The 144,179-nt window shown below is 43.5% G+C and overlaps 2 protein-coding genes and 2 long non-coding RNA genes across 14 annotated transcripts; 2 read left to right on the forward strand and 2 right to left on the reverse strand.

The window, feature by feature from the left end:
• The first annotated feature begins 1,883 nt into the window (after nucleotides 1-1,883).
• Nucleotides 1,884-43,098, forward strand: KIF23 (kinesin family member 23). Of its 5 annotated transcripts, XM_013993340.3 has the most exons (24): nucleotides 1,884-2,025; nucleotides 4,299-4,368; nucleotides 5,766-5,894; nucleotides 21,149-21,254; nucleotides 21,520-21,656; nucleotides 21,873-21,982; nucleotides 22,878-23,048; nucleotides 24,785-24,826; nucleotides 25,492-25,604; nucleotides 25,763-25,884; nucleotides 27,446-27,548; nucleotides 32,324-32,403; nucleotides 32,487-32,606; nucleotides 32,847-32,973; nucleotides 33,297-33,455; nucleotides 34,928-35,085; nucleotides 35,693-35,866; nucleotides 36,100-36,279; nucleotides 36,564-36,875; nucleotides 39,544-39,774; nucleotides 40,719-40,801; nucleotides 40,994-41,072; nucleotides 41,707-41,777; nucleotides 42,469-43,098. In XM_013993340.3, the coding sequence occupies exons 1-24, from the start codon at nucleotides 2,015-2,017 to the stop codon at nucleotides 42,482-42,484; spliced, it is 2,904 nt and encodes a 967-aa protein (XP_013848794.2). In that variant the 5' UTR covers nucleotides 1,884-2,014; the 3' UTR covers nucleotides 42,485-43,098. The 5 variants fall into 5 exon arrangements, 4 of the variants coding, with proteins under 4 accessions (XP_013848794.2, XP_020956338.1, XP_020956335.1 ...); XR_014817476.1 differs by lacking the exon at nucleotides 24,785-24,826 and having other exon boundaries at nucleotides 33,297-34,286; nucleotides 34,706-35,085; XM_021100679.2 differs by lacking the exon at nucleotides 36,564-36,875.
• On the reverse strand, nucleotides 17,842-57,838 carry LOC106509080 (uncharacterized). 3 transcript variants are annotated; one of them, XR_014817579.1, is made up of 4 exons: nucleotides 57,452-57,838; nucleotides 41,623-41,716; nucleotides 34,775-36,828; nucleotides 32,591-34,308 (listed from the first exon to the last, which is right to left on the reverse strand). It is a non-coding gene; the product is annotated as an uncharacterized LOC106509080 (long non-coding RNA). The 3 variants fall into 3 exon arrangements; XR_014817581.1 differs by lacking the exons at nucleotides 32,591-34,308; nucleotides 34,775-36,828 and adding an exon at nucleotides 17,842-18,037; XR_001306322.3 differs by lacking the exons at nucleotides 32,591-34,308; nucleotides 34,775-36,828 and adding an exon at nucleotides 37,491-41,022.
• A 121-nt stretch (nucleotides 57,839-57,959) lies between these two features.
• Nucleotides 57,960-60,130, forward strand: RPLP1 (ribosomal protein lateral stalk subunit P1). The gene is made up of 4 exons (NM_001129964.2): nucleotides 57,960-58,163; nucleotides 58,891-58,965; nucleotides 59,667-59,784; nucleotides 60,008-60,130. The coding sequence occupies exons 1-4, from the start codon at nucleotides 58,092-58,094 to the stop codon at nucleotides 60,085-60,087; spliced, it is 345 nt and encodes a 114-aa protein (NP_001123436.2). The 5' UTR covers nucleotides 57,960-58,091; the 3' UTR covers nucleotides 60,088-60,130.
• Nucleotides 60,131-95,735: 35,605 nt separating this feature from the next.
• LOC146406884 (uncharacterized) lies at nucleotides 95,736-138,596 on the reverse strand. Of its 5 annotated transcripts, none has more exons than XR_014817589.1 (4): nucleotides 138,469-138,596; nucleotides 102,748-102,919; nucleotides 100,607-100,660; nucleotides 95,736-99,614 (listed from the first exon to the last, which is right to left on the reverse strand). It is a non-coding gene; the product is annotated as an uncharacterized LOC146406884 (long non-coding RNA). The 5 variants fall into 5 exon arrangements; XR_014817591.1 differs by having other exon boundaries at nucleotides 102,346-102,919; XR_014817590.1 differs by having other exon boundaries at nucleotides 102,188-102,919.
• Nucleotides 138,597-144,179: the final 5,583 nt, after the last annotated feature.

A 144,179-nucleotide genomic window follows, 5' to 3' on the forward strand; every position in this document is an offset into this window, starting at 1 on the left:
TGGGAATTACTTTAGTATTACATGTAGGGAGATGATCAGATCTATGATTTAGTGGTGAGCTGGCTGCAAAAAGGAACCAGGATTGGAAGATGGCAGCGGGGAGGCCTGTTAGGTTACAGTTGCTGCCATCCAGACAAGAGATGGTAGTGGCCAAGGGGATGAAGAGGAGAGGTTTGAAGGCTATTTAGTTGGTAGAACTGTCAAGATTTGATGATTGAATGTTGGAACAGAAGAAGAGGCAAAAGTCAAAGATGGTACTTTGCACTTGGGCTTGGGTGGGTGCATAGACGATAATGCCATCCACTGAGGGAGAACAAGTTCAGGGAAGAGATTAGGATGTGTCATGTGTGAGGTACTTGTTGGGCATCCAGGTGTAGAATTCAGTAGGCTGTTGGACATATGCAACTGGAGCCCAGAAAAGCAAACATGAATAGTACGTGAAGCTATGGGCGTGCCTGGGGAGAGAGCGCAGCTAGTGACCACCAGGTCAAAACCCTAAACCACAATATTTAAGGGACAAAAGAGAACTCACAAATGAGGCTGAAAAAGAGGGGCTAGAAATCTAGGAGGAAAACAAAGGAATGGGAAATATTTTTTAGGGTGTTAAGAGGTCAAGAAAGATAAGTGTGGGGAAGAGCCAAATTGTTTTAGCATCAATGATCTTGCTGAGAAGAGTTCAAGTGGAAAGACTGAGACTAAAGCCAGGCTGCCTAGTAATTAAGTGGTAAGCGGGAGTTCCGTGTGTGGTGCAGTGGGTTAAGGAACTGGCATTGCCACAGCTGTGGTGTAGATCGAAGCTGTGACTCACATTCCATCTCTGGTTCAGGAACATCCATATGCCATGGGTGTGGCCAAAAAGGTAAGGTAGCAGCCCAGCCCAATTCCTAAGTAATACAGATCCCAACCTCTTATTTGACGACAAATAAAGTTCTAATGGTTCAAAGACTTAAACATAAAAAACAAAGCAATAAAAGCATTAGGAAAAATATACGATTAAACGTCTTTTATCTTTTTTTTTTGGCCTCATTTTCCCAGGCTAGAGGTTGAATTGGAGCTGCAGCTGTGTACTCTCTGACGCAGCAATTCTGTGTAAATAATAGATTTTCAAGTTTATTCTCTATAACTATGTCTATAGTAGCAAACACTGGAACCATCTTTATGTGGAACAGTATGGGCTGGAGATATGTCAATCCTTAATCGTCTGGTCCTGTAGAAAGCTGAGGAGATGGGACCACAGTTCCATAAGAGCACGTACATAGATTCATACTGATAGTCAAAGTGAAATAAAATCAGTTCATCTTAGAAAAGAGTGGTTCTGGACGTTGCTCCTCAAGGACAAGGATCAAAATTTTATTTATCTCGGTATGCCCAGTATCAATCATTGTTAAGACTTTGATATACAGGAAAGAGGTGGAGGAACCAGAGAGGGAGATCCCAGGAAAAGTGAAGAAGAGAGAAATAGGAAGCCAAGGGGATACCATGATCTGGACTCCGAAGAGAGAGTCTGAGACTCTGTGCAGGGCACAGCCCAAGTAAAGGACACTCCTGGGCGGAACGACACTGTTGACCACTGAATTAACCCTGGACTTGCCCTTCTATCGGACTTCTCGTGCTGTGGGAAAGGAAACTCTCAGTGTTCTCATAGGACCATGGAAGCTGTTGTACTTCCTAATGTCTGAGACCCGCTTCCCCATCCCGCTCTCATCACTCACACAGCCGACGCTATTTCCGGCGTCGGTCGCCTGGGAGACGAGCGCCATTTCCCGCAAAGGAGGAGGTTCCTCATAAGCCCCGCCCCTTCCCCGCGGGCGGGCGCTGATTGGGTGGTTTGAAATGCGCCGGGCGCGAGCTCACCTGCGCCGGCAGCGGCGTCTCCCGGCTTTACGGAGCGCCGCGCCTGAAAGGCAGAGTCTGTGTTCCCGAGGCCGGTCTCTACGGTCCGCCGTCCTCGCCAGCCCGCCCGACCGAGCCCGGCGTTCCGTGCTCGCATCCGGGCAGCGTCGAGCCTGCTGCCATGAAGCCAGCGTGAGTACCGGGCCGCGGAGCTGGGGCTGAGCCGCCCCGGGCCGCGCCTTCGGCCCTGAGCCCGGGGCCTCCCGGAGTGTGGCCCCCAGAGTGGGAGGGAACCCCCACCAGGACCTCCTGGGGGAGGGGGGGACCTGGGCGTCGAGACCCGTCCGCTTGGACCATCCCAGCTCCCAGCCGCCCGGAGTCGGCCGCCCCGGCTCCCCGCCCCGGCTTCACTTCGACCAAGAAATGTCGGCCCCTAGTTAGGGGTGAGGGAGGTTTGGACTGCGACTCCGGTTCCAGTTAGCCGGGTCGCCCTCCACCTGGCTCCGGACCAGCGGCTCCAACCTTTTCTGAAGTTCCCCTTTCCCTCCCTGGTCGTCCGCGGCCCCGGGTTGCATTTTGCCGAGTTAGTGCGGGTCGGAGGTCGACTTGGGTGTGGGGCCAAGTGTTGTATCCTGGGGTTGGTTGGGTAAGTGGTCTCAGCCCCTGGAGAGTCTTGGCATCGGTGTGCATTGCGGGCTTTTCTTAGCCTAGGGGGCCGAGACCACTCCCGGTTGTCGTTCGGTTACTTTTCTCTATTCTTTGGTCTCACACAACCCGGTCCTCGGGCATAAATGCACACGCCCACATTCCTCACCGAGTGGAGTGATGTTCCCAGGGCACACTCATTCCTTGACTGCTATTGGGTATCGAAATACTTGTGCAAAGAAGAGGGCTGACTTTATATTTGTCGTCATCATGTAGCTAGTCGTTTGCAAAAGGCAACTTGTTTTCTTAAGAGGCTAAAGTCAAAATCTTTATCTTTGGGAAGAAAAATACGGAGGTTAAATAAATCTACCATAATATCTTGGACTTAAAACACGAATTTGCTTGTTTCACCTGGGGAAGTGTTGAGAAAGTATTTTAATAGTCTGTAGTCCGAGCCAATAACTTCATTTAATGTTAGCGTTAAATGTTTAGTCTATAGATAAATGGGGAAAAGGGGGAGTGGCATGTAGAGAAGTGATAAAGTAAATCATTATTTTTTCTACCATCCCTACTTAAAAAGAGCAAGAAATTGCAGTTTGGGGACCACATTTTGGGGACAAAGGATGATAGTTCTGAGAATTCAATAATTTCTTATTCCTTGAAAGTAAAGACATAAATCTTGATGAAAAAATGGATTTTCTCCATCTGCATTTTTATATTTTATTGAAGTTGATCACTTTTCAGTCTGCCTTGGCAATGGGCTGTTGGCACTGAAGCCCACAGCATATGGGCTTATGCATCTGTATATTTATGCCCTTGGACATAAGTGTGGTCAATTATCCATAGATTTTTCAAATTTGTAGTGTCTGTAAAATTGTTGCTTAAGAAAATAAGCAAGCTATTTTACAAATAGAACTATAAATAGATGTTAAAAAACAATTCAACAGAGTACATTTTAAAGATCTTATTGGGTTCATTTAACAGTTAATGAATTGGGCAGCATCCAGTCTAGCAGATAGAAAGGAGTGCTGAAGAACTTTACAAAATGGAAGACTTATAGGCAGACAGGGGCAGGACAGGAGAATTACTAGCAATGTGTAGATCGTGGCAAGGTTAGCATCCTTTAGTGGGTGGCAGTGGTCTGTCAGGCAGATCACCTCACTAGTGCTGACCAGGTAATTCCAGGTTGGCTAGTTTAAGAGTCTGCTCCTGGGAGAGGTTGAGACTATAAGTTAGGTATTAAGTCTCAGTTTGGTGACACAGGGCTTAGCATAAGTGATTCCATTTGGGGCCTCTTGTCTCTTTTTTCAACAAAGAGCAAGTATATTTAGTACCAAAACTTTCTCCTAAGCCAATTTTTTTTTTGCGGGGGCGGGCGGGGGGGGAAGCTGCAGGTGGGGCATATGGAAGTTCCCAGGCTAGGGGTTGAATCAGGGCTGCAGCTGCCAGCCTACACCACAGCCACAGCAACATGGGATCCAAGCTGCATCTGGGACCTATACTGCAGCTTGATGCAACGCTGGCTCCTTAGCCCACTGAGCTAGGCCAGGGATCAAACCCAAGTCCTCATGGACGGATACTAGTCGGGTTTATAACCACTGAGCACACTGGGAACTCCTTAAGCCAAATTTTATTTACTTTTGGATTATACATGCCAAAATACTCTTCTACTAATGCAATTTATTCCTGTTCATGTTACTTGGGGTATAGTGTTTTGGAACTGGTAAAGAATAAACCCTAGGTAGGTTGTCTCTATTAATTATAGGTGAGGTTTTTTGTATGTTAGTGTTGAGCTGAAATGTTTTTGTATTTATGACCAGGAGGACTAAGACACCCAGGAAACCACCAGTGAAAAAGGGAGCCCAAACAACTCTTAAAGACCCAGTGGGGGTAAGGTTTCCCTGTGAATTTGTGTGTGTGAATTCATGTCTTTTGTGTGTGAATGTGTGTGTGTAGGGACAGAGGTGCGGAAGTGGAGTCAAAGAACATTTGGCTAAAAGGTCTGTATTTAATTGCTTAAGGGTTGTTCCAGCTTTGAGATTTTATTTCTATGTAGGATTCATTAGTCCAGTAAAATGAAGTCTTTGGTTGTTGATTGCATACTTCCTATAATTAATTATAATTTGAAAAGTTATATAATGAAAAATGGAGTATCTTGGAGAGTTCTTTATATTCTTTGGGATGGGGGAAAGCTTTCTGCTTGCACAAACATCCTCTCCTATCTTTAGGATAGTTGTATAGTAACTTAGGGTATTCTTCATGCGGAAAGCCCCAAACTCCATGCTTTGGGGGACCAAGTTTCATAAAGACTCCAATGTAGAACAATTTAATTCATCTCATGACTGCTCATTTGCATGTACTTCACAAGTTTCAGTCTTGGGAACTTGCTTTTAAAAGCAAATGGCAGGAGTTCCTTGGTGGCCTAGTGGTTAAGGATCCGGCGTTGTTACTGCCGTGGCGCAGGTTCAACCCCTGGCCTGGGGAACTTCTGCATGCTGAGGGCGAAACTGGAAAAAAAAAAAAAAAAAAAAGTAAATGGCAAATGAGGGAAGATTGGTTTGCTCTGGGCTGTTTTTGTTTTGCTTTGTTTTGCTTTTTAGGGCCACACCTATGGCATATGGAAGTTCCCAGGCTAAGCGTCGACTTAGAGCTGTAGCTGCCAGCCTATGTCACAGCCACAGCAACACAGCATCTGAGCTGTGTCTGTGACCCACAGTACAGCTCACAGCAACACCAGATCCTTAACCCACTGAATGAAGCCAGAGATCGAACTCACATCCTCATGGATACTAGTTGGGTTTGTAACCTGCTGAGGCAAAATGGGAACTCCCTGCTCTGGGCTTTCCCTTCACTGGCACTGGAGTGTGTCTCTTCGTCTGAGTTGAGGGAACCAGATTCTTTGCACATACAGCTGATTAAGAAGACCACATTTCAGATCTTGCATTTACTTATTTAGTATATTAAGTACTCAGCTTCCAAGTTTTAATTGACATCCAATTCCATATAATCCTAACAGCTTTTCAAATAATTCTCATTGTGTGATATGTGGATTTCTAGAGAGTTTTAATTTTATGTGCATTTAAAATTCTCTCATATCTAATATATCTTTTTACATTTGACAATCAGCAAATTGGGCAGCAGGTAGTGGGGTAGAAAGTTTTGGCTTTCATAGCTTCAAGTTTATATAGATCTCTTGCATTTAGACACCAAATGTTTGTTGAATGAATAAATGAAAATTCAGGTAAAAAGTCAACCTTTGATTTTTAAGCATCTTCTTGTATTTTCAGGTATACTGTAGGGTACGCCCACTGAGCCTTCTTGATCAAGAGTGTTGCATAGAAGTGATCAATAATACAACAGTTCAGCTTCATACTCCTGAAGGTTATAGACTCAACCGAAATGGAGACTATAAGGAGGTAATTGCTGTTGGAACCAACTGTTTTTAATTAATAACTTCTTTCCTGAGTGGTTTTTCGATTTTTTTAATTGAACAAAATTCCTGTGTTTCCACTTTTTTGGAAGATTTATTTACTTCACTCTAACCATTATATTTGAAGTGTTTTTAATGTCTAGGTTGTATGGACACACCTTTGGTATACGGGAGTTAGAAGATTCCTTTTAGAGGATAATTTCTTATGCTAATATTCCTTTTTGGAGCATTTATGTTCATAACAGCTTTTTTTTTTTTTCTTATTTTTGTTCATGACGGCTTAATATGGAATGATATCTGATTGTGCTAGGCTGTTACATATATAAGTATATATATAGTTTCATGTGTGGGGATTGAAATAACATTTAATAGGATAGGCACGGGATACTTGTATCCACTTCTTACAAAGTGTTTAAGCTGGAGGGTAGAAGGAGACTTCTAAAAATGAATAAAGACAGAGTCCTTGCCTTTATGGAGTTTACAATTTACTTTACAGATGCTAAATAACCCTCATAGATAGGACATGGAAGACAGGTGTGCTTCAAGAAAGGGACTCTGGGAAAGGATTAATTCAGGTTGTCATCTCTTTCAAGCTGCTTTCACTCTTTTGTGTACACTATTCCAGGGAGATTACTAGTCAGAAGCCCACCAGTGGCCTCTCTGCCACTAAATGTGATAAGATACCTCTTTGTCCTCATTATGATCTATTTCTCAGCAGCAATGCTACTGTCTTCCCACCAGCTGTCCCGAGTTGTCTTTCGTTGGCTACCCTCTGTGGGCTCTGCCTCATTTCCCAACCTTTAAATACCAGGTTGGGCTATACCCAGGGATCTCTTCCCTATCTATACTTTTCTCTGGCTTTAAATGTTGATTATATGGTAATAATTCTGAAATTTTTATCTCTACCTTAAATCTTTTCTTTAACTCTGAACTCAAACATCCACTGCTTAGATTTCACATAGGCGTGTCCAAAAGAACTTCTTTTCCCCCCTCTAGATCATCTCCTCCCTCGTTTTCTCTTCTCAGTGAGTAGCACCATCATCCATTTGCTCAGGCCAGAAACGTCTCTTTGTCTTGTCCCCCGTCCCCCTAACACCCCATTCATTAGTAGATCCTATCCCTCCTACTCCAGTGTATATTTTGAAACTCTCATTTCCATCTCTACTGCCACTATCCTCCTCTGGGGCCTGTTATTAATTACGGAGACCTGTGCTTATTGAATGATCTGTGGTAAAGAAGCAGCTTTTTAATTTTTTTTTCATTTTTTAAAAATATAGTTGATTTATAATGTTCTGTCAATTTCTGTTGTACAGCAAAGTGACCCAGTTATATATACATACACACACACACACATTTTTTTCCTCACATTATCCTCTATCATGTTCCATCACAGGTGACTAGATATAATTCCCTGTGCTATATAGCAGGATCTCATTGCTTATCCACTCCAAATGCAATAGTTTCCATCTACCCCAAACTCCCAGTCCATCCCCCACCCCCTGGCAACCACAGCTTTGTTTTCCATGTCCATGAGTTTTTTCTTTTCTGTAGATAGGTTCATTAGTGCCATGTATTAGATTCTACAAATAAGTGGTATCATATGGTATTTGTCTTTCTCCTTCTGACTTCACTAAGTATGATAATCTCTAGCTGCATACATGCTGCTGTAAATGGCATTATTTTGTTCTTTTGACGGCTGAGTAGTATTCCATTGTGTATATATGCCACATTTTCTTAATCCATTCATCTGTCAATGGACATTTAGGTTTTTCCATGTCTTGGCTATTGAGAATAGTGCTACTATGGACATAGGCGTGCATGTATCTTTTTGAATGAAAGTTTTGTCTGGCTATATGCCCAGGAGTGGGATTGCTAGATCATATGGTAGATCTATATTGTATTTTCTGAGGAACCTCTATGTTATTTTCCATAGTGGTTGTACCAATTTACATTCCCACCAACAGTGTAGGAGGGTTTCCTATTCTCCACACCCTCCACAGCATTTGTTATTTGTAGACTTATTAATAATAGCCATTCTGAACAGGGTGATGTGGTAATTCATGGTAGTTTTGATTTGCGTTTCTCTACTAATTAGTGATGTGGAGCATTTTTTCCTGTGCATGTTGGCCATCAATATGTCTTTAGAGAAGTGTTTATTCAGGTCTTCTGCCCACTTTTCAATTGGGTTGTTTGGTTTTTTTTGCTGTTGAGTTGTGTGAGTTGTTTGTATATTTTGGAGATTAAGACCTTGTTGGTTGCATCTTTTGATCCTATTCTGTCCCATTCCTAGGTTTTTAATTTTTTTTATGGTTTCCTTTCTATGCAAAAGCTTGTAAATTTGACTGGGTCCCATTGGTTTATTTCTGTTTTATTTTTGTTGCCTTGGGAGACTGATCTAAGAAAACATTTGGACGGTTGATGTCAGAGAATGTTTTGCCTATGTTCTCTTCTAGGAGTTTATGGTATCTTGACTTATATTTAAATCTTTAAGCCATTTTGAGTTTATTTTTGTGCATGGTGTTAGGATGTGTTCTAGTTTCATAGATTTACATGCAGCTGTCCAGTTTTCCCAGCACCACTTGCTGAGGAGGCTGTCTTTTTCCCATTTTATAGTCTTGCCTCATTTGTCGAAGATTAATTGACCCATAGGTGTCTGGGTTTATTTCTGGGTTCTCTATTCTGTTCCATTGGTCTGTATGTTTGTTTTATACCAGTACCATACTGTCTTGATTACATAGATTGGTAATATTGTCTGAAGTCTGAGAGAGTTATACCTCCTGCTTGATTTTTATTCCTCAGGTTTGTTTTGGCAATTCTGGGTCTTTTATGGTTCCATATAAAGTTTTGGATTGTTTGTTCTGGTTCTGTGAAAAATGTCATGGATAATTTGACAGGGATTGCATTAATAAACATTGCTTTGGGTAGTTTGGCCATTTAAAAATTTTTTTTTTTTAATTTTTTTGCTTTTTTTGCCTTTTAGGGCCACACTCAAGGCATATGGAAGTTCCCAGGCTAGGGGTTGAATTGGAGCTACAGCTGCCAGCCTACACTACAGCCATACCAACACAGGATCCAAGACACCTTTGTGACCTACACCATAGCTCACGGAAATGACAGATCCCTGACCCACTGAGCGAGGCCAGGCATTGAACCTACATCCTCATGGATACTAGTTGGATTTGTTTCCTCTGCGCCACACTGGGAACTCTAGTTTGGCCATTTTAATGATATTAATTCTTCCAGTCCAGGAGCATGGAATATCTTTCCATTTCTTTGAATCCTCTTTAATTTCCTTGATTATAATGTTGTATAGTTCTCAGCATATGAGTCGTTCACCTCCTCAGGTTTATTCCTAGGTATTTAATTTGGGAGTAGGGGTGTGATGTTAAAAGGTATGGTATTTTTATGTTCTTTTTTTTTTTTTTTTTAATGGTTTTTATTTTTTCCATTAGAGCTGGCTTAGTGTTCTGTCAATTTCCTCCTGTACAGCAAGGTGACCCAGTCACACATTCATATATACATTTTTTTTCTCAGATCATCATGCTCTATCATAAATGACTAGATAATGGTTCCCAGTGCTGTACAGCAGGATCTCATTGCTTATCCAATCCAAAGGCAATAGTTTGCATGTATTAACCCCAGAATCCCAGTCCACTCTGCTCCCTCCCCATTCCTCTCCCCCTTGGCAACCACAAGTCTGTTCTCCAAGTCCATGAGTTTATTTTCTGTGGAAAGGTTCATTTGTGCTGTATATTAGATTCCAGATAAAAGTGATTTCATATGGTATTTGTTTTTCTGACTTACTTCACTTAGTATGAGACTCTCTAGTTGCAGCCATGTTGCTGCAAATGGCATTATTTTATTCTTTTTTATGGCTGAGTAGTATTCCATTGTGTATATATACCACATCTTAATCCATTCATCTGGACATTTAGGTTGTTTCCATGTCTTGGCTGTTTTGAACAGTGCTGCAATGAACATAAGAGTGCGTGTGTCTTTTTCAAGGAAAGTTTTGTCTGGATATATGCCCAAGGGTGGGATTGCTGGGTCATATGGTAGTTCTATATTGAGTTTTCTGAGTTACCTCCATACTGTTTTCCAGAGTGGTTGTATCAATTTACATTCCTATTCCTTTTTTCTTATATTCCTTTTCTAACATTTCATTGTTAGTGTACAGAAATGCAACTGAATTTTGAATGCTAATTTTGTATCCTACTACTTTGCTGAATTTGTTGATGAGTTCCATTAGTTTTTGTGTGGAGTCCTTAGGTTTTTCTCTATATAGTGCCCTCTCATCTGCACTGAGTGACAGTTTTACCTCTTCTCTTTCGATTTGGATACCTTTTCTTTCGTTTCTCTGATTGCTGTGGCTTGGACTTCTAATATGTGTTCAGTAAAAGTGGTGAGAGTGGGGATCCTTGACTTGTTCTAGATTTTAGCAGGAAGGCTTTCAGCTTTTCTCCGTTAAGTATTATGTTGACTCTAAGTTTGTCAGAAATGTCTTTTATTATACTAAGGTCTGTTTCCTTTATATGCACTTTGATAAGAGTTTTTATCATGAATGCATGTAGGATTTTGTCAGATGCTTTTTCTGCATCTATTGAGATGATCATATGGTTTTTGACCTTTCTTTTGTTAATGTGGTATGTGATGTTGATTGATTTGGGTATGTTGAATCAACCTTGTGTACTTGGGATGAATCCCACTTGGTTGTGGTGTATGATCTTTTTCATGTGTTGTTGGATTCAGTTGTCTAAAATTTTTTTGAGAATGTTTGCATCTATATTCATCAAAGATATGGGCCTATAGTTTTCTTTTTTCATAGTATCTTTGGTTTTGTTATTAGGCTGATGATAGCTTCACAGAATGTCTTTGGGAATGTTCCTTCTTTAGTCTTTTGGAAAAGTTTAAGAAGGGTGGTTATAATAAGTTCTTCTTTGTATGTTTGGTAAACCTTTGCCTGTGAAGCCATCTGGTCCTGAACTTTTGTTATTAGAGAGAGTGTTTTTATTATATATTCAATTTTCATTTCTATTGATTGGTCTGTTCATTTGTTACATTTCTTCTTGATTCAGTTTTGTTGGGCTGTATATGTCTAGAAAGTTGTCCATTTCTTCTAGGTTGTCAAATTTGTTGGCATATGGTTGGTCAGAATATTCTCTCATGGCTTTTTGTTATTTCTGCAGTCTCTGTTGAGATTTCTCCTTTTTCATCTTATAGTTTGTTCATTTGGGTTCTTTTTTCCTCCTGGTGAGTGTGGCCAGGGGTCTGTCAATCTTGCTTACCCTTTCAAAGAACCAGCTCTTGGTTTTATTGATTTTTTTTCTATTGTGTTTTGAATCTCTATTTTACGATTTCCTCTCTGATTTTTTTTTCCTTTGGTCTTTTTCCTTTTCTAGGGCTGCACCCACGGCATATGGAGGTTCAGGCTAGGGGTCTAATCGGAGCTGTAACCTCCGGCCTTTGCCAGAGCCATAGCAACACCAGATCCGAGCTACATCTGCTACCTACACCACAGCTCACAGCAACACCGAATCCTTAACCCATTGAGCAAGGACAGGGATTGAACCCTCAACCTCATGGTTCTTAGTTGGATTTGTTAGCCACTGAGCCATGACGGGAACTCCTCCTCTCTGATCTTTATGATTTCCTTCCTTCTGCTGACTTTAGGTTTTGTTTGTTCTTCTTTTTCTAATTCTTCTAATGGTAGGTTAAGTTGATGATTTGAGATTTTTCTTTCTTTCTTTCTTTTTTTTTTTTTTTTGAGGAAAGCTTGTATCATTATGAACTTACCTCTAAGACCTGCTTTTGTAGCATCCCACAGATTTTGAAAGATTGTGTTTTCATTATCATTTGTCTTGAGGTATCTTTTACTTTCCTTTTGGATTTTTTCCATTGACACATTGGTTTTCTTAGTAGAGTGTTGTTTAGTCTCCATGTGGTCAGTTTTTTCTCATTTTTTTTTTTTTTTTTTTTATCTTTTGTCTTCTTAGGGCCACACCCACGACATATGTAGATTCCCAGGCTAGGGGTCAAATTGGAGCTGTACCTGCTGGCCAACAACACAGCCACAGCAACTCTGGATCTGAGCTGCGTCCACGACCTATACCACAGCTCACGGCAACACATTATCCTTAACCCATGGAGCAAGCCTGGAGATCAAACACGTGTCCTCATGGATATTAGTTGGGTCGTTAACCACTGAGCCATGACAGAAACTCCTCTCATTTCTTTTCCTTTGGTTGATTTCTAGTTTTATGCCATTGTGGTCAGAGAATATGTTTGAAATAATTTCTATACTCTTAAATTTGTTGAGGTTGATTTTATGCCCCCAGTAAATATTTGGACAGAGGAACGTTGAGACCTTGAGAATGTTCTGGGTGCACTTGGAGAGAATGTATACTCTGATTTTTTTGATGTAATGTGCTGAAAATACCAATTAAGTCTAACCTTTCCATTGTGTCATTTAGGATCTCTGTTACCTTATTGATTTTTCTGTCTAGAAAATCTGTCCATTGATGTGAGTGGAGTGTTAAACTCTCCTATTGTTATTGTATTCCCATCAGTTTCTCCCATTATGTCGATTGGCATTTGTTGTATGTATCTGGGTACTCCTATATTAGGGGCATATGTATCGACGAGTGTAACAGCCTCTTCTTGAATGGATCCTTTATTAAATAGTGTCCTTCTTTGTCTTTCTTTATGACCTTTGTTTTAAAGTCCATTTTGTCTGATGTGAGTATTGAATTCTAGCTTTCCTGTCGTTTCCATTCACATGAAATATCTTTTTCCATCCCCTCACTTTCAGTTTATATGTGTCCCTTGCCTTAAGGTGAATCTCCTGTAGGCAGCATATTACAGGCTCTTGTTTTTTTAATCCAGTCTGCTATTCTTTGTCTTTTGATTAGAGCATCCAGTCCATTGACATTTAAGGTAATTATTGATAAATATATATTTATTGCCATTTTAAACCTAGTTTTCCAGTTGATTCTGTGTTTCGCCTTTGTTCCTTTTTTTTTTTTTTTTTTTTTTTTTTTGGTTGGATGATTTCTTTTTTTTATATTGCTCGTGTCCTCTTCCTTTTAGTTTTAGTGTATTTGATTTTGATTTGTGGTTGCCTTGTTTTTCAAGTATGTTAACTCCTTCTTATATCTGTTTGCTTAAGCCAGATAGCTGTATTGACTCAAACACATTCTAAGAAAAAAGAAAAAAAAAAAAAAACTATAGATTTTCTTCCTTCCACACATTTTACATTTTATGATTTTGATGTCTTTTTTTTTAACATCTTCATGTTTGTCCTTTTGCTGTTCCTTGTGTTTATCCTTGCTTTTATGAATAGGTTTTTTTTTTTTTTTTTTTTAAATTCCTTTTAGATCTGTATACTGGCTTATTTAAGCGATTACTTTAAAATTGTGATTTTCTCTGTCCTATATCTTCTTACTTCTTTACTAATTAAAGGAGACCTTTCAGTATTTCTTTTAGAGCAGGTTTAGTATTGCTGTATTTTAGTTTTTGTTTGTTGGAGAAATTCTTTATTTCTCCTATTTTTTATGATATTCTTGCTAGGTGAAGTACACTAGGCTGCAAATTTTTCTCTTTTAGAACTTCTTGGCCTGTAGTGTTTCTGTAGAGAAATCAGCTGATAGCCTTATGGGGGTTCTCTTATAAATAATGCATTTTTCTCTTGCTGCCTTTAGAACCCTCTCTTTAACTTTTGCCATTTTTATTATATGTCTTGGTGTGGGCCTGTTTCAACTTGTTTGGGGGCTCTCTGTGCTTCCTTTACCTTTTTATCTGTTTCCTTTAGATTTGGAACATTCTCAGCCATAATCTCTTCAAATGTATTTTCAATCCCCTTTTCTTTTTCTTTGCTTTCTGGAACCCCTGTTATATGTTGATTAGCACAGTTTATATTATCCCATGGATATCTTATGTGGCTTTCCTGTTTTTTCATTTGGTTTTCTGTCTGCTGTCCTGATTGGGTGGTTTCCATTATTCTATCTTCCAAGTCACTAATTCATTTCTCTGCATTATTCATTCTGCTCTTCAGTGCCTTTAACTCAGCTTGTGTCTCAGCAAATGAATTTCCTAATTTTTATTGGCTCCTCACATTTTCTAGTTCTTTTCTAAGGTAATCTGCATTACTGTTTATATCTGCTCTTAATTCCTTCAGAATTTTCACTATTTCCTTTTTGAACTCAGTGTCTGCTGGACTACAGAGGTCTGTGTCATCATTTGCTCCTTCAGAGGATTTCTATTCTTTTAATTGGGAATGTTTCCTAAGCTTCTTCATTTTTTTATATTTTTCTTATGTGACTTTAGGGAAAAAAACTGCTATAGTCTTGGAGGGGTATTTATAAGCAAAAGTACCCCTGGGTAGTTGGTGAAGGCTTACTTGTGTGTGTGTGCGTGCGTGTGTGTGTGTGTTCCGCTTTTGTCTGGATGTTTGCTGTCTTTTTCCTTAGTGTGTTCAGGCTTTATCCCCTTGATAAGTTGTGTACTGCTATATGGCCTGGGTCTGCTTCCAGGGAGGTAGAGGCATTTGGCAGGGCTATTGATTAGTGCCTGGTTGCTGTGCCACCAGGCAAGTGTAGATGGTGCCAAGATCATGTGGCGGTGGCAGCAGCAGAGCATGTGCGTTCCCAGTGGGGTGAGAACAACGTGTCGTGCTCAGTTGCAGTGCCCCACTTTGTGCTGATGACCCCTGTGGTTGCTGGGGCTGCAAGTTGTGCCTGTTCATGGACCCCTAGTGGTGGCAGGCCACGCCCTCCTCTGGAGTCTGAGATGATTCCAGCAGTTTGCTTGTGCTGCCCCTAGCCTGTGCAAGAGGTGCCCTTCTGCTGGTAGCCCTTGCAAGAAGTTCCTTGTATCCCTGAAAGAGGCACCCTGCTGTCCGAGAGCCAGTGTGTTTGCAGAGAAATATATTCCTACGGTGATCCTGCCCCTCCTTCTCTCACCCTCCCCAAAGATGGCACCTTGCTTCTCCTGTGGTCCCAGGTCTCCTCCCAGTATCCCTTAGCTGTGGTGCTCTGCTCCCCAGCCCATAGTGCACCACTCCCTAGCCTCTCAAGCTGTCTCCACACAGCCAACTGTAGACCTTTCCCCAGAACTGACCTCTGGTGCCTGAATCTCAGCACCCAGTCCCTGCCCGAGCACCCTGGGCTCTGGTGTCCAGAGCAGTGGTACTAATTGTTTGCATGACTCTGTCTCTGCTTTGTCCTCCTTAGTCCAGCTGCTGAGCTTTTCTATGAAGCTTTGAGGTCCTTCTTTCTTGGCTGATCTCACCTGCAGTTAGGTGGCTTCCCAAGGTATAGGTTCCTTTCCTCTTTCACAGCTTCCTCTCAGGAGTGCTGGTTGCTGATTGCTTTTTTCCCCCTTTGTTCTTCCCAGTGATGTGGAGGGTTTCTTGTCTTTTTTGGAGGTTTAAGATCTTCTGCCAGCATTCAATAGGTGTTCAGTGTGTACCTTTCAGCACGAAGATGTGTTTTTTGATGTATTTTTGGGAGAAGTTGAGCACTACGTCTTACTCCACCATCTTGATCCTGCTCTCCAGTTGTTGTTGTTTCTTTCTTTTTTTTTTTTTTTTTTTTTTGTCTTTTTGCTATTTCTTTGGGCTGCTCCCTCGGCATATGGAGGTTCCCAGGCTAGGGGTCGAATTGGAGCTGTAGCCCCTGGCCTACGCCAGAGCCACAGCAACTCGGGATCCGAGCCGCGTCTGCAACCTACACCACAGCTCACGGCAACGCCGGATCATTAACCCACTGAGCAAGGGCAGGGACCGAACCCGCAACCTCATGGTTCCTAGTCGGATTCGTTAACCACTGCGCCACGACGGGAACTCCTGTTGTTTTTTTTAATTTTCAGTGCATTGTGACTGAGACTTTTGTGCAGTTCGGCCATAAAGAAATGTGAAGACAACAATTCTTAAGCAAAGTTAGACAGTGGAGGACTGGTTTATAATCTGTTCAGTGAGATAAGCTCACTGATCGAATGCTGGGATGCTGCAGTGATGTGAAATGGCTCTAGAGGTTTCTGAGCATTTACCTTCTGTCTCTGAAATTACCTCTCCCTGGACTGCAGACAAACAGCTCTCAGAGGGGCACCGGCCTTCGTTGTACTTTGAATGGCATTGACAGAGACTATGTGGAAGCCAGCTGGCCCACCAGTTTCCCCTCTTAATCTGCTTCTCTGATCCATTTCCAGAGCAGCTAGTCATCTTTTAAAGCAGAAATCAGACCGCACCATTTTCTTTCTTTATCCCTTCCTTCCTTTGTTTTTCTTTCTTTCCCTTTCTATCCCTCTCTCTTTCATTCATTCATTCATTCATTTGAAGTATAGGGAATTTACAATGTTGTATTACTTTCTGGTGTACAGCAGAGTGATCATTTATATGTATATATTTTTTCTTTTCCATCATAGTTTATTACAAGATATTGAATACAGTTCCCTGTGCTATACAGTAGGATCTTGCTGTTTATCTATTTTATATTTAGTAACTTGTATCTGCTAGTCCCAAATTCATAATTAATCCTTCCCCCTTTTTACCATTTTCCTATTTACAGCTCTCTAAGGAATAAAGTTTTTAAGTGGGCAAATTCCTGCTTAATCTGTCTGCTGTCTTTTGCCCCATCTCACCTCTTAGGACTCATCAAATCCTGATTTCCTTGGATAAGCCAGAATCCTGCCTCAGGCCTTGCTTTTCCCTTGGCTTATAGCAGGATGGCTCCTCATCCTTAGATTTTAGCTTAAATCATCTCCTCCAGGGGTGTCTCTAGACTACCCCCATCAGAAGTAGCATCCCTCCCACTGCTTTTCTGGTCTGCACTCCCTATACTCCCTTCATAGCACTTACCACAATTTATGGATTTATTTACTTATTTATTGTCTCTTTCCACTGGTGTAACACAAACTTCTAGGGGAAATGCACCTTATCTATCCTATTTACCAAACACTCAGTAAATAGAGATTAAGCATGAATGAATGGGCTGGGAAGGCTTCATGGAAGACTAGGCCTTTGAGGATGTAAAACAGTTGAGAACTGACTTATTAAGTTTTACTTATTTTTTAAAAATTAATTATAACAAATATAATTTTTAATTATAACTAATATTAATTATAACTAATTTTCCTTGGACAGTTAGGGTTGTTGATTTACAATATTCTGTAAATTTCTGCTGTCCAGCAAAGTAACTCAGTCATATATATATATATATATATATATATATATATATATATACACACATATACATACATACATACACATATATACACACATTCTTCTTCTCACATTATCTTCCATTATGTTCTATCATTAGTGATTAGATAGAGTTCCCTGTGCTGTACAGCAGGACCTCATTGCCCATTCATTCTGTATGTAATAGTTTTTGTCTATTAACTCCAAACTCCCAGTCCATCCTACTCCCTTCCTCTCCCCCTTGGCAACCACAAGTCTACTCTCCATGTCTGTGCAACTGTTTCTGTTCTGTAGATAGGTTCACCTGTGCCATATTAGATTCCACAAATAAGTGATATATGATATTTGTCTTTCTCTTTCTGACTTCACTTAGTATGAAAAATCTCTAGTTCCATCCATGTTGCTGCAAATGGTATTCTTTGTTCTTTTTTATAGCTGAGTAGTATTCCATTGTGTATATGTACCACATTGAATTTCACCTCTTTTTTTTTTTTTTTTGTCTCTTCCGGGGCTGCACTTGCAGCATATGGAGGTTCCCAGGCTAGGGGTCTAATTGGAGCTACAGACGCTGACCTATGCCAGAGCCACAGCAACACGGGATCTGAGCCGAGTCTTTGACCTACACCACAGCTCACAGCAACGCTGGATCCTTAACCCACTGAGTGAGGCCAGGGATCAAACCTGCAACCTCATGGTTCCTAGTCGGATTCATTAACCATTGAGTCACGATAGGAACTCCTGAGTTTCACTTCTTTATTACAGTAAATTTCATGTATGTATAAATAGTACAGAAAGTTTGGTAGGGATTAAAAGTTCTTACTACCTTGTGATAGAAGGCAACATAGGATAAAGCAAAGAGTGTTGGAATGGAAATGGCTTTGATGCTGATTAGCTCGAGGCTTGGGCACGTTCCCTCTTGCCTCAGTTTTCTTTACCTGGAAAAGAGTGGGAGTTTGTTTGTGAGGACTTGGAGGCCATCTGATTGACCTGTTGGCATTATCCTTTGTGCATCCTTTCAGTTCTAAGATTCTTTGTTCTTTCTGTGAACTCTAAAGCTGTTTTAGAATTAGAATAAAAACTTCTATAAAGGTGAAAGCTTAGCTGAGGTAGGTGGGTGATCTTTAACACGTTATAAAATGAACCATAATAACTAATAGAACCTACATCAGAAGTTGTAAAAATGAAATGATTCACTGTCATGCTAAGGCATTGTTTGACATACAGGTAATGCTAAGTGTCAGCTGTTGTCTTTTTTATGATGATGATGATGTATTTGAGTCCTAGTCTGTACATGTCTCCTTTGGATGCTAATTTTAAAAACCTAAGAGTCGGAGTTCCTGTCGTGGTGCAGTGGAATGAATCTGACTAGGAACCATGAGGTTGTGGGTTTGATCCTTGGCCTTGCTCAGTGGGTTAAGGATCTGGTGTAGTTCCAATTAGATCCCTAGCCTGGGAACCTCCGTATGCCATGGGTACAGCCCTAAAAAGCAAAAATAAAAATAAAATATAAAAACATAAAGAGTCAGGATGATGATATCTGAGCAGGCTGAATTTAAGGTAAAGTGTATACAATAGGAAAAGGGCCATGTGACAAAGGCTATAGTTCATAATAAATTCTAATGAATACTCATGCATCGAATAGCTTAGCATTGATATTCATGGAGCAAAAAACTGCAAGAAATTCAGGAAAACCACAGGAACAATTGCAGTGTCTGCAACCTAATGAAACTAGAAAATAAGAACAATAGAAAGAATAGAACTCTAGTCCCTGGACAAGTAGGACATTTTAATTTACATTGAAATATATTTATATACGCCAATCCCTAGTCTTATTTTCCAAGTAGGAGTTTGGTAATAATTTTGATACTATAGTTATACTTTATAATAGTCATATTTTGAAAGATTTGATAATTGAAGTATTATTTTTTATTATTATTATTTTTTGCTATTTAGGGCTGTACACCTGGCATATGGAAGTTCCCAGGCAAGGGGTTGAATTGGAGCTGCAGCTGCCAGCCTACACCACAGCACAGCAACGTAGGATCTGAGCCGCATCTGTGACCTATGCCATAGCTCACGGCAATGCCAGATCCTTAACTGAGTGAGGCCAGGGATCAAACCGGGTCCTCACAGATTGGATTAATGAACTGAGTCACAACAGTAACTCAGAATTATTGCTTTTTTTAAGGTTACAATTTATTTAAAATTTATTTCATGGAAGAACTCAGATGAGATTATATTTACAGTTATTTTCCACTTTTTAAAAAATAAGTACTTCAAAACTCTTGGTTTTATGCTGCTGTGCCATTTTATTTTATTTTTTTAATTAAAAAAATTTTTTTTTTGTTTTTTTGCCTTTTCTTGGTCTGCTCCCGTGGCATAAAAATGGAGGTTCCCAGGCTAGGGGTCTAATCTGAGCTGTAGCCCCCAGCCTATGCCAGAGCCACAGCAGTGCGGGATCTGAGCCGCCTCTGCAACCTACACCACAGCTCACAGCAACGCTGGATCCTTAACCCACTGAGTGAGGCCAGGATTGAACCCATAACCTCATGGTTCCTAGTCAGATTCGTTAATCACTGAGCCATGACGGGAACTCCTGCTGTGCCATTTTAAATGACATATTTATAAAGAAAAAACAGGGTTCCCATTGTGGCTCAGCAGGTTAAGAACTTGACACAGTGTCCGTGAAGGTGCAGGTTCAATCCCTGCCCTTGCTCAGCGGGTGAAGGTTTTGGTGTTGCTGCAAGCTGTGGTGTGGGTCACAGATATGGCTCAGATCTGGTGTGGTTGTGGCTGTGGTGTAGGCTGGCAGCTGCAGCTCTGATTCAACCCCTAGCCTGGGAGCTTCCATGGGCTGCAGGTGAAGCCTTGAAAAGAAAAGAGGAGTTCCTGTCATGGCTCAGTGGAAATGAATCTGACTAGCATCCATGAGGACGCAGGTTCGATCCCTGGCCTTGCTCGGTGGGTTAAGGATCCGGCGTTGCTGTCAGCTGTGGTGTAGGTCAAAAATGTGGCTCAGATCTGATGTTGCCGTGGCCATGGTGCAGGCCGGCAGCTACACCTCTGATTTGATCCCTAGCCTGAGAACCTCCATGTGCCATGGGTGTGGCCCCAAAAAAGACAAAACAAAAAAAAAGAAAAATAGAAAGCAGTAGAATAGTTTATGAAGTAATGCTCAAGGATTTTCACACATCTATGACTGAATGTTGTAATACCTTTTGATTTTGTCAATTAAAACAAAATCGAGGAGTTCCCCTTGTGGTGCAGCAGAAACGAATCTGACTAGGAACCATGAGGTTGCAGATTCAATCCCTGGCCTTGCTCAGTGGGTTAAGTATCTGTTGTTGCCATGAGCTGTGGTGTAGATCACAGACTTTGCTCAGATCTGGCATTGCTGTGGCTGTGGCTGGCAGCAGCAGCTCCAACTGGACCCCTAGCTTGGGAACCTCCATATGCTTTGGACAAGCCCCTAAAAAAAAAAAGAAAAAAGAAAAAAGGAAAAAAAAAAGACTTAGTTTATGAAGCGTCAGTAGATGTAAAATATTCTCTTCAGTGTTTATAAATATTTACCAGGTTATTGTTCGTGTAATGTAGGTATGTTAATACTTTTTTATTTATTATGTTTTGCCTTTTGTTTGTTTTTAGGGCCATACCTGCGGCATGTGGAAGTTCCCATTCTACAGGTTGATTTGGAGCTGCAGCTCACTGCAGCTCACTGCTGGCATATGTCACAGCTACAGCAACGCAGGATTCAAGCCATGTCTGTGATCTACACCACAGTTCATGGCAACCCAGATCCTTAACCAACTGAGCGAGGCCAGGGATCGAACCCACATCCTCATGGATAGTAGTCGGGTTCATAACCTTCTGAGCCACAACGGGAACTCATCTCATTACTTTTTTAAAGGTTCCAAGTTTGAAGACTTTATATTTTTTATGTGTCTAGATCTAAGTGTTCATAAAAAAATCTGAATATGTTTAATCAAATATATTTGTAGTAGATATAATGGAATTTCATTTATTTGCTTCTTTTTTCTTCTCTACAGACTCAGTATTCATTTAAGCAAGTATTTGGCACTCATACCACCCAAAAAGAGCTCTTTGATGTTGTGGCTAATCCCTTGGTAGATGACCTCATTCATGGCAAAAATGGTACGATTCTTAGAGTTCTGTTGAATTTTCATTTTTCTCCCTCTGATAAAACTTTTTTGATACTTAAATATATTTGGTTTATGTTTGGCCTTGAACCCAGTTAATTTGTCAGGGGGCTGTTACACCTGATTTTTTGAGCTGGTTAATTTTAAGTGTTATTATTATTATTTTTTTAATACAATAAAGAAATATTATAAGTGGAAGACTTTTAAGATATAATCCAGTGTGTCTCCTGAATATGTAACTCTGACTTACTATGTTGTAGGTCTCCTTTTTACATATGGTGTGACGGGAAGTGGAAAAACTCACACTATGACTGGTTCTCCAGGGGAAGGAGGACTCCTTCCTCGCTGTTTGGACATGATCTTTAACAGTATAGGGTCGTTTCAAGCTAAACGATATGTAAGTCTAATTCTTGGGTGTTGTGACTCTTACTAGAGGACATGGGGCCAAGATACCTGTGGGTACAGCATTATTAAGAACGAACTGGGACATCATTATGAAACCTTAAATATGTTTAAATATTAACTTTTTTATTTCTTAAATGTATTTAAATACATTTCTTACTATTTAAGTCAAAGTCTAAAAATCATGATCTGATTTTTGCCCCCACTTCAGGTTTTTAAATCTAATGATAGGAATAGCATGGATATACAGTGTGAAGTTGATGCCTTATTAGAGCGACAGAAAAGAGAAGCCACGCCCAACCCCAAGACCCCCTCTAGCAAGTAAGTAATTACGTTTGTATGTAACACTGGCCTCAGGACAACCCTGTCTGGTGGCCTTCTCAGTCGTTGGCAGTGGTGACCGTGAAGCAGAGAAATTGGTCAGACTGTTGACTAGTGAGATCAAAGTTAAGGAGTGGTGTATTTTTTTTTTTTTTGTCTTTTTGCCATTTCTTGGGCCACTCCTGCAGCATATGGAGGTTCCCAGGCTAGAGGTCGAATCAGAGCTGTAGCCACCGGCCTACGCTGGAGCCACAGCAGCATAGAATCCCAGCCACATCTGTAGCCTACACCACAGCTCACGGCAATGCCGGATCCTTAACCCACTGAGCAAGGGCAGGGATCGAACCTCCAACCTCATGGTTCCTAGTCGGATTCATTAACCACTGAGCCATGACAGGAACTCTGAGGAGTGTTCTTAAGTAAGTTTATTTGCTCAGATGTTCTGTTTGGTTTTGAGTGCTCTGCTCTTGAACCACTGTTTACAGACAGTGTGCTCTGGGTGGGAGAGGGTGTAAAAACAGGTACTGTGTATCTGGGAGGACATGGGAGAACTGCTGGCCCAACCTGGAGTATGAAAAAGGTGCTCTGTGCATTTCTGCTATGATGGAGGTCATTTAATTTCCCCTTGGGATCATTTACCTTTTTTTTTTTCTTTTTTTTTTTAATGGGCTGCACTCATGGCATATGGAGGTTCCCAGGCTAAGGGTCCAGTTGGAGCTACAGCTGCCGGATCCTTAACACACTGAGTGACACCAGGGATCGAACCCACAACCTCATGGTTCCTAGTCGAATTTGTTTCCGTTGTGCCACAATGGGAACTCTGGGATCGTTTACTTTTAATATTGACTCACAATGTGTAAGATGAGACCTTTGAGCTTTTTGTTCCTTTTTTCAGACGACAAGTGGATCCAGAGTTTGTAGATATGATAAATGTACAAGAATTTTGCAAAGCAGAAGAGGTCGATGAAGATAGTGTCTATGGTGTATTTGTCTCTTATATTGAAATATATAATAATTACATATATGATCTATTGGAAGAGGTGCCGTTTGATCCCATAAAGCCTAAGTAAGTAGTGAGAGAGTCCCTTCTTAGCTGTTTAACCTTGGTGAAGTCACTTCACATCAATGAGCCTTAGTTTCCTCAACTATAAATGGGGATAAAGCTTCCTTTTGTTTTCAAGATGAAATATAACTCATATTTCATGCAGTCGTTGCTCAATTAGTAGTTGGTTATTAGCTAGTCATGCAGCTGTATTAGGAAAGCCAGTGGGTTATGGCAGCTAAGGAGATTATTCGTCTTAGACTTTATTTTTGAAAACTCTTAGCCCTGGGCTGTATTTTGAGAAGGGCCTTAACTGTATAAAGATGTGCCCTGGGACCACCTTTTAAGAACCTGACATATGTTGGGAGTGTGTAGCCTCTAAGCTGTATCTGGTGATCCTGACAAAATAGAGCCTAAAGTTGTCTGCACAACTGATACTCACAACCTTCCATCACTTAATTAGGAGTGACATCTGTATTGTCATTCCACTAGAGTTAAAATACTACTTCTTAGATTTCCTTGGATCTTACCCTACTGAGACTGAAGACCAATTATAACCTGGCATCACAAACTGCCTTTGTGCCAGAGCTAACTCTGGAATTTCATGTTTAGCACCACTGTCTTGTTCCTGAGTTGATAGTTTTGTTCTTTATTATTGTTTTTTTTAATAGTTATTTCCCCAATACAATTTTTTTTCTACTGTACAGCATGGTGACCCTGTTACACATACATATACACATTCTATTTTCGCACATTATCAGGCTCCATCATAAGTGACTAGACATAGTTCCCAGCGCTACACTGCTATGCTAATCCATTCCAAAGGCAATAGTTTGTATCTGTTAACCCCAAGTTCCCCAACCACCCCATTCCCTCCCCTTCCCCCTTGGCAACCACAAGTCTATTCTTCAAGTCCATGATTTTCTTTTCTGTGGAAAGGTTCATTTGTGCCATTTATTAGATTCCAGATATAAGTGATAGCCTATGGTATTTTTCTTTCTCTTTGTGACTTACTTCCCTCAGTAAGAGAGTCTCTCTAGTTTCATCCATGTTGCTGCAAATGGCATTATTTTCTTCTTTTTTATGGCTGAGTAGTAGATAGTTTTGTTCTTAAGCTAAATGCTTATCTTCAGTGCTGTCTTGTTAGTGCCTCTCAAGACATAAATATGAAGCCCTGTGTCATATATTTAACTTCTGTGTGTATGACTAATCAAATATTGGAGGAACAGCTAGAGTTGGAAAACCATTAGGATGAGAACAGGTGTCAGCATATCCAGTTTTATTTACTTCAAACAATTTACAGACTAAATGCCTTCGCATTTGTTTCAAAGTGTCAGTTGTGTGTACCCATCTTCCTAAACTTTTGTGATATCATTCATTACTACCCATTAGTCTATGTCTGCACATGTGCCAAGTTTCTGTTTGATTTGTTCTAAATGAGATTATTTTCTAAGAAGCTTATCTTGTTTTATTATGCAAAGGAATACTGACAAATGTGACTGCATGTCTTGTAACCTTTCTGGTAACTCCTTGAATGAACTCAGGGTGCTTATTTGGCATTGAATTCAGATTTTGTTAGGTGGTATTTAACCTGCTTTTTTGAGCTGGTTGAGGTTTAGTTTTTAACATAATGAAGAAATACTGGAAGTGGAGGATTTTTAAGATGTAACTCATTGTGACTGCCACATACTCTGGACTAAACATGTTGCTGTGATGTGGCTGCTGCAGAAACAGTAACTTCTACCTTATTCCTTTGGTAGGTGGAACAGTTGCAGCACACCCATGAGGAACACTGAGTTTGTGTATGTGATGGTGGTGACTCTTTTCTGAAGGAGAAGGGTGCAGTTATACTAGTGGGTGGCACCTGTGGCATGTTTGCATGTAGGTGGTTTTTCACTGGTACTGGGCTGTTTGCTGCCAATAAGCCCTTCCTTGCTTCCTGAGAAATCTGCCATTTATTGACTAATGGTGGCTGGTAAATGTTTCTGCCCCCACCATTCACAAAACCAAGGCCAGACTGGCCGTACCTTTCTCATCCTCCCTTAGGCTAAAACTTGACCAGCCACTTTGAAAGGATTGCCACTCCTGGTATATACCAAACTCCTTCTGAATTTGTTCTTTGTTGACACTGACGTCAGAACCACCTCTATCTTTGATCTTTTAAAATTAGGAAAATGCTAGATTTTGATGCTAAACCTGTGCATGTTTCGGTGCTACACTACTACTTTGACCTCTAATTGTTTAGTAAGTGTTGTTTCCTGTGCTTTGTTAGAGCAAATTAGCGCAGAGCTTTTAAAACAAAATAGATTCCTATCATGTAACTAATCTTGACTATCTTGAGTCTTGCTTAGGCTTATTTCCATTATAAAAATGGATGTCATGTTGGCTGGCATTTTAGTCTCTGTCTAAGTTGCACTATTAGTACCTCACAATTGAGGAAGCTAATTTTCTTTTTTCTTTCCCATAGGCCTCCACAATCTAAATTGCTTCGTGAAGATAAGAACCATAACATGTATGTTGCTGGATGTACAGAGGTAGAAGTGAAATCTACTGAGGAGGCCTTTGAAGTTTTCTGGAGAGGTTAGAAGCAGAGCCAGAATAACAAATATATACAATGATAAATGTAGTCCTGAAAGCTGCTACTCTAATTTTCAGCAGTACTTTTTGGTTTGGTAGAAAGTTATATACACTGGAATGACTTGGTTCAAGTTTGATCAATGATTTCTCTGTCACCATAGGCCAGAAAAAGCGACGTATTGCTAACACACATTTGAATCGTGAGTCCAGCCGTTCCCATAGTGTGTTCAACATTAAATTAGTTCAGGCTCCCTTGGATGCAGATGGAGACAATGTCTTACAGGTAAAGCTGTAATGCATGGAGTTTTTCTTGTTCTCAGTCCTTAACTTTGGGAATTAAGAGATAAGTTGTGGAGATTTCATTACAATGAATATTGTTCTAGAATTAATATATGTGTAAGTGGTGACATTTTAAAAAAATTGTTCCATTAATTAGATAGTATAGTTTTGGGAAACTGGCTATTAAATCTTAAAACCTGGAATTTTGCTGTGAAAAAGGTTTACAAATCTTTATAAATGCAGAGATAAAACAGTGAATCAATATATTCTTGTTTTGGCATTCTCATCGTGGCTTAGTGGTTAATTAACCTGACTAGCAGCCACGAGGATGCAGGTTCGATCCCGGGCCTCGCTTAGTGGGTTAAGGATCCAGTGTTGCCGTGAGCTGTGGTGTAGGTCTAGACGTGGCTCAGATCCTGCGTTGCTGTGGCTGTGGTGTAGGCTGGCGGCTACAGCTCTGATTCGACCCCTAGCCTGGGAAGTTCCATGTGCCACAGGTTCGGCCCTAACAAGACCAAAAAAAAAAAAATATATATATATATATATATATATATATACATATATTTGTATATATCTCTGAAGGCTCATTTTGTATATAGAAATTCAGTTAATGGTTTTAAAATGTCAGCAGCTAACTTTCCAGAGTAGGTACAATTTAGGAGTGGCTAATTCTAAATTGTTCTCTTGTCTGATAGGCCAGTAGGGCCCCCATCTGCTGATCACTGTCTGCTGCTGAGCTTGTCATGCTACAAGGCTTGTATCAATTATAACAGCATTTGAGTCCAAATATAAATCATTTAATAACTTTAAGCTATTAAATGTAATTCAGTGCAAAAAAAATCATCAAATTGTGCTATATTATGATGGTTTCTAGATGGCACAGCATGGTGCTGAAGACCACCAGGACTTGAATTCTGATTCCTATTCACTTACTAGCTATTTTGCCTACTTGTAATATATTCCTTGTAATGCCGTGAGGATTAAAGGAGGTAATTGCATGTGAAGTTCTTAGTCCAGTGCTTGGCTTACACTCAGCACTTGGTCAATGTTAGCAGAAAATGCTTCTAAGTTAAGCCTCCATATACTTGCTTTCCTTTGAACCACATGTAATATTATAACATCAGTTAAGGGTATCTCTTGACTTCCATTTCTTATAAAAAATTATTAGAGAGTTAGAAAATTATTAAGTATCTGATTACAGAAATATTTAGGATGGCCCTGTTCTAGACTATTTAGGAAACATTTTCTGAGCTCCTGCTGAATGCTAGGCACTGTTCAGGGTGGTAGAAATGAAGTGGTTGGAAGTCAGAATCCCTGCTTTCATGGACCTTACAGTATAATGTAGAAGACTAGACAATGGGCAAGATATCATTAATGTTATGAGTATACATATCACAGGCTTTTAGCAAATTCTTCCCCTGAACATGTATCTTTTGCCCCTGCTGTACATTTTGTATTCTGCAAACATAGTTATGAGACTTAATTTGATTTGACTATATTTAAAGAACACTGTAAGCCAGTTATAACTCATGGTTATGTTGTTGGCATGATGATCTTCCCTTCAGGAAAAAGAACAAATCACCATAAGCCAGTTATCCTTAGTAGATCTTGCTGGCAGTGAAAGAACTAACCGGACAAAAGCAGAAGGGAACAGATTACGTGAAGCTGGTAAGCAGAAGCATTGTGCTTATTTATTATTGCAGCTTTCAAAAACTTGCAAATGCCAGTTTATTGTCTGCTTATTGATAGGTGGTTTAAGCATGACTGACTTAAATTTGACAATTTAGAGGCTAACTTGTCAAATGCCAATGCTTTTCCTTTAGTTATGCTGGTTTGGTATTGTTCTGTTACAACGCATTGTTTCCTTTAAGAATGAAGAAGAGTGACTAAAATCAATATAAAATAAGTTTTGGAGTTCCCTTCATGTCTCAGTGGTTAACGAATCTGACTGGGAACCATGAGGTTGTGGGTTCCAATCCCTGGCCTTGCTCAGGGGGTTAAGGATCCAGTGTTGCCTCGAGCTGTGGTGTAGGTGGCCAACGCGGCTCGTATCCCATGCTGCTGTGGTTCTGGTGTAGGCCGGTGGCTACAGCTCCAATTAGATGCCTAGGAACCTCCATATGCTACAGGTGTGGCCCTAGAAAAGACAGAAAGACAGTAAATAAATAAATAAATAAATAAGTTTTATTCATATGGAAAGAATCATATCTGTTGCTAACATGTCAGTACTGGGTCCACAAAATTAAGTGATTTAATGGTTATTCCAACATTCATGGTGGTAAAAATCTGTTTTTGGACATTGGAAAAATACTTGGGCACAAGATCCAATTGAAAAGAAATCTATGTGTGTCTTTTTCAATTTTTCATTTAACACAGCCATTCCTGTTATGATGTTTTATGCAAATAACACTTATGGAGAACCTGCTGTGTGACAGAAGTTAAACACAGATGTAAAAAATTGAGACCTGCCCTAGAGAGCCCAGTCTAGTAAGAGAGGCAGATAATGGGAGCATTTCAGGAGAGTATGAGGGAAGTAAGTGTACGGTACTGTGGGTTACAGGGCAGGGCTGTTCCATCCATTCTGGTGCTTTGGAGATGAATGTGCAAAGCTGACACTTAAATTGAGGAGTGAGCTCTATGAAGGATGGGACTGAAAGCATCATTCTGAGAGAATATGACACGGTCAAGGTTACTGAAGTGGAGAACTGTGACCACTGAGGCAGGAGGGCAAGGCAAGGTCATGAAGACCCTTGCCTATCATATTAGAAAGTCTGAATTTTTTCTTGAAGGAGTTATGGTGCCTACCAACTATCGAGAACTAGTGCAGGAGTTCGCTTTGTGGCTCAGTGGTTAACAAACCCATCTAGGAACCATAAGGATACGGGTTCGATCCCTGGCCTCACTCAGTGGGTTAAGGATCTGGTGTGGCGATGAGTTACGGTGTAGGTTGCAAATGCGGCTTGGATCCCAAATTGCTGTGGCTGTGGCTGTGGCTGGCAGCTGTAGCTCTGATTTGACCCCTAGCCTGGGAACTTCCACATGCCCCGAGTTCAGCCTTAAAAAGCAAAAAAAAGAAGAAAGAAAGAAAGAACTAGTGTGTATCATAGTATTTACTACACATGGTATTGATATCTTGATTCTGACTTTTTAGTATTATATCATACTCATTTTCAGATGAGGCACCGGGTTGGAGGAGGTTCAGTAATTTTTTTTAAGGTTAGAGACTGGTTCAAACCCAGGTTGGTTGGATTCTTAAAACTTGTGTCTTTCTGCTGTTATACAGCCTCCCCTTAAAGTCAATGAAGGATTAGTCTTTCAGAAAGATCGTTTTCCCAGGGTTGTGGATTAATTTACCAGAGGCAAGTCTAGAGATGTGAAAAGCAGTCAAGAACCTCTTGCAGGAGTTGCCGTTGTGGCTCAGCAGTATCGAACCCAACTAGTATCCTTGAGGATACAGGTTCAATCTCTGGCCCTGCTCAGTGATTTAAGGATCCGGTCGGTCTTCCTGTGAGCTATGGGGTAGGTCGAAGACAGGGTTCGGATTTGGCGTTGCTGTGGCTACGGCATAGGCCAGCAGCTGAGCTCCGATTCCTCCCCTGGTCTGGGAACTTCCATATATTGCAGGTGTGACCCTTAAAAAAAGCAAGGAAAAAAACATTTTGCAGTAATTCAGATAATCACGTGGTGGCAAAGATCAGACAAAATTAAGAGCCAGTTAGGAAGTAGGCCCATGTGAATGTAGGGAGGAAGGAAGAGAAGTAGATAATCAAGGAAGATCCTGACTGAGAAGCAGCTTGAGGTGCAAGTGTGTGGTAGTTAAAAGAGTTTTGTGTTGGATACATTCAGTTTATTCAAGTGCAAGTGGACGCAGAGGTACATGGACTTGGAAAGAGAGAGATGAGACCCGAGGATGATAGGTTTAGGCGTTGCCAGTAAAGACATGATTGAAGCCATAGGGGAGATAAGATGATTCTTGGAGAACAATAAGGAACAAGCTGAGGGCATAGCCTTGGGGACAACAAATCCTTGAAAGGATGATTGATTTAGAGAGCCTGAGAAGTAGAGAGTCGGGGTAGCTGTGTGACTTGGGGGCTTATGAAATGTCTCAACGTACACACACACACACATAGAACATATATGAGAAGAGCATCTGGAATCCAGATCATCACTGATGGGAAAAGAGGTTTACCTGGAGTGGGAAGAAAGTAGAAACTTGAGGAGCTTCTGTTGTGGCTCAGTGGTAAGGAACCTGATTAGTATGCATGAGGATGTGGGTTCCATCCCTTGCTTTGCTCAGTGGGTTAAGGATCTGGCGTTGCTGTGAGCTGTGGTGTAGGTTGCAGATGCGGCTCAGATCTGGTGTGCTGTGGCTGTGGTGTAGGCTGGCAGCTGCAGCTCCAATTCGACCCCTAGCCTGGGAACTTCCATATGTCCAGGTGCAGCCCTAAAAAGAAAACAAAACAAAACAAAAAACAAAAAGAAACTTGAGGGTCTTGATGGCTTTGGGAGGAGAACCAGAAAGGACTATCAGTGTTGATATGGATGAGGAATAGGTGTGACACAGCTAGAGAGTGAGAACTAGAAGGAAAGGAGATTGTGGCTGGAACACACAGCCACACAGCCTCAGGTTTCTAGAGGTGGTGCAGTTCTGAGTGACATGGTTCAGGGTGTGGCTACAATGGTAAAGAGAGAAAGATTTACTGGACTTGTAGGAGGTCAGGCCCTCTGGTGGCATGTTACAGTGACCTTCCTCATAGATTGAGGGTCATAGCTAGGAACCAGGAAAGTGTTGCTGGCCTCCCCCTGCTCACCATCCTTATAAGATGCCAGGCTTTAGAAAACAAGCAACTTTTACTCACAAGGTGGTACTGAGGGAAAGCCCCAGCTTTGGGAAATAAAGGTAAGGTTGCAGAGTTTGCACCATGGGGATGAGGCGAAGCTTGTGGACACTCTCAGAATATTTTAGAGTGTATAACAAAATACACAATTACAAAAGGAGCCAATTAGACTGAAATGTGTTTTTAAAAGTGTCCTTAAAACCTTTGTCATATAGTAATTTATGTGCTTTATTAATGCCTTAAATAAAAACCCACCAGCATGTCTAATAACTATGTAATTTCAAAGCAGTAATGAACATAAATTTTTTGAGATCAGCAATAAACTGTACTGTGTTAGAAAACTATCTATGGCTTCTAATGATAAAAATCACAGGTACTACTGCTGTGGTTTTTGGCCTACATTCATAAATGAAGAAATAAGCTGAACTTCAGAGGTCAATAAAAATAGAGGTGTAATTTATTTCCCATCCATGTACGCAGACTCCCTGAAATGTATCCATGGACAACACACCTCAGGTTAGGAACCCCTGGCTCTTAGGGGAAGGTGGGAAGTCTGCTAACAGGAAGAGGGGTTTGGGAGAGCACAGTGGAAGAAAAGGAGGAAGGACCCTGGGAGCTGGGGTCAAGGAAGAGAAAGCACGAATCATGGTCTCCATCGAGGTACAGATGAGCTCTGTGTTTTAGGAGGTGGTAAGAATGAAAGCATGGTGGTGGTAGCTGACCTTAAGGTTCCAACATGAAAAAAATCCTTGTGTACTTTTGGGATCTGTGCAGGTGAGCTCTCCTTTTACTGTTGGCTTCATGGGTCTGCCTGACTTGCCTTGACTCAGAAGTTCAAACAAGCATGGTCAGAAGAGTTCCTGTTGTGGCTCAGTGGGTTAAGGACCCATCGTTGTCTCTGTGAGGATATGGGTTTGATCCCTGGCCTTGCTGAGTGGGTTAAGGATCTGGCCTTGCCATGAGCTTTGGTGTAGGTCGCAGAGGCGCCTCTGATCTAGCGTTACCGGGGCTCTGGTGTAGGCTGGTAGCTGTGGCTCTGATTTGACTCCTAGCCTGGGAACCTCCATATGCCGCAGGTGCAGCCCTAAAAAGAAAGAAAAGAGTAATCAAGACTAACAAGTATGTTCTGCCTAAGAAACCCATGTTTATGATAGGGGACAGATTGAGCTGGCTCCTAAGACATTTGATTGGTAGAAGCAGGAGCTCCTCCTGGTGCAAGGGAGACTTCAATGTCTGGATGGAGTCCACTGTAGCCTGAAACGGTCATGCTTTAGAGAAAACATTTTAATATGAGGATATCAGACACCTGCATCTGATACACTCTTTTACAGAATTTAAGATTTGGAAGAAACTTCATGGGTGATGACATATAATGCTGCATTTAGTGGAGAGTCTCTATGACACAGAATCCCCGAAGGATGGTATTTACCCTCTCCTAAAACAGCAGCAGATACAGACAGCTCTTTAATTTGAGCCACTACAAGTCTGTCATTTGTAATTTCTGTCTAATAGTTCTATGAAGTAGGGATTTCATAGGCAGACGGTCCACACTCTAACTACTCCGCTGTTGTCCTCAAATGTCTTCTGTGTACATTTTTCTGTCAGGGAACATTAACCAGTCACTAATGACGCTAAGAACGTGTATGGAGGTGCTGAGAGAGAACCAAATGTATGGAACTAACAAGGTAAGCAGCAGCCTTTGGTCCTCTGTGCAGTCTGTCTGTGTGCATTTTCTGCCTTATGTATTTGGATTTGAATGTGTTTATAGATGGTTCCATATCGAGATTCAAAGTTAACCCATCTGTTCAAGAACTACTTTGACGGGGAAGGGAAAGTACGCATGATCGTGTGTGTGAATCCAAAGGCTGAAGATTATGAAGAAAGCTTGGTAATTTTAATGTCTTCATCCTATACAGTCTTAGAGCTTCTATAGAGAAAACAATTATTTGGATGTGAAGAATAATAACATTTTGAACATTTTTTAACATTAACACAGAACCATTAATTTTTTATAGAAGTTAACGAAAGACTAATCTATTATTTCCTTTACTAATTTCTGAAGAAAGACTTGTATATGCTTATTTGTTAAAACAAAACAGAACAAAAACAAAACTATTTTATATCTTAGCAAGTCATGAGATTTGCAGAAGTGACCCAAGAAGTTGAAGTAGCAAGACCAATTGACAGGCCAATATGTGGTTTGACACCGGGAAGGCGATACAGAAACCAGGCCCGGGGAGGCCCTGTTGGAGACGGTATGAGCTGGTGTTATGTCATTTGCCCATGATTAGTCTGTCTCTCTTTAAAAAATCTATTTCACATAAGAAAACTGTTTACTTCTTTTCCACTCTAGAAGCAAGGGCAAAAAAAAAAAAAAAAAAATCTGAACCAAAGAGATTTCTTTTGTTCAGATTATATATAACTTTTTTCATTTTTCCTTTGTAACTCATTTTTAAGGAAGTATTATGACAACAAATTACACTGTTAATTGGACTGGGGCTCTTATCACAGTGTTAAACTTATTTGAATAACTTTTCTCTCCTGTGTAACTAACTTTTTATTATTTTTAATAACACAGAACCGCTGGTTTCAGAAATGGTCTTACAAAGTTTTCCACCTTTGCCACCCTGCGAAATTTTGAATATCAACGATGAGCAGACGCTTCCCAGGCTGATCGAGGCTTTAGAGAAACGCCATCAGCTACGACAAATGATGACTGATGAGTTTAACAAACAAGGTTAGGGCCAAACTGTTCCTAGGTGTTTTAATGCCAGAAATCTGCAGGGAGTCCAAGTTCTGTGGTAGGATAGAATCTTCAGGGAAGGGTTATTTTAACTTGCAGTGCCCAGGGCATCATTTTATATGCCAAGAAGGCAAAGCAAAAGAAAAAAGTGGGTATGAATTTCTTTCTCCCTTTTAAAAATGAACAGTGATGAATATACATTGGCTACTTTTTATTTCCCACTAGTTATTTATTTGCAAGGCATTTAACATGTGTTACAATAACTGTATCTTTGAGAAAATTACTTAATCCTCTATTTTTTAGCTTCCCTGTCTGTAAAATGGGGATTATGACTGTTCCTACCTCAGAGGGTACTGAGATAATGTGTGAAAATCATGTAGGATAGTGAACAGCCAGCTACACAATAAGTGCTCAGTGAATGTACTTACTCTTCTTATCATCCTCATAAAATGTGAGATAATTAGTATTTAAATCCCCATTTTGAAACAAGTAAATGTGCTCAGAAAAATAACTTGCCCACATCACATACTTAGCAGTGTACGAGGGGTTTCAACTTGAATATAACTGTTCTTAAGTCTAGTGTTATTTCTGGTTTTGGATTTGTTCTGAAGCAAATTATTTACCCATAAGGTGAAAACAGGGAAGGGGATGCTAAAGTGCAAAATGAAAGACTTAATATTTTTTTTTCTTTTTTTTTTTTAGGGCCACACCCTAATATGCCACACCGTGGCATATTGAAGGTTCCCAGGCTGGGGGTCTAATCAGAGCTACAGCAACACCAGAGCTGTAGCAACTCGACAGCTACAGCAGCGCCAGATCTGAGCTGTGTCTGCAGCCTACACCACAGCTCATGGCAACACTGGGTCCTTAACCCACTATGCAAGGCCCAGAGATCGAACCTGTGTCCTCATGGTTTCTAGTCAGGCTCGTAACCTGCTGAGCCACAATGGGAACTCCCAAGACTTAGTATTTTTTTCAGTAATAAACAAAAAGCTTCAATGAATGTCTCTTTTGTGGATTTGAGAATCAAACTCCTAACTTCCTTCCAGACTTGTTTTCTAATTACAGACTTTCAAAGAGGGACTTGCTGCAGAGCTACGTTTTATAAAAACAGTGGTTAATAAAAACTGACTTTGGAGTTCCCGTCATGGCGCAGCGGTTAACGAATCCGACTAGGAACCATGAGGTTGCAGGTTCGATCCCTGCCCCTGCTCAGTGGGTTAACGATCCGGCGTTGCCGTGAGCTGTGGTGTAGGTTGCAGACGCCGCTCGGATCCCGAGTTGCTGTGGCTCTGGTGTAGGCCGGCGGCTACAGCTCCGATTAGACCCCTAGCCTGGGAATCTCCAATCTTTGGGAGTGGCCCAAAGAAATACCAAAAAGACAACAAACAAACAAACAAAAAAAACCTGATTTTGTTGGTTATTTTGGAATTGGAGTAAACTTGACCTGTATGCTTTTGTTTCAGCTATTACTTTTAAAGCTTTGTTGCAAGAATTTGACAATGCAGTTTTAAATAAAGAAAACTACATTCAAGGAAAACTAAATGAAAAAGAAAAGGTGATCTCAGGACAAAAATTAGAAATAGAACGACTGGAGAAGAAAAACAAAACTTTAGAATACAAGGTTGGTTTTGCATTCTTATAATGGATGTTTATGCTGGCCCTTTAGCACTGGTCTCTGACTTACCTGTGGGGGCCCACACCTGCTGCTTCCTGGGAATTATCACTTGGTCATTTACTAGTCTTCATCCCATCTCAAACAAGAGGAAATGTGAGTGAAAAGCATAAAGGGACCAATATACGCTTTAATTTTATGAGTTGGACTTTAGCAACTGAAGAGATGGTTCTAGAGTTTAGCTTAGACTACAGCTTGTTTTTTGATTTAGGACTCTGTGATGTGTTCTCTCACTTACTGAGGATCACCTGGGACACATTCATTCTAGAGAAAAGCTCATCTCAACCAGTACAGTGCTCTCTACTCTGAAAATAGCCTAAAGATAAAATTTTAGGCCTTAATTTTAGGGAAAAGTAATTTTCACATGAAATCAATTTTAACTTTGTCTTTCACTGAGGACCTTACTTAAAAGTTCTCATTTCTAGGAATGGAGGTGGAAATTTTAGAGGGAAATGCTTTCTCCATGGTTTTTCTTTCAATACTTGCATAAGCAGACTTTGAGAGATTATCTTAAAGCTACCTTAAATGTTTACATACCAAATGGTCTACCTTCCAGATTGAGATTTTAGAGAAAACAACAACTATCTATGAGGAAGATAAGCGCAGTCTGCAACAGGAGCTTGAAACCCAGAACCAGAAACTTCAGCGACAATTTTCTGACAAACGCAGACTAGAAGCCAGGTTGCAAGGCATGATGACAGAAACAACCATGAAGTGGGAGAAAGAATGCGTGAGTGTCACTCCTGCAGTGCTCATTTCAGAGATGGATGATTTATTTCAAATTGCAGTATTCTGAATTACTGTACGGAGTTGGGTAGGATTTTAGTGGTGGCAACAGTAGTTGCTTTTCAGCTCATTTTACTTCTGGGAGAACTATCACCTCTAGGTATGGAGTGTTTAGGTAACTCGTGCACTTGTTTGATATAACTGAGTAGAATATATACTGCCACTGATAATCTGCAGGAGCGCCGAGTGGCAGCCAAACAGCTGGAGATGCAAAATAAGCTCTGGGTGAAAGATGAAAAACTGAAACAACTGAAGGCTATTGTTACTGAACCCAGAACTGAAAAGCCAGAGAGACCCTCTCGGGAACGGGATCGAGAAAAAGTTACTCAGAGATCTGTTTCTCCACCGCCAGTACCTGTAAGTTATTTGTAGTTTAATAACTTAGTAGTACAAGAGAAAATTTGTTCAGATTAGGTGACGATTTCTGTGAGAATCAATATTTTGTTTTATATTTCTTATTTCTCTAACTTCTGTTTATAACTATTTTAAAATTTAGTATAAACACAACTTTAGTATACAAATTAGTAATTTAGTACAAATCATTGTAATGTTGTCTTTTTGTGCTAAAATGATAGAAAAGAAGTGAATTATTTCTCTCAGTTTTTCAGTCTTGCTCATTAATTTCTCTTCACTTTTTTTAGCTTCCTAGTAACTATATTGCTCAGATTTCCAACGGCCAGCAACTCATGAGCCAGCCGCAGCTACATAGGCGCTCTAACTCTTGCAGCAGCATTTCTGTAGCTTCCTGTATTTCGGAATGGGAGCAGAAAATTCCTCCGTACAACACACCTCTCAATGTCTCATCTATTGCAAGGCGTAGGCAGCAGGAGCCAGGACAAAGTAAAACTTGTATCGTGTCAGACAGAAGGCGAGGGATGTACTGGACTGAAGGCAGGGAGGTGGTTCCTTCATTCAGAAATGAGATAGAAATAGAAGAGGATCATTGCAGCAGGGTTAGTGCCAGTAATGTTTTAAAGCATTGTAGCAATAGATTTTAATCTTGTGGTTTTTTTTCTAACTTGATTCAAAAAGTTCAATGGAAAGATGGGTGAACTCTAATATAACAAGGTCTAATTTTTCTGTTAGTTAATTTGAAGGATCAAATCACCCTGAAACTGAGGCCGAGCTCTTCATCTGAAAAGGCTTCTAAACCCATGTGGCACACAAATACTGCCTGGTGTTCAGTGAGAACACAGGTCAGTGGGGCACCTCCCGGACTCATCTGTGCTTTTGAGCATCCACGCAATTAGTGACTGAGTGTCTTAGAGCACACTTCCATTTTTTTCTTTTGATTTCTCCTAATTAATTTGATTTTTTGCCTGTTTTTAAACTTCTATTTAAAAATTGCTTTCCCAGACTTTATTTTGAAAATAGATTTGTAAACATGATTTTTCTTGAACCTTTGAAGTAAGGAGTAGACTTCATGGCACTTCATTCCTAAACAATGGGGCACCCACCTACATAACCACAGTCTTTTTTCACACCTAAGAAAGTTAGCATTAACTCTGAATATATACCCTCCAAAATACAGTTCATGTTTACACCCCCCCTGTGGCCCCAAGAATGGCTTTTCTTTTTTCAGTCCTTCATACATTACACATGGTTATTATCTCTCTTTAATCTCTTTTAATATAGTCCATCATCCCTTTTTTGATTTTCATGACATTGCTTTTGAAGGCCAATTGTTTTATAACTGCTGAGGGATGGTTTGCATGTCCAATAAATTGCTTTTAATCTCGAGACCTTTATTCTCAATTTACAAGGGCTCTGCCTCATTCAAGGGTATTTAAACAAATTAATGTCTATATTTTCTTCTTAAGGATTAAGATAATTCCTCTGACTCTAAGTGAACTAAGTTGATATTGTAATTTACATTTAGTTAAATTTTAATAGCACTTTAGGATTTTTTTCTTCTAAACAAATGTTTTTTATAGTAAATATTTGCCTTAGCTTTTCTTTGTGGCATAAATTAGGGGTGCAGAAAAATTTCATTTAGGTGGCATGCATTCCCAATTATTAAGGGATGGTGATGAATTACAAGGTATTTACCAAAGCAACAGAATTCTAAAGTCGCTTAAGCTCTACCGATTTTTGCTTTAAGCCTTTTTAGGGAGCAAATTATGGTGACTGGTCTTTCTGATCAATTCTAATAAATTCCCTTATTTCATGCAAGTTGCTGGACTGAAAACTATTCAAGGCCTGCTTAGGCTTGGTCAACATTAATGTAATATCTAATTTGGCTATGAGCTATTTAAGAGGACTTACTATAGAGTCTTTAATTTGAAATCAAAATCTCTTTAGAAGTGCAGCAGAAAAGTTTAGGCTAGTATCTATGCATATATAGGTTGGTTGGTCAAAAATTGTTAGTGGACGGAATATTTCAGTGAGGAAGAAATTTTAAATATCACTTGTTTCATAAATGATGGTAGATTGTTAAGGACTGTCATCTTTCCAAAGCTTATTGCTAAATGTGTTCAGGATGCCATCACCTTTGCTAAATGGTAGGTCACAAGAGCTACTTTTCTCCTTGTTCAGCATTAATTAAGCCATTTTATAAGAATGGAAAACTTCCTGCTTGTTGTAAGGCTCCTGCTTGTTGTAAGGCTCCGTCTTCCTTAGTGGCAAACTCTATTGTCCATGTTTTATTTTTATAATCATGAATTTGTCACTGGCGCCTCATTTGTTTCTTATAATTGTATAGGGAAAATGCTTTAGTTCTCCATATAGGCATTTTGAAATCAGATGTTCATTCATATTTGAAGCATTGAAGGATTTGGCCTGTGACAGACTTTCATTTGCTTGCAGTTTTGCAAAAAGATGTTTGCAAAATTACAGAGAAACTATTAACTATATTTTATATGTGAATTATTTTTTCTTAGGCCGAATGTGCTAAATTTAACTTTTCTAGATTTACATAACATTTGACTGGAAGCATCTAGCTTTTTTATTGTACAATAGAGACTCATTTGACAGTATATTCTTTTTCTGGTTCTTGGAACCTTTATGAAATGTTTTAGAAAAAAATAGTTGGTATGTTTTGGCCATTACTGTGCCTGAATTTTTCATGAAGTTCTGTTTCGAGATGTTTAAAAGTACTCTGAGGTATTTTTTTTTTTACATTCTTTCAATCATGTTATACATAGGGTTCTTAGGATACCTTACATTCTTTAGCCTTTTGTACTATGCTGCTCTGTCAGCTTTTTGTGTATGGAACAGGAGGGTTGTCTGTTTTCATAAATAAGTGTTCTCTCTTTTGTTTAGAGGCCTATGATATGTTTAGGGCTTTTGCTGATCTTTTTGAAGCTTTTAACATAGTTGAATAGATTACCTCACAAAAGCAGGTACAAATAGTGGTTTTTAATCAAGAATGCAAAATGAATTATTTGTCTCTAATGTATATTCCACACACAAGCTGGTGTTGGGATGTTTGTTGCCTTTGTGTTGAAATACAAAGAGAACATTTAAATTGCTCGAGTAACATATTGAGCTTTTGAAAAGGTTCATTCATGCATTTGTTTTGATATTTTCACTAATGTAGCCAAACCTGCTGCACTTCTAATAGTACCCTTAAATTAATTCTGGGTTATGCTTGTTTCTTGATTCTTCTTTCAACCTGATCAGAACGCACCACCAATTCGTCTGCGACACAGACGATCTCGCTCTGCAGGAGACAGATGGGTAGATCATAAGCCTGCCTCTAACGTGCAAACTGAGACAGTCATGCAGCCACATGTCCCTCATGCCATCACTGTATCTGTTGCAAATGAAAAGGCACTAGCTAAGTGTGAGAAGTACATGCTGACCCACCAGGAACTAGCCTCCGATGGGGAGATTGAAACTAAGCTAATTAAGGTAAAAAATTTACACAAGAGAAAATATACAAGTCAGCTTAACAAAAACTATTTACTCTGGTAAATTACGTACTGGCAGTGTCAATTGGAACATAAATGGGTATTTGACTAAATCTTTTTGTTAGAAAACTAAAGTAACCACGTTATGAATCTGCTAAATTGGGACTAAACCTGCATATAATCTGCTAAATTGGGACTAAATTTGCTACTTTCTGTTGAATGAGGCTTAGAGTCTCAAGTCTGTTAGAGGAACTCCAGATCCAGTATGTACTTTTAATTAATATGTATTTTGTGTTAACCCCTACTTAAAAAATAAGCCAAGCAAAGAACTCCTACCTTGGCTTTATGCCACTTGAAGATAAAAAGCCCACATTAAAATTTGACCTATCAAAATCGTGCAGTATTGCACTACCCAAAGCCCTATCCCTGCTCCCAGAATTTTTCTTTGATCCGAGTCAGTTAATAAAGTTAGAAGACAAAAAAAAGGCAGGGGGTGGGGGGGATGTGAGTGTTACATTTCAAATTCAATTTGGGGGATGGTTCTTATTAGAAACTATAGTTACAAATAAGACTACTGTCATATGAATATGAGGGGGGTGTACATCTAGAAAGGCGATTATACTGCCCCTTAGAACATTCAGAGATTCCTAACAGATTTCTTGATCTTTAGTTAAGCTTTTAAATTATAGATTGAACAAAAATGAATGCTATTTTCTACAACTAAGAATGCTACTGATTATACTGCATTGGATTTTCGTGTATAGATTTGCATACATATCTCTCACTAAAGTGTTTTTATGGTATAGACCCAGCAGTCCAAGCACCATCTGGTTTTGTGGATGGGAGTCTCCATGGAAGAACAATCTTAAATTCAATTTGAAATATATGTATGTTTATCATGTGGATGTATCAAAATGTAATGGTGACCTTCTCTCCTGGCTGTAGGGTGATGTTTATAAAACAAGGGGTGGCGGACAGTCCGTCCAGTTTACTGATATTGAGACTTTAAAACAAGAATCACCAACTGGGTGAGTAATCATCAAATGTCTTTCTTTAGAGGGCTGTCATTTTCTCAGCTGCTCATTCTTAAGGAACAGATTAATCTGCGAAATAATTAATTCTCTGAAGAAGTATATATGCTATTTCCCTATATCTGCTATTTTTCCTGTTCTTAAGATGCAAGAGTAAGTGTTACATTGGTGTCTCCCCCTTTTCCGTAGTCGAAAACGAAGGTCTTCCACAGCAGCACCTGCCCAACCAGATGGAACAGAGTCTGAATGGACTGATGTAGAAACAAGGGTAGGTGTAAAACATCTTGCTTAAAAAAATTAAGGGTGTCATATTCTAAGCCCCGCAACTGCAGCTTTTCATGCTCTTTGAAACAGCTCAAGTTTGATCTTACATGGCTAGTGAGCCCTTAGGCCTGTCCCTGCAAATTTGAGAAGGTATTCATATGTCTTTAGGTCTAATCTTACTGGCACTCTTGAATTCAAAGCCCCTGTTTTTAGTGTGGAGGGATACAGAGCCCAAGAGTCAAGTCAGAGAGCATCACCCTAGAATAACAGGAATTCCCATCGGTTTGCTGGGAAGCTTCTCAGGAGGAAAGAATTGTCCCTGAGAAGAGATTCACACAAAGAGCAGGGCAAGCTAGAGGGTCAGCCGGCCAAACTCTGGCCCTCGCCACTGCCTTTCTCAAGGGCTCTTCCTTATGGAAAAGGAGATTTACTTCGATGATCTCCAAAGCCCCTTCTACCGCAGCTTTTGTGGCCATGTCATATAAACTGCAAGTACCTAATTGGTATTTTAACATAGCTGTCCATGCTGCACTAGGAAATGTGATGGATTTTACCTTGGTTGAATCCATCGAGGTAGACGTGTGGGCTCGTAGACCACTGAGAAGGGCTGATATCTCCCCTCTGTGCTTTTCCTCCAGTGTTCTGTGGCTGTGGAGATGAGAGCAGGATCTCAGCTGGGGCCTGGGTATCAGCACCATGCACAGCCCAAGTGAGTAGTGACCAACTGTGGCTTTTCTCTGTATGCTTTCCCTCCCTACCACCCCTTCTGCATACCACCCACTTTTTAAAAAAGAGGAGTATGTGGTTTACCCCTCGGAATATCAGGACCCTACTGGCAGACCACAGGAGGCTGAGCTAAGAATCTAGTGCTATAAGAACGCTCGTTCTTGTTCCTATTTTGCTCATACTCAGTTCACCTATTAAGGAGGGCAGGCTGAAGGCTATAGTCAGGAAAGAATAAATTACAGGGAGAGCTGTCATCCCTAACTTCCCTCTAACATCCCTCTCATTACAGCAATGAGTGTTCACTACAATAAAATGGAATGGCAGAATTTATGGTAGGGAAAGGAATCACACTTCTCCCTTTTCTATTAAACACTACCCAAGAGTCTGGTTCATTCTTTTCCTATATGAGTAAAAATCCCTTTCTTTTCAAATAACTATCTACAGAGGTCCATTACACATTACACATTTCCTTAGGCAATTTGAAAAATCAATGCAACAAGATAAAGATGGGAAGTCCTGTTTTTTTAAATACTAGATAAGCATATTTTAAGTTATTTGCTTTTTTCTAAAGGACTTTAATATTGCTCATAATATTGCCTCCCTAGAGATTCAGTTACTATGGATGTGTCATTGATTGCAAGATTCAACACTAACTACTAGTTTTCATGTTCTAGGCGCAAGAAGCCATGAATTGACAGTCTCAGTAAAGAAAAAACATTTTCATTTGTGTTGGTGATTTCTCCAAAGCCATGTCAGAAGCTGTCTTCTGAGTCACCCTGTAAGAACTCCAGCTTTGCTGAATCACAGACCTCTCAGATCCATCATACACTGGCCTACAAAGATTCCCCCATGGCTCCAAAGATATCTAGGATTTAACAAACTTTTTATATTCTATGCCTTACCATATTTAATATTAATGGAGAAAGATCCCCTTTTCTTATTGCCGTATGAACTTTTATATAATGCTATTTTTTTGTATATTTCTTGTGTACTTATAAACTAATTCATGCATGTGTTTATCTTGGCTGATTAAGGAAGAATATATCTAGATCACGCTCTATTTTTTATTGTGACTTTTCCACCTCTTGTCTGAATATTTCTTAAGGTTTATAAACAAATGCTGCTATTGATTAGCTGCAAGAATGCACTTTAGACATAAAATTGACAATTCAAACTTCCAAAATAAAGATGTCAGAGACTGGCCAATACTAAAACCATTTTAGGAAGTTGTTTCGGATTTTATACGTGTATACTTTGACATTTAGATATTCCGAAAGAACTAAAATAAAAAGCACTAAGACAAAGTTGTGTGACAGTAATTTGTCCCAGCACCTAGCATCCCGCCTTGATGGATGAGCTGGCACTCATTTGTGGGATGAATTAAAAAAGCATCTATTTGACGGTGGGACGATGTGTTTTAGTATGCAAAGCACAGCTTCCAGAGGGGCTTTTTTTTTCCTGCTAAGAACCAGTAATATCCTTCCGCCCAGCCGCAGCGTGACCCACTGGGGGACTGTGGCTCACAGGTTGCCCTTCATACACAGACTGTGTTTGACTTCACTCTTTCCTTTCATTCAACTGACTTACGCTTTCAAGAGCAACATTAATCTGCAGGTATGAAAATTTTAAATTGATGACACTATATCTATCTTACGTACATAGATACATAGAGTGATGTCAGCATCATGGTCATTCATAACTGAACAAAAGTATCCCCTACTATTACACGGGAGCATCCAAAAGATTTCTTCAGAAGGTAGGAGGATAGGCCTACCTTCTGAGGGAGGGAGCTTCAGATCCAAGGGGGTTGGTGAACCTGCTTCACCCCCACACACTCTTGGGATGGGAGGAGGAAGTGAGAACTGGAGAGAGTAAAACAGAATGGATAGGAGGGAGACAGAGCACTGGAGAAGTCCAGCCAAACTGAAGGGTGGGATAGAGGCCAGTTTGGAGGCAGAGGAAGAACAATAACTCCCTCCTCCCCAGCATGACACTGCAACACACTGGGCTTCCACTGCCAGTGACAACAGGTACCTTCCTCACAGAGGTCTAAAGTAACTGCCTGACCACGTGGCTATACAGCTCACAGCTGGAGAAACCTGTTCCCTTCCAGCAGCACTAATTCCTGAAGAGCAACTTCCCTGACGGGAGGAAGGGAAAAGAGAGAGACAGAACAAAGGGCATTAAAAGATCTCACTCCCTGCTGTCTGCTTTGGGTTTCAGCAGGAGGTTCATGCACAGCCATCTGGGAGCCCCTACTGAGCCCACAGTTGCCCCCTCTCTGCTGCCAGCTTTTTCTAGGCCAGCTTTCTTACAGACGCTCCCTAGTGCAGCCCTGGAGCCTGCTCAGGTAGAGAAACCTAAAACTTGAGCTATGGCACCACCTTCTGGAGAACAAAAGAAAGGCCTCTAAGTGCTCTAACTGCCAATGTTGAACTTTAACGAGGAACAACTTAGAAAGGTGTGTATCACTTCAAGGGCAATAGCAGAGGTACACTTCAGCAAACACTATGAAAAATCACAGTAATTTGGTATCACCATGAGAAAAACAATTCTCCAGCAACTGAACCCAAAAGCACAGACTACTGTGATATGATGAAGAATTTAAAGCAGTTGTTATGAGAGATTATTCGATGAGATACAAGAAAACTCAGGCAATTCAGTGAATTTAAGAATAAGATTACTGAATGGAAGGTGTTATTTACCAAACAGATGAAAGTATTTTCTTTTTCAGCCCAGCTGCCCCTGTGGCACATGGACGCTCCCAGGCTAGGGTTCGAATCGGAGCTGCAGCTGTCCACCTACATCACAGCCACAGCAATACAGGATCTGAGCCGCATCTGCGGCCTACACCACAGCTCATGGCAATGCTGGATCCTTAACCCACTGAGCAAGACCAGCGTTTGAACCCACATCCTCATGGAAACTAGTCAGGTTCTTAACCCGCTGGGCCATGCATGACAGGAATTCCAATAGATCAAAAATTTTTAAAATAACCGGACAAATTCTGTAGCTGAAGTATTCAATGAATAATGGGAAGAAGGAAAGAGAGAGCTCAGGAACTAAGGCACATGAGATCTAGGAAAGAACTGACTTGGAGGTAAAGAACTTAGAGGTAACTTCAGGAGAGAGAACTAAGGTTTTTAAAAAGTGAAGAAACCCTATAAGACCTTTCAGATATGATGAGAAAAACAAATAGGAGAATAATAGTCTACCGGAAGAGCTGAGGGAAAGGGGAGCAGAGTGTGTGTATTTAAAGAAATAATAGCTGAAAATTTCCTAAGCCTGGGGAGGCAACTGACTGTACAAGTCTAAGAAGCTAATAGAACACCCTATTATCTCAATGCAAAAAGACCTTCTCTAAGACACACTATAATAAAACTCAAAATCAATGATAAAAAAATCTTAAAGGCAGCCAGGGGAGAAAAAATTATCTACATAGGAATCCCCTCAAAGCTATCAGTGGATTTCCCAGCAGAAATGCAGGCCAGGAGAGAGGAGAATGACATTCAAAGTGCTTAAGGATAAATATGGCCAGCCAAGAAGCCTTTATCCAGCAAAGCTGACATTCAGTCATGAAGAGCAATAAAGGCTTTCCCAGACAAAACCTGAGAAAGTTCACCACTAGACTGGCCATGCAGGATATGCTGAAAGGAATTTTCCAACTGAATTGAAAAGATATTAATTACTGACATAAAAACAAATCAAAGTACACAATACTCTAGCTATGATAAAAAAAAAAAAAAGAGAATCAGAAAACTAATTCTAGGAGTTCCTGATGTGGCTCAGCGGTTAACGAACCCGACTAGCACCCACGACGATGCAGATTCAATTCCTGGCCTTGTTCAGTGGGTTAAGGATCCAGCGTCGCCATGAGCTGTGGTGTAGGTCACAGACACGGACTGGATCCTGCGTTGCTGTGGCTGTGGTGCAGGTTGACAGCTGTAGCTCCGATTGAACCCCTAGCCTAAGAAGCATGCACTGGGAACCTCCATATGCTGCGGGTGCGGCCCTAGAAAGACAAAACAAAACTAATTCTACATTGGAATGGTGTGTTACCTACTTAATTATAGTCTGAAGGCTTAAGAAAGGATCTTCAATTAAGTCTAAAGGATTAAGAAAAAGAACATTAACTATAGCTACTATTATTTCTCACCGAATTCACAGCATAAAAAGAGGTAAACTCTGACATCAGTTAAGTATAAAGGGAGAGGAGTAAAAGGGTGAAACCTCTACGGGCAAATGAAAACAAGGTGCTCTAATCATTAAAAGGACTATTTTACCTATGAGATACATTACATAAGTCACAGGTAACGACGAAGCAAAAATCTAGTCATGAGAATTAAAGGAGGAGAGAGGGAAGGATCAACATGGTGGAGGAGTAAGACGTGGCGCTCACCTCCCAAAAACTTATCAAAAAAACCCATCTGCATGTAGAACAATTCACACAACATCAAAGGAAGGCTGGCAGAAGACCTTTAACCTTCAAAAAGGGCAAGAAACCCTCTACATAACTGTGTAGTACAAAGGGAAAAGAGAGAGAAAAAGGGATCAGGACAGGACTAGCACTTGTAGGGGGAGCTGTGGAAGAGGAAAGGAACCCACATCCTGGAAAGTCATCTAACTGATGGGGAGATCAGCCAAGAAGAAGGGACCTCAAAGATGCCGAGAAAAGCAGAGTGAGAACCCCACAGATCATCTGCATCACTGCCCCCAACACGACAGCTTGAGATGCTCCGGCAGGGGCTAAGCGCTGAGACGCAGGCTCTGGAGGTCAGTTCCTGGGAGAAGACTAGAGGTGACCGTGTGGAGACAACCTGAGGAGCTATGGAATGGTGTACCATGGGCTGGGGAGGCGGAACACCACAGCAGAGGGAGCCTGGGAGGAGTTCTGGGCCCACAGGAGAAGCAAGGCACCACTGCTGGGGAGGGTGAGAGAAGAGGGCAGATTGCCATGGGAATATCTTTCCCTGGCCATGTGCAGACTCTCAGAGGGTGGGGCACGTTTGGTGCAGGCTACAGGTGGCGATGTGCCACTTGCTGGGGAGAGGGGTAACCAGGTGCCTCTTGTTCGCTCTATGGGTGGCTACGCACCTCTTGTATGAGCTAAGGGCAACAGGGGGGCTAAGTTGGATGCAGAGCCTTCTTGCATGATCTACTGGCAGCAGGGACAAACCACAGCAGTCATCTCAAACAGCAGAGAGGGGTGTGGCACTCCACCGCGAGGGGTCTGTGAACAGGCACAACCTGCAGCCCCAGTCACCTCAGAGGTTGTCAAAGAAGAGTGAACTGTAACTGAATACGACCTGTTGTTGCCCTCACTTCCCTGGGAACACACCCACCCTGCTGCTGCCACTGCCAAGTGCTCCAGGCACCACCTACACATGCCTGATCACTGTCACTTCCCAGGGCCCCACAACTAGGAGCAGCCTGTGCCACCTTCCTGAGGGTCCTTGCCACTGACAAGGGCCCAGCAACCAGGCACTGGGTACTAGCCTGGCCCACTGCCTCCATCTCCCTGGAAGCATGTACTGCACAGTACCATAAAAGTAAAAAGTAAGCTCTCACAAAATACCCAGGGGCACTAATGCATATAAAGAGCCTTCCAAGACTACAGCGGTAGTTTTCCCCAAACTCACAGAATAAGAAAATTATAAGCAAAATCAAGAAGTTCAGGAACCATTCTCAGGTAAAAGAACAGGAGAATTCACCTGAAGGAGCAAACAATGAAACAGACCTTTGCAGTCTAATAGAGTTCAAAAGGGAGATAGTGAAAATACTGAAGGAATTAAGAGGGAATACGAAGAAATTAAAGAGCAGATATGAAAAGTAATGCAGATCACTTTAGAAAGGAACTAGAAAATATAAGGATGAGTCAAGAAAAATAAGAAAATTCATGGGGAGTTCCCGTCGTGGCGCAGTGGTTAACGAATCCGACTAGGAACCATGAGGTTGCGGGTTCGGTCCCTGCCCTTGCTCAGTGGGTTAACGATCCGGTGTTGCCGTGAGCTGTGGTGTAGGTTGCAGACGCGGCTCGGATCCCGCGTTGCTGTGGCTCTGGCGTAGGCCGGTGGCTACAGCTCCGATTCGACCCCTAGCCTGGGAACCTCCATATGCTGCAGGAGCGGCCCAAGAAATAGCAACAACAACAACAAAAAGACAAAAAAAAAAAAAAAAGAAAATTCATGGAATTCCCGTCATGGCACAGAGGAAACGAATCTGACTAGGAACCATGAGGTTTTGGGTTCGATCCCTGGCCTTGCTCAGTGGGTTAAGGATCCAGTGTTTCTGTGAGCTGTAGTGTAGGTCACAGACGTGGCTTGGATCCCATATAGCTGTGGCTGTGGCCAGCAGCCATAGCTCCAATTAGACCCCTAGCCTGGGAACCTCCATATGCCAAGGGTTTGGCCCTAAAAGAAAAAAAAAAAGAAACGAAATGAAAATTCATTTGCAGAGACACAAGCGGACTTAAAGGCACTAAAAAGCAGAATGAATAATGAAGAAGAACAAATTAGTGACTTAGAAGATAGAATAATGGAAAACACCCAATCAGGGCAGTAGACAGAAAACCAAATGAAAAAAAATGAAAGCCATGTACGAGATCTCTGGGATAATATAAAGTGGGCCAATCTACACATAACAGATATTCCAGAAGGAGAAGAAAAAGAAAAGGGAATTGAAAATATATTTGAAGAAATTATGGCTAAAAACATTCCAAATCTAAAGGAAACTGATACCAAGATACAGGAAGCACAGAGGGCCCCAAACGTATGAACCCAAAAAGGCCCATACAAAGACATAATAAAAATGGCAAAAGTTAAAGAAAGGATTCTAAAGGCAGCAAGAGAAACACAAAGACTTAATTATAAGGCAACCCCTATAAAGCTATCAGCTGATTTCTCTACAGAAACACTACAGGCCAGAAGAGACTGGCAAGACACATTCAAAGTTCTAAAAAGGAAAAATATGCAGCCTAGAGTACTCTACCTAGCAAGAATTATCACTTAAAATAGAAGGAGAAATAACAATTTTCTCCAACACACAAAAACTAAGAGTAGAGCAATACTAAACCCATTCTAAGAAATGCTGAAAGGGTGCTTCGAAATAAAAAAGAAGTATGAAGAAACAGGATGGAGGAAATCACAATCAAAAAGCAATCACCTAGGGAGTTCCTGTTGTGGTGCAGCGGAAACCAATCTGTCTAGTATCCATGAGGATGCAGGTTCCATCCCTAGTCTCGCTCAGTGAGTCGAGGATCTGGCATTGCTATGAGCAATGGTATAGATCGAAGATGTGGCTCGGATCCCACATTGCTGTGGCTGTGGTGTAGGACGGCAGCTATAGTTGTGATTCATTCCCTAACCTAGGAATGTCTATATGCCATGGGGGCAGCCCTAAATAACAAAAAGAAAAAGAAAGAAAGAAAAAAAAGAAAAGCATCACTTAAGTCAGTATACAGATCTGAAAGTAAGAAAATCTAGACTTTTTTTTTTTTTTTTTTTTTGCTTTTTAGGGCCACACCGTTAGCATATGGAGGTTCCCAGGCTAGGGGTTGAATCGGAGCTATAGCTGAGTGGCCTATGTCACAGCCACAGCAACGTCAGATCCAAGTCGCATCTGTGACCAACACCACAGCTCATGGCAACGCCAGATCCTTAACCCACTGAGTGAGGCCAGGATTGAACACTCAACCTCATGGTTCCTAGTCCAATTCGTTTCTGCTGCATCACAATGGGAACTCCTAGAATGTGTTTGAGCCTATATGACTACCAAGCTAAAGCCAGTAGATATAGGAAGGGGTTAACATACTTGAAAAACTGGGCAACCACAAAAACTAAAAAGAAGAGGACACTAGCATAAAAGGAAACCATCCAACCAAAATAGAAAAGAACATAGGAGAAAAATTTGCAGCCTAGAACACTCCACCCAGCATGTAGAAAACAAGGTTTAAAATGGAAGTAAATACATATTTATCAATAATTACCTTAAATGTCAATGGACTGAATGCTCCAATCAAAAGACAAAGCATGGCAGATTGGATTAAAAAAAAAAAAAGAGCCTACAATATGCTGTCTACAAGAGACTCACCTTAGGGCAAAGGACACATATAAATTGAAAGTGAGGGGATGGAAAAGGGTATTTCACATGAATAGAAAAGACAGGAAAGCAGGAGTTGCAATGCTCATATCAGACAAAATAGACTTTAAAATGAGGGCCATAAAGAAAGACAAAAAAGGACACTATTTAATGATAAAAGGACACATTCAAGAAGAGAATATTACAATCATTGATATATACGCCCCTAATATAGGAGCACCCAAATACATATAAAAAAATACTAACAGACATACAAGGAGAAATTGATGGGAATACAAAAATAGTAGGAGACTTTAACACCCCACTCACATCAATGGTCAGATTCTCTAGACAGAAAACCAATAAGGCAATAGAGATCCTAAAAAACACAATAGAAAAATTAGATTTAATTGATATTTTCAGGACATTACCTCCAAAAAAAAATCAGAATATAAATTATTTTCAAGTGTACATGGAACATTCACAAGGACTGACCACATACGGAGGCACAAAACTAACCTCAACAAATGGCATAAAACTAGAAATCAACCACAGGAAAAGAAATGAGAAAAAAACTGACTACATGGAGACTAAACAACATACTACTAAAAAAACAATGGGTCAATGAGGAAATCAAATAGGAAACTTAAAAAATACCTCGAGACAAATTATAATAAAAACACAACATTCAAAATCTAAGGGATGCTGCAAAAGCAGTGCTTAGAGGAAAATTCATAGCAATATAGGCCTTTCACAAAAGAGAGGAAGAATCTCAAATCAACAACTTAACCCATCACCTAAATGAATTAAAAAAAGAAGAACAAACAAAACCTAAAGTCAGCAGAAGGAAGGAAATCATAAAGATCAGAGAGAAAATCAATGAAATAGAGATTCAAAAAAAACAACAGAAAAAAAAATCAATAAAAACCAAGAGCAGGTTCTTTGAAAAGGTAAACAAAATTAACAAACCTCTGGCCAGATTCACCAAGAAGAGGAGAGAACTCAAATGACCAAATTAAGAAATGAAAAAGGAGAAATCTCAACAGATACTGCCCAAATACAAAAAACCATAAGAGAATACTATGAACAATTATATGCCAACAAATTTGACAACCTAGAAGAAATGAACAGCTTTCTAGAGACTTACGGCCTGCCAAAACTGAATTAAGGAGAAATAGATCAACTGAACAGACTGGTAACTAGAAATTGAACATGTAATAAAAACACTCTACAAACAACAGAAGTCCAGGACCAGGTGGCTTCACAGGCAAATTCTACCAAACATACAAAGAAGAACCTATACCCATCCTTCTTAAACTTTTCCAAAAGGTTGAAGAAGGAACACTCCCAAAGACATTCTATGAAGTCACCATCACCCTAATATCAAAACCAAAGATACTACCACAAAAGAAAATTAGTTCAACATACATGAATCAATCATGTCATATACCACATTAACAAAAGAAAAAGTCAAAAACCACATGATCACTTCAATAGATACAGAAAAAGCACTTGAAAAGTCCAACATCCATTCATGATAAAAACTTTTAACAAAGTGGATATAGAGGGAACATACCTTAATGTAATAAAAGCCATTTATGACAAACCCACAGCCAATGTAATACTCAATGAAAAAAAGCTGAAAGCCTTCCCGCTAAAATCTGGAACAAGACAAGGATGCCCACTTTCACCACTTTTGTTCAACATAGTGCTGAAAGTCCTAGCCACAGCAATCAGACAAATAAAAGAAAAAAAGGTATCCAAATTGGAAGAGAAGAGGTAAAACTCCATAGAGAAGACGTGATACTACATATAGAAAACCCAAAAGTACTTGAACCTATCAACAAATTCAGCAAAGTAGCAGGATATGAAATTAACATTCAGAAATCAGTTGCATTTCTGCATACTAAAATGAAATATTAGAAAAGGAAGATAAAATAAACTTTTAAAATCACGCTCAGAGTTCCCATAGTGGCACAGTGGTTAACAAATCCGACTAGGAACCATGAGGTTGCCGGTTCGATCCCTGGCCTCACTCAGTGGGTTAAGGATCTGGCGTTGCCATGAGCTGTGGTGTAGGCTGCAGATGCAGCTCAGATCCTGCATTGCTGTGGCTGTGGCGTAGGCCGGTTGCTGTAGCTCCGATTCGACCCCTAGCATGGGAACCTCCATATGCCATGGGAAGCAGCCCTAGACAAGGCAAAAAGACAAAAAAAAAAAAAAAAAAAAAAAAATTAAAAATTAAAGAATTAAAAAATAAAATCATGCTCAAAAAAAAAAAATCAAATACCTAGGAATAAACCTGAACAAGGATGTAAAAAGACTCATATGCTAAGCACTATAAAACATTATAATCAAGGAAATTAAAGAGGATTCAATGAAATGAAGATATTCCATGCTCCTTGACTTGAAGAATTAATACCATTAAAATGGCCATACTACTCAAAGCAATCTACAGATTTCAGGGAAATCCCTATAACATTACCCACATTTTTCATAGAACTAGAACAAACAGTCCAAAAATTTATTTATATGGCACCACAAAAGACCCAGAATTTCCAAAGCAATCTTGAGGAACAAAAACCAAGCAGGAGGCATAACTCTCCTAGACTTCAGACAGTATTACCAATCTACGGTAATCAAAAGAGTATGGTACTGGTACAAAAACTGACATAAAAACCAAAAGAACAGAGTAGAGAACCCAGAAATAAACCCAGACACCTATGGTCAATTAATCTTCAACAAAGGAGGCAAGAATACAAAATGGGAAGACAGTCTCTTCAGCAAGTGGTGGGAAAACTGGACAGCAGTATTTAACTCAATGAAACTGGAACAAACCCTCACACCATGCACAAAAAAATAAACTCAAAATGGCTTAAAGACTTAAACGTAAGACAACACAACATAAAACTCCTAGAAGAGAACATAGGCAAAAGATCCTCTGACATCAACCACATAATTGCTTTCTTATGTCAGTCTCCCAAGACAAAAGAAATAAAAACAAAAATAAACCAACGGGGAGTTCCCGTCGTGGCGCAGTGGTTAACGAATCTGACTAGGAACCATGAGGTTGCGGGTTCGGTCCCTGCCCTTGCTCAGTGGGTTAATGATCTGGCGTTGCCGTGAGCTGTGGTGTAGGTTGCAGATGCGCCTCGGATCCTGCGTTGCTGTGGCTCTGGCGTAGGTCAGTGGCTACAGCTCCGATTCAACCTCCCTAGCCTGGGAACCTCCATATGCCCCTGGAGTGGCCCAAAGAAATAGCAAAAAATAAAAAAATAAAAAAAAATAAACCAACGGGACCTGGAGTTCCCATAGTGGCACAGTGGTTAATGAATCCAACTAGGAACCATGAGGTTGCGGGTTCAGTCCCTGCCCTTGCTCAGTGGGTTAAGGATCTGGCGTTGCCATGAGCTGTGGTGTAGGTTGCAGACATAGCTCAGATCTCCCATTACTGTGGCTCTGGCGTAGGCCAGTGGCTACAGCTCCGATTCGACCCCTAGCCTGGGAACCTCCATATGCTGCAGGAGCGGCCCAAGAAATGGTAAAAAGAAAATAAAATAAAATAAAATAAAAAACCTAATTGAATTTACAAGCTTTTGCACAGAAAAGAGAACCATAAAAAACCCAAAAAGACAACCTATGGAATGGGAGAAAATAGTTTTGAATGAATCAAATGACAAGGGCTTAATCTCTAATATACAAAAGCAACTTACACAACTCAACAGCAAAAAAGCGAACAACCCAATGGAAAAACGGGCAGAAGACCTGAAGAGACATTTCTCCAAAGAAGACATGCATATGGCCAACAGGCACATGAAAAAATGCTCCACATCACTAATTATTAGAGAAATCCAAATCAAAACTACAATGAGGTACCTACCACCTCACACCGGTAAGAACGGCCATCATTTCTAAGTCTACAAATAACAAACACTGGAGAGGGTGTGGAGAAATGGTACCCTCCTTCACTGCTGGTAGGAATGTATACTAGTACAACCACTATGGAAAATAGTATGGAGGTACCTCAGCAAACTCAATATAGAATTACCATATGATCCAGCAATACCCCCAGCATATATCCAGAGAAAACTTTCTTTGAAAAAGATACATGCACCTATACTCACTGCAGCACTATTCATGATAGCCAAGACATGGAAACAACCTAATTGTCCATTGACAGACGAATAGATTAAGAAGATGTGGTATATACACAATGGAATACTACTCAGCCATAAAAAAGAACAAACTAATGCCATCTGCGACAACATGGATGGAACTAGAGACTCTCATACTAAGGGAAGTAAGCCAGAACAAGAAAGACAAATACCATATGATATCACTTATATCTGGAATCTGATACATGGCACAAATGAAACTATCTACAAAAAAAAAAAAAAGCAGACTCATGGATGTAGAGAACAGACTTGTGCTTGCCAGGTGCGGGGGAGTGGGATAGACAGAGAGTTTGGGGTTCGTAGATGCTAACTATTGCATTTGGGGTAGATAAGCAATGAGGTCCTGCTGCATAGCACAGGGAACTTCATCTAGTGTCTTGTGATGGAACATGATGGAGGATAATGTGAGAAAAAGAATGTATATATATGTATAACTGGGTCACTTTGCTATACAGCAGAAATTGATAGAACATTGTAAATCAACTATAATAGAAAAAATAAAATCCTAAAAAAAAAGATACTGATGAGATACATATATTCCATTCTCATGACGAAGAATACTGTTAAAATGTCCATATAACCCCAAGCAATCTACAGATTCAATGCAATTCCTGTCAAAATTCCAATGGCATTTTTCACAGAAATAGGACAATCCTAAAATTTATGTGGTACCACAATATAGCCAAAGTAATCTTAACAACAAACCTGATTTCAAACTGAATTATATAGCCATAGCAATCAAACAGTATAGTATGGTTTGGGATAAAAACAAACACAGATCCATAGAACAGAATAGAGAGTCCAGAAATAAATTCATGCAGAGTTCCCATCATGGCACAGTGGCTAACGAATCCGACTAGGAACCATGAGGTTGTGGGTTCAATCCCTGGCCTTGCTCAGAGGGTTAAGGATCCCGCATTGCCCTGGCTGTGGCGTAGGCCGGCAGCTATAGCTCCAATTAGTCCCCTAGCCTGGGAACCACCATACGCTGTGGGAGGGGCCCTAGAAAAGACCAAAAAAAAAAAAAAAAAAAAATCAAGGACACGGCAGGATAAGGATCTAGTGTTGTTGTGAGCTGTGGTGTAGGTTGCAGATGAGGCTCGGATCCCACATTGCTGTGGCTGTGGTGTAGGCTGGCAGCTACAGCTCCAATTAGACCCCTAGCTGGGAACCTCCATATGCCGTGGGTTTGGCCCTAGAAAAGACAAAAAAAGACAAAGAAAGAAAGAAAGAAAGAAAGAAAGAAAGAAAGAAAGAAAGAAATTCATGCATAAATGGTCAATTAATTTTTGAGAAAGTAGCCAAAACTATACAATGAGGAAAGGATGGTATCTTTAACAAATGGTGTTGGGAAACTGGTCAGCCACATGCAAAAGAATGGAACCAAACCACTATATTACATCATAGACACAAATTTAACTTGAAATGGATTAAAGAATTAAATGTAAGGTCTCAAACTATAAAAGTCCTAAAGGAAAACCTAGGCGGTAAGTTCCTTCCCATTGGTGATGACTTTTTGGATCTGACTCCAAAAGTAGTGAAGGCAACAAAACAAAAACAAATAGGTAGAAAGACATTAAATTAGGAGTTCCCGTCGTGGCACAGTGGTTAACGAATCCGACTAGGAACCATGAGGTTTCGGGTTCGGTCCCTGCCCTTGCTCAGTGGGTTAACAATCCAGCGTAGGCTGCAGACGCGGCTCGGATCCCGCGTTGCTGTGGCTCTGGCATAGGCCAGGGGCTACAGCTCCGATTCGACCCCTAGCCTGGGAACCTCCATATGCCGTGGGAGCGGCCCAAGAAATAGCTAAAAAGACAAAAAAAAAAAAAAAAAAAAAAAAAAAAAGACATCAAACTAGTAAGCTGCTTTTGCACAGCAAAGGAAACCAGCAACAAAATGAAAAGGCAGCATATCAAATGGGAGAAGATATCTGCAAATCATATATCTGATAAGGAGTTGATATCCAGAGCATGCAAAAAAAAAAAAATACAACTCAATAGCAAAACCCCAAACAATAGAATTAAAAAATGGGCAGAACTGAATTGACATTTTTCCAAAGAAGACATATAGATGTCCAACATTAAAAGGTGCTCAAAACTATAAATGTAATAAAATTCATTAAAAAAAGGTGCTCAAAATCACTAATCATTGGGGAAATGCAAGTAAAAACCAGAATGAGCTGTCACCTCACACTTGTTAGAACGGCTATCATCAGGAAGAGAAAAGTGTTGGTGAGTCTGTGGATAAATGGGAACTCTTATATACTGTTGGTGGGAATGTAAATTGGTGCAAGAATTATGGAAAACAGTATTGAGATTCCTCCAAAAATTAAAAGTAGAAGTACTATAAGATCCAGAAATTCCATTTCCAAGTATGTATCCACGAAAAACACCAACTTGAAAAGATACCTACACCCCATGTTCACTGCAGCATTATTTACAATATCCAAGATGCGAAAACAACCCAAGTGTCTGTCCACCAATGGATGAGTGGATAAAGAAAATGTGATGGAACACTATTCAGCCATAAAAAGAATAAACTCTTGTCATTTGAGACAACAAATATCAACATACATCTTGAGGGCATTATGCTAAGTGAAATGAGTCATATAAAGACAAATACTATACGTGGAATTAAAAAAACCCAACCCCCCCCAAACAAATCCATTGCTACTGAAACAGATTGGTGGTTGCCAGAAGTGGGGATGCTGAGGTGAGTGAAAATGGTGAAGGGGGTCAAAATTTACAATCTTCCAGTTATAAAATAAATAAGGCATGAGAATGCAATGTATAGCATGAGTACAGTTAATAATACTGTATCATATTTAAAAGTTGATAAGAGAGTAGACCTTAAGAGTCCTATTCGAAGAAAAAATTTTTTTTAATCTAAGTATGGTAATGGATGTTAACAGGACTTGGTGATCACTTTACAATATAAACAATATCAATTAATGTTGTACACCTGAAACTGTCAATTATACCTCAATTTAAAAAATTTTAAAGCATACCTCTCCGTATGAACCCAACACCAGTTTTATTAGCTTCAAAAGACACAAAACGGCAATACAGCACCTAGCCAGAGAGGAGTTAACTCAAGAAATTTTTTAACATCGCAGCTGCAGTTTCAAGGCATTTCCACCCAATCATGGGGTCCCTTAGTCACAAAAAATAAAGTTGAAGTGGAAAGTTCCCCTATATTCCTAATATACCTTTTATGCTTTGGAAGAAAAAACAAAGAAAATTTACTCATAATCCCCAAACCCATTCCTCTCTGCACGCACAAGTAGAAAGCACTGAAGTTAGGTTCCCAGATTCCAAATTCAGGTTCGCAGTAACTGCGGAATCTTAGGTGTTACCAGCCTACACCTTAGTTTTGCCAGTTGCAAAATGGAGATAATAGTACTTACCTTTTATGCTGTGTGAGGATTAAATGAATTCTGGTAGAGTGTGGTTCGGTGCTTGGAACATAGTAGGCGCTCAAATGCTACGGCAACGTTGCAGGTTTCTCATTTTCGAGTACATTCCCTTAGTATCTTATCCGAGACTGCGCTAAGCCCCAGAACCTCCAGGCTAAAACCTAGCTCCCGCCTTCAGCTGGACACTGCCGGCTGGTGGGGACGCTGGCGACGGCATTAAATGACTGCTTAAGTAGCAGAAAGGATTAATGCCTATTAACCTAGCTTTCTCCTAAAAGTATTTCTACTGTCCCCAAATCCTGAGTTTTTACCGAAACCCAGCGAGTTAGCATCTTCAGCTGCCTAGCAACTTTCTGAACTTGCAAATGAGCGACTTATGTTTTTGCGCAGGCGTTTTGGGTGAATTGTAGCGGGAGGTCCTAGCACCGCCTCTTCCGGCAGGCGCGGGCGCCGATTGGTCCTCGTGACCAGTATAAGAGGCTGCGCGCAGGCGCGAGGAATCCCTTTCCTCAGCTGCCGCTAAGGTGCTCGGTTCTTCCGAGGAAGCTAAGGCCGCGTTGGGGTGAGGCCCTCACTTCATCCGGCGACTAGCACCGCGCCTGGCAGCCCCCACCTAGCATTGGTCCGCACCATGGCTTCCGTCTCGGAGCTCGCCTGCATCTACTCTGCCCTCATTCTGCACGACGATGAGGTTACGGTCACGGTAAGTGTTGGCCTGGGCTGGCGGCGAGGCGGCCTACGGGTGGCCGGCTCCCCACCCTCGAGGGCGTCGCGGGCAGGCCCTTAGGGCTGGAGCCGCGGCTATCCACACCACGGCACAGGGCCGGAGGGATCGGGCGCACGTGCCGGGCGGCCTGGGTCTCGGCCATGTGCAGGCCCGGGAGGGAGTGGATTTCACTTTCGGCGTCGCGCTCTGGCTTTGAGAACCTTTATTTGGAGAAACTTGTGCAGCGCGTCGGCAGGCTCATCTGTAGCTTGTTATATCCCAGGACTTTTTATACCTCTTCTTGGTGTGATTGCTTTGCCTGTGGTTCTGTTAGTAGGCCTTGTGGGGCTTGGCCGCGTGGTGTGGAGGGGAGCACTCGAGCCCTGCTCCACTTCTGGCCTTGCCTCGCGACTTAAAATAGCTGCGTGACTTGAGCAAGACCCAGCCTGGGAAATGGCAGGGATGGACTCGCCGCCTAGTAAAGTATCTGGCATACAGGAACAGAGGCTTTTTTCTTTCTTTTTTTTTTTTCTTAGTGACATTCTTCACAAGAGTGTAAAAAACGGTCGCCTTAAGCCTAGGTGCAGTGCCAGTAGGATATTTGAACTGGTTAAACTGGTTTTGTACCCAGGTTTTGAGTCATTTGCTTTCAATTTGCAGTATTTTGGAGACATGTATGGAAGCTATACATTACTCTGATGGATTGTTATTTTATTTGTTTTAGGAGGATAAGATCAATGCTCTCATTAAAGCAGCAGGTGTAAATGTTGAGCCATTCTGGCCAGGCTTGTTTGCAAAGGTAAGGTGATGGCGGCAGAATGATTTGGAGAAACTAATTTTGGAAGACTTACTGATTTATTAAGTCAGGTATTAATTTAATCTCCAGGAGTGCCAGGAGGCCCCATGTTCCCCTGGACTTGTCCAAGTATAGGCAGTATTTCCTCACATTTCTATCTCTAAGAGCTAATTAAGTTTTTGGTGTCATGTCTTATTTTCTGGTCTCAGACTTCACTTTCTTCTGTTATAAAACCACGATAGAATATGTACTAAGCAGATAATCCCTTCATAAAAGGATCACCCAGGAGATAATAATATTTGTGCTATTCCAAGTAAACTGCCACCATAGAAATTGGTGCGGTGGTCTTTTACTGAATACTTAAAGACTAGTGAGTACAGCATTCCTACCCAAGGAACTTGGAAAGAATTCCTAGTTTGAGTGTTTTAAGGAAGCTTAGGGTGTCTTCCAACTCGTTAAGTATTTTGGGGCCAGTTTTTTCATCTATAAAAGTAAGCAATTCAGTGACTCTTGATTAAAGTATAGCTGTCCTGTCTAAGTAGCAAACAAAATGTCACTGGCAGATTCCAGCAAAGGTGAAGAAAGAGAAATAGGTACAGTGTTGGGATTGATTACTAAGTTCAAAAGGAGTTCCATTTTTCCCTGGTGGGTACTATAAGAAAAGAACAGAACTGAACATTAACCTGTATATGCATGTGTTGCAGGCTCTGGCCAATGTCAACATCGGGAGCCTCATCTGCAATGTGGGGGCTGGTGGACCTGCCCCAGCAGCTGGTGCTGCACCAGCAGGAGGTCCTGCCCCAGCCACCACTGCTGCCCCAGGTAGGAAACTTGTTTCAGGAGGGAGGAGTGTGGAGATTGAGTATTATGGGCAAAATTGTTCTTCATTTGCTAAGAGTAGCTGATATATAGAAATCCTAAATCCAGAGGCATAGTTTGATAAGGGAAGTTAAGGGTATTTTTGACCATGTCAGTTGAAAGGCCTGGAGTTTGAGAGGTAATTGACTTTATATTAATTTTTTATTTTTTATTTTTATTTTTTTAGCTGAGGAGAAGAAAGTAGAAGCAAAGAAAGAAGAATCTGAGGAGTCTGATGATGATATGGGCTTTGGTCTTTTTGACTAAACTTCTATAACATTCGATAATAAAAAGCTGAGCTATTCACTGATGTTGGTCTTGATAATTCTGGGGGTGTTGCTATGTAAAGATAGCCACTGGCTTTGTCTTTTGCCATGGCAGAAACTCTGCAGCATCACAAACTGTATGGGGAGGCAGGAGAAGGTTCAGATTGTCCACATTACCCACATGACTTCATGATTACAGAGTTTATCCTCTATACCTGAATCTGAGTTAGAGTCACTAGACCTCAGATTTAGAGAGCCCCTTGGATAATTTCCAAGTGTGATCCTGGCTAAAAATTTTTGACCTGTGCTGAGCAATATGAATTAGAATATTAATTGTCACATCCCTTGGGTTTAGTTCAACAATACTGAAGGAGTGGGGGAAGTTCAGGTTAAGGTCTCAGTTATACCAAGTGAATGAAGCCAAATTTCAAACCTGTATTTTGAAAAGCTAACAAGTAGAATAGCTTTTGGGGAGGATGTGACAGAACAATGTCAAGTGTAAATTGGTTCACTTTTCAAAGTGCCAGGGACCAACCTAGGACTTGGATTTATAACATCTTGCCCTTACCTCTGTGCATTTATTGATAAGGACATGAAGTTGAAGGGTTCACAAAAAGCAGGGTTTTCTGGCCCCAACTGTCTTCACTCCAATATACGGGACCATTTGTTACCTATAGCTCTTTGGCAAGTGGCTGGTGTGTCCTGTAAAATCAAACCCATATTAGTATTGCCCAGCAGAAACTACCTATCAAGAGACATCTCAGAATGTTTAAAGCAGTGAAAAATCTCTATCAAACAAAAGAGATGGTCCTAAATTATCAGTGGAGATTACAGTTACAGAGGAATTCTTAGTAACAGGTTAAAACCCAAATCCATGGAGGATTCAGGGTGGATCCCTGGCCTCCCTCAGTGGGTTAAGGATCTGACGTTGCCTTGAGCTGTGATGTAGGTCAGCTGCTGTAGCTCCCATTTGACCCCTAGCCTGGGAACTTAAATATGCTGTGAATGTGGCCCTAAAAAACAAGAAAAAAAACTTGACGCTCCTGTAAACTGTTACACAGTTGTTTGGTGTTTTGTTTTGTTTTTGTTTTTTTTTTGTTCTTATCACCTGAAAATGGGAGTGATCCATACGTGAAAAGTAAAGCTTTAAAAGCACCTTTTGGGAAAGAGAAAAACTAATTGAAGTGAAAGAATTTTTTTTTTTTCCTGTCTTTTTAGGGTTGCACCCGCGTCATATGGAGATTCCCAGGCTAGGGGTCCAATCAGAGCCACACCTGCCAGCCTACACCACAGGCATAGCAACACGGGATCTGAGCGCATCTGCAGCCCACACCACAGCTCACAGCAATGCTAGATCCTTAACCCACTGGGCTAGGCCAGGGATCAAACCCGTGTCCTCATGGATGATAGTCAGGCTCACTAACCACTGAGCCACAAAGGGAACTTCGAATTAAAAGTATTTATGTGATAAGACAACTGGATAAATTGCTACAAATTCAAATAGAATGTGTCAAATTCTTTTTTTTTTTCTCTCCTATAACTTGAAGGAGCATATACAGTAAAATTCTGAGGGAACAGTGTGAGCTAGGTAACTATTGGTTTGATTGGATGGCACTTTATAGTTTAAAAATAACATTCACAGATTCTTCCATTCTGAACTTGACACGTCAGGAGAACTTAAGTAGCCCTGTTCTATATCAAGACCCAGTTCCTGGTAGAGTTTGGGTGCCTTGTCAAGTTCACACAGCTAGGGCAGGGCCTGCCACCTCAGCTGTCTCAGTCCAGCATTTCTTTTACCAAACCTGGTATCTCTTCCACACACATGCTTTTATTTTTCTTCTCTGTCACTTTGCAAGCCATTTCTCAGTTCCTTTTCTTTGCAATCAAGCCTGGGCACTAGCTAGAGATAGACAAGGGCTGCCTTTAAGAGAAGATTGATGTTTTTAGTTCTGGAACAGCCAGGAGATGCCCGTTCAAGTCAGAACAAACGCTACACAGCATACATCATGGTAACTGGACTGTTGACATCAAATTCAACAATCTGGAACCCTAAAGTCAGGACACAGGGTCAGGGACCATCACACATATTTTCACAGGATTGCTCAAATAGTTACGGTCTTCCCAAGAATCCTCCAAGTTCTACTCAATTTAACTTACTGACACTTCCAGTCCTCTTATTTGTATACTTTGAGAGTTATTTTGATGTCCAATTAAAGTAAGAAGTGTGTCTTTCACCTTCCAGATCTTTGCACTCACTATCCCCACCTATCCCTGGGCCATTGACTACTTAACCCAGTTAATTCTACTTATTACACCACAGGAAGCCCACCCCAGGCTATACATATTAAATCTCTGCCCAAGTTCTCTGAATACCACTGCAAAGTAAACGTGTAATTGTGAATTTCTGGTAGTTTGTTCAACTGTCTTCCTCCCTCCACACAGTGAGTTGGGGGATCGGGCTGTCTGTGTTGCTCATCTGCATCTCCAGTACTTAAGGCAACACTTGGCTCTTGTTGGCATTTACTATTTGTCAGAGCCCAACCGTCTTTTACACAGGAGGAACGGGAGAAGGACCTTGTTCAGCAGCAGTGACTGGCAGGACCACAACTGGAACCCAGGTCTGGACCAGCAACTATCTACTGCAGCAGGCCTGCCCCCACTGCCAGCCCCTTTTAATCAATTCACACTTGGTATGCACCTTCCCGGTGGCCAGGTGCTGGTGTAGGTGTTCGGGCCTTGAGTTGGGAACCCACGGACAGAACAGAAGTGCAGACGCAGTTCTGAGGTTTACACATTATGTAATCCTAAACCCGCAAGGCTCAGCTTTGGGGACCCAAGGCTAGGGTCGGACCCCAGGTGGATGCCCGAGCCAGGCCTTATTGATGAACACTGAATTCTTAGCAGATGGAGTAGCCGAAGCAATGCATGGCGCCCCCTGACCCGCCCCTCTTCCTGGGCACGGTGACCTGTCTCGTCCATATTCCCTACGATGAGGAAGGCTATGCAGGAAAGCTCGCAACTGAGTCCAGGCGTCCGGGTGGAAGTGGTCTCAGTTCGCTTGAACCTTACACACCGAGAAAACACCGCTCTCCACCTGGCACTGACGCCTATACTTCAGACGCCCGCGCTCAAGTACTTATAGTCCACGTCTCGCCAATCAACGTCCAGGGCTGGGAGGAAGGGGCGGAACCTGGAGGCGGGGCTAGAAGCCGAGTGTGGCCGAATGAAGCCGAACTTCTCAATTGCACTGAGGCCTATTGATCGCTAGGGGCGCAAGAGCCTGCTTAGCGGCTGTTGCGCATGCCCATTATCACCGGTCCCTCTAGTAAAAAGTTTTAAAATCAGGTTTGGTGGCGGTTTCGAGGTGGCCTGCCCTGGTTAGTGGATCAAGGGAGTTAATCTGTTGTGAAACCTCTAGATCAGGAGATTCCTGCACATTCACTACCCAACAGAAATGGGATGGAGCATATTTGTAAATTGGGACTAATAAGCCCATTCCTGCCACAAGGAGTTTTGTTTTGGGTTTTTTTTTTTTTTGGCCCACACTGGGGGCATACAGAAATTTTCGGGGCCAGGGATCTAATTTGAACTCAACTGTGGGTCTAGGCTCCTTAACCCGCAGCGCAACAATAGATTTTGGCATTTGGGCATTACTCCTTAAGATCAGGAGAGTTAGTTCCCTGTTCTTTTACTCTAGGTAAACAGATCCTGTTTCCAGGACCCTGGTTTCCACAAAACGTTAAACACAGTGAAAGAAGCGAGAAGATTTGCTCTCTCTCTCTCTTTTTTTTTTTTTTCCAGGGCATATGGAAGTTCCCAGGCTAGCGGCCAAATCAGAGCTGCAGCCACCAGCTTAGGCCACAGGCACATCAATGCCAGATCCCAGCCGAGTCTACCACCTACACCACAGCTCATGGCAAAACACAATCTTAATCCGCTGAGCGGGGCCAGGGATCGAACCCACATCCTCATGGATACTCATGGTTACCGCTGTGCCACAAGGGGAACTCCTGCTCTACTTTTGACTGGTCATTAGCTGCGTTACCTGGGAAGCAGTTAAACAAAACACAAAAACTGAATGAAACAAACAACTAAACAGTTTCCCCAGTTCTCCTGAGGAGTCTGATGATTAGGGGTGGGAACTCCTGCATGAGAGCAAACCCAGCTGCTCACACAGTGCCTGACATTTAGAAGGTGCCTAATAAGCATTGTTTGAAAGAATGACCGAATAACTCCGTAATCAATAATTTAGATATTGAAGGAAGATTTAACAATTGAATTACAACCATGTTGCCAACACTTGGAAAATGGACCATTGCTCTGAGTGACAATTACTACAACTTCTTAAGGAGTGTAATTGGGTTTTGTCTCTCAGAATTAAAAGTGTCCTTACCTTCTACCCAGAAATTTCATTTATTAAGAATCCATTCAAAAACATATATACAATTTTACTGAGGTATTATTTATAAGCAGGAGAAAAAAGTGCTTGAGAAGAGGCTTTCATGTAGCCCTTAACAGGACTGCCATTGAAAGATATTTAGGATTTTTGTTAAGTGGAAAAGGCAAGTTGAGGCCAGTATGCATAATATGACCCTAGAAGATTCACATGCCTCTGTTTATACGTGTAAAGAAAACTTCTGGAAAGATTCAAAAGCAACGCAGTAATTACTTCTGAGAGGAGAGACTGGACAGGGTGGGAGAGAGATTTTTTCCATTTCATTTTATCCTTTTCCATATTGTTTACATTTTAAAAAACCACAACCATGCATTACTTTTAATAGCTCTTAAGTCTGGTTTAGTAATGATATTGTGGTCTTGGGCACTGGTTAGTGGATTAAGGCAACTAATCTACTGTGAAACCTCTATGTCAGAAGCATCCCAGCACTTTCATTAACCAATAGGAATGGAATGAGACATATTTGTAAATAAGGAATAATGACTCTGTTCCTGCTGTAGGGCCGCTTGAGGGTTGGGGAGCAACAATGAACATTACCGTTAATTTTTCAAAACTTGGAGGGGGCATTAAAATGGAAAAGAAAGGCACTTTATTCCAAGTAGCTCTGGGGGATAGAACGCTGACCAATTTTGAGAGAGTTTCAGCTGAAAAGAAGGAAAAATTTTGCTAGGCATTAGGCTAAGGCTGGGATAAAGAAGACAATGTCTGATTAAGGAACGAGTGTGGACTAGATACCGCTTCCAGCTGTGCAGTCTCTCAGGTCTTTTGGAACACAGGGTTAACCACTCTGATGTCAGACCGCCTGGCTTGACTCATATCCCACTCTATCGCTAAATAAGACTGTGAATTTAGGTGAGTTTGCTAACTTCTCTGGGTCTCAGTTTTCTAACCTCTTTGGCCCCTCATATGCATGATGGGGCTAATGGTGATACCTCCCTCACAGAGTTCTTGTAGGATTAATTGAGATGGTACATGTAAAACACTTAGCAATGTTCCTGTTCAAAAAAATGCTAGTATTTCTTTGTTCTCTCAGATAATGGGTTGACAATTAAAATTTTAAAAAGAGCATCTGAGAAGTAATTCTTAGTATTGGAAGGACTGCTTTATTTTTACACCCTCTAAATAGTTATGGAAACGGTCACATATTGGATTTTCAGGATGAATGGAATTAGTAGACTTGTAGAATTGCATTCTTCCTGCTGGATGGCTTTATTTTTGTTATTTCCGTTTTGTTTTGTTGGTGGCTCAGTGCTGCCCCTGAGTGGACAATAATAGGAATAGTTTGACTCTTAGGAGGAGAGCAAGGGGTGAGGCAGGCAGATAGGGATGGCCAGCTGTTGGCCCTGGGGTGAGCAAGTCAGTCCACACTTTTTTTTTTTTTTTTTTTGCTTTTTAGAGCCATATCTGCAGCATATGGAGGTTCCCAGGCTAGGGGTCTAATTGGAACTGCAGCTGTCGGCCTACACCAGAGCCACACCAACACCAGATTCAAACTATGTCTGTGACCTACACCACAGCCACAGCAACACAGGATCCGAGCCGCATCTGTGACCCACACCACAGAACAATGCTGGATCCTTAACCCACTAAGCGAGGCCATGGATCAAACCTGCATCCTCATGGATACCAGTCAAGTTTGTTACCGCTGAGCTACAATGGAACTACAGTCCACACGTTTGAAATAAAAGTCATGTTTATGTGCCCAGTAGTGACCCAGTCAAGAGGAAACCAAGTACGTTTTCATATGGTCTTGCTTCCTGTGTAATTTATTTAGCACATTTGACTTTTCCTTTTTTTTTTTTTTTTTTTTTTTCTTTTTTGGCTGCACCCGAGGCAAATGGAATTCCTGGGCCAGAGCTCAGATCTGAGCTGCTGCCGTGGTAACCTTTAACCCACTGTGCCAGGCCAGGGGTCGTACCTGTGTTCTGGGGTTCCAGAGACAGACACTGCTGATCACATTATGCCATAGTGGGAACTCCCTGACTTCTCCTCTTAATCTGATCAAGTTCATTTCTTGTCTAAAAACAGAGAAGAATATTACTGGGCTGCTGGGCAATGTGGTGTTACCCTTGGCTTTCCTCCAAGGTTGCTGGAAGAAACAGCCACATGAAAACCACTTCTGCTTTTGCCATAAAAATTGTGAAGGCTGTTGTGTTGTTACTGTCTCCTAAATAAGGTCTTAGGTGAAAAATTCTTTTAAATTTAGGACCAGGAGAAAACTGGTGTCCTCCAGGGAGTTGGTAACCATGCCTCCTTTATAATAACAAGAGCTCTGTGACTTATCATGCTCGCCCCTCTGCCTTAGCTGCGGAGAAACAGCACCAGGCTTGATGCCCAATCTCTGCTATTAAATTGATCTAAATGGATAATAGATGTGCTTCCTCATCCTTTTCTTGGTACTGATTAAAAAAATTTTTTTCTGTGGCTCTTATAATGACTTCACTGCATACTTGTACTTTGATCTATGCTCTCGTACTCTTTCAAGAAAGAGGAAAGGAATCCATAAATTAAACAAAAAGTGGAATGTTTCAAGGTGTGTGTGTGTGTGTGTGTGTGTGTGTGTGTGTAAAGATGATTTTAAGTCAATGGTGGCACTTGGGCTTTTCAGCCTAACAAGTTTATGAGTCACAGATTTCAGACCCCAATTTTTTTTTTTTTTAACTTGGGAAAATGAGTAGCTCATGTAAATAAGGCCATCAAGGAAGTTGTGAGGTGTGGGCAAAGGACCAGAAGCTATTAAGGTTTGTTTCCTTAGCCACTACCACTAAGGATAATATTGAGTCAATGTTACCATTTGGAGACGGAAAGTTGGTCACCTATTTGGACCAAAAATATTTCCCCACTGCCGTCTTCGCTAGGGCTTCACTTCCTTGACGTTGTCTTTAAATATAAAAATTGTCCTGGGAAAGTTAAAGACATCCATTCCTTGACACCTCAGAGCAAATGAGATGGACCCTCAGATTCTCCTTTCTGAGGGTTTTTGCAGAGTCTGGCTTTTGCCTCCTCACTAAGAGAGTTGGTTCCTTGGGGGCTGTTAGGTGAGAGGTCCGGTTCTGCTTTAGCTGGTTGTGTGACAGTAAGTCCTGTGACCCCTCTGGGCCCCCTACCCCATGCCCCTTCTGGCCTGCAGGGCTTGCAAAGTCGCTTCTCCTTCACACGCAGCCAATCCCAGCCCCCTCCCAGGGCACCTCCAGGCTGAGCCGGTGGAGTTATTGCCTTCCACCCTCCCGCACACCTCAGCTCCTGGCTCTGTGTACTCTCAAGTAAAGCCTTCCTTCTGTTTACTCAGCAAAGATTCTTTTAAGACAGGCTAAGCACACGGTTTACTCTGCTAACAAGGCTTGCCATTTACCGTGAGGACCTGTGTTGACTTATTCTTGAGTCTCCATTGACATTCACTGGGAAACGTTAACGCAAACACGAGGAGACAACCTGGGAGCTCTAGGCCTGCCAAAGTGCTCTGGAAAGGGCCAGCCTTTTCTGTTTTGGTTAGAACCACCTATTTTAGAGTTAAAATAACAATCATTGACTGCACCACGAGAGTCTCATGATCTCCTTTTCATTTTTTTTTTTTTTTGGTCTTTTTGTTTTTTGGGGCTGCACCCTCAGCATATGGAGGTTCCCAGGCGAGGGGTCTAATCAGAGCTGGAGTCACCAGCCTACACCACAGCCACAGCAATGCAGGATCTGAGCTGTGTCTGCGACCTACACCACAGCTCATGGCAATGCTGGATCCTTAACCCACTAAGCGAGGGCAGGGATCGATCCCCCGTCCTCATGGATGCTAGTCAGGTTCGATAGATAACCTCTGAACCATGACGGGAAGTCCTTCTTTTGGTTTTTAGATTCAGTATCTGGCTGCTTTGGCCGAGGGTTCTAAAAAGCTTGCCATGTTAGTTCTGGATGAGACTGTGTCTGTGCCAGCATCCTCTGGGGACCTGTAGGTTGGGGACCTTGGCACAGCTGCAAAGAACCTGGGCGGGGGCTTCAAGGACAGCTCGGCCCCTAGGTGGCCCTGTGATCTTGGGACAGTTGTTTCTTCTCTCTGGCTCTTGGTTTTCTCATCCCTCAGGTGGAGGGAAGTGGTTTTCTTGCTTATCTCCCCAGCTAGACTGGGCCCCCGGGCCTGAGCACAGGTCCTAAGAGCACTCAAAAATGTTTGTTGACTAAACAGATGAATAAGCCACGCCAGCTGACTTGCTCTTGTGCCTGAATCCTCCCCAAAGATGAGCCTGGCCTTGAGTCACCGTCTGACAAGATCTGTTAATGGGGTCATTGCAGACAACTGCAAACCTTCAATGTCTGAATCAGCCATTGCAGGTGCCAAGGGGTTTCACTTGCCTCTGCCTCCCACCTCCACCCCACCCCCCTCCCTGGGCTCCCCATCCAAGCTGATGCTTGTAAAGGAAACATCTTTTCAAGTGAGGGGACTGTGGATTTGGTTTCTTTGTTGCCTGGAAACTGTTGACATCCCAAGACATTCTGTTGCCTTCGCTGGGTAATGAAAAATTGATGACTTTTTTCTCTGTCAACAAACTCACAGCCTGTTCACCTTGGCTGGGGATGGGTGGGAAGCTTGCTCCTTGCTCCGCAGCTGTTTGCGTTCTTTCAAGCTGTTGGGTTTGCTTTACTTAGGGGTGGGGGTGGAACCAGAGACAATGGGCCCCGTCGAGGGCCGGCTGTGTGCAGGCGGCCAACACGAACATAGAGAGGGCTGGTTTTACTTCCCTCAAGTGCTCTTTCTGTTCTGCCAAGTGCCTTCCGCAGCTGATCCGCAGCAACTCTCTTTTCCAAGGAATATTCTGGGCACACCCTGCCCAGAGAACTTCCCTGGCCTTTCCAGCCCTGGATCCTCCTTGCCCTGGGGGCATCCTGTAAGGACTAAGCCCATTTCCAGAGCCTCTGCTTTCTCCCCTGGGCGGTGCATTAGCCTTGCTGCCCCTCCCTGAGGGCAGGCCATAGATTTCTCCCCACAAGCATAGCAAATTAGATTTAGAAAGGGTCTCAGAGAGCATTAGTGGAAGAGGAGGTTCAGAGTGGCAAAGTGATGTGGCCATCCAATTTGGGACTCAAACCCAGGGTGTCTGTCACTCTTGCCCCACATCAGGTTAAGACCCCTCAGCCCTCACCTCCCAGCTTGCCTCCCATCTGCATTCTCATAGGCCTCCTTGGCTGTGACAGCCTCAGCTGTCCTGCTCATGTGTCTCACAGAGGGTGAGGGCCGAGCCCAGGCCCTGGCATCTGAGCACTGTCTTTGGGGCACTGGCCCTGTGGCTCTCAGGCCCAAATTATGCCTCTGTTCCAGCTAAGTCAGGGGATGCCCCCTGAGTCAGCAGCGGGACCTGAGCCTCAGGATGGCACAGGTAGTGCCCTTGGGACTGGATTCCTCAGGCTATGACCTCAGGCTGACCTTTTGCACAGTGGCCATTTGGACTCACAGTGTGGTCCCTGAACCATGCTGGTTCATGAAATATTGACCTGAAGACAGGTACAGGAAGAATTCACTGCCTCCTCCAGAGTCAGCATGTAGAGACTTTTACAGCCATTTGACATTGCCACATCATTCAAGCAGCACTTCATTTCTTAAAAAACTCATTTTTATTGCATTTTACAAAAAGCATTGGTCCATGACAAATTGGATGTTGAAAAACAGACAGCTTGGTCCTTCTCCATGGATGTGTTAGGAAGCAGCACTGCTTCTGACTCTGTTTTCCAGCTTGCACTGGGATAGTTCCCAAGGGCTGTGGTCCTGTGAAGTTCTCCTTTGGGGCAGGAGGGGGCGACAGAGACATAGAAAAATCTGACCTTCCCCAAGCAAGGCCAGTTGATTGCCCAAGCGTCCTCCATTTAAGCACTTCTGGATGCTGGGACTTAGGCAGAAAGGAAGTCTTTCTTCTTTCTGTTTGCCTCAGCCGAGAGAACCAGAGAAATGTCCAGGAGGGCTGGCCACATGGAGATGGCAGGAGAGTATGGATCCCAGCCTGGGGCTTTCTTCCTGGGCAAGAGTGGTTATGGCTTGGGTATATAGCACAGGAGCCTAGGGTTCAATCCTGGCCCCTCCTCTTAGTTGCTTTGAGATCTTGGGAAGGCCACTTTATCTCTCAGAAAGCCCAGTTTCTTAAAACATAAAGGGGCCAAGTTTATGGACTACCCCTTGGGGCTCTTGGGGGATTAAAGGAGATAATTCACATAAAGCACTTAGCACTGTGCCTGGTCTGTATAAACAATCAGTGTGTTCACTATCATGGAAGTCCCATCATGCCTTGCTCTCTTGCACTTTCTGTGAGGTTGGGAAACACTTTCATTTCCAGATGGGCAAGTGGAAGGTGGCCAGGCTCCTTTCTACCTATCGGTCTGGACCTTGAGACACAGTGAGATTTGCTTCAGTCCCCACTTCTTCCAGGAAGTCTGCTGAAATGAGATGCAAACCCCACGAGTTTTCTCATTGTGGTCTCATTTTTCTAATTACTACATTTTTTTTTTTTTTTTGTCTTTTTGCTATTTCTTTGGGCCGCTCCCGCGGCATATGGAGGTTCCCAGGCTAGGGGTCGAATTGGAGCTGTAGCCACTGGCCTACGCCAGAGCCACAGCAACGCGGGATCCGAGCCGCATCTGCAACCTACACCACAGCTCACGGCAACGCCGGATTGTTAACCCACTGAGCAAGGGCAGGGACCGAACCCGCAACCTCATGGTTCCTAGTCAGATTCGTTAACCACTGCGCCACGACGGGAACTCCTAATTACTACATTTTTTTTTCTAATTTCTTCCTGCTCCACATCTCCCTAGCCCTGTGCTCAACTACTGGGTACTTCCTGGGTACTGAGACCGCCGCCTGCACAGAGGTAGGCACTTTTGTCTCCAGTTGTTAGATGAGGGAACTGAGACTCAGTTTACACACATAGTCTGTAGGCCTCTGAAGAACTGGAGTTGGGTTGCTGAGCTCTAGTGTCTGACATAAAGTCCAGAGGTCTTCTCTGCCTGCTTTTTGACAGGAGAGTAGGATGATGTGGGGCTTTGGGGGGCCCTTTAGGCACAGACCTTAAAGCCCAGAAATAAACAATTTTGTCTCTGATTTGCTCCAAACTTAAAGCACTTTCAAGAAGACGGGGGAGTTAGTGGGAGACTGGGCCTCCTATTTGGGGAACCCCCAGGGTCTCTGTTAAGGGACAACCCCTTGGCATTAAATGGTCTTGCGGAAGAGAGTGGGAGTGAGCAGCAGGGGGCGCTGTGACCCAAGAAGAGGGCTGTGGTTTCCTGGGAACAAACCAGGGCTCTGACTGCTCTTGAGCAAAGATCAGCTGGCTTCCCGGGCAGCAGGACAAGCCCATGGGTCCACTGGGAGGGGGGGTCTTCCACCTGAGAGCTGAGAACTAGAAGGATCTCCAGAAATCAGTCAGAATGCACATTGTGAGCTCTGATTTTGGAGCTGGTGGACTTGGATAAATTATGGGATCCTGGGCAAGTTGCTTGACCTCTTGGAGCCTCAGTGGCCTCATCAAAAAAAAAAAAAAAAAAAAAAAAAAAAAAAATATATATATATATATATATATATATATATATCTTGGAGCTGCTGATGATGTTTGTTCATTTCCTAGCATGACGCCTGGCACCTTGTGAGCGCTCGGTGCATGGCAGCTATTACTGTTATTGAGAGACACGTGATCTGCTGGATAGTCCCAGAGAGCTGAGGCCCCTGCCTCCCAAGGCCTGCTGCCCTGTGCTGCTCTGCCCCCTGCTGTGGCCTTTCAGTGGGCTCACCTCTGGGACACTGACCTATGTGGGCCTCCTTCTGTCCAAGCAAACTGCCTATGCCCCCAAGGACACTGCTTGTTGCCCGAAGCTTTTGAATCCCATTTGGCCAGGGTACTTGCCTGAGGGCGGTGGGAGGCCACGTGGCTCCTGCCTTGCTGTGGACTTGCTGTAGGTCCCTTGCCCTCTCTGGGCCTCCCTTCCTCCATGCATGGCTGGAGATAAGCGCCAAGGTTTCTCTTAGTCTGGCATCAGCCATTTAAGAATGTATCCCCATCCTGTGTGTCTGGAGGTAGGGAATGGGGAGGCTCCCAGCTAATGCTCATGGCAGAGACAGCTGGTGGCGACTTTCCTCAGCCAAGAAGAGACCATGGCCTTCTTTATGTCCAGCTTTCCTCTCCTGTGTCCTTCCACTCACGTGGTGCCCATCAGGGTTGAGGGTCCCCACACTCTCTCCTCACCCGTAGCATGGCCCACACTTAAGAAGCATCTGATAGATTAGTTTCCTCTAAGGTGTGAATGACTGGGAGGGCTGGTGTTACCCATTCTGAGGGCACTGAGCTTGGGCAGGGACAGAGTTTTAATCTAGAGAAATTAAACTCTATTTATGGAATCCCAGAAAGAATCTTTGAAGCTGGACAGATGTTGCCTCCATTCAAATCACAGCAGCCTTCAAATCCTGGCCTGGGCTGTGAGGTGGGGCTCCTAGGACAGCTGGTTCAAAGCCCATGGCATAGAGCGATCAAAGGAAAATGAATGAACTGGATTGCATCAGAAAAACTTTTGTACTTCAAAGGACATCATCAAGAAAGTGAAAGGACATCCCACAGGATGGGAGAAAATTTTGCAAATTACGTCTGATAAGGGACTTGCATCCAGAATAAAGAACTCTTACACCTCAACAACAAAAAGACAAATGAACCAATTTAAAAATGAGAAAAAAGAATGTACACATGTATGTGTAACTGGGTCACCATGCTGTACAGTAGAAAAAAAATAATGTATTGGGGAAATAAAAAAAATAAAAACAGAAATAAAAATAAGCAAAAGACTTGAATAGACATTTCTCCAAAGCAGATGTATAAATGGCCAATAAGCAAATGAAAAGATGCTCCACATCCTCAGTCATTAGGAAAATGCAAATCAAAACCTCAATGACATACCATCTCACATCCACTAGGACAGCTATTATCAAAAAGATAGACAGTAACAAGGGTTGGGGAGGACGTGGAGAAATTGGAGCCCTCACACGTTGCTGGGGGAATCTCAATGTGGTCACTTGGGAAAAAGTGTGACAGTTCCTCAAAAAGTTAGGCATAGAGTTACTGTATGACCCAGCAACTTCTAAGTGTACACCTCAGAGAACGGAAGACATACATCCACACAAAAACTTATGCACAGGAGTTCCTGTCGAGGCTCAGCAGTTAACGAACCTGACTAGTATCCATGAGGACATGGGTTCGATCCCTCGCCTGGCTCAGGGGGTTAAGGATCTGGCATTGCCGTAAGCTGTGGTGTAGGTCACAGACTCAGCTTGGATCCCACGTTGCTGTGGCCGTGGCGTAGGCCGGCAGCTGTAGCTCTGATTTGACCCCTAGCCTGGGAACCTTCATATGCCACGAGTGCGGCCCTAAAAAGACAAACAAAACAAAACAAAAAAAACCTTATGCATAATGGGGGTGGGGGAGGGGGAACTGGATGAAGGTGGTCAAAATGTACAGAATTCCGATAACAGGCACTAGGAATGTAATGTCCAACATGGTAAATATAATCACCACTGCCGTACATTCTATACCAAAGTGGCTGAGACTAAATCCTAAGAGTTCTCATCACAAGGAAAAAAGGTTTTGTTCTATTTCTTTAAGTTTGTATCTATCCAAGATAATGGCTGTTCACTACACTTACGGTGATAATCATTTCCTGATATAAGTCAAACCATTGTGCTGTACGCCTTAAATTCATATAGTGCTGTATGTCAGCTACATCTCAATAAAACTGGAAGAAAAAACATATACACCAATTTCACAATAGTATTATTCATAAGAGCCAAAAAGAAGAAACAATTCACTTGAATCAATAAGATGTGGTATAACCATAAAGTATTAGCCACTGAAAGGAATGAAGTACCCATACGGGTTACAACATGTGAAACTTGAAAACATTAAGTGAAAAAGGCAGACACTAAAAGCCACATATTGTATGATTCCATGTGTGTGAAATGTCCATGCTAGGCAGATACAGAGATGGAAAATAGATGAATGGTTGCGAGGACGTGGGGGAGGGAAGGATGGGGAGCGACAACTTACGGGAACAAGGTTTCTTTTTTGGGGGGTGATGAATGTGTTCTGGAATTAGACAGAGGTGCGAGTTGGACAACTTTGTGAGTATACTAAAAGAACAATTTATGCTAATTTATCCATGAGGTGGGAATGCCCCAAGGGGTACTGAAGATGTTTGATAGGATTTCTTTTTTCTTTTCTTTCTCTCTCTTTTTTTTAACGGCCACACCCATGGCACATGGAAGTTCCCAGGCTAGGGGTCGAATCAGAGCTATAGCGCCTAGCCTACACCACAGCAACAGAAATGTGGGATCCAAACTACATCTGTGACCTACTCTGCAGCCTGCTGTAATGCTGGATCCTTAACCCACTGAGCAAGGCCAGGGATCGAACCTGCCTCTTCGTGGATACTAGTCAGGTTCTTAACCTGCTGAGCCACAACAGGAACTCCCACATGGGAGTTTTTATGGTGGCGCCAGTGTTGAGGAGGGCAATACTGGCCTGTGAGGGACCAGGCTTGCTTGATATTTTGCAATGCGGAGGGCCAGCTCATGGTGAAGGATGACCTTGCCCTCCAAGTGACTTTTGAATGTTTCTCAGGACATTGATGTAGATGATTATCTGAGCTCTAAACTAAACTCTGCTTTACATAATAAACAGCAAGCATATTTGCAAGGTTTTAACATACACTGAATTTCCTTACCATGTTCGCTACCATGTAACCTGCAATGATTGTACAGCATCTCCTACTTAATGTCTGTAATCTACTTCTGAAAATGCGATGTTTCATGTGAGAATGCTTCTGGAAACATCTTTCCTTTCCTTTAAAAGTGGAACATTATATTGTTATCTGTCAACCCCAGTCCCATAACCAATTTCCTAGGTCTAACTAAAACAGAGTAAAATGCTTATATATACAACAATCAGGTTAGGTTGTAAGATGCTTAAAGCTCTGCTTTCTGATCACCTATAATTAACAGGGACATTAACAAGCAGTTGCTCTTTAAAATAGAAAAACAACAAGGACCTACTGTATGGCACAGGGAACTATATTCAATATCTTATAATAATCGATAATGGAAAAGGATCTGAAAAAGAACATATGTATGCATATACATATATACACGCACATATATTTAACTGAATCACTTTACTTTACACCTGAAACTAATACAACATTGTAAATCAACTATTCTGCAATTAAAAAAAAGGAAAAAAAGTGTTCCCCTAGGACGCTTTGTCAGATAAATCCAACCTCCATCCAACCAGGGTGCATGGGTGACATGCTGATCTTTGTATTTATGCAGCTTCTAACCAAAAGGACAATAAAATCCTCTTTGCAAATAAAACAAAAATAAGAACAAACAACAACAACAGAAAACAAGCTCTGTACACAGGAATCTGGCCTCAGGGCCAGCGACAGCCACTTCATTACTTTCATGTTTTTCAAAACAAAATTTGATTCAGACCTTCTACTAATTGTATTTAGAATGTATCGACTCTTTCCCCGCACCCTATTTCATTAAAAATGTTGTACTGGGAGTTCCCATCGTGGCTCAGCGGAAACGAATCCGACTAGTATCCATGAGGGTGCGGGTTCAATCCCTGGCCTCGTTGAGTGGGTTAAGGATCTGGTGTTGCCGTGAGCTGTGGTGTAGATCGCAGACACGGCTCGGATCCTACGTTGCTGTGGCTGTGGAGTAGGCCGGCAGTTGCAGCTCCGATTCTAACCCTAGCCTGGGAGCTCCCATTCGGCACAGGTGCGGCCCTAAAAAAAAAAAAAAAGTATTACATTTTGGAGATGTACACATGTATCTTTTTCTCCTATGTAAATGCCAGCCTCAAAGCATTGTATTGAAGACACAGGCGTGATCTAAAGGGAGAGGGTTAACTGGGGGCATGGTGTGCAGGACAAACCTGAACTTGATCCTCTCTGGACACTGGAAGGAGTATGATTCTCGGTTTGGAACTTGAAGGATCTTGGAGAATGTCTCTCCTTCAGCTCATAGGGAAGAGACCAAGGAATCTGACTTGTCCAGGATCACAAAGAGCCTGTGGCAGAAGCTGGCTGGGAGTCCAGGCTGCTGGCAGTGGCCCTGAGCTCTATACCAGGACCTCAAGCTAGCTTTGGAGCGGCCTGTGGAAATACCTGCTACCAGACAGGTTTGGGGAACTGGTCATTTTGCCTTTGTGTGAGTAACTTCCAAACAACAAGTAATGTACTATGCTGTCCCTGCCTTTGCAAAGGAAGGATCAAAATGTTCCTGGTAAACATGCTGCCCGGCAATTTACAGAACTCAGCCCAATGTCGAGACCAGGGTCAAGTCAGGGATGTGGCAACTGAGCAGAGAGGCTGGGGGTGTTGCTGGAGACAGGGAGAGGCTAAGGTGTGCTGCCCCCCACCTACTTTAGATATGCAGATTCATCCTGTTGGGAGGCAGGTCTTAGCCTGGGTTCTGCAAAGGGGAACCCAAGTTTGAGGCCTGTGTGGGAGGAGCTTCTTTGAGAATGTAGTGTCCAGGAGGCAAAGTGCAGGGTGGGTGAGTGACACAAGGCAGGGGGAACCAGTACCAGATGGAGTTGCTCCTGCTCTGTGTCAGGGGGCCTTCTGCAAAATCCCACAAAACAGGTCTCAGAACGGCCTGTGGGAGAAGAGGGGATGCTGTTTATTCATCCCCCTTTGATCTGGGGGTGCCATGGGGTTGTCCATGCCACATTGCATTCTGCAGCACCCAGTGGCTTCCTGGGCATGCTCACCTCCAGGCAGGCATGGCCGGGGCAGGAGGAGTGGGGAGGGGGAGTGGGGTAGGGGGCACCCATGAGAGATTTCAGGCTGGTGGCACCTTCACAAAACAGAGCAAACCTAGTGGGGAGTGGGTAGCCTTGGGGCCCGAAGGGGTAAGAAGTGAGGCTGAGGGGATGGCAAGTGATGCCAGGAATCGATCAGCCCAAGGGGCTGGAAGGGATAAACCTGGGGGCAAATCAGCAGTGGTGGAGCGTGTGAATTCCAGAACACACTCAGTGTGCCGAGGCCTGTGCGCAGTGTCACCATGGGAGGTACGAGAAAATTCCTGGACGCAAGAGACATGCTCTGACCTGCTTGTTGGTCTCTGCACAGGCTGTTCCGTGGTCCTGCCATGCTCTTTCCCTCCCTCACATGCCTCACCCACTTAACTCTGCTCATCCTTCAGATGTGAACTCAGAGGTTACTGCCCAGTCTCTGTTATTGGCTCTGGAATGCCTCCTTAAACTGTCTGTATCCTTGTAATACTACCATCATTTATAACATTGTATTTATCTGTGGGATTATTCAATATAATATATTTTTCCTTCCCTAGACTGCAAGCCTCAAGCAAGCTCCTGGCAGGACCAGCAAGACAGAGGGTCGACCTGATCACCCTGAGGTCCCTGTTCCACTGCCATTGCTTTGGCTTCTCAGCACTCTGGAAACACCTAGCCTCTGCCCCTCTGGGTCTCTGCTCAGGCAGTGCTCTCTGTAGGGAGGGCCCCCTCTGCAATATCCCCAGGACCACAGCCTATGGATTCAAGAGTGTGGCCTAAATGTGATGTTCTGCAGAAGTCTGCCTGGTGTTACTGTCTCAAGGCTGGGAAAAAAAAAAAAAAAAAATCATTCCCTCTCCTATTTTTTCCCTGGATTTTTCTCACTCACCTTTCTTTCTTTTCTTTTCTTTCTTTTTTTTTTTTTTTTTTGGACTTTTTAGGGCCACACCAGAGGCATATAGAAGTCCCCAGACTAGGGGTCGAATTGGAGCTGCAGCCACAGCCCAACGCCAGATCCAAACCGCATCTGTGATCTATGCTGCAGCTTGTGGCAACGAGGGATCCTTAACCCACTGAGCGAGGCCAGGGATCCCACCTGCATCCTCATGAATACTATTTAGATTCTTAACCTGCTGAGCCACAACTGGAACTTCTCACTCACCTTTTTCCTCCGTCTCCTGCCATCTTCTCTCTGCCCCCTCCCCCCCCCCACGCACACTCTTCTACTCCCATCTGCTTCCTTTGCACTTGTCCTACCTGCTGAATTCCACTGGGCACCCCTGAGGGCAGGAGACATGTTCCCTCCATGTTCCTGTAAGCACCCCCCACTCCACCACTATGTCTGGCAGGAGCACATGTAACTCAGATGGCAGCCAGAGACCCCAGCTCCTGAAAGCCTGAATGAGACACACTGAAACCTCGCTCTGTCCCCTGCGAAACCCAAAGCCCTCTAAGATGCAAATTCCTGCAAATTGTCACTGTCCACTTTGGCTCCAGACACCTGCTTTTGTGGGACCTAATTTTCCTGCAGCTGTTGCTTTCTTCCTCCTCTGGAGTTGACCCAAACACAGGGACTGAGTCTTTTTCCTTGCTCTTCCACTCCAAAGCCACTCAGAAAATAGAAAACTTACTGAAGGTTCTTGGGTCACCAGGAGGTGTCTCATTGACCCCCACACGGTGGTAACCTCAGTAATATTTCATGTTTTGCATTTCAGTTTTTAAAGAGTTTCGCCAGCTTCCATGCTAACTGGCTATTCTCCCTGCCCTCTCTTGGGATCAGCCTTCTCCACCTTCTGAGCGCAGACCCTTCGGCTCTGAAGAAAACAAACTAGATTTCTCCTGGCCCCAGCCAGCTCCTCAGGTGAAGGCCATCCGTGTTCTCAGAAAACCCCGGGGAGGGGCGGGTTTGCGGGGGTGGGGGGTGGGGTCGGCTGTGATGCAGCCCATCCTCGGCAGGGGGCGCTGGAGCAAGGCTTACAGGGGACCCCAGAGCCCCGCCCTCACAGTCCTCTCAGGGTTCTGGAAGCCTCCGTCCTGTTTGTTTGGCGTCCCTGCCGGAGGGGCCTTCCCTCATGTCAGCTCCAGTGGAATCTGGCACGGCTTCATCTGTGGCTTGGAGTCAGATCCCAAACAAACCGCCTTTCTCGGGGAGACAAACACCCCGGAACCCACTAATCTCCTTCTCTAGGGCATCATGTTGCTCTCTGCGATCTTAATCTCTCCTGGCAGGCCACGCTGGAAAAAGCATCCAGGGGAAACCGGATCTTTCTGAACACAGCCAGGACTGCCCCCCACCCCCCCAACTCCCTCACCCCCCTGGGGATGCCCCACCAGAAGCAGAGGTGCTTCCTATCACCCAGCCTGCTGCAGCCCCACCAGCAAAAGCTCACGAGTGCTCACGGTCTCCTTTCCCTCCTCTGCCTGCCCCAGGGCTGGGGTTTTGGGCCCTGGGGCTCAGTGAAGGGTTTGTGACTTGTGCCCCCTCTGCAAGGAGGTGGGCATGTGGGGGAGGGGGATGATCTGGGCTTTGAGGACCTGGGTGTGCCTTCCTGCTCCACCAGCCGCAGGGCAGGACGGCTAGATCTAGGTCATGGTGGAGCTGGCTGGCTGCCCTCAGGCAGTCCACCAACCCTCTGCGCCTCAGTGTGCTCATCTGAAACCTGGGTACAATAGAGCCACTGCTGCCTCACAAAGCTGTAGAGAGCTCTAAGGAGAGGAGGTTGGGAAAGTGCCCAATGAACTTCAGTTGGCCCTTGGGTTGCCATTAACAGTACTGACTCACAGGGGAGTCCCTCTCCTCTTTGGGCCTCTGATGCCTCTGATGTGTTAAGTGAAGGGAGTAGACGACTGACCTTGAAGGTTTTTTCCAGGGGTCAGTGTGTTGCAATGTGATTAAAATTTTTTTTTTTTTTTTTTTTGTAATGGCACAACCTTCTCATATGGAAGTTTCCTGGGCCAGGGATTGAATCTGAGCAGCAGCTGTAATCTAGACCACAACAGAAACTGCTCCCCACTGGGAACTCCTGTGATGTGATTTTTATACCAGTTGTATTATGCTATATCTTTATGAAACTGTAACTTCTACATAATAAAATGTGCCCATTCTAGGTATACAATTCATTGAGTTTTGACAAAGCCATACATCACAATCAATATTCATTTTAATCTCCCTAGAGAGTTCTCTTGTGCCCCTTGTACAGTCATCTGCTTTCTGTTCCTACAGCTAGAATGTCATATAATGGAACCCTACATATAAACTCTTTCAAGTCTGGTTCCTTCCAGAAGTCAGCATGTGTATGAGATTCATGCATGGTGCTGGGTACATTAGTTGTCTGTGCCTTTGTAACACTGAGGATATTGCATTGCATGGCCACACCACAATTTGTTCATCCATTCCTCTGCTGTTGGATATTTGGGATGTTTTGGCCTTTTTCCTGATTTTTGGCTATTATGACTGAAGCTCCTAAGAACATCTGTGTACAGGTTTTTGTGTGAACATAAGTTTTCATTTCTCTAGTGTAAGTACCAGAATGTGTATTACAGAGTCATATGTTCACTACAGTTGGCTCCTGAGCAGTATGGAGGTGAGTGGCACCAACCCTCCACATAGTCTAAAATTGGCATGTAACTTGTAGTCAGCCCTCTGTATCTGTGGTTCCTCTCAATCTGTAGACTCAACCAGCCATGGACCATGTAGTACATAGTATTTACTACTGAAAAATATCCACATGTAAGTGGACCCCTGCAGTTAAAGCTCATGATGTTCAAAGGTCAAGTGTCTGTGTTTAACTTTGTAAGACTCTGCTACACTGTTTTCTAAAGGGGCTGGACCACTCTGCACCCCCACAAGGAGTGTTCCAGTTGCTTCATAATCTCATCAACTCTTGGTATTGTCTGTCTGGGTTCCTTCCAGTTGCTTCATAATCTCATCAGCTCTTGGTATTATCTGTCTGGGTTCCTTCATCCTACTGATCCAAGGCCTGCTGGTGGATGCCTGCCATCCTCCTGGGCTCTCCTGCCTTCTCTGCCCTGCTTCTCAAAACTAGCACATGTAGGCCAATGGTCTGGGTCGGGGGTCAGGGGAGACATGGAAGCTTCTAGGCTCAACTTGTTTTGGAGATCTGGCCTGAGTTGGAATTTCAAATGTAGCCTTTCAACTTAGCAAAGCAGATAGGCTGGGGCCTTTTCAGAATCACTGGCTCCTGCAGAGACAAGAATTTTTTTTTGCTCATTTTAATGGCTATTTTCTACTGATGGAGGGCTCTGCTCAAATGTCACCTTTCCAGAGAGGCTGTTCCTGACCACGAGGGGCAGACCATACTTCATGGGGCCTGAGGCTTCTCTAATTTTTGAGAACAATCTTTAGGAAAAAGAATCTTACTGTGGATACACAATTTGGTAGTGAAGTATTTAGAAGAGGAACAAGAGGGGACCTGAGCATACCAAGAGCCTGAAGCTCAAGCTTTATTAGCTTCGAGGTAAATCCACTTCTGCTAGTCCCACTAAATGAAACTGAAATCCAGTTCCCTGTCTCTCTCTAGTCTAGCCCTTGCCTTGGTTTCTGCTACCAGATGTCACACTCTATCTCTATTTGTTCACTGTCTGTCTCCCCCACTGGAATGTATGCTCTATGAGGGTGAGGGGCTATTGGTTCACTGCTGTATCCCCAGCACCCAGAATAGAACCTGGTACATGATGGGCACTCAATAAATACTGACTAAACAAAGGAATAAATGTTTTCCAAGTACGGCTGGTTTTCTATTTGCAGAGGGGAGACTGGGATTTAAAAGTGAATCAGTGTATAGAAAAAGATGAAGCTTATATTGGTGGTGCACAGAAATGGCAAAGGCCACTGTGATGAAAGCGTGGGATACCCTGGGAATGAAAGGACAGGAAATGGATATTTATTGAGCCCTTGCTATGGGCTGGGTACTTTCTACACATGGTCATCTTAAACACTCTGGTGGCAACCTCTGTGGCAGGCACCATGGGTACCCATTTTGCAGGAAACTGAGGCACAGGAGGGGGTTAAAGTCACTCGACCAAGTATCACACCACCATGGAGTAGGGAGTTGGATGTCCTCCCCAGTTTGTCCTTTCCCTTGCCTCAGGCTGTGCATACAAGACCCCTCTCTGCCCTTTGAGTCCCTGGAAGACTTTCACTCCATGTTCTAAGGGGTGAGGGGCCTCCAGGGTCAAGTACTCAGAGCTGCACCCCCAGTGAGCAGAGTTCCAAGGCAGGGGAAAAAAGGGGGTCATGTCCTCTGACAGGGCAGCAGGGAGAGTCGGGGAGGTTCTATCCACCTGCCAGGCAACAGCCCTGCCCAGGTCAACCAGAACTAGGTCAGCCTGGAATGAATCTGTATTTGTTGTAAAACAAAGGTAAAGGGACAGGGCCCCAAAGAGGGTGTGCTTTGAGCTACTTCCAGGACTTGATTTAAAGAGAATAGGCTATGAACAATTATATGCCAACAAATTTGACAACCTAGAAGAAATGGACAACTTTCTAGAGACATACAGCCTGCCAAAACTGAAACAAGAATAGATCAATTAAACAGACCAATTACTAGAAATGAAATTGAATATGTAATAAAAACACTCCCTACTAACAAAAGTTTAAGACCAGATGGCTTCACAGGTGAATTCTACCAAACAATCAAAGAAGAACTTATACCCATCCTTCTTAAACTTTTCCAAAAGGTTGAAGAAGAGGGAATAATCCCAAAGATAGTCTATGAAGCCACCATTACCCTAATACCAAAACTAGACAAGATAATACCAAAACAGAAAATTATGTCCCAATATCTTTGATGAATATAGACACAAAAATTCTAAACAAAATTTTAGCTAACTGAATCCAACAACACATAAAAAATATCACACACCACACCAAGTGGGATCATCCCAGGTTCACAAGGATGGTTCAACACACATAAATCAATAAACATCATAGACCACTTTAATAAAAGTCAAAAACTACTTGATCATCTCAATAGATGCAGAAAAAGCATTTGACAAAATTCAACATCCATTCATGATAAAAACTCTTGCCAAAGTGGGTATAGAGGGAACATTCTTTAACATAATAAAAGCCGCTTATGACAAACCCACAGCCAATATCATATCCAATGGAGAAAAGCTGAAAGCCTTCCCACTAAAATCTGGAACAAGACAAGGATGCCCACTCTCACCACTTTTACTCAACATAGTATTGGAAGTCTTAGCCACAGCAATCGGACAAACAAAAGAAAGAAAAGGTATCCAAATTGAAAGAGAAGAGGTAAAATTAACACTCTATGCAAACGACCTGATCTAAGGACTCCACACAAAAACTATGCAATACCCCAGAGTTCCTTTCATGGCACAATAGAAACAAATCCGACTAGAATACATGAGAATGTGGGTTCGATCACTGGCTTTGCTCAGTGGGTTGGGGATCTGGCAGTTGCCGTGAGCTGTGGTGTAGGTTGCAGACGAGGCTCGGATCCCAAGTTGCTGTGGCATAGGCCAGTGGCTACAGCTCTGATTCAACCCTGAGCCTAGGAACTTCCACATGCTGCAGGTGAGGCCCTAGAAAGTGAAAAAAAAAAAAGCAAAAAAACTACTTGATCTGATCGATGATTTCCGCAAAGTAACAGGATATGAGATTAACATTCAGAAATCAGTTGCATTTCTATATACTAACAATGAAATATTAGATAAGGAATATAAAAATACAATACCTTTTAAAATCACACTCCCAAAAATTAAATACCTAGGAATAAACCTGACCAAGGAGGTGAAAGACTCATATGCTGAGAACAATAAAACATTAATCAAGGAAATTAAAGAGAATTCAAAGAAATGGAAAGATATTCCATGCTCCTGGATTGGAAGAATTAATATCTTAAAATGGCCATACCAGCCAATGCAATCTACAGATTTAATGCAATCTCTATCAAATTACCCATGACATTTTTCACAGAACTTGAACAAACAGTTCAAAATTTTATATGGAACCATAAAAGACCTAGAATTGCCAAAGCAATCCTGAGGGGAAAAAAAACCAAGCAGGAGGCATAACTCTCCAGACATCAGACCATATTACAAAGCTACAGTAATCAAGATAGTGTGGCACAAAGATACAGTAATCAAGATAGTAATCAAAAACGTACATACAGACCAATGGAACGGAAGAGAGAACCCAGAAATAAACCGAAACACCTATGGTCAATTAATCTTTGACAAAGGAGGCACGAATATAAAACAGGAAAAAGTCTCTTCAGCAAGTGGTGCTGGGAAAACTGGACAGCTGCATGTAAACAAATGAAACTAGAATATATCCTCATGCTATGCACCAAAATAAACTCAAAATGGCTTAAAGACTTAACCATAAGACAAGACACCATAAAACTCCTAGAAGAAAACACAGGCAAAACATTCTCTGACATCAACCATAGAAAAGTTTTCCTAGGTCAGTTTCCTAAGGCAATAGAAATTAAAACAAACAAACAAAAACAATGGGACCTAATCAAATTTACAAGCTTTTTCACAGCAAAGGAAACTATAAAAATAAAAAAGCAGCCTATGGAATGGGAGAAAATAGTTTCAAATTATGCAACTGACAAGGGCTTAATCTCCAAAATATACAAACAACTCATAACAACTCAACAGCAAAAAAGCCAATGACTCAATTGAAAAAGAGGCAGAACACCTGAATAGACATTTCTCCAAAGAAGACATACAGCTGGCCAAGAAGCACTTCAAAAAATGCTCATCATTACTAATTAACAGAGAAATGCAAATCAAAACTACAATGAGGTTATCACTTCACAGTAGTCAGAATAATAACCATTAGTAAGTCTATAAATAATAATCATTAATAAATCTACAAATAAATGCTGGAGAGGGTGTGGAGAAAAGAGAACCCTCCTACACTGTTGGTGGGAATGTAAATTGGTACAGCCACTACAGAAAACAGGAAAGCCCTTCGACCTGGGAAACGGGGCGTGGTTGGAAAGCGCTGCCGACCTCTTGCCCATCACACACCCCACGTTTATGGCGAACCCGGTGCTAAACCACTGATAGATGACCCTGTTTCTGGGTCAGGGTTTGGAATGTAGCAGAGCAGCTCCCTCGCTGCGATCTATTGAAAGTCAGCCCTTGACACAAGGGTGTGTAAAAAAAAGAATAGAAAAAGAAGAAGAAAAAAAAAGAAAACAAAACAAAACAAAGAAGAGGACAACAGTATGGCGGTATCTCAGAAAACTCAATATAGAACTACCATATCATCTAGCAATCCCACTTCTGGGCATATATGCAGACAAAACCTCCATTCAAAAAGATACATGTACCCGTATGGTCATTACAGCACTATTCACAATAACCAAGACATGGAAACAACCTAAATGTCCATCAACAGATGAATGGATTAAAACGGTGTGGCACATATACACAGTGGAATACCTCTCAGCAATAAAAAAGAACAAAATAATGCTGTTTTGCAGCAACACGGATGAAACTAGAGACTCTCATACTATGTGAGTTAAATCAGAAAGTGAAAGACAAATACCACACCACTTATATCTGGAATCTAATACATGGTACAAATGAACCTATCTACAGAAAATAAACAAACTCATGGATATGGAGACTAAACTTGTGGTTGCCAAGGAGGAGGGAGTGGGATGGACTGGGAGTTTGGGGTTACTGGATGCAAATTATTCCATTTGGAGTGGATAAGCAATGAGATCCTGCTGTATAGCACAGGGAACTATATCCAATCATTTATGATGGAACATGACAGAGGATAATCTGAGAAAAAGTGTGTGTGTGTACATATAACTGGGTCACTTGGCTGTACAGAAGAAATAGACAGAACATTGTAAACCAAGTATAATACAAAAAAAAAAAAAAAAAACCCAAACAAACAAACAAACAAAAAAAAAGAGTAGTCCTGGAAGAGTCCCAGGAGCCTAGAAATGCCTTGTGCCCCAGATGCCAGAATTCCACCCGTACATGCCCAGAGCTCAGGTGAGGGTCTACACCTGCCTGGAGGTATCCCAGAAAACTCAATATAGAGTTGAGTTTCTGCTTGCCCATGGACTTGGCACAAACCACTCACCTCACAGGTTGACATAAGGATTAAAAAGTCGTGGCATAGAAAACAACTAAATACTTGTGGACTCTATCTACATGGTGACTTTTATGAAAAGACCTTGGAGTTTTTGGCTAATGTCAGCCTGGTAATCCCTCATCGCCACTGTTTAAAACACTCACCTCTCTCCCAAACTCTGTCATTTTCATCCCAGGGTCATTATTTTAGTCACAGCAGTGTTTTATGTAGCACCTACTATGTGCCAGGCACCACACAGCTATCATCTCTCTTCTTTACCACAACTCTGCAAAGTAAAGTTTATTATTCCCATTTTGTTGTCTGAGAGACAGGCCCCGCAGATAATCAGCAGCGTAGCTGAGATAAGGAGCCCTGATCTTGCTCCATATTCCAGGTCACTTCTCTTCTCTCCTGTTTTTCTCCCCAATCTCTACTCCACGCTCAGCAAGCTGCATGGTTTGACATTTTGGTACCGAACATGTATTTATTGAGCCCCACTCTGTGTGGCAGGGCCCCAGTCCAGCACCCAGAGAGGGGCTAACCTCATCCTTGCCTTCAAGAAGCTCAGCAAGTAACTGGGGGAGCAGATGAGTAAGGAATTCTAAGAGCATGTGGCAGGCACAGATTAGTGGGGTGCACACAGTGCTATGGGGACACCTTCTTTGCTGGGAGGCAGAGAGCCTAGCAATGTGACTGATCAACGTGGGCTCCAGCCGCACACCACCAGTATTTTATGTGAGGTTGTGTGTGTGTGCCCACAAGTGTGAAATGACAAGGAGGAATGAGATATAGTTGCTGCCTCAGCTTATGGTGTGGGTTATATAGTGCCCCCACTGTACTGAGTCTCGCTACTGCCACTTTATTTAAAAAATTTTTTTTCTCTTTTTTCAGGACCGCACTTGTGGCATATGGAAGTTCCCAGGTTAGGGGTTGAATTGGAGCTGCAACTGCTGGCCTACGCCACAGCCACAGCCACACCATAGCTGAGTTGAGTCTGCAACCTATATCACAGTTTGGGGCAATGCCATATCCTTAATCCTTTGAGTGAGTCCAGGGATTGAACCTGCATCCTCATGGATACTAGCTGGGTTCTTAACCAGCTGAGCCACAATGGGAACTCCCTCAATTGCCACTTTATTTTTTAATTTTTTTTAGGGCCGCACCCATGGCATATGGAAGTTCCCAGGCTAGGGATCAAACTGGAGCTGCAGCTGCTGGCCTACACCACAGCCAAAGTAATGCAGGATGCGAGCCATGTCCATGACCTACACCACAGTTCATGGCAATGCTGGATCCACAACCCCCTGAGCAAGGCCAGGAATTGAACCAGCATCCTCACGGATACTAGCTGGATTCATTTCCTCTGCACCACAACGGGAACTCCTTCAACTGCCACTTTAAACAGAGTTTTTCTTTTTGGCCATGCCTGTGGCATGTGGAAGTTCCTGGGCTAGGGGTTGAACCCACACCACGCTGGATCCTTAACCCACTATGCCACAAGAAAATCTTAAATGAAGGCTTTTTAATTGCACCTTTAAAGTGAGAGCTTTGACACAAGCTCAGGTCGACTGACTGGAATTTGTTGACAGCCACTTGGCTTTTTTTTTTTTTTTTTTTTAGGACAACATGCAGAATGTTTGCAGTAGAAATTCTTCTAATACTTTTAAGATAAAGACTTTAAAAAATAGACATGTAGTTTTAACTTTTTATTACAGAATTTTGAAAACATGCATAAAAATATAGAAAGTAGTATAAAGATCCCCCCACCCCACCATGGGTCCAGGTCCCAACTTCAATGGTTATCAACATTTGGCCATTCCTTGAAGAAACAGATTTTTGATGAGTTAAATAAATTGGAATTTCACAAAACATTCAGTATAATTCACTCAATATCTATTGTTTTTCTCTGATGAAAGAAGTAAAAATTGTTTAAAAAATATTTATAGTGTTGAAGAAACTACTAAAGACACACATCTCTTCCCATGGAACTCTAAAAGTGCAGGGAGAGAATGCAGGTTCTGAGGCTGCAGGGAGTCTGGGCAGGGAGATGTCTCGCTAGCCTGTCTCTCATAGACCTAAGATCCTGGGGTTCTCTTATCTGTAGAGAGAAAAAGCCCATTTATAACTTTTATCCTCTGGTTTTAAATGTGGTGGCAAAGATTCAGGAATGCGTTTGTTTGGAGCTTGGAGCCCTGGGAGAGTCCCTTAGAAAACAAGGCCTCCTTGTCTCCTGCTCCCACTCTCAGGACATGCATTAATGAATTGCCCTCAGACCCAACTTGGCTCCATCCTAACTCACAGCAGCTGCAGTACTTGGGGAGAAAGGCTCAAACCTGGGGGCTAGAAAAAATAAGCCCTAGCTCTGCCCCAATTAGCTGTGTGGTCTTGAGAAAGTTGCTTTCCGTCTCTGGGTCTCCACTGCTCAGGCTTTATTTATTTACTTATTCTTTTTACAGCCCCACCTGCAGGGTTCCTGGGCTAGGGATTGATTGGGGGCTGCGGCCGCCAGCCTATGCCACAGCCTTGGCAACACCAGATCTGAACTACATCTGTTGCAGTTTATGGCAATGCCGGATCCTTAACCCACTGAGGCCAGGGGTCAAACCTGTGTCCTCACAGACAATATGTTGGTTCTTAACCTGCTGATTCACAATAGGAACTCCACCCAGACTTTAAATAGGCTTTCAATTAGGTTATCTCTCCTGCCGCTACAACCCTGAGTGACTGTGACCTTGGCCAAGTGCAGGGAAGAGGGGGTTAAACGCCATGCGTGGTAGATGTGCACTTCTCCATTGACTCTTGAGGAAATGATGTGCTAGAGGGCTTGGATGGACTTTGGAGAGGTGAGCAGTGTTTTCTAAGTTTCTTCAATGCTAGGCTGTGAACAAGAGTAATTCAGGTGTTGGCTGAAGGCACTTAAGGTCTGGATCGAAATGTCTTGGATTCTGATTCTGAAGCCCTTTCTACCTCTTTGAAGAATCCTATGGATTCCCCCAAGGGATCCCAGGCTCTCAAGGCGCAGATTCAAGACCCCACATTACCCATTGCTCCATTTCCACACCCAAGACTTCCATACACGCCAAGATCTGAGAGAAGGTGGCAGACTCTCCATGCCCCTTGAGGGAGGAGCCCCATGGAGCATTCCCCAGCATGGAATTTAGCATCACGCCTGGTCTTTTTCTTCTTCTTCTTCTTTTCTTTTCAGGGCCACATCTGTGGCATATGGAGGTTTCGAGGCTAGGGGTCCAACCAGAGCTACAGCTGCTGGGCTATGCCACAGTCACAGTAACGCCAGATCCTTTAACCCACAGTTAGGCCAGGGATCAAATCTGCAACCTCATGGCTCCTAGTCGGATTTGTTTCCGATGTGCCAGGAGGGGAACTCCATGCCTGGTCTTTCTTATTTTAAAATCCTGACTCGCCTCCTCACCCCCAAATGTCCAAACTCCCCCACTTACAGGTTTCTCCCTCTCTTTCCTTTTCTGATGCTTCTCCCCTCTGAGCCCTGGATGTCCAAATTCTTTTCCTTCTATTTTTCAGAGCAGTTCCAGCACTCAGCTGCTCTCAACAACAAGCACACGCACCAAACTTGTCAGGGTGGCAGCCAGGCAAAAAGACTTCCAGTTAATAGGACCAACCTTCTACAGAAAGGAGATGTCACCAAGAGATGTTTAAAAAGGTTTTACGGCTGCAGCCCCACACCACTTGGGCAGGGTTGGGGGTAGCAATTCTACTTACTTCTGATTCACTGTCCACAGGCTGGGCCCTGTGCTGTCCTTCTGGCAGACCACCTGGGAGAACATCCACTAGCATCTGACATGCTCCTTCCTCCCTGCCTGGGTCCAACCTTACTTTCCAGGCTGTCCTCCTCCCTTAGTGAGCCAGCTTCTCCTCCTCGACTGATTCTCTGGGCCAAGTGTGTGGGAAAGTGATGGAGGACACGGGAGTTTGGCTTTGAGCATCCTCTCAAAGGGCTTTGCCTCAGCTGGGGTCAGGGGGTTCTCCCTGGTGAGAAGCCCCACCAGTGCAAGCACCTGGATCTTTGGGCTCAACTGGCGAGTCTTCCATGTTGGTCCCAGGGTGTGTACTCGATGCAGGGGTGTGCAGGAAGGCAATAGGGAAACCGCCACAGAAAGTGATGCAGTTCAACAAGCATGGAAGGGAACAGTGGCCTCCAGATGAGAACCAGCCTCTCATCCCCCACTCAGGGCTCTCCAGTGGGCATTGACCTACAGAAAAGCTGGAAGCAGTGACAGGGGCTGTTACCAGGGATGGGCTTCAGCTCAGAGTGGGAATGATTTGCCTTGGTTCCCACAGAGAAGAGAGCTCGGTCTTGTGCCTTGAAGTGTGGCCAGGGGATCACAGGAGAAAGCAAATCGCAGGGAGAGGGGTCTGTGGGTGTGTCTGGGAACTTGGCAGATTCTCTACATAGTTTCTTAAGCTGAGTTTTGAGAATGGGTGCTTGCAGGCTGATCCACTTTGTCAGGTGGATCAGTGTGGGTTCAAAAGGGCCGAGTTAAAGGAAAGCCCACTCTAGGAGCAAGGCACATGATCCCGACACAGTGGCTGAATAGCTGGCACGTCTGGTGACCGTGCAGCTGGACTGGAAGGGCTGGCGAGGTGAAAGATGAGGCCTTTGTAAGCTCTGCTAAGGCATTTGGGCTTTGTCTTATAGGTCGCAGTCATCGGAGGGTTTTAAGCAGGCAAGTGACAAGGTGAGGTAAAGATGCCTTTGGCTGCTGGAAGGCTGCCCAGGGCCAACAGATAGTAGGGGGTCAGTTAGGCATCTGTTGCATCATCCAAGCAAAAAATGGTGGCAGGGGATTGTCAGTGTGGTAGAAGGGAGTAAATAGATGCTACGGCCATCAGAGGTGGGAGCAAATGTGAGAGGTAGTATAAATACATCTAGTTCCTTTTAACTGCTGCATGATATTCCACAGGGTGAAGAAACCACATTTTTTAGATCTCCATTCTTCCAGTGGTTATTTCCTCTTTCTCACTATTACAAACAACACTACAGCAAAACCTTCATGCCAGTTTCCCAGGGCACCTGAAACTCTCTTTAGCATGATTACTTAGAATTGGTCTGACCATCTTCGAATCTGCTAGATATTCTCAAACTCCCCCTCAAAGTGCTCGGACGAGCACACTCTGCCATCAATAAGTATAGGGGTTTCTTTTCCCCACTGCCTATGAATCTATTTTCAGACTTGCAAGATTTTCCCTGTCTGATCAGTGTGAAATGGAATCTATCGTTGCAATCTGCTTCTCTCAATCCTAGTGAGATTAGTCCTATTTTTGTATCATTATTCACCACCTTGTTTTCTTTTCCTGTGATTTGCCTGTTCATATATGTGGCCCAATTCTGTTGGGCTATTTGTCTTTTTCTTACTGATTTGTTGGAGTTTTAAAAATATATTCAGGATACTAATATTTTGGCGGTTAAAATATCTTCTCTCAGTCTGTGGCTTGCCCTTTCTGTTTCACTTATAAAAGTCTTGGTCAGGCAGAAGTTTTAAATTTCAATATATTCTGATAGTACAAATTTTTCCTTTATAGTTTGTAGTTAATGCATCTTTATAAAAATTTGATAAACAATTTTCTATGCTGATGTTATAAAAATATTCTTCTACATTTCTCCTATTTAGAACACTTTTAAAAATTGTTTTTTTTTTTTTTCACATTTAGGTCTTTAATCTCCTTGGATAGTGTGTGTTGTGTGTGTGTGTGTGTACACAATGTGAGGAAAAGGCCTAATTTTACTTTTTTTCTAAATGGCTAGAAAGTTTTTGCAGTATCATTTATAGAATAATTCATCTATTCATTTATTATTTATAGAATAATTCATTATACTGATTTGTAATTCTATCTCTGTTACATATAAGCTATGTTTATGGGTTTATTTCTGGGCTTTTTATTCTATTCTTTGGTTTATTTATCTATTCCTGGAGCAGTACCACCCTGTTTTAAATTATAATAGCTTTATAATAATTCCTTATATCTGGCAGGATAAGGCTCTCAGTTTTGTTCTTTCATTTCAAAATTTCCTTGGCTATTCTTGGTCCTCTTTCTTTCCATATTAACTTTAAGATAATCTTATCAAGTTCTGTGGAAAAAACCCTTTAGGATTTTAGTGGGAGTGGCATTGAATTTATAGACAAAATTTTGGAAGAATTACTATTTTTAAGATGTAGAGTCCTCCCCATCCACAGATGTGCTGTGTTATTTCTATTACTTAAATCTGCCCTTCAAAATAGTTTTATATTTTTCTCTTTATGGGTCTTGAATATTTTTTTTGTTAGATTTAATGCAAAAGAACATGATTTGTCATTTTAAAGAAAATACATCTGATGTTTCTCCATTGAGTACAACATTTGATGCATGTTTTCCAAAGATATCCTTTATTAAGTTAAGGAAGGTCCCACTATCCCTAATGCTCTAGGGGTTTTACTTATGTATTTATTCTTTGGCCGCACCTGTGGCATGTGGAATTCCTGGGCCAGGGATTGAATCCATCCTGCAGTTGTGATCTGTGCCACAGCTGTGGCAATGCCAGATCCTTAATGTGCTTCACTACATGGGAACCTCCAGTTTTTATTATGAAGCTTTGAATTAAAATATAAGTAGATTTGAATTTTATCAACATTTTAAAATACAGATTTTCTTCTACCTGGTAATATGGTGAACCTCAATTAGATAGTCTCCTGAAGTCAAACCTTTCTTGCATTTCTTGGGTAAGCATCACTTGGCCAGAATAGATAGGTAGGTAGGTAGCTAGACAGTCAGATGGATAGATTACCACAACCTGGAGGATTGTCTGGGGGCAGGGGCTACAAAGGAAAGGGTATTATTGCAGAAGATGGGTGTATTTATGAGGGGTTTGTGCTTTCTAGGCTTGCTGATGCCTAAAGCTACCTCTTTTTGGAAAAAGAACAAAGCAGGAGGCATAACCCTCCCAGACTTCAGACAATACTATAAAGCTACAGTAATGAAAACAGTGTGGTAATGGTGTAAAAACAGACATACGGATCAATGCAACAGAATAGAGAGCCCAGAAATAAACTTAAACACTGATGGACAATTAATCTTTTCTTTTTCTTTTTTTTTTTTGGCTGCATCCCAGGCACATGGAAGTTCCTGGGCCAGGAATTGAATCTGAGCCACTGCAAAGACAACACCAAATTCTTAACCTGCTGCACCAGAGTGAGAACTCTTGGACAATTAATCTTTGACAAAGGCAGCAAAAATATACAATAGGAAAAAGACAGTCTGTTCAGCAAGTGGTGTTGGCAAAGTTGGACAGTTGCTTGCAAATCAGTGAAGTTAGAACACACCCTCATACCATATACAAAAATAAACTCAAAATGGCTTAACGACTTAAGTATAAGACCTGACACCATAAAACTCCTAGAAGAGAATATAGGCAAAACATTCTCTGACATAATCAAACTAATATTTTCTTGTTCAGTCTTCCAAGGCAATAGAAATAAAAGCACAAATAAACAAATGGAGCCTAATCAAACTTATAAGCTTCTGTGCAGCAAAGGAAACCATAAACAAAACGAAAAGACAGCCTACCAGCTGGGAGGAAATACTTGCAAATGACGTGACTGACAAGGGCTTAACCTCCAAAATATACAAACAGCTCAACTGTGTATATATATATTTGCTTCCTTTACCCACTGTCTGCAGAGTGCAGCTCCCCAAGACTGCCCTTGTTCTCACTCTGCACTCAGCTGCTAGGCAGCTCATCAGGATTTGCCTGGAGGCTTTTCAGGTATGTGTAAGCCTTTATGACTCCCAGTCCTGGAAGCCCCTCAAGCCCTCAAGGTGGTCCCTGTCAAGCCCCTCACTTGGTTTGAGGTGAAGGGGAACCACCTGCCTACAGACCCATCTCCAAAGACATCCTACTTTCTTCTGGGCCTTTCCAGTTTGTATCCTTTTAGCAGCTTGACCTGGTGAAAGCCAGTGTTGGCAGAGTTGGCTTTACAAAACTAGCTCACCCTGCAGAGCTGAGGTGGTTTGGCATCTTGTTTAGAAATGGAAATTACCTGGCAGATGCATCTTGTTTTTGGTCTCTGCAACTTCAGCTTGAACTGAGATGGAAAAGGTTCCATTTTAATATCCTGTTACACATTTTTCTAGAGCATGACTTATTTTGTGTTTTTAAATTTGTTGGCATAGACTTGGACATAGCAGTCTTTAAAGAGTTAAAAAAAATCTCTACCATATCTGTAGTTCTTTCCTCTTTTTCATTCTGAATATCTGTGCCTTTATTTCTTTTTTGATCCATCTCACCAGAGCTTGACTATTTATTAGTATTTTTAAAGAACACTAAATATTCTCTCATTTCTTTGCATTCTATTTCATTAATTTATGCTCCCTTTCTCCTTTTTTAACTTTTAAATTATGAAATAAATCATACACACAGAAGAGTGCATATAAAGTATGCTTTAGGAGTAATAATAAAATACACAATCATGTATCCACAACTGAGTTTAAGAAATTGAATGCTAGGATCAGGGAAGCTGCAAACACATCCACCTCCTCATCCCAGAGCAGTCCCTATCCTCAATGTGGTGTTAGGCAACCACTTACTTTCCCTCTTCAACAAACAACAAATATATTTATTGGGCACCTATTATGCACACAGGCACTGTTCTACAACATCTCCCCCCAAAGTTGTCCATCTACTTTATTTTTTTTTTAGGGCCGCACCCATGGAATATGGAAGTTCCCAGACTAGGGGTACAGTTGGAGCTACAGCAGCAGGCCTACACCACAGCTCATGGCAACGCCGGATCCTTAACCCACTGAGTGAGGCCAGGGACTGAACCTGCAACCTAGTGGTTCCTAGTTGGATTCGTTTTCGCTGCGCCATGACGGAACTCCCCCATTTACTTTTTACAAATGTTTTTCACTTGTCTATACATGTATTACTGAGTGATATAAGCTCTGTTCAGCATTTTTTTTTCAAAGGACTGCAGTCAACCATTTTTGAATGAAGTAAAAACCTTCCTTCCTGGCATTTCTTCATCTATGGCCTGTGCACTATGGCTTTCTCTCCTCCTCTCCTTTCCCTCCTCCTGTCCACCCTTTCTTCCTTTTTTTCTCTCCCACTTTCATTTTCTTTCTTTTAACGTAAAAAGCACCCATGACTCTACCACCCAATGAAAGTCAGGACCTTAATAACAGTCCACATCAACCTATACTCCCTAATCCAAGTAATCATCGCCCTGAATTCTCTGTTTATTGTTCTCTTGCTTTGCTTACTTTGTTGTACTGTATTTTATTTATTTTCTCAAAAAATTCTTTTTTTTATTTTATTTATTTATTTATTTATTTATTTTTGGCACACTTGTGGCATGTGAAAGTTCCCAGGCCAGGGACTGAACCCCTGCTGCAATTGTCACCTGCCCCACAGCTGTGGCAATGCTGGCCCCTTAACCTGCTGTGCCACAAGGGAACATCTGTCTTTGTTTTTTGTCAAAATCCTATTAAAGTTTAGTCATTTTAATTTTATAAAGAAGACATCTTGCTGTATGTAATCTTTGACAATTTCTATTTTTTCGTAGTATTATCATCGTTATATCTATATTATTGAGCTCACTGTAATTAATTTTATCATGGTAATATATATAATGTAAAATATATAATTTTAACCTTTTCTTTGGTCTTTTTGTTTTTGAGGGCTGCACCCATGGCATATGGAGGTTCCCAGGCTAGGGGTCTAATCAGAGTTGTAGCCACCAGCCTACACCACAGGCACAGCAGTGCTGGATCTGAGCTGTGTCTGCGACCTACACAGCAGCTCGGGGCAACGCCGGATCCTTAACTCACTGAGTGAGGCCAGGGATGGAACCCACATCCTCATGGATGCTAGTATGGTTCCTTAACTGCTGAACCATGATGGGAACTCTCCATTTTAACCATTTTAAGTGTACAAATTCAGTGGCACCTTGGTATACTCATAGTGTTGTACAAATATCACCACCATCCAAATCCAGAACTTTTATCATCTTCTAAAACTGAAACACCGATTAATTTGACTATGACTCTACTGCACATTGTGGGTATGATTGCTCTTGTAATGTCTACTGATGAACATGTGTTTGTTGTAGAGTGTTAAGTATGTTGATGTTTAGCTTTAGGAGATAAAGTCAAGAGTTTTGCAAAGTGGTTGTACCAATTTACACTCCACTGCAACGTTCAAGAGATACCACAGATCCGCATCCTCACCAACACCTGACGTGCCAGCTTGGGATTTTGACAAATGCAGGTATGAAAGCTCCGAAAACCAACTGTTATGTTACAAGCTGGGGAGGAGGCCTGCTAGTGCCTGCCCTTGGGATATTCTTGAACTATCAAATTTTATTTATGTATTTATTTGGCTGCATCTGCAGCATGCAGAAGTTCCCAGGCCAGGTATTGAACCCACGCAACAGCAGCGACAATGCCAGATCTTCAACCCACTAGGCCACCAAGGAACTCCCTGAACTCTCAACTTTCAAGACCCTTTGAGAGACTTTATTCTTGCAGAGATTCCCTAAAGTCCACCTACTGCCTTTCCTCCTCCCAATTATAAAACTTGAAAAGTATAATAAAAGTCACTTTTGATCTTGTAACTATTTTTTTTTAATCTTTTTGGGGCCGCACCCATGGCATATGGAGGTTCCCAGGCTAGGAGTCTAATCGGAGCTGTAGCCACCGGGCTACGCCAGAGCCACAGCAATGCCAGATCCGAGCTGCATCTGTGACCTACACCACAGCTCACAGCAACGCCGGATCCTTAACCCACTGAGCAAGGCCAGGGATCCGCAACCTCATGGTTCCTAGTCAGATTCGTTTCTGCTGCACCATGATGGGAACTCCTATAATCTTTCTTTTAAATGCACAAGATTTTGTAAGTTTTGCCCTCTGCTCAGCAATATTCAAATCATATTTCTCAGTGTTATCAAGTATTCTTCTATAAGTTGATTTTAGTTGACTGCATGCAATCCCATCATTTGACTGCACCATAACTTTAACCAGTTGTTGAACTTTTAAAAACTGTACACATTGTATCAACAGATAGCCTTGTCATAAACCACTGCACATATTCATAATGATATCTTGGTAGAAATACCTAAAAGTGAAATTGCTGGGGATTGTAAAATTTTGAAAAAGGTCTTCCTACCAAACCTCGCTTATCACATAACAGTTAATCAGGGTGCACATTATATTAATCAAAAACACCTGTACTACCAAGCCAAACTTCTGGCTAACACAAGATAATGGCATTATTACTACACTCTGAAAGAATATTCTAGTCCAAAGCAGAGAAAATTGGCCCTTGAGTTTACCTGGGGAAAGATCTTTCATAAGAATTCAGAATCTTGACAGTAGCCTGGAGGTACCAGGGCCCTGCTTTGTGGGTCCCTGGCAGCATGGGACCCCATATTTAGATGCCTCAGGTAGGAGGCTTCTGGATTCCCATTTTCCCATAAAGCCAAGATGGAGGTGTTTCAAATATTGGTGTATAGGGTCTGTTCTAGGTATTGCGGAAAAGCAGTTGCTTCAGGTGAATTCTGTAAAAGGTGGGTGTGGTACCAGGAATGCCTCATCAGGTGGACTGAGGGCTCTTCTGGGGGAGTGGGAGTAATCCCCCATCCTTGACACCCATGTGACTGTCTGTCCCAGATGCCATACTACTTAATCCTTGTGGCCTAAGAAACCAGCAGGACAGACTGCATTGTCTCACTGTACAAATGAGGAGACTGGGCACTGAAAGGGAGGAGGACCCTCTGGTCCTTCCCCCCATGTCCTCCCACTGCCTTTTATCTGTAGGAAAACTTTAGCCAAAGAATAAGTCTAATCAGCGAAGTGGGAAGATGCAGGGACAAAGGAAAATGAGACCAAATAGTAATAGCATAGTCATTAACTAAAGTCAAGGACCTTTAGTTCCTCCTCCAGGGTTATAGATAATATTTGGAGCCATATCCTTTCAGCTGTTTTGTAGACACAGAAACCCTCACCAGACAGAAGATGTTAACTACAGGATGACCAGACTGTAGCCATGACATAAGCAGCCACAATTCTGAGAAGTGGCTTCACAGAAATGGGAACAAACTGACTCTGGAACTAAAGACTAACACCACTTAAAACAATCAACATCAGACTACTAGCATGGCCAATTTGAAGATGAATGTCAGAGCTGACTGGGCTGTTTTTGTGTGTAGCTTTCCCTTTTCATCTATACACCCATGAACCTCCCCTTTAAAATCTCTTGTCCACTGATTTTTGCAGGGGGATGGAGGAGTTGGCCTTTGGACATGAGTCTGCCCTCTCCCCCTGGCTGCCAGTCTCCAAAGTAAAGCAAACTTTGCTTTCTTCCAACCTTGCCTATTGGCGCAAGCAGCAAGCAGCCAGACCCCACTTTCAGTAACACAACTAGAGGTTAAGTGATGTCTTTGAGGCTGCCCAGAGGAGTTGAGTCAAAGACAGCTTTGGACACCAATTTTCATGCTTCTTGTACTGTCCCATGATATCCTGTGGGACAGACTGTCTGCCACGTCCTGGACCCAGCCTTGTATCACAGATTCCCGAAGCCAGAGGGAAAGGGGGCTGAAAGTGCCTGGCCACCCTTTGGATAAAGGGACTTTACATTTGGACATTTTGTTCAGTGACCTAGGGAAGGGCCCAACTAGCTCTTCAGGGGACATTAGTCCAAGGTAGGCGTCAGGTGACCAGTTACTCACTGTGTGTCCTTAGGCAGGTCCTTCCTTCCCGGGGCCTCCAGTCTCCTGTTCTGTGAAATAGGTACAGGGCTAGCAGGTCTCTGAACATTCCTCTTGAACAGAGGGCCCTCAGACTCTGCATGGTCACAGTGTCCACTCTGCAGGCATGTCAGGGCCCCTGGGGCATCGGGCAGGGACCTCTAGGGCATGGCTTTCGTCTCAGTGGGGAGTGCTTGCTCTGCGTCCGGCTCTGTGTCTGAGGCTGATGATGGGGTTCTGCTGCATCTGGGGTTCCACTTGCCAAGAATCCCAGTGGCCTCCACTGCCTGTTGGCAAACGCCTGGCAGGGGCCTCTGCCACAGATCACGGCTCTGGCCTCACTGCCTAGAGATGCGCAGCGCAGTGGCTCTCCTTCAAACCTCAGCTCAAGCCTCTCCCTGGCTGGTTCAGCTTAAAAAAATAAACAGCTGGAATTACCCTCTGCTTAGAAAAGTAGAAGAGCCTGAGTGGGGACAACTAGAAACCATCCAGTCTCCACTTCCTGCCAGGGTACCACCTGCCCAGCAGGTTCCAAAAGCTGCACAGCCATGGAGCTAGAAGAGGAACGGGTTGGTCCCTGGGGTCTTCTGCAGAACCTGGCAGCTCCAAGGGGCACAGCTGTGCAGCCCAGCGGGCTCCACGTGTTCTCCTAATGCCTCACAGCCTCTGGGAGATCCCCGGAGCCTTTTAGCCGTCCCTCAGCAGCTGATAAGCTGGAGGCTGGGCCTTGGCCAGGTCCCTTTGTTTGCAAGTTACAGGATTCTACTAAACTGGCTTAAGCAAAAAAGTGAATTGATTGGGAGAACAGAGAGAGGTGGGTCACAGAGCACAAGGCAGGATAGTTTCATAAAGGCCTGAAGCCAACAGGGACCCAGGCTTCCTCCCTCTCTTCCCTCCTCCTCTCTTCCATCTGTCTCTTTCTCCCTCTGAGAGAGAAACGCTTTCTCTCTCACATTTAGATCAGCTGATTCCACCAGCATCTGGCCCCAGGTACTCAATTAATGATGCTTGTTTTGTTGATGGCCAATTCTCTTTTTTTTCTTTCTTTTCCTTTTTTTTTTTTTTTTTTTGCTTTTTAGGGCCGCACCTGCAGCATATGGAGGTTCCCAGGCTAGGGGTCGACTCAGAGCTGCAGGTGCCAGCCTACGCCACAGCCACAGCCACGCCAGATCCAAGCCATGTCTGTGACCTACAGTACAGCTCATGGTAATGCCAGATCCTTAACCCACTGAGCAAGGCCAGGGATCAAACCTGAATCCTGCTGAAGGTTAAGGGAACTCCCCAATTCTCCTCTCTGAGATGTGTCTTCAACTCTGCCTACTTTCTGAGGGCCACACTCTAGAGCCTATCAACATTTTTCTGCTGCAAATCCAAGGCTATGACCATCAGGGAAGGCTGCTCACCCCTGTCGGTGAAGCACATTCTTGGTGTTCTTGCTGTCGACTCCACTCATCTGTCTGCAAGAAAGCAGAAAGGTAAATGTAAAATTAAGCAACAGACAGACACAGAAAACAAACTTATGGCTACCAAAGGGGAAAGGGAGTCGGGGAGGGATAAATTAGGAGTGTGAGATGAAAAGACATACACTATTATACATAAACTAGATAAGCAATGAGGACTTATTGGATAGCACAGGGAACTATAGTCAACATCTTGTAATAAACTAAAATGAAAAATAATCTGAAAAATACATACATATAACTGTATCATGCTGTTGTGCACCTGAAATTAACACAATATTGCCAATCAGCTATACTTCAATAAAAAAGAGTGATGATACTGTAGGTACAACTTTCAATCCTCTCCAACTTATACAATAAACCATTCCCAAATTCTGACCTCTTGTCAGTATCAAATGATTTGCTGCTCACCTCACAGCCAATCATTGCATACAGGACAGTCACCACGCCTCACCTGAAAATTCACCTTCCAGGTGACTGAAAGCTTAGTACAAAATGAAGGCTGTGAAGATGCATCCTAGCGTTAAATATTGAAGCTTTGTGCATTTTAAATTGCACATGGGTTGTGTGTGTGTGTGTGTAAACCCGAGAACCTGCAGGTGTTTGCATTTCAAGACTGCCTGGAAGAGTTTTGGGAGATATGTCCTCTGACCTCTGGCCACTTCTCCCCTGGGTGCAGATGGAGAGCAGGTGCTGTTTCTTCAGAGCAGAGGAAACCAATTATAGCTTTCCCCTCCTCCTTCAAGGAAACTCGCTTTTAATTTCCTTTGTGATTATCCTGCTTATTGCTAAACATAAGCTGATGGCTGTTCCTCTTTGATTTCTCCTTTCGACAAATCTCCTTTCCCACCTCCTCTCCTTTTTATTGTTTTGTATTTAGCCCCAGACAGCTGAGAAAATAGGCAGTGCGTGCTGCCCAGCAAGCCTCACCATTTGTTTTGGGTAGGTTTTGGGCTCTGGGGCAGCATCCTGCTGGCCCTTTGGGACATGAAGGAGTGAGGCTAGAGCATTAACTGGCTCCATACCCATCTCCAGGTTTGGGGACAGGGGACAGAGCAGATGCTGTGTTTAAAAGTTTGAGTCAAAGGGTCCTAGGAACGCCTCTGCTCCTCCCCACCCCAGCTTTGCACCCATTCTGTTGCAGTGACTGAGATTCCCATTTACTCGTTGATTCAACAAATATTTATTGAGCACCTGCAACATATCAGATCTGTGGGTTGGCCCTATGGATTCGATGGTGAATAAAAGCAGCCGTGGCCCCTGTCCTCAAGCTGTCTGCCTCCTTTTCAATTGCAAAACCTTATAGAGAGGGTTGCCTGTATCTGCCTTTCGTGACCTGATGAGTTTAATGGTTTTCTGTATGTTGCAGAATTTGTGTAGCAGAGCAGAACCTGGGCTGGGGCAGGGGCCTGGCGGGTTGTAATGATGCACTTGGGGATGGGAAGTCTGCGGTGTGTGGATGAAGGGCTAGGGAGCCAGGAGGGAGCATGAGAGTGCAAGGCCCCTGGCAGGGGGGTGAGATACCGTGGTTGAGAAAACTGAAGCAGAAAAGGCCTTTGAGATAATTGAGTTGATCTCTTTCATTTTCATCTTGAGGACAACCAGGCTGAGGGCAGTTCCTGCTGGTGAGGAGTGCTACCCTCTTCTCTGCCCTGAACACTCCAGCATCATAGCTGAAGTACCTTCCCGGCTCACGTGGCTGGCATCTTTCTTTGTTGCAGACCTCAATAATGTTCAGTCCAGCTGCCAGGAGAACTGGAAGCAGAAAGGTCAGCCATATGGTGCCCCTGGCTGGTGCCGACTCAATGGCCGGCTGCTGCTCCCCCTGGCCGTGTGCTCTGAATAAACGGGATGTGGACGTCTCCCTGGGCTCCAGGTGCCCGGATCACTGTGCTCCCCAGTGTTTAGATCACTCAAACTTTGGAGACAGAGGTGGCTCCAGTGGCCCTGGGGAGTGGCTTGATCTTGGGGCTTGGCCCAGAGCCCCTTGACGCCTGGTCCAGTGGGAGGACTCCGCCGCCCGGAGCACAGTGGGTGGTTTTTAGGACCTGGATCTCCTGCCTCAGGAGAACCCTTCTTCTGACCTTTGCTTCTGGTGCTCTGAGCTGAGGGCCTAAAATGCTTGTCCAGCCCCTTGTTACTTCTTCAGACCCACTGCCCTGGTTCTGTCTTCCTTCCCTCTTGTTTTGCCTGTTTCATCATCTCTGCTGATGGCGAGTGGCTGGGCCCCGAGGCCAGTGAGATGCTGAGTATCATCTGGAAGGGAAATGGAAACAGCACAGAAAATATCACCCCCCGTTTGCGAACTGGGAGTCCCCCTGGAATGCCTGGTACAGTTGGTATCGTGACCTCCCGGGAAGCATGGGACACAGGTGGCAGGCTGTGAAGGGCGGCTGGACCCACGTTTGGAACACGGCGTTGTGGAGGTGACCTTTCCCGTGCCCAGGCCTTGTGCCCCTGTTATGCAGCAAACTCCATGAGGATGATTCAGGCCCCTGAAATGGTTGACCTGGCTCCCCAGTCTTGAAGCCAGCATGGTGCTAATTGTTACTCAGCTAAATGGAAGACTCACTTTCTATGGCAGGACACAAACTCTTGGATTGCACAGAGCTTTATGGTTCTGTACCATTCAGCCTCTTTTATAAAGGACACAGGCTCTGAAACTTCCTTCAAAGGAAGGGTGTTAATGTGAGAAGAGACAAGCTTGAAAACTCAGAGAATGAAGCTACTTTTATGCCCAGAATTCCCTTTGATCCTTGAAATACTCCTGTGAGCTGATAGTATTACCACCACTTTACAGGGGAGAAAAAACTAAGGCATCGAGACGTGAGGTAAATTTCCCAAGGCTGTTTTCATGGTGGAGCACAGAGTGAACATCAGATACACAATTTCTGGAATAAAATTATATCTGATTTTTGATGTTCTATGGCAATTTCACACCTGAGGAAACTGAGTCACGGGGGAGTCCTGTCTCAGCCGCCATAGTTGGAGTGAATGGAGGCTGTTGGGTCTAGCGTGACCTTTGGATGGTCAGAGTCAGTCATAGATCCTGCTGCTTCTTTTTCAGTCATAGATCCCAGCCACTTAGCCCCATGTGACCCAGAAGTCTCTGGAATGAGGCCCCTGGTTATCATAACAAGCTCTCGCCAGCTGAGACAACTCCTTTCCAGCCTCCTTTTTGAGCCTGAGCACGATTCCAGACATTCTATTTATACCTGAACTTTGGAATGCCAGGCAGAGTATGCCTTCTTTCTGTCTTTTCAAAGAGCTCTGTTCTCAGACTCCTGGTTTTCTCCCCTTGCCTGACCTCCTCCGAGGCATCTTGTTAGATTTAATTGGTCAGTGGGCAATATCACCAAAAGAGATCTTTGAAATGAAGTTTGGATTCTGTACTCATTTATGTTGGCTGATACAAGGCAATTGTGTTTCTCTTTTTGTTTCTCAGTGTAACATTCTATGTATTTTTTTTTTAAAGTGTAAGAGCTGGTGAGATGCAAGCTTTGTAGGGTGCCTGGGGCGCTTATGTTAGAGGCTGGCCCCAGTCCCCAGCCTCTTTTCATCTTCATGGCTCTTTAGCACAGGAAGCAGCTGGATTAAAAACTGTGCAGCCAGCGGTGGCATGGGGGTGGGGTGGGTAATGGTGGTGGTGGAAAAGGCGGAAAGAGTAAAGACAATCCAGTGATGTTTCCTGGATGTGTTTTGTCGACTAATTGCACCCAGATCATGGGGGAGGGGTTCTGGTTAAAATGCAGATTTTAGACTCTCTGGAGGCAGGGCCTAGGAATCTGTATTTAGGAGGGCTCCCCAGTGATGCTCATAAGCTAAAGACATCAGAAATCCTGGGTGAGGATGTATATAAAAGACACCCAGCCTGTTTGATTGCTACCATGGGTTAACCCCTGATGTGGCCGGGAAGCTGACACAGGCACATGGCACAGGGAGGAGCTTCCCTCTCCAGACCTCATCTCTGCCTGTCTAAGCTTCTGTGCACACCCTGGGCTGGCTCTGTGCTTGGCTCTGAGTTAAGAGAAGTCATGATCCCTGCCTTCTAGGGACTCATAATCTAACAGGGGAGGGCCATCCAGGAGTGTGACAAGCTCTGATACATGGTGGAGAGGCTTCGGTGCCACCAGAGAGACCCAGATGGCATCACAGCTAGACTGGTGGTGGGGAAGGCAATCACAGAAGGCTTCCTAGAGGAGGTGATATTTGGTCATTTGAAGGCTGATGAGGAGATCAGGGGAATAGAAGGAAAGAACAGAGTTGGGATGGTGGGAGAACATCAGGCCAGTCAGGGGGTATGAAGGAAATGTTGGTTTAGGTGTGGGAAAGGCAGTATGTCTTGGAAGTGAGGGCTTTGCCTCTCTTTGTGGAAGTAAAGTGGGCCAGCTCCTTTCTCCCTTGGTGGCGTTGATGAGGCTGCAGAAGGAGACCAGGCTCCATTGGGTGGATACTCCCACTGGGACTGGGAGTCTAGGGGCTGGCATGAGGATGTGGGGACATTTAGGGGTTATTTACAGAGGCTGTAGGGCTGTTGGATGGTGTTGAGTTGCCAGTGGTGGAATCAGCAGTGGCATCCTGGCTGGGCCACCCCCTGGAACCCGTGCCTTTCCTTCAGTGCTTTCCTGGCCAACCTAACAGCCTTCCCATTGATTCTATGAGCTCCCTGATGTCTTCCTATTAGGTTTGTTCTGCCTTAACTCAGCCATGGTCACTTTGCGCTGTTGGCAACCAAGAACCCTGATGCAGAATGGTCACCTGGGGCCATGGTCAGATGATGGGGCTTTTCATGCCAGAGGGAAGAGGAGTGAAGACAATGGGAGCCATGGGAGGTGTGTGAGTGAGGTAGGCCTTGATTCACAGATCCAGGAAGTCATCAGTAGGTTGGAAAGGGGAGGGACAAAACTTCGGGGGCACTGCGGGGTGCTGAAGCAGGGCAGTGATAGTGACAAAGGGAACAGGGCACTGTGACAAGGGTCCCTGGAATAGAATTGACAGGATTTTGCAACTGGCTGGATATGGCAGGACCGTGGGGAGACCTTTCCACAGAAAATACACATTGTGGCCAATTTCCTCTCTGTAGTCTTCTCAATAACTATCTCATCTGTTTCAATTTATGGTCCTGGGGAAAGACATAGATGGAGGGGGCCTGCCTGGTTCTCCAGCTTCATCTGGGAGGCAGCCTCCCCTTGCAGCCATCCTCTGCATGGGAAAAGACAGGAGGCTCAGGAATGATTAGCTTTTAAGGGGAGGGGAAGAAAGCGACCCTTAATTCCTCTTTAATAACGTATGTCAGTAGGTAATGTTTTCAATATGTCACTGTATCTGCAGCTCCGGTCAGTGGGTCACTATCATTTTTGAGCAATAAACAAAAGGCTGCTTTTAATTACTTCAGTGAAATTGCCTGACCCATGCATGATTAAATATTCATTATGTAGAAAGAGGCATTTTCTTTGTATATAGATCTATATTAAATTTAGCTGGCAGCCTGCTGACTGAACAGTACTAATAAATTTCTTGTAATGGGTTGCAATTTGTCCTGACTCCTCTATCTTTTCTCTCTCCATCCCCCTCTCCAGATCCCTGACTCTGTCTTGGCCTAGCCATCTCTATATCACTTTTAAAAAACTATGATGACAGCAACATGGATGGACCTAGAGATTATCCTACTAAGTTAGACATTGAAAGACAAACGTCCCATGATTATCACTTATATGTGGAATCTAAAAAAAGGACACAAATGAACTTAACCCACTGAGCGAGGCCAGGGATTGAACCCATATCCTCATGGATAGTAGTGGATTCTTAACCCTCTGAGCCACAATGGGAACTCCACAAATGAACTTATTTGCAGAATGGAAACAGACTCACAGACTTTGAAAACAAACTTACAGTTACCAAAGGGGACAGGTTGCGGGAAGGGACGGACTGAGGGTTTGGGATTGGCATATGCACACTGAGGTACACAGAATGATCAAAGGGGACCTGCTGTATAGCACAGGGAGCTCTACCCAATATACTGCGATTATGTGGGAAAAGAATCTGAAAAAGAATGGATGTGTGCATATGTACAGCAGAAATTATCACATTATAAATCAACTGTACTTCGATAAAACTTTAAAAAATGGAAAAATATTGCAGTGAAATTCACTGAACATACACTTAACATTAACGTATATAAATCAGTGGCATTTAGTGCATTCACAAAGCTGTGAAACCACCAGCTTTCTCTAGTTTTAAAACATTTCATCCCCTCTCAGCAGAACACCCTGTACCCATTAAGTTATCACTCCTATTCCTTCCTTCTCCTATCTCCCATTGATTACTAATCCACTTTTGGTCTCTCTGGATTTGACCATTCTGGATATTTCTTATTTTTCTTTTTATGGCCACACCTGCAGCATATGGAAGTTTCCTGGTTATGGGCTGGCCTAGGCCACAGCCACCTCAATGCAGGATCTGAGCCACATCTCTGACCTCCACCGCAATTTGCAGCAACGCTGGACCCTTAACCCACTGAGCAAGGCCAGGGATTGAACCCACATCCTCATGGACACTATGTCGGGTTCTTAACCCACTGAGCTACAGCAGGAACTCCTGGATATTTTGTGTAAGAGGAATAATGTAACATGGGACATTGTGTCTTTGGCTTCTTTCACTCACTTTTAAGGGTTATACAAATGGTAGCATGGCATCAATACTCCAACCCTTTTTATGGCCGAGTAATTTTCCATTGTGTGGATGTACCACAATTTGTTTATAAATTCATCTGCTGATGGACATTGGGTTGTTTCCACCTTTTATACGTTATGAATAATGCTTCTGTGAACATTCATGTACAAGTTACTATATGAACATATATTTTCATTTGTCTTGGAGACAGGAGAGAGGAACTGCTGGGTCATATATTAATTCTATGTTTAATCTTATGAAGAGCTGCCATGCTGTTTTCCACAGCAGCTGGACGATTTTATAACCCCTGCCCCCATCTTAAGAGATGTTATGATGATTTCTCTTTCTCCATATCCTTGCTAAAGAATAATAAAAACATCCTTTTTGGAGTTCCTGTTGTGGTTCAGTGGTTAACGAATCTGACTAGGAACATGAGGTTGTTCGATCTTTGGCCTTGCTCAGTGGGTTAAGGATCCGGTGTTGCTGTGAGCTGTGGTATAGGTTGCAGACGCGGCTCGGATCCCACGTTGCTGTGGCTCTGGCGTAGGCTGGTGGCAGCAGCTCCGACTAGACCCCTAGCCTGGGAACTCCCAATATGCCACGGGTGCAGCCCTAGAAAAGACAAAAAAAAAAAAATCCTTTTTATTACAGTCATTGTAATGGGTATGAAGTGGTATCTCATTGAGTTGTTTTTTTTGTTTGTTTTGTTTGTTTTTTCCAGCACCATACCTATGGTGCATGGAAGTTCCCAGGATAGGAGTCAAACCAGAGCTGTAGCCACAGGCCCATGCCACAGCCACAGCAATGTAGGATCCGAGCTGCATATGCAACATACACCACAGCTCATGGCAATGCTGGATCCTTAACCCACTGAGCGAGAACAGGGATCGAACACGCATCCTCATGGATACTAGTTGGGTTCATTACCACTGAATCACAATGGGAACTCCTCTCACTGTGGTTTTGACTTGCATTTCCTTAACAACCAATGATGTTGAACATCTTTTCATGCGCTTGCTGGCCATTTGCATGTATTTTTTTGAGAAATATCTCTTCCAATCCTCTGCCCTTTTATTAATTGGGTAGTCCTGCTATTGCTGTGTTCTAAGAGTTCTTTATGTACTCAGGATATTGATTTGCAAATATTTTCTCCCATTCTGTAGGCTTCTTTTTTTTTTTTTTTTTTTTAGGGCCGCATCCATGGCATATGGAAATTCTCAGGCTAGAGACTGAATTAGAGCTGCAGCTGCGGGCCTATGTGGGATTTGAGTGGTGTCTGTGACCTACAACATAGCTCACAGCAGCGCCAGATCCTTAACCCACTGAGTGAGATCAGGGATTGAATGTGCATCCTCGTGGATCCTAGTCAGGATGGTTAACCACTGAGCCATGAAGGGAACTCCCAATGGGCTGTCTTTTCACATTTTGATAATGTCCATTGATACACAAAAACTTTAATTAATTTTTGTGAAGTCCAATTTACCAAATTTCTATTTTGTTGCTTGTTCTTTTAGTGTCAACTCTTAAGAACTCATTACCAAATCCAATGCCATGATGATTTACCCTTATGTTTTCCTCTGATGTTTTTTTTTTTAAATCAAGTTTTGGCTTTTATATTGAGGTTGTTGATCCACTTGAATATGGAGTAAAGTAAGAGTCTAACCGCATTCTTTTTTGCATGTGATAGCCAGTTGGCTTGGCAATGTTTCTTGAAGATATTACTCTTTCCCCTGTTGAATTGTCTTGGGACACTTGTCAAAAATTCTGTGTCGGTCTTTGTCTCTTCCTGTTTCCCTCTCTCCCTCACTGGATCCTCCTGTCTCCTCCTTTCTTGTTCTTGCAGACTTCTGTCTACTGTCACAGTCTTTACCTGTTGTCTTCTGGTTCTGGCATTTCATATGGAAGGGAAATGATGGAACTTGGGTGTGGCATGGAAAAAGTGATCAGCAAGATAAAGAGATGCCAAGGAAGGAGTGAGCCTTCTATCATTTGTCAGCAAAGCACAGCTTTGGTACAGAGAGGCAGAGGGGAATCAGGGCTGGGTGGCAGTGGAGGGTAGGCTTGGTCTTTCCTTTTAAAACCAGATCAGGACTACTTTCCATATTTGTGCCTTATTTTTATTACATTCTGAGTTCACCTCTCAATTTTCCATTTCTGTTAGCTCCTATGGAAAGTTACTACATTAAATCAATAGATGATTCAAGTTTCTTAATTTTTTCCCCTTCCTCTCTCATTCCCTTTATTCCTCTCACCTATAGCTACCTCATTATTCAGGGGGCCCTGTAGCATTTTAGACAGCTGAACTGGGATTCATTTTAATCCAGATAAGGTATACTATTTCCTAGCCTAGCTAAGGGCAGGGAACACCACCTCTCTGGGATTCAGTTTCCTCATTTGTAAAATGAGTAATGAATATGAACGTATTTTACAAACTGCAGAGCAAGGGTTGTTATTATAATAATTATAGTACAAGCAATTTATTGTTGTTTTAAAACCAAAGGTTGGATAAAGGAGGGACAAGTTACAGAAAACCATGGGGAGTTTTCCTGCAGTGAGTGAGGATGCTGCAGAGCAGTGCTGTGGACCCAGAACCTCGCTGCCGCCAGAGCTCGTGACTCCATGCATGTTCTCTCTGCCCAAACTCTGACTTCCTTTACATTCAAAGGCCCTAGAGATCATTGCTTCTTAGCTGCTTATTTGACAGAGGAGGAAACTAAAGCCCAGGGAGAGATGTGTCTGGGCCCTACAAGCATCAGTACCCATCCTTCTACCCAGAGGTCTGACTCTGATCAGGGGGTCCCTCTGCTTCTTCAGACAGTTCTCTGGAGGTATCGCTCAGCCTCAGGAAACCATCTCCCCATCTTGTTTTTACAGTTTGGGAAGCTGGCATCTCCCAGAAAAGAGATGGGCTCTCAGTGGGGCCAAGGAGCCCAGTAAGAGCCCAAAGGTTGCCATCTCCTCCAATTTTAGCTGAAAGGGATTTACTTCAGCAGGAGCAGTTTGGAGCTCAGGGAATTTTATTTTATTATTTCATTTTTTGGCTGCCCTGTGGCGTATGGAGTTCCCAGGCTAGGGATCAGATCTAAGCTGCAGTCTCGACCTAAGCCACAGCTGTGACAATGCTGGGTTGGGCTGGGGATCGAACCTTCGTCCCAGAACTCCCAAGCTGCTGCACACATCCTGTTGTGCCACAGTGGGAACTCCAGGGCATTTTTTTTTTAATAAAATATTCCAGACATGCAAACTCATATATCCACCACCCAGCATAAGAAACAGAGAAAAACAAATTCAGCAAAGTTGCAGGATATAAAATCAACAGGCAAAAATCAGTTGCATTTCTACCCATTAACAATGAAAAATCTGAAAAGAAAATCAAGAACAAAATTTCTTCAAAAAGACTTAGGAATAAATTCAACCAAGAGGCACAAGACTTATAATCTGAAAATTACAAAACATTGCCAAAAGAAATTAAAGAAAGAATTAAATTCTATTTCTTCCTGGTTCAGTCTTGCAAGATTGTACCTTTCTAAAAATTTGTCCATTTCTTCTAGGTTGTCCATTTTATTGGCTTATTGGCATTCAGTTTCTTGTAGTAGTCTCTTATGGTCCTTTGTATTTATGTGCTGTCAGTTGTAAGTTCTCCTGTTTCATTTCTAATTTTATTACTTTGACCCGTTTTCCTTTTTTTTTTTTTTTTTTGATGAGTCAACCTGATCAAAAAGTGGACAGAAGATCTAAATATACATTTCTCCAAAGAAGACGAGATGGCCAAAAAGCATATGAAAAGATGATCAACACTGCTAATTATTAGAGAAATGAAAATTGAAACTACAATGAAGTATCATCTCACAGCTGTCAGAAAGGTCATCATCAAAAATTCTACAAACAATAAACACTCGAGAGGATGCAGAGAAAAGGGAACCCTCCTACACTGTTGGTGGGAAAGTAAACGGGCGCAATCACTATGGAAAACAGTATGGAGGTTTCTCAAAAAACTGAAAATAGAACTACCATATGATCTAGCAATCCCACTCTTGGGCATATATCTGGAGAAAACCATAATTTGAAAAGATACATCCACCCTAATGTTCATTGCAACACTATTTACAATAGCCAAGGCATAGAAGCAATGTGAATGCTCACAGAGGAATGGATAAAAAAGATATGGTACATATATACAATGGAATATTACTCAGCCATAAAAAGAATGAGATAATGCCATTTGCAGCAATATGGATAGATCTAGAAATTATCATACTAAATGAGGTAAGTCAGGTAGAGAAAGGCAAATTATCACTTAAATGTGGACGCTAAAATATGACACAAATGAACTTACCTACAAAACAGAAACAGACAGACCTCAGAAACAAACTTACAGTTAACAAAGGGGAAAGGTGTGCGTGGGGGGATGGACTAGGAGTTTGGGATTGACATACGCACGTTATTTTATGTGGAATGGATGGTCAATGAGGACCTGCTGTATAGCACAGGGAACTCTACCCAGTATTCTGTGATAACCTATGTGGGAAAAGAATCCAAAAAAGAATGGCTGTGTGTATGTGTAACTGATCACTTTGCTCTTTTGTGAAAATTATCACAACACTGTCAATCAACCAAACTTCAATAAACTTTTTAAAAAATGAAAAAATAAAGAAGGCATAAACAAACAGGAAAACATCACATGTTCATGAATTGGAAGGCTTAATATTGTTAATATGTCAATACTACCCAGAATGATTTACAGATTCAATGCATTCTCTAACAAAATCCCAATGATTTTGTTTTTTTGCAGAAATAGAAAAATCCTAAAATTTATATGGAATCTCAAGGGACTCCCACATAGCCAAAATAATCTTGACGAAGAACAAAGTTGGAAGCCTCACACTTCCTGATTTCAAAATGTACTACAAAGCATAGTAATCAAAAAAAAAAGTGTGGTAGTGGCATAAAGATAAACATAAAGGCCAATGGAATAGAATAGGGAGCCCAGAAATAAACTGGCATATATAGTCAAATGATTTTTGACCAGGGTGCCTAGAGCCCTCAATGGAAAAAACAGAAGTATTTTTAACACATAATGTTGGGAAAACTGGATATCCACATGCAAAAGAATGAAGCTGATGCTTTTTTACACCATCTACAAAAATGAAATAAAATCAGATTAAAGACCTAAATGTAAAATCCAAAACTATAAAACTCTTAGATAAAAACATAATAAAAAAGCTTTAAGACATTGGATTTGGCAATGATTTCTTGGATATGGCATCAAAAGCAAGGCAATTAAAAAACATAAGGTGGACTTCATCAAAATTAAAAATTTTTTGTGCATGAAAGGACATTACCAATAGGGTAAAAAGGCAACTCATGGCATGGGAGAAAGTATTTGCAAATCATACATTTAATAAGGATTGATATACAGAATATATAAAGAATTCCTTCAGGTCAGCAACAACAACAAAACAGCCCAACTAAAATGGGCAATTGACTTGAATAGATATTTCCTCAAAGAAGACACACAAATGGCTAATAAACATTGAAAAAATACTCAATATCCATAATCATTAGGGATATACAAATCCTACATACCAATGCTACATACCTATCAGGATGGCAATTATATTAAAAAAGAAAAACAGAAAATTAGTGTTGACAAGGATGTGGTGAAACTGCAACCCTCATGCCTTGCTGATGGGAATGCAAAATGCAGCCACTGTGAAAAATGGCATGGAGGAGTTCCCGTGGTGGCGTAGTGGTTAACGAATCTGACTAGGAACCATGAGGTTGTGGGTTCGGTCCCTGCCCTTGCTCAGTGGGTTAACGATCTGGCGTTGCCGTGAGCTGTGGTATAGGTTGCAGACTCGGCTCGGATCCGGCGTTGCTGTGGCTCTGGTGTAGGCTGGCGGCTACAGTTCCGATTCGACCCCTGGCCTGGGAACCTCCATATGCTGCGGGAGTGGACCAAGAAATAGCAAAAAAAAAAAAAAAAAAAAAGAAAAATGGCATGGAAATCCCTCAAAAAATTAAACATAGAATTATCATATGATCCAGCAATTTCATTCTGGGTATATACCCAAAAGAATTGAAAGCAATGTCTCAGGCAGATTTTGCACACACACTTTTTTTTTTTAGGGTCGAGGCATATGGAACTTCCCAGGCTAGGGGTCAAATCAGAGCTGCAGTTGCTGGCCTATGCCATAGCCACAGCAATGTGGGATCTGAGCCCGCATCTGCGACCTACACCACAGCTCATGGCAATGCTGGATACTTAACCCACTGAGCAAGGCTAGGGATCGAACCTGCATCCTCATGGATGCTAGTCAGATTTGTTTCCACTGAGTCACGGTGGGAACTCCTGCACACACATATTTATAAGTGCACTATTCACAATAGCCAAAAGAGAGGACCAATGCAAGTATCCATTGATGGATAAATGGAAAATACAATGGAATTTCCTTCCTTTTAAAAGGAAGGAAACTCTGACACACTACCACATGGATGAAGCTTCAAGATATTATGCTAAATGAAATAGTCCAGTCATAAAAGGGAAAAAAATTGTATGAAATGATCTATATCAGGTACTTAGAATAGTCAAATTCATAGAAACAGGAAGTAAGACTGATGGTGGCCAGGGGCTGCAAGGAGGAGGAGAGAGGAATTTCAGTTGGGGAAGATGGAAAAGTTCTGGTGATGGATGGTGGTCATGGTTGCCCAACAGTATACTTAATGCCATATCACTGTACACATGAAAAATGGTTCAAATGATAAATTTATGTTATATTTATTTTACCATGATTTTTAAAAATTAAAAAATAGTGGGGGGATCAAGATGGCAGTGGAGGAAGCCACAGCACTCACCTCCTCCTGCACACACAAAAAACCCAAACACACCTACATGTAGAATGATTTGCACAGATCATCTACTGAATGCTGGCAGAAGATCTTAAACCTCCAAAAAGGGCAAGAAACCCTCCACACAGCTGGTAGAACAAAAGGAAAAAAAAAAAGGGAGAGAGAAGGAGAGAAAGGAATCAGGACAGGACTAGCATTCCTAAGAGGGAGCTGTGAAAGAGGAAAGGAACCCACACCCCGGGGAGATAAGCTGAGATGGAAGGACCACAAAGAAAAGCACAGCAGCTAGACTGAGGAGAGCAAAGCAAAGAGAGAGCTGCACAGACCATCAATACCTCCTTCTGGGATACCACAGTCTGAGACACTCGGAACGGGCCCGGGTGCTGAGACTCAGTCTCTTGAGGTCAGTTCCAGGGAGAGGATTAGGGTTGGCTGTGTGGAGACAGTCTGAGGAGCTAGGGAGCAGTGTGCCAAGGGCTGGGGAGCAGAGTGCCACAACTGAAGGAACTCAGGAGGAGGTCTGGGCCTGCAGGAGAAGCAAGGAGCCACTGACGGGGAGGGCAAGAGGAGGAGGGGCGGGACCACCATAGGAATCTCTTTCTCTGTGCATGCATGTGCTCTTGGAGGGCGGGGCTGTAAGCAGTAAGGTACCTCTTGCTCAGGCTACAGGGAATAGACCCTTCTTGTGTGGGCTATGGGTAGCGGTGCCTCCTGTATGGACTAACATGATGAGGCACCTCCTGTAGAGTCTACAGGGGGCAGGGGAAACCACCACAGTCATCTCAGACACCAGAGGTGGGCATGGCCTGCCACCACTAGGGGTCCATGAACAGGCACCACCTACAGCCTCAGTCACTCAGAGGTTGGCACAGAGGACGGCTCTGCAACTAAGCACCACCCTTTGTTGTCCTCACTCCCCTGGGAATGCACACCTGCTGCCAATGCCAAACTCTCTGGGCACTGCCTACACCTGTCTGAGTGTCAGTGCCACTTTCCAGAGCCCTGCAACTAGGAGCAGCTTGCAACCACCTTCCTGCCAAGGGCCCAGCAACCAAGAGCTGGCTGCTAGCCCTGACCATTGCCTCCATCTCCCTGAAGCACACGTGGCACCCTATCAAGGGGCTAACAGCCTGCACATGCTGAGGAAAGAGGCAGCAAGCATACAAACTAAAAGCAGCCCTCACACCAAAAATAAATAATAATCCCTCACAAAATACCCAGGAGCTCTCTCACATATAAATAGCCTCCCTTACTACAGTAGTTGTTTTCCCTGCCCTCACAGAATAAGAAAAATATAAGCAAAATGAAGACGCTTGGAACCATTCCCAGCTAAAAGAACAGGAGAACTCCCCTGAAGGAACAAATAATGAAACGGACCTCTGCAGTCTAATACACACCAAGTTCAAAAAGGAGATAGTGAAAATACTGAAGGAAGTAAGAGCAGATATAAACAGTAATGCAGATTACTTTAGAGAGGAACTAGAAAATATTAGGAGAAGCCAACAAAAACTAGAAAATTCATTTGCAGAGATGCAAACTAGGTTAAAGGCAGTGAAGAGCAGAATGAATAATACAAATTAGTAACTTGGAAGACAGAATAATGGAAAACACCCAATCAGGACAGCAGACAGAAAACCAAATTAAAAAAAAACATGAAAGCCATATAAGAGATCTATGAGATAATATAAAGTGGGCCAATTTATGCATAATAGGGATTCCAGAAGGAGAAGAAAAAGAAAACGAGATTGAAAATATATTTGAAGAAATTATAGCTGAAAACTTTCCAAGTCTAAAGGAAACAGATATCAAGATACAGGAAGCACAGAGGGTCCAAACAAGTTGAACCCAAACAGGTCCACACCAAGACATATTATAATAAAAAAGTCAAAAGTTAAATAAAGAAAGGATTCTAAAGGCAGCAAGAGAAACACAAAAGAGTTAATTATAAGGGAACCCCCATGAAGCTGTCACCTGATTTTTCTATAGAAACACTACAGGCCAGAAGAGAGTGGCAAAGTTCTAAAAGGGAAAATTTTGCAGCCTAGAATACTCTACCAAGCAAGAACATCATTTAAAATAGGAGAAATAAAGATTTTCTCCAACACACAAAAAACTAGAAGAGTACAGCAATACTAAACCCATTCTAAAAGAAATACTGAAAGGGCTTCTCTAAATAAAATACATGTAAGAAGAAATAAGAGGGAGAGAATCACAACTGGAAAGCAATCACTTAAATAAGCCACTATACAGATCTAAAAGAGAAAAAAAACCTACTGTAAAAGTGACGATAAACACAAGGAACAAGAAAAGGACAAATATTAAGATGTTTAAAAAGGATTTCAAAATATAAAATGTGAGGAAACAAAGTAAGAAAATCTAGACTTTTTTTTGGAATGTGTTTGAACCTATATGACTATCAGGCTAAAGCAAGCAGATATAGGAAAGGGTTAATGTACTTGAAAAACAGGGCAACCACAAATCAAAACCAAGCATTACACCCACAAAAACTGAAAAGAAGAAAAAAAAAAAAAAAAAAAAAAGGAGTTCCCGTCGTGGCGCAGTGGTTAACAAATCCGACTAGGAACCATGAGGTTGCGGGTTCGGTCCCTGCCCTTGCTCAGTGGGTTAACGATTCGGCGTTGCCGTGAGCTGTGGTGTAGGTTGCAGATTCGGCTCGGATCCCGCGTTGCTGTGGCTCTGGCGTAGGCCGGTGGCTACAGCTCCGAATCAACCCCTAGCCTGGGAACCTCCATATGCCGCGGGAGCGGCCCAAGAAATAGCAACAACAACAACAACAGACAAAAAAAAAGACAAAAAAAAAAAAAAAAGTCTACAAACAACAAGTGCTGGAGATGGTTTGGAGAAAAGAGAACCCTCCTACACTGTTGGTCGGAATGTAAATTGGTAAACCACTATGGAAAACAGTATGAAGGTACCTCAGAAAACTCAATATAGAACTACCATATGATCCAGCAATCCCACTTCTGGGCATGTATCTGGACAAAACTTTCATCGAAAAAGATACATGACTTGGTCCCCGTAATGTATAGTGGAAAAAATAAAAAATTAAAAAAAAAGAAAAAGATACATGCACCAATATGGTCATTGCAGCACTATTCACAATAGCCAAGACATGGAAACAACATAAATGTCCACTGATAGATGAATCGATTAAGAAGATGTAGTACATATACACAATGGAATACTACTCAGCCATAAAAAGAAATAATGCTACTTACAGCAACATGGATGGAACTAGAGACTCTCATACTAAGAGAAGTAAGCCAGAAAGAGAAAGACAAATACCATATGATATCACTTATGCCTGGAATCTAATACATGGCACAAATGAACCTATCTAGAGAAAAGCAGCAAACTTATGCACATGGAGAACAGAACTGTGATTGCCAAGGGGGAGGTGGAGGGAGTGGGATGGACTGGGAGTCTGGGGTTAGTAGATGCAAACTACTGCATTTGGAGTGGCTAAGCAATGAGATTCTGCTATATACCACAAGGAACTACATGTAATCATATGTGATGGAACATGATGGAGGAAAATGTGAGGAAAAAGAGTGTCTATGTTTAACTGGGTCACTTTGCTGTACAGTAGAAATTAACAGAACATGGTAAATCAACTATAATAAAGAAAAATTTTTAAAAAAGAGAGGAAAAAGATGCACCAAACAGGAGAGGAGCCCATTCTTCAAAAGTGGAGGCTTTTCTACAATATTATTCAACTGCTGTGGATGGATTTGACTAGGAGAGCAGTTTTTGCTGGGGAAACTGAACAATGTGAAGGCAAAGCCTTCTGGAGGCAGGTCAAGAGCCTCTGAGGAGTGGCCGGCTCCCTGGGCATTAGAAGAACAGACTCAGCCAGGCCTCACCCTGACCCTAGGCTCTCCAGAGGTGCCTGAGGCTCTGCTGCACTTCAATTCCCATCCTGGGTCCACGACAGCTTTATGGAGCCTTCCCACCCTCAGAATCATCATAGAAAGGTATTTTCAGAGGGTTTCTGTTTCTTGCCACCCAAAGCAATTTTAAGTTAAATTTCTATTTAAAAACTGATAGTGCATACAGTTATGGGAAAACTTAAAAACTTTTGGAACGACTTGGCTTTGTGAGTTTACTCTTTTCACTCTAAAATTTTATGAAGTCTAAATCCAGAGCAAACATTTCCAATGTCAATTTAGAATCTGAATTAAGATGTACTGAAGGGTAACATAGGTACCAAATTTTGACATGTTCAACACGTTCAACTATGAAAAAGTGTGATAGCTCATTAATAATTATATATGTGTGTGTGTATATATATATATATATATATATTTTTTTTTTAGGGCCGCACCTGTGGCACATGGAAATTACCAGGCTAGGGGTCCAATCTGAGCTACAGCTGCTGGCCTACACCACAGCCACAGCCACGCCAGATATGAGCTGCATCTGCTACCTATACCACAGCTCACGGCAACGTCAGATCCTTAACTCACCGAGCGAGGCCAGGGATCAAACCCACAAACTCATTGTTCCTAGTCAGATTCACTAACCACTGTACCACGATGGGAACTCCTAATTTTATATACTGATTACATGTTAATATAATCATGTTTTGAATATACTGGGTTAAATAAAAATATTATTATTGATATGGATTTCACCTTTTTAACCTTTTGCCTTTTCTTTAACAAGACTACCAGGAAATTTTAAATGATATATGTGGCTCATAGCATATTTCTATTGGGTAACACAGGACTAGAGTCTCCTGAGGAAGCTCAGATTAGCTGAGAAACTTGCAGTTAGTAAGTGGCAGAACCAGAATTTCAACCTAGATGCCCAAAGCTAGAGTTCTTTCTTTTTGGTTAATTGAGAAACCTAGCTGGTTTGACCTAGGGCCTCCAACAACACCTGCCTGGAAGGGAAGCAGCAGTTCTCCCCTTAAGCTGGAGGGGCCCCAGCATCTCTGCCCAAGGGACACAGATGTTGATAGGGGAGGGTTGAGAGACAGGCTGGGTGGGCAGGGCTAGACAAGCTCTCCCCTCCACTTTTCCAGCCAATCACCAACCCGTTCAACCGGAGAGCTTTGCTTTTATCATTTCTTTTATGCACTGGGCATGAGATTTCATTTGAGAACACAATTTCTATTTGTTTATTATTTTACATTTTAGGGCCTCACATGTGGCATATGGAAGTTCCCACGCTAGGGGTCGAATCAGAGCTAAAGCTTCCAGCCTAAACCACAGCCCCAGCAACGCCAGCTACTTAACCCAATGAGCCAAGCCAGGGATCCAATCTACATCCGCATGGATACCAGTTGGGTTCATTGGCCCTGAGCCACAACAGGAGCTCCCACAGTTTCTACTTTTAAAAAGAAAGCTGAAAGCATTTGGTAAGAGGGAACTCTTTGAACTCAAACACACATTATACTTGCAAAGTGCTTGACCCTGGGCAAGTTAACTTCTCTGAGCCTCAGTTTCATCATCTATAAAAGGGGCATTGGTGTTACCTGTCCTGAGAGATCATGACAACAATGAGATAATGGAGGATATAATGCCTGACTCACAGCAGGTGGGCAATGAATGTGATTCTGCTCTTCTCCTCAAGGCTGCACTGGACTCAGTTCTGATTCGTGTAGGGGGGGGGATGAGGTGGAGTGTCTATTGAATATGAAGTAAGTGGTGTTCTTTTTCCCCTTGTAGCTTCTTGCCTCATATTTTCCTTTATCCCCAGAATTGTTTTCAACGGTAGCTTCATATCCACCTGTAGATAAAGATTTGGGAGAATGAGATAAAATGGGGGATGTCTGTGCATGCTAAATACTGCATGCACCAGTGTGTTTAATCAAATAGGGCGCTTTTTTTTTGCCTATTTGACAAGAGATGAAGACCTGCAGGGGGCAGCATCTGGCCAGTACTTCACTTGTGAGGGACTGGCTCTGGGACTCATGGGCTTTGCAAGAAATCAGTCTTCCCAGGTATAAGGGCACACTGGGGATTCCTGGGAGGAACCTTAGTTCCGGTGTTGAGATACTCATAATTATGCCCTGTAAAGTAGTGATGCTGATAAAATTGGAGTCCTGGGCTTCTTGGTCCCTGTGGTTCCAGGCAACCTCTTCTCCAGTCCCTCAAGAATCCACCTGCAAAATTTCCCAGCTTCAGATCTGAAAGGGAAGCAGATGGAGATCTAACCCTAACATATCATTTTAACCAATTCGGGAGGTGAGCAACCTGGCAAGGGAGGTACGGGGGTGTCCCCATCTTACAGAACAGAAAACAGAGACTCAGCGAGGTTAAGCGACTTTCCCTAGGTCTCACAGATTAGAAGTGATCATTACATTTCTTTGGTTTGCAGGCAACAGAAATGACTAGTTAGCTTAAGCAAAGAGGAGGAACATGGGTCTTGGGGCATCTCACAGGGTGCCAAGAGAGTTGACTGGTATGGCCCAGAAGGCCGGGGCTCAGGGCTGCTCAATAATTACAGAAGGAGGTTGTGGACCTTCTCTCTTGGAAATGCCTGCACAACGGAGCCCCTGCTGGAGCTCCTCCCAGGCCTCGTGTCTCTCAGGTTTCCAATTCGGATTCTGGGAGAGAGGTTCCAAATGGACATGCCTGGATCACTCAGCCATGGTCAGGGGTCAGCATCACAGTGCAGATGTTGAGGAACTGTTTTAGGGCCTGCCTGAAACCCAGACACATCCTCCACAGGTGTGTACATCTGGTTCCGACTCTCAGCCTCAGCCTTTGCTCTGTCGCCCATGCCACTCTCAGCTTAATCCCAGGGACAGGCCAAGGAAACTAAAGGTGCTATTTGCATTTTAATAAAGCAGGTCCAGAGACCAAAGGCCTTGGAGTCCTAAAACACTAATTCTCCCAAATGATGGAAATGCTAGGCATTGCAACAGATGGGGCACCAGGGGTAAGGCACCCACTCCTGGCACCTCCTGTCACATCACACAAGGGTGCTTCCAACTCATGAAGTTCCCCTGTTTATTTTATTTCTCCTGTTCCCCCAAATCCTTTCCATCTCCCTCTCCAAGGATTTTGTAATATGTTGTCTAGACACTACTGCTGCTGTTTCTCCTCCATTAATCCATTTTAATTGGAAAGTTATCATAATGCAAACTCTCTTTGGTATTATTTGCAGCTCTGCATTATTAGAACTTCACCAACTCGCTTTCCCAGCAAATTAAACTTGGTATGGAAGCAATGAGATCAGCTGCTCATATTAAATCAGGCTGCGCGTTGTTAAGCGGGGTTGGGAGCGAGGCTTCCTCAGCTGGGTGGGGTGCTGTTGCTGGAGGCATTTACAATGGCACCACTGTTTCTATGCGGAGGATCTGGCCTCTGTGCCCAGTTCTCCTCTTTTTGGCTGTGTGTTGGAAATTAGAGATGAGAAGAAAGAAGGGACATAAAAACCTCTGGTGGAATTTGGCCTCTCACCCAAAACCCAGGGCAAATGGCAGCAATCAGAATGTATATGGGCCTAATGCTTGATAGATTACAAAGCACGATCAGCTAGTCCTAGAATCCCATGGAGTAGGTACTCCCATGCCCTTTGTGCAGAGCTGGAAACCCAGGGGCAAGGAGGGTAACTGATCTTGCTCAGGGTTGCACAGGCCACCCTGTGATCTAGGTTTGTGTAGCAGATGTGCTAGAGCAGGGACTCTATACCAGGATTCTATGTCTGTGTCTAAAACCATGCCACTCCCTAGGGACAAAACTCAGACCAAAGTAAGCAAACACCTTTCTCAGGGCAGTTCCTGGAACTGATTCACTTTAGGTTGATGATATGAAAAGCAGTTAATAAAATGACCAGGTTTCCTATTTGTGGATTATCTACTGCCTGCGTCTAACTTTTTCCATTTTTTAAATAATAGAACAAGATGCCAGACATTCCTGCCTGCTTAACCCATTGCCTCATTTCTGGCCAACTGCACACAAGGGAAAAACGACCAGGGTCTTGTGGGGAAACCTTCTCTGAGGACAGAGTGGTGTGGAGAGGAAGCCTTTTGTTTCCTTTACTCCCTCCCCACACGGACACTATTGTGGTGGTTCTGTAAGAATGTCCACTACATCTTTGACCTTCCTCTCTTCCAAAGGTGAAGCATGGTTTGCCTCCCCTTTGACTGTAGGACAGACCTAGTGACTCGATTCTAATGAACAGAAGGTGACAGAAGTGAAGGTGTGTGCCTTTTCTGGGTTTGTTTGTTTTTGTCTTTTTTTAGGGCCGCACCTGCAGCATATGGAGGTTCCCAGGCCTGGGGTTGAATCGCAGCTGTAGCCGCCAGCCTATACCACAGTGACAGCAACGCCAGATCTGAAGCCGTGTCTGCGACCTACACCACAGCTCACGGCAACGCCAGATCCTTAACCCACTGAGCGAGGCCAGGGATAGAACCCGAGTCCTCATGGATACTAGTCAGATTCGTTTCCACTGAGCCACGATAGGAACTCCAATGCATGCCTTTTAAAGACAGGTCAACAAAGACATTGATGCTGTAGTTTTGCTCTCATGGACTGCGCAGCAGGTAGGGGAAGCCAGCCGCCATATCATAGAGACCCATGTGGGGAGGAACTGAGGCCTCCAACAGTCAGCACAACTTGCCAGCCGTGTGAGTGAGCCACCCTGGAAGCTCATTCTCCAGTCCCTGCCAAGGCTTCAGACGGCTGCTGCCCTGGCCAGCATCTTAACAGCCACCTCAGGAGACACCTCAAGCCACAGCTCCCTAGCCAAATGCTCCAGAGTTCCTATCTACAGAAACTGGGTGAGATTGTAACTGTTCACTGTTGTTTTCAAGCACTGAGTTTTGCAGGCATTTGTTACACAGCTGTAGATGAAAAATACACCTCATACAGCCATCTTGGAACAGTGAGATGACAAGAGGTTGCCTATTCTGAGACTTCTCAATACGTGACATAATAAGAGCCCTTAAATTATGGTTAATCAGGGACTTGGATACTTGTCACCAAAGGAGGAAGCCCTTTCCACTGATGGGCCCCTGCTCCCTACTGCTTCAGCCCAGAGGCGATATGGGCTACTTCCAACCACATTTCATTGGCCAGCAGAGGTCACATGGCCTCCACCCAACTAGAAGCGGGGCAGGGAAATGCTGAGAAGTACATGAGGGCTTCTAGGAGGAGAAGGTGGGAACCTTGTTAGGCCCAAAGGAAGAGCAGTCTTTAGATGCTGAATGGAGAGAGAAGAGGGAGAGAGGGCATGTTAGAGGATCAGGCCACAGAAAGCGATGGATGTTGGCCTGAGCTTGGTGTGGAATGAAATTCCCCATGCTCCCTGACTGGCCCATTTCGGGGCTGACCAGTGCTCCCTGCGAACCTCTCTACTGAGGGTCACGGTGGGCCCAGCTGAGGTGAAATGCCCCAGAATCCTCAGGGTCTGCTTCTTGTCCCCAGTGCAATGGTGTCTATGGGAGTCTGTTGCTCTTTCAACCTCCGCCTATGCCCTTGACCAGAATTCATCTTTCTTTTGGGTAAAGGGAGATGTGTGGAGCTGGCTCTGCAACTTTGTACAGCCCTGGGGAGTAAAATTCAGGAAAAATTTTCCTGGACAAAACTTAGACTTAAGAGGCTAAATGGTTCATGTACTTTTATATGTTGAGATGGAATAGAGGTTTTTTTTTTTTTCTTTTTAGGGCTGCACCTGTGGCATACAGAAGTTCCCAGGCTAGGGGCTGAACTAGAGCTAGAGCTGCCAGCCTATGCCACAGCCACAGCAACACTGAGTCCCACCCACATCTGCAACCTACACTGCAGTTTGTGGCATTGCTGGATCCCTAACCCACCAAGCGAGGCCAGGGAATCAAACCTGCATCCTTATGGACACTGTGTCAGGTTCTTAACCCGCTGAGCCACAACAGGAACTCCTGGAATAGAGGCCTTCTGGAGATCCAATAGTCCTCTTCCTAATCACAGCAGGTCAGGCACCCTGGGACCCTGAGTAGGAGACTATCTGGGATATATTAACAGCCACTTACTGAATGGCTGACTTTCAAGTGGTTCATGTTCTGAAGCTACCAAGCTGGCGGGTGGCTACAGCAGGTGGACTCGGAGGTGTCACATCAGCAGGGCCCATAGGGACTGAAACCTGCATAAATTGCCTACCCCATTGCCATCCTGATGCATTCCCAAGGATGGGGAACCCATAGATCTGATAGATATTGCTCCTCATTTACCCTTACCTATGCCAGTTAGTTAGCTAGGTCCTTTCTTCAACTGGACCTAGGCCAGTAAGATCCCTAAAGGCAGTGGGTGAGGAGCACCCTGCAGACCTGCAGGGGACGTGTCAGGAGTTCAGGGTTCGTAAAAAGGGTGGCCAGGTGCACAGATCAGGGGAGATATCTGTGGCATCAAGTCTCTTGGGGGCAGGGCCTAGGAATCACCATTTTCCTGTACACACTCCAGGTTATCCTAACACCCCCCACCCCCACCCCATATTTGACCCTGTCTATGTCCTGGGACAGCCTGATGACTGGGCTGACAGGCTAGTCAATCCACCTGGGATCACTAAAGAGACCAGGGTATTGCTCAGGTCACTCGAGGGGGGTGGAGGGGCTCGAACCTTACTCCCCAGCCTCTCTCCACTGGCTATAGTGAGGCTCCTCACCTTCCAGGAGCCAGTGGGAGGCCTTGGAGCTGAAGGAGCCCAGAGTCAAGCCATCAGGGAAAGCAGGAGCACTCGCTCACTCTATCCATGGCAGCAGACTCTCTGCCACCCCCAGCCCACATTCCTGGTTCTGGAAATATTTATTTTAAAAAAAGAGACGCCTTTATATAAGGCTTCGATGAGCCCAGGCACTAGCTGAAGTGCTCGGCATGTACAAACTCCGTCAATCCCACAATTCCCATCCGAGGCAGGCACTATTGGTCTCCCCACTTTACAGATGGGGAAACAGAGGCACTCAGAAAGTCCTGGGCATCCATGCACGCTCTTGGGCCCTGAAGCTGCTGAGTGGGCCTGCCTTCTGGGCACTTCTCCAAGTCTTGATTTTTACGGGGAGACACAGCCCAGAGGGGAGAGGGCCAGGCGGAGTCACACCAAGCCTGAGCTGGGTCAGGCTAGGGTTGTGGCCTCCAGATCATGCTGCCTTCCTCAGAAAGTGGTGCTTCTGGGTTGTTCTAGCCACAGGGTTCATAACTGATGCTACAAATTGAATGAAATAGCTGCTTGGTTACAAATTAATAACAGATTTGTTTGTCATTAAGGCAGCATTGTTTAATAAAATTAGTTCAGCTGAGTGTAATTACCTTCATATAAAATTCCCCCTTAAAAATTACTTTGATAAATCTAAGCCAATTAGGCAGCATAGCGACTGGGGTGTGGGGCTCTGGCCCCGAGCTTAGGTTGGGCTCTGCAGGGATGCCCTGGGCCGGGAGTTCCGTGCCCATGCCCTTGGGGTCACATGCCCAGGGGACCTCTGGAAGACCTAGTGGCAAGCCTGCCACTCAGCTTCTCCAAGGCCAAACTGTACAGGGCCTTGGACCAACCTCTCACTAAATCCAAAAACATCTTCCTCCTAAGTAGGCCTGCCTCCATTTCTCTTGCCACCCCTCCAGCCTTTCATGCTCATTCCTGAACTTTGGGTTTCCAGGTCATTTCTTTCCATAAACCACTATCCCAAACCTTGATCTTATGATTTAATGCCCTGTGAAGTGGCCTCGTGGTAATTTAGGGAAAATGGTATCCACATGGGGGATCAGGAGACAAGGTCTTCGGCCCAGGGCTCGCCCAGCCCATGCTGGGTGCTCTCAGTCCCTGTTACCTGTTTACCGGGGCTTCTGTTTACTCCCCTCTGAGATGGGAAACACAGTAGTTTCCTTCTCAGGTGGTTTTGAGGGTCCCAGGAGATGATGACCATGGTGTTTATATACTGCAGACCCTGGTTGAGGCCTCCCTTCTGCTCCCTCCCCTCACTTAGCAGCTGGCCTTCTGGCCTGGCCTGGCTACTCAGCTCACCATCATTTCTGAGTCTCCCTTATTGCTGCCCTTTCTGGAATATCCTACCTGCTTCTCTCTGGTTAGCTGGCTTAGGTTTTAAGTTTCAGTCAATACCCTCCTTCTTACATGCTTCTCGCACTTGTTCTGCTGGCCCCTAAGCCTGACCTAGGGACTGTGTCACCTGCCAGGAGTGGGGCTGGGTGTATGGACTCACCCTATACGGTTAATTTTCAGGACACAAAACATTCTGTCAATGACTCTCTGACAGACGAATCAGGAGAATCAAAAGATGCCGCCTCTGGATGGGAGGTCAGAGGTCAGCAGTCCCACGTCCCACGTCCCTGTTCATGGACAGGGAAATGGAGGCACAATGCCACTTAGTGGAGGGGTCAGGCTGGGTTCCCCCATGTCTTCACTTTTAGGCCAGAACTTACTCCAGCCTGTATTTTCCATTGATTCTGGTCTGCTCCTATGCCAAGCCCTTTGCTAAGCCTGCTGGTCATTTCCTGAACAGCACTCTGAACTCTAGCTGCCTGGATTTCTGCCCCAAGGAGGTGTTGTAGAGAAGTTTTCCAAGCAGAATAGTTCAAAAATATATCTCTCAATCTTTCCTGTGTAACTTATAGGCCTAAGATCTCCAAATGGCCCTGCAGGAAGCCAGTGGAAGGTAAGGAAGGTAGGGCATAGTGGTACACAACTCCAGGGGGCACCATTCATACACTCTACCATCCCTTGGCATTGCACAGTGCACAGCTCACACAGCTGCACACTGTGCCCTGGGGCCAGGAGCCAGGGGGTATGTATGCAGGTAAAGACAAGATCCAGCTTAAACTGCAGGGAGGTGGCTGAGATGAGGAGGGAAGCAGGACTAGAACTTGGGCAGGGAAGAGGACAGCCCTTCTCCCAGGAAGCTCTGTATCCACCTCATCATGTGAACATCTGAAGCCTACCTGCCCGCACAGAGTCACTCTGCAGCTTCCGGCCTTAATTTCCACATGTGTAAAACAGTGAAAACAACATGTAATTTACAAGGGCAGGTAATAGGCCTGGACGTGCTTCAGAAGTAGAAGGTGAAATCTGAGTCTGGAGGTCAAAGTGAATTAGTGAGGTCAAAGCGAATGACTAGAGGTTGGAGCACAGCGCTATCTGGCATGAGGCTTAGGGTCTGAGGAGCCCATCTCCTCTGCCTCAAGCTGGAGGCCTGGGCTGATGGCCTGGCTGAAGACCACATTTTTGGGTGGAATTCCAGAATCTACCAGGAAGCCAGACGTTTTATGACAGTGGCGAGTATAGTGGGGGTGACAGAGTGGGAAGGGAACACTGGCCTGGCTGCCTCTGCAGAGAGAAGGGAGGCCTTTCCTCGGCCTTCACTTTCTCCTGATGCTCCCACATTCCCAGGGCCCAGACTCCTGGGGTGGCCCTTTCCAAAAGGCCTCACTGGTCATCCAGCCAGGGGGCCTGGGAAGGGGAGGGGGCAGGGGACAGCAGGACGTAAGGGCTGAAAAGTTCTGAAAACCCGCTGCCTGAGTGCCAGCCTCCTCCACGGCCCCCCAGGTCCCTCTAAAGCCCCTTTTGAAGGGGACCTCGGAGCTCTAATGAGTTGAGAGCTTTTATGGGAGCCCAGGCAAACCAATTAGGTTTGCTTAAAAATATTGTATTCATTAGCATGAAAATAAAGCTGAACTTTTTAGAGATAATTGCATCTTTTAAAATGTGGTAGTCTTTGTCTGGGCTTGTCTCATAAATATGCATGCTGCATAATCCTTTTGGAACCATGGTTGCAATCATGAGTAACACACAAATGCATCCAGGGTGTTAATATTCTGACAAGAGTAGGGCCTCTTGGGCAGGCAGTGCCACCGGTGGTGGCCTCTGGAGGAGGCCCTCTAATCCCCCAGCTGCAGCCTGTGCTTCTCATAGAGACGGAATGCAGTCTCAGATCCCTGATACCACAGACCAGGGCTCCAGTTCTAAATTGCTCCCTTTTGTGCTGATGTTTCCAAGGAGGTGGGCTTGCAGGCTTCTTGGGCTTGACTCAAGAGGCAGAGAAGAGGGGCGGGGGAATGGAAGTTGAGCTCAATTTACAGCTGGGGAAATTGAGGTCCCAGGGGTTAAGTGGGTTTGTGGAGGTTACCCAGCATGGATGGGGCCAAGATGAAGCCTGGTTTACCATTGAAGCCTGATGCCCGTTTTCTGAAATCAAGTGAGGGTCCCTGCCAGGGAAAGGATTGCATTTGCATTTAGCAGGGAAAGAATGCATTTCAGGTGGTGAGGCTGGGTGGCTGTGGAGGGTGGGTGGTGGTGCAGGGGGAGGATTGGTGGCTCCAGCTGCACCCACTCTGTTTCTATCAGCTGCCCTCCAAGTCACCCCAAATAAACATGCCATCTAAGTTAAAGCAATCAGCTTGCTATGTCAATGCAGAGTTAGGACAAGTTCTAAGCAACCCCCTTCCTAACTGGGAGTGGCCCTCAGCCCTTCTGGGTTGAAATTTCTGAACTGCCCCAGGTACCTGCCTACAGGAGTTCTTCCCTGCTCCCTCCCTTCCTTCCAAGCAGAACAGCTTTATAAGATTAATATCATCCTAGGACGGGAGGACTGGTCCCAGGGAAAACTGTGAACTCAGTGAGGCCTCATTTCAGAGGTCGTTTTTCTAAGTCCTTGCTCTGTCTCAGGCACCAAGCTAAGCCTAATTGGGGCTGAACAGGTGGACAAGGCTGTCCTAGGTCATCATCTATGGGGAGACAGGTGCATTTGTCAGGGTCCAGAGACCTAAGATCCAAGCAAAGCCATGCTGTGGAGGGAAGTGGTGGGGGGTGGGGGTGGGAGCAAGGCTGAAGACCAGGTGGGATTCAGGCAGGCTTTGGGAACAACTGGAACAGAGAGAGGCCCAGGCTTTGGGATGTGCTGGGGCAATATACAAGCCCAGCAAGTTTTCCTTTACCACTTCCCAATGTCGCTTCAGAGATTCCTGTCTCCTCTCCCTGGGTTCTCTGCTGCCCCTCCCGCCCCCCGCTCCCCACCTGCCCCTCCTTCCTATTCGCAGGCTGCTGCAGAGTGTGCCAGGTCTTCAAAGTTACCAAACAGGAAACCATCCAGATGTCCTACTACAACCGACGGGGTGAGAAAGCGTGTCACCTTTAATTACAGCCTGCCGACTTTTGTTTAAAAATCTATTGGGGTGAACCATGCCATATTCAACCATTTGGGTATCTTAATGGTGATTTTAACATCTACAGAGTGCTTTCTGTGTGCAGATGCAATAATATATGCATTATCCCATTTAATCCTCAGGATGAACTCATCAAAGATATTTTGTGCCTACCACTCCCACTTTACAGACAGGGAAACCGAGGTGGAGAGAACTGAACTCTCCCAGGTCTCATGGAGCTTGGATTCAGTCCTGGCTACCTGGGCCATGTGGAATTGTCACAAAATATAGGCCCTGTGGGCTTGGAGCTCACTAGGGCAGAATAAAGACCAAAATGCAGTGAAAAAAGAGATAGCTGGGAATGGAAAATTGCATCCCATAACTCTTATTTTTTTATTTTTTATTTTTTTGGCTGAGCCCAAGGCATGTGGAAGATCCTGGGCCAGGGACCGAACCTGTGCCACAGCAGCAACCAGGGCTGCTGCAGTGACAATGCTGGATCCTTAACCTGCTGTGCCACAGGAGAACTCCCTGTAACTCTGACTGAGGGGAGGTTCAGCTGTTAAAAGCAAAATACAGTTATGCGCTGGGGGTGTGGGATGGAAATCCTATAAAACCGGATTGTGATCACTGTACAACTATAAATGTAATAAATTCATTGAGTAAAAAAAAACCTTTTTTTTTTTTTTTTGTCTTTTTGCCTTTTCTTGGGCCGCTCCCAAGGCACATGGAGGTTCCCAGGCTAGGAGTCAAATCAGAGCTGCAGCTGCCGGCCTACACCACAGCCCCAGCAACTCGGGATCCGAGCTGTGTCTGAGACCTACACCACAGCTCATGGCAACACCGGATCCTTAACCCACTGAGCAAGGCCAGGGAGCAAACCCACAACCTCATGGTTCCTAGTCGGATTTGTTAACCACTGCGCCATGACGGGAACTCCGAGTAAAAAAAAATTTTTTTTAAATAAAAGCAAAATACTGTTAAAGGCAGTATCTTGCACTTCCAAAGGCAGGAGGCTTGTGGGGGAAGGGAGGTGCACAGTCAGAGTCACATTCTCACCGCTATAGGGAGGGACCTGCCTGGGCAACAGGGACCACTCTGGAAAGGTGGTGCCATCTTCCCAAGGAGCATGCAGACTAGCATGAGGAATCTCTTTGGCTTCAGTTTTTAGAGCAAGAGCAGAGGTAACAGTGGTGAAGGCTGAACCACAAGGTTAGAGTCAGAGATTGGTTTGGAGGGAAGACACCAAAGCCTTGATCCCAGGAATGCAGCGTCCTGGTGATTTGGCTTAACACAGGTATACCGCTACAGCACTGAGGAAGAGCTTGGTGGGTGACCCTAGGCCACCTAATTAATGATGTCACTTCATGCAAGTCAAAACTATAATGAGGTACCACTTCACATCAGTCAAAATGGTCATCATTAGAAAGTCTACAAAAAACAAACACTGGAGAGGATGTGGAGAAGAGGGAACCCTCTTACGATGCTGGTGGGAATGTAAGTTGGTACAGACACTATGGAAAACAGTATGAAAGTTCCTCAAAAATTTAAAAATAGATTTGCCATATGATCCAACAATCCCACTGCTGGGCATATATACAGGCCAAACTATAATTCAACATGACACATGCACCTCAATGTTCATAGCAGCAATAGCCAAGACATGGAAACGACTTAAGGGTCCATTGACAGATGAATGGATTAAGAAGATGTGGTACATATACACAGTGGAATACCACTCAGCCATCAAAAGAATGAAATAATGCCATTTGCAGTAATATGGATGCAACTAGAGATTCTCAAACTAAGTCAAAAAAAAGTATCATATGGAATCTAAAATATAACACAAAGAACCTATCCGTGAAACAGAAACAGACTCACAGAGGTAAAGAACAGACTTGTGGTTGCCAAGGGGGAAAAGGGCGGGGGAGGGATGGGTTGATGGATTGGGAATTTGGGATTAGCAGAGGCAAACTCATATATAGGACAGATAAAGAACAAGGGCCTACTGTATAGCACAGGGAACTATATTCAATACACTATGATAAACCATAATGGAAATGAATATGAAAAAGAATGTATACATATACCTGAAACATTTTACTGTATAGCAGAAATTAACAGAACATTGTAAATCAACTATATGTCAAAATTAAAAAAAAACAAAATAATATCATCATCAACAACAACAAATTATATCATTTCATACCAAAGCTAATGGGCCGCTGGAGCCCTTTCCTTTCTAAGCCTAAAAATTCCAGAATTAGTATTGTAATTATAGGGACTTTAACAAAAAAAAAAAAAAAATTTTTTTTTAATGGCTGCATTTGTGGCATATGGAAGTTCTGGGGTCAGGGATTCAATCTGAGCTATAGTTGTGACCTACACTGTGGCTGTGGCAACACCAGGTCCTTTAATCCACTGTGTGGGCTAGGGATCGAACTCATGCCTCCAAAGTTACCCAAGCCACTGCAGTTGGATTCCTAACTCACTGTGCCACAGCAGGAACTCTTAGGGACTTTTTTTTTTTTTGTTTTGTTTTGTTTTTTGGTTTTTAGGGCTGTACCTGTGGCATATGGAAGTTCTCAGGCAAGGAGCCAGAGCCACAACCGTAGCAAGGTGGGATCCCAGCTACGTCTGAGAACTACACCACAGCTCACGGCAATGCTGGATCCCCAACCCACTGGAAGAGGCCAGGGATTGAACCCGCACACTCATAGATCCTAGTCAGATTCGTTAACCACTAAGCCGTGAAGGGAATTACTCCCCCACATCATTGTTGATACAGCTTATCTTACTGGGTTCTTAGGCTTCATTACAAATATGTTAGAAACTGGAGGCAGGAGGAGGGATAGGTGAGTGTCAGAAACCTCACAGAACAAGTGTACCATAAACATCTTCTCATGTCCATACTTATAACCCTACCTCACACTTTTTAATGACAGCATAGAATTCCAAGGGATGCATGTACCATATTTGTTTAAAAACAGTATATTAGCCTTTTTTTTCGTTCTTTGTCTTTTTAGGGCCACACCCACAGGTGTGTGTTCCCAGGCCAGGGGTCGAATTGGAGCTGCAGTTGCTGCCCTGCACCCCAGTCATAGCAACTCGGGATCCGAGCTGCATCTGTGACCTACACCACAGCTCACGGCAAAACCAGATCCTTAACCCAATGAGCTTAATCACCCACTTAATCACTGATCCAGGGATCGAACCTGAATCCTCATGGATACTAGTTGGATTCATTAACACTGAGACATAACAGGAACAGCTTTTTTTCCTTTTAAAAGTAATACTTGTTTTTGCCATTACCAATAAATCTGTAATGGCCAATATGGGACATATACATGTGCAAATAATATCTTATTATTACTGTATGTCTACAGATAGTATTTTGTATGAGGAGTTAGAGGAATTTCTGCATTAAATGTATCTGTGTTTAACAGTTGATAGGTACTTTTAAATTACTCTAAAAAAAAAAAATCAGTCTACTTCTAACAAGTATATGAACATGTTCCTTTCCCCAAATTCTCTAAACAAGGCTGTCTATTGTGAGTGCATTGTTCTACATATTGATTCTTATTGATTTTGAAGAACTCTTTGCATATTATGGGTATTAACCCTTTGTCAGTTATGCAAGATGGTACAAATATTTTCTCAGGTCAGTTACTTGTCCCTTCTCTTCATTTACATATTATTTTACCATGCAAAAAATTTACACTTTTATGTAGTGAAATCTGTAATTCTTTTCATTTATACCTTCTGGATTTAATGCCTTGAATAGGAAGTCATCTTCCCCTATAAGATTATTAAAGAAATTATATTTTCTTCTGCTTTACAAAAATTAAAAATACTTTTTTGGGGGTTAGGGCATGAACAGGGGAAGGTAGAGTGTAGTTACTGTGCTCTATACATCACACTATATGGTAGGCTTTCACTGCCTATTCTCCTTGTGGTCGGGTGGGGCCATGTGACTAGCTCTAGCCCAACTTGTGAGTAGAACTGATGGGGTCACTTCAAGACCAAGCATTTAATTGCTAAGGCAAGACCATCCAGTCCATGCCCAGATCTTCCACGCCCAGAACATTTGAGATGGTGGCTGCTCTGTCAACTAAAATCACAAGCTGGGTGATTTTAATGGGCAGAGCCACCCAACCAACCCGCAAATGGACATGTGGCCTGGACCAGAAGTCAGCCTTTAGTGTGTTAAGTCATTGAGGTTTGGGGGCAGTTCATCACCATGGATAGCATAGCCTATCCTGGATGACACCTTTACTTTTTTCTATAGGGACAGCTGATTATTGACTTTCCATTTTTTTAAATGGACCATCTTTAGGAGTTCCCTTGTAGTCTAGTGGTTAGGATTTGGCACTTTCACTGATATGGCCTGGGCTCAATCCCTGGTCTGGGAACTGAGATCCCACATTAAGCCACTGCACCCTATGGCCGAAAAAATGATTTTTTAAAATAAAATAAAATGGTCCATCTTCCCCTGCTGATATAAAATGTCATGTTTATCACTTTCTGCATTCTTATATACACACAGGAATATATCTGGACTCAATATATTTGCCTATTTGTCTGCCAAAATCAACTGTTTTAACTGATAAAGCTTTATAATATATTTTGATGTTTTGCAGAGGAGGTTTTCAACTTTATTTTGCTTTTTCCTATGGATTTGCTTTTTTTTTTTTTTTTTGGCACACTCCTGGCATGCAGAAGCTCCTGGGCCACAGCAGTGACAATGCCAGATCTTTAACCTTCTGAGCCACCAGGAAACGCCTGACTTTACTCTGTAAACAAGCTTTAGAACCAGTTGCTGAAGTTTCATAAAGACCCCGCTAGAATATGGGTTGGACTTCCATTGAACTTATGCATTAATTGACAGAGGACTTCTGACTTTACATATGGAATCTTCCTCATTTATTTTTCATGCATTAATCCTCCTTGAGAAATATTTTTTGAGCTCTTTCTACATGCCAAGCATTTTGCTGACACCAAAGATAAAAGATAAACAGGGCACCATCCGTGCCAGCCAGGCTCACAGTCTAGGGGGAGACAGGAAAGATCACAGATGATGGTCCTGAGGGGAAGGCACCAGGCACAGTGGGAGCCCACAGACAGGATGTAAAGGAATGGCCCCGGTAGGGTGAAGGGGAATTAGACGGGAAAAGGGCCTACTGGGCAGATGGAGATGTATACCGGAAGACTCCAGGTGGGGGTGTAGCGGGAGAGGAAGAGGAAAGTGGAGGCAAGGAAGAGAAGCTATGTTGTGCTATGGAGTCTGGTCTTCCTCTCCAGAACAATAGGGTGCAGCTGAAGGGTTTGAACTGTGCTGGCATGGTCTGCTGGCTAGCTAGCTTATTCATTTATTTGTTTGTTTGTTTGCCACACCCACAGCATATGGAAGTTCCCAGGCTAGGGGTCAAATCAGAGCTGTTGCTGCTGGCCTACACCACAGCCATAGCAACACCAGATCCAAGCCTCGTTTGCAACCTATACCACACCAGATCCTTAACCTACTGAGCAAGGCCAGGACTCGAAACCGGCATCTCACAGACTCTACATCAGGATCTTCACCTGCTGAACCACAGTGGGAATTCCATGGTCTGCTAATTTAACCAAATTCCCATATTTAACCACTTAACCAGTTTGGAGCATAAACCAACCCAAAGGATATCGAACAGCTAAGAAAAAGGGACCAAGACCTACAAACAACTAACGCTGAACACCTAGTACGTGCCAAGAATTTTCATGGGTACAGGATCCATGTTGTCAGTGTCTGGCAAGATAGCTTTACATAATATAAAACTCACAATAACCCCAAGTTATACAGGATTCCCATTTGATAGAGAAGACAAATGAGGTTCAGAAGACTTAGGTGATGTAGCCCATGTCCAAGAGCTAGTTAGCGGCAGAGCTGGGCCTGACAGCAGAATCCTGGATTTCCAAATCTAGGAGTCTTTTGGCCCCTCCACAGCTGCGTGTCGTTATAAAAAGGAGCTGGTTCTCCGCCTGGGGAGGAGAGGGAAGGCTCTTTCTTGGCCAAGTTTCATTTAATTTTCCATCAGTAGGTGTCAACTGTGAACTAGTCAGAAATGCTAAAATAACAGCTTAAAAACATAGGAACAGAAATGGAAATGTAATTTTAGCGTGCTTCACCAGCCCCCTCCTGAAGATAAGTGCTGCTTTTGGAGTATCTGTTACAGAAATGTAACACTTAAGGACTAAACTCACAGGAGTTGCTGGCGATGTGCAGTTTAGCAAGTTGGGCTGTTAAAGAAGGGAGAAAAAAAAAAAAAAAAGAAACAACAAAACACTCCACAGGCAGAAAATTGAAAACAAAAGGAAATGGAGAGAGAGAAAAAAAAAAGCCACATAGCATTCCTACCTCTGGTTGTAGTTCCTCCTAATGGCCTAAGAAATAGCTTGTTGAATTGAAAGAGTCTTGCCTGTGAGAAACATTAACTCAGAGATGGTGCATTGGATGGAAAAGGAGGCTGGCTTTAGCCAATCAAGCATCAGGGCCCGTGACTGGTAAATTAGCAAGGGCTCATTCAGTGCCTCCCCTGTGGTGGGCATGGTGCTCAGCCCAGTGAGGGGCTTCAGGACCAGGAAGGTTGGCTTTCCTCCCTCGAGGGGTGGCTGTTCCAATTTGGATGCAACACCCAGTGAGATCAATGAGGGGATGAAATGATAATACAAATCCAGGACAAGACCCAGAGATGCATGGGGAATAGATCTCACATTGAGGGGAACGAGGGAGTGCCGTTCTGGTTTGTAGGCTTGACGAAGGGGACATGAGAGGAAACATGGGGTCACAGCCCAGGAGAAGGAGATCTGGATTCCAGCCTCAACTCTGGCCTGGTTCATTGTGTGAATTGGGACAACTCACTTCACCTTTCTGAGTCCCAGATTCATCACATGTTGAACAGTGAACATTGATCATATGGTTTCTAAGGCCCCTTCAGGCTCCGACACCTATGATTTTATAAATCAGAGTTATTAATAAGGCTCTTTCAGTTGCCAGTAATAGAAACCTAGCTCCAACCAGCTTATTCAAAAAGGGGGCATTTCTTGGAGCTAATTGTAATGGCCAAGGGAATGCTAGGATCAGGTATGGATGGATCCAGGAACTGACAATGGGTTTCTTGAGCTCTGTTTCCCTCCTGCTCCACCCCAGGTTGTGTCTTCTTCTCTCTGTGCTGGCTTGTATCTCCATCTATGGATACAGTCTTTTTGATAGCCCCTAGTTGCTTAGCCCAACCTAAACCACATGGAATGGGTTTCTCCCAAAAAAGGAAAGCTTTGGGTACCAGCAGAAAGGAGGTAGGATTAATGGCAGGCAAAACGACAGATGATCTCCACATGGGCCTTGAGTGCATTTTAGGTTAAGATATAAGAAGAGGAGGAGGGGAGGGGCACTCTAAGGAGAATCACAAGGTCAAAGCTATGCCAAGGGCCTAGACAGAAATTTTGTGGGGCCCAGGACAGGAGCACAAAAGGAAGCCACAAAACCATATGTCTAATTATTAAAGAGTTGTGACTCACATTAGCAATCTGTTAAGTAAAATACATTTCTCTGCTCATCTTGACTCATGTACCTTTATAATGACCTGAAAGCAGGTTCCTACTCAGAGTTTTTGGCATCATTGCAATTTTGCACAACAGTGAGATGGAACAGGGCCATATATTCTATTCCTTCTATTCCCACCCTAACTCCCTCCCACACTGAGTAGATACCTCAGCACCTACATCCAAATTCTGATGCCTTGGAAAGAGCTGGCCTGGGGCACACATGCTGACCCTCCCTGTTCACCTTCAGAGGGACTGGCCTGGGAAGAGGTCATAGAAGGGAGCTGGGACCATTTGAGCAATGAATTCTGTGGCTCCAGATGCTGGAGTGTGGCATTGAGATAGGCTGGCACCTGAGACCCTTTACCCAAGTGCTTGTTCATGGTCAAATGTCTCCTCCATCGACAGAGTACCAAAAAACTGTAGGGGACTAAAAATATCTGCACAGACGTGCAGTCAGGGTAATTATGAACAATAAGATACAAAAGGCCATAAACCAACTGCCATTTCTGAGGTGCCTAGAACACAAGCAGGGTACCACGCGTGATCCCTGCACATAGCACCACCAAGGAGGTGGGGAGACCACCTAAGCTGCCCCTCTGCCTGACCCAGACCCACCCATCCGCCCCACCCTAGTTTAAAGGGAACTTGTCCTTATAGCAAAGCTAAATCTCAAGCAACCTGAGGTGAAGATGCTGCAGACACAGGGAGCAGCCCGCCCTTCTCTTGGAGAGGGAGCAAGGGCATCACACCTGTTGCTGGTTTTCACTCCCTCAGGCTGCAGCATGAGCCCCAACACATTTGCATGAAATTTCTCAACTGACCTCTTATCAATTTCTATTGATTAAAGATCCAAGGACCCCAGGTGGTAACAGTATTGAGGGGGGTATGTGGGCCCCAGGTGGGTCCTTCCTTGTGGCCCCTTAGACTGCTTACTCCAAGGAGAGAGAGGACTGTGGCCAGAAGAGGGGCCCTAGAAAGAGCCAGGTCTGGAGCAGCGGCCCTGCTGCCCAGACCTAGGGCTGGTAGTGGTGGGAAGTCAGAAGTGGATGTGCCCAAGTGGGGTCGCAGAGAATTATTGGAGGGGAGAGCTGGGAAATGAAAGCGAAAAATGTATTTGGGCTTGAATGAGGATGGCACCGAACTTTAGGCTACAGAGATTGGACTTGGTCCTATGGGCAATGGGGAGCCTTGGAGGATTTGAGGACCCAGGTCCAGAGTGACCCCACTGATCCCCCATCTGGAATGTTCCCCTCTCCTGCCCTCAGGTACACACAGGAGCCGCTTCCTGAATCTGCACCATCCCTCGCCTCAGCTTGTTTGAGATTCAGCTTTGCTGTAAGGACACGTTCCCTTTGAGGCAACTTTTCTCTGAACCCCACCCCCACCAGCCTGTGTGGTTCCTCTCTTGGACTCCCTAAGCCCATGGGGTTTTCTTTATCAAAGAGCCCATCACACGGACCTGGTCTCATTCCTCCGCAGCCAGACTTCAAGACGCCAGCCCCCCCAGCCCTGCCCTACAAATGTTGGCGGAAAGAAGGAAATTACTGTAAGAAATACAAGGGAGGTGCACTTACAAGAAAGTGTGTTGTGAAAAGTAGCTCGTGTACTTACCTCCTCAGAGACTTGGTTTCCACACCCCAGTGGTGCACTCGCCTTCGAAAATACATTTAGAATCTGACCGCCTTTACTACCTGTGTCAGAACCAGCCCAGGACCGGCAGCCGCCATCTTGGCTCTCCTGGGTTACGTCAGGCCTCTCCCCATTGGTCCCCTCCCGTCTCACTCTAGCAACACGCTTTCTTGTTAAAAGCGAGTTCCCATCGTCTGTGATGGTTTCCCCATTTCACTCAAAGGAAATGCCAAGGTCCTTATAAAACGTTTAGAAGGCACTTAGAAGCAGCTGGGTTCCGTGAGGGCGCTTAAGAAAAATGGAGATTATGATTTGGGGGCGGGGGCGGAGCGGGGCCTCAGATCCTGCATTTCTAACAGCTGCCTCCACCCCTTGATGTGAGGTTGCTGGGCAGAGGACCACACTGTGGGCTGCGAGGCTCCAGGATGGTGCCTCCTCCTCTGAGTGCATTTACTCCCCTCGCCCTCCTTCCAGGTTGACTGACTGTCCCTGATTGCCTGGGACTGTTTTGGTTTTCAAACTGTCTTACTCCCAGGCACGCCCTCGTCCTGGGCAAGTACGGCTGTTGGCATTCACCCGGCCGGCCCACTTCCTCCCTCCCCAACTTGTATCTTCTGTACCTCTTCCCCACTCGGTTTTTCTTCTTGGAAGCTATCACCCACTAGCACACTATGGATTTCAGTGTATTTCTCTCTTTGATTATGTTTATCTCCGCTAGAAAGAGCAGGGGTGTTCTCTCTCTATTGTCACTGATGTACCCTCGGAGCCTACAGCATGGAGTGGAGGCTCCATCAAAATTAGTGAAGGCTTGGAGTTCCCGTCATCTTGGTGCAGCGGAAACGAATCCGACTAAGAACCATGAGGTTTCGGGTTCAATCCCTGGCCCCTCTCAGTTGCTGTGAGCTGTGGTATAGGTCACAGATGTGGCTCAGATCTGGCATTGCTGTGGCTGTGGTGTAGGCCAGCAGCTACCTCTCCGATTTGACCCCTAGCCTGGGAACCTCCATATGCCGCAGGTGTGGCCCTGAAAAGACAAAAAACAAAAAAATTGAAGGATTGATTGAATGAATGCTTGAGTCTCCAAATCAGTGCTTCTCAGATGTGGGTGTGCACACAAATCCCCTGGGGAAATTGTTAAACTGCAGATTCTGACTCAGGAATCTGGGGTGGAGACTGGGATTCTGCATTTCTCAGGTGCAAAGCCCCAGGTCACAGGGATTCTGCTTGTCCATGGCTGGAGGCTCCAAATGGTGGTCCCCTTGTTTCTCTTCCACGTGCCCCTCTGCTCTCTAGAAGGAGGGTGATCTGGATTTAAGGTGGGGTGAGCACTCCTTGGAAGTGAGAGAAGCAGGTGGGGCAATCCCAGTCCCTGCCATGAGGGGTGTTGGGCTCCAGCGTGACTAGGTGGCCATCCAGCTGGCCCCTCCGACTGATTGACTCGATGATGAAAACGGCCTGGCCCGAACTTTCCCTGCTCTGAGCAGGCCTCTGGGAAAGAACTGTTTCCCCTCCCACTTCTCTTCGCTGTCTCTACAGCTGGCTTGACAAGCAAAAGATTTCTCTCCAGAGCCAGGCTCTGTTTGGCTTTGCACCTGCTGCCGGCAGCTGTCGCTGAAGTTCTCGTTAATGGCACAAATGGAGTCTCTAATGGCCAAGGCCTAAGCCCTGGTTGGCAGCAGAGCTTGGGGTGTGAGGGCTGTGCAGACAGATGGGAATTGTGCCAGCTACCGTGATCCAGGCTGCACTGTCAGTCAGCCGGATGGCCAGACAGTGGGCCAGCCAGCCAGCCAGCCAGCCAACTTAGACTTTTTACCCGAGGAGACTTTTAGGGAATGTAGGGAGGTGTAGATAAGCTCTCAGCTTCTAGGACTTCGCTCACATTTTAGTTGAGTTGGGAAGACTTTGACATAGAAATGTCCTGAAGAATGAGCCAAGATCTTGGGTAAGATCCCAGACCTGAGTTGTGTCCATGGAACCAACCAGGAGGCCTGCAGGGAATCTGATAAATGGGCATATTTCTTCTCCCCAAGACTCTGATCCACTTTAATAGAGTGTTTTAAATTGAAAGCAGAGGTGCCCTCTTTGAGATTTTATAACTCATTCAAAGGCTGTGACATGTAAAATTGCATTTATGGAAGCAAAACAAAGTCATGGGTGGTATTAACTGGCTACTATCTAAAGTTGCTAAGAAGTCTTAAGGATTATAAGGGTTGTATGTTCCTGTGCCGCTAAGTTTGGGAATTTTTAGCTTTTCAGCATATCAATATGCTCAAATATTTACACAAAGTTAGTAGTGCTGTTCCTGATGTAGGTGCTGGTGAGAGCCACATTTGCTGAGACGATTCTAGGTGGCAGGCACGTGCAATCTCGTTGCATTCTCATGACATTCCATGAGGTGGTGGTAGTCAGAATCCATGGAGCCCCCTGGGTTCCATTTGCCCTTTAGCTGCTCACTGTGTCCTGATCCCCACAGGGGACCCCATCCTCCCCAATTCGCATTCCTTGTGCTTCTGTAGGTGACTCTACCCTGGTGCAGAAGTGTGACATGTGACTCAGGCCTGGCCAATCGGAGCATTTCCCTGGTCAGGGTGGTTGGTTCAGAGGTGGTCACAAGACCTGAGGAGAGCCAGTGATACTTGGGCACAAGATCTCACTATTCCCCTGAGGATGTGAAGCTGAGAGGATGTGAGGCCAGGTTGTGACTGTGAGAGGAGAGCCTCTCTGAGAGCTGTGGGTGGGTGCTGTCTCCCCAAGGTGGAGAGCAGAGCTGAGCCTGAAGATAGAAACTGGGGCCTCAGGACTGTTTGCTTGTTTTTGCTGGAACCAGTTTGAGCTGTTTATTGTATGTTACTTGCAACTCAGAGTGTCTTAGCTGATAGAAGGACAAGTATCACTCATATTCCCAAATTACAGACACGAAGTTTCTGTGTGATAGGCAAGGGATGATGACAGTTTGAACTGGTATCTACCAGGCGCTGCATCAGATGTGGGGCTGAGCAAGAAGGCAGGAGGCTGGAGGATAACTGATGGTGTGGCTAGAAGGCTGGTGGGGCCCTGCCCTGAGAGAGAGCCTGCAGGAGAACTGATTTGGAGGGTAGGTAATGAATTCAGTTTGTGCCACACTCGGGGTGGGATTGGAGTCTGGACTTCTAGAGAAAAAGTGGATTGGAGACAAGGGTTTGGATGCAAAACCAAACCAACAAGCAACAACAGCTCAGCTGCTCAGAAGGAAGCTGTGTGGTAGGTGGCATCATGCCGGGTGACCCAGCTATAGGGAAAGGTGTCTATTTCTTTGTGCAAGGATATTTTTGAGTCTCAGGTACAGAGGATGGAGTTAATTTACTTCATAGGTCATGACACTCCTGTCTTGCTGGTCCCCATAAGGTCTGAGGCATTTTACATTTGTTATTTATTCCCATTAATTTCCATCCCCTTTTGCCACCCCATGCCAAGGCGGCAATTCTAATGGGTTTAACATGTGTCTTATTTGTATGTGTTCCTGCAAAATGTTTTGTTGTTTGACATGCATGTAAAAGGGAAGGTGCTGTAGAACTCACTCTATATTTTTTTCACAAAGCACCATGTTTTTAAGATACATCCACGTTGCTATGTGTCCATTTAGTCCCTTTGTTTGACCTGCTGCACAGTATCCCTCGTTTGTATCCTCCACATCCCCTTATCTGCCCAGAGCACTTCTACTTCTGGCCATCCTGCCTAATGTTGCAGTGAATGTCTTTTGCACACCATGATGTCAGCTATGATCCTGGCGAGAGTTTCTGCAGGATATGGGCCTGTGTTGTCAGCCTCCAAGAGAGCTCAGTGTTTCTTGCCTCCTGGAATCAAGCCCTCCCACTTTGAATGGGGCTGGCCTGTGTACCCAGCAGGGAATGGCAGAAAGGCTAGAATGTGGCTTCCAAGCTGAGGTCATGGATAAGCTTACAAACATGCTCACCCTTGGATCACGCACTCTGGGAATAGCAGCTGCCATGCTGTGAAGTTACTCAAGCAGCCCTGTGGCTTCAGATACATGTGGTGAGAAGCAAGCATCCTAGTCAGCAACCAGCACTGGCTTGCCCTCCATGTGAATGAACCACTTTTGAGCCAGATCCCTTAGCCTCAGTCAAGCCTTCAGATGACTGAGCCCCAATTGACGCCTGCAGATGCATATAAGCCAGAAACATTCAGCAAAACTGCCTCCAAATCTCTCACCTATAGAAACTGAGATCATGGGGTACTTATTCTTGTTTTAAGCCATTAAATATTGAGGCAATTTGTTACGAAACAGTAGCTAACTAATACAAACTAACAAAACTCAGAAGGGAGTTGCTGGTTTGTAGGGTGTGTCTAGATAAGTATATATCATGGGCATAGTCTAGAGAATCATATGCTTTAAAAACTATGATGGAGTTGGTTTTTTGTCTGGCCTTTCTTCACCTGGGTGATGAGGAGCAGGTGAATGAATTTCCTTTGGCATAAGGCCCTAGAATGGTGTCAGACTCTGTGAATGCCATTGGGAGAAGATTGTGCCAGGGGCCAGGATTTCCAGAGAAATTCCAAAGGATTTCAGTAGACTAGTTATTCAGATGACTAACTACTGTGAATTAAAGCACCTGAGATTCTGGTTGGGCTAGCAAGACCTGGGGACTCCCAGGGTGAACTGACCCCTCTGGAGGGGAGCACAGCTCACCTGACCTGGCCGCATGATACGTGGACACCAGTGCAATTGCATTTGGCCAGGCTGTTGAAAAGCTTCAGTTTGCAAATGGAAGAGAAGGAAATTCATTTTCTCTTATTTTTCCAATCTTTGTCTGTAAAATAGATTTCTGCAGTGTCATTTCTCTGCTCACTCCAGTCTTTGTTAAGGAAATGAATGGCTAGAGTTGGATATCTGTTTTATTTAGAGTGCTTTAGCAATCCCCAGATACTGGGGCCACTTTGATGTTCTGGGCCATTGGAAATTGAGCTGCTCCAGCCAGGGATTTTTCCATTTTCCAATTGTGCTTCATTTTACAAATTTTATTCAGAAGGTACAATGGAATTTCCATTGAGGACAGAGGGAGCAGAAGAGCCAAGTGGCACATAACAGCAATAATATACTCTCACTGCAATAGCCCCTAATGTTTCTCAGGTTAAAGAGTACTTTATGATAACAGAGCTGGTATGTGGCAGGGCCAAGTGTCATTGGAGAGTGATTTGCCCAAGGTCACCTAGCTGGTGTGGGCCATATGCACCCAGGTCTTCTGCGCTCTAGCTTGGGCCATCTCTAACCCTGTAGCCCAAAGGCCAGAGACTCTGGGTTTTTGGGTCTGGGTTTTGATTGAACTGCCAGCAGTGTGACCTTGGGCAAGATGTTTATCTGGACCAAGCTTTAATTTCTCCATCTGTGTAGAGAGAGAGAATTTCACATTGAAATAGTGGAGTGAAATTCAGGAGGGCTGGAGAAAGAGTTCAAGGAGAAGAGAGCAAGAACGGGGGCTATGGGGGCAGGTAAGCAATGGCTCTGCAGCCTTGCAATGCACCCAGTGCAGTTTGAACTTTATCCCTAGGACAATGGGGAACCACCAAACATGGAGGGAAGAGTGTGCTCAGACTGAGAAGCCCACTTTCACTGCTGGTAGCCCTGTGCTGGATCCCTGGCTTGGTGAGTGTAGGGCAGGCAGATCTCAGCCCTTCTTTTCCCTTTGGACACATGC

The sequence above is a fragment of the Sus scrofa genome, chromosome 1 (genome assembly GCF_054392235.1).
Source record: "Sus scrofa isolate SSC_HxYL_T2T_F1_AM1 chromosome 1, Sscrofa_HxYL_maternal_Yorkshire_Landrace_v2.0, whole genome shotgun sequence".
Lineage (NCBI taxonomy): Eukaryota > Metazoa > Chordata > Mammalia > Artiodactyla > Suidae > Sus > Sus scrofa.

Coding starts and splice junctions, on each gene's coding strand:
- KIF23 (XM_013993340.3), top strand. Junction 27,549..32,323: donor GAACAGATTACGTGAAGCTG/GTAAGCAGAAGC, acceptor TTTTTCTGTCAG/GGAACATTAACCAGTCACTA. Junction 35,867..36,099: donor TGAAGTGGGAGAAAGAATGC/GTGAGTGTCACT, acceptor GATAATCTGCAG/GAGCGCCGAGTGGCAGCCAA.
- RPLP1 (NM_001129964.2), top strand. CDS start 58,092: ATGGCTTCCGTCTCGGAGCTCGCCTGCATCTACTCTGCCCTCATTCTG. Junction 58,164..58,890: donor ACGATGAGGTTACGGTCACG/GTAAGTGTTGGC, acceptor TATTTGTTTTAG/GAGGATAAGATCAATGCTCT. Junction 58,966..59,666: donor GGCCAGGCTTGTTTGCAAAG/GTAAGGTGATGG, acceptor CATGTGTTGCAG/GCTCTGGCCAATGTCAACAT.